Here is a 144,179-nt window from a genome sequence, read left to right on the forward strand (position 1 = left end):
CAACAATGGGGCAGCATCCTTCATCACATGAGAGGGCAGTAGGCTAGCTAAAGGAGTGTCTGGCAGGTCCCACATGACAAAGACAGCCTTGTCCTTCAATGCCATGTTGCCACAACTTCCCAATAGCCAGCTGCTGCCTCACTCTACCAAATGGCAGAGCTAGCACTGAGTCCCTCATAACACAAAAATGGTTGCATAAAATGGGCTTGCGCACTGGCACTGCCGACTCTTGAAATTAGAAAGCAAAAGAAAAACCTGGCAGGCATTCAATATACAGGTATTAAAATAGTTTGGTCTAGGTTCAATTTGGGTTTGGCTTGTTTTAGCTGGTAACCAGCCAGTTCAGTCTGCACTTGGAAGTAGCTTAGTTACGGATGCTAAGACTGAGCCACTAAATGGACCCAGTGTGCAGTCATGATACAACGGACGAGGTAGTCATCCTGTGGGATGACTGTGCCACCTCCAGTTGTAGGTCAGGGCTCACAATGACTCAGTGCTCCTCCATACAAAACAGTTCATCCCCACACATAGAAAACTAGCATGATCCTGGGAAGAAGGTTAGGCTAGGCCCCTTCTCCAGGACATCTAGTTTTGTTTGGGGCAGGAATATTTGTGTATGGAGGAGTCTTCCCCCATCTGCAAACTGAAGTGGTAAAGCCGTGGGTCAGGTTGGCCACCTTTCTGGCTGTCTGTGAGAATTCAGATGCAGTGGCAGCTGCGTCCTATGAGTAAAACAAAAATTGCTAGCAAATTTAATAGTAAATGTGTAACAGCCCAGTTTTCAATTTGTGATTCATGTAAGTGAATTGCCTAATTAACTCATGAAGCAGAAGCCCTTGGCCTTGGCTTGCTGCTTTATCAGGGCTCTCTCCAAGGCACACCTGTGGGCTGGGGTCTGAAGCTGGGCAGCACCTGCACTGCAGATGGATCCTCATGGAAGATTTTGCCACCTATTTGTTGTTCTCCATTTTGAAAAGTAAGAAAAAGATGAAAATGGGCAGGGTGGGTGGAGAGGAGAAAAACAGAAAGAAGAGAGAGGAATGAAAGAATATGGAAATATGGGATGTGTGTGTGTGCGTGCGTGCGCGCGCACACACACACACACACACACACAGAACTGCCCATCCATCCATCCATCCACTTATAGGAGGGATCAGTCGGAATGATATCCATGGCTCCCTTCCAAACGTGATCCTGTGATTGTGAGGGTAGAGTCTAGAAGAGGAAACCTGATGAACTGATCACTCTTGTTTCTTGGTCAAGGAACTTGGTTGACCTCTTAAATACTCTGATCAGCATCTCAAAGAGTGAGGTATGTTGCCATAGTGACAACTAAGTGGTGGTCATCTCCAGGAAGGGAGCAGGCATTTCCATTCCCCACCCCACCCCTGGCTGGATGCCAGCTCAGCCTAGGTTGGAGAACAAAAGGCCAAGAGGACTGTGTGTGAGGGAGTTTGGCTGTTGCTGGAAGACAGAGAGGAATGTCTGCTCTGCTGAACCCAGAAGCTGTGGCTTGAGGCTGCTCTGAACACCTAACAAAGAAGCAAGATTTGTTGGGTGTTAATGCTGTGAGCCCCTCCAGACTGTGCTCAGGTTGTATATACGATGTGTAACTAAAACCATACATCCTAAAGACACCACAGTCTACATTTACCTTCATTCCAAGGAAACTGAACCCTGGGAAAGCCGAGGCACCCCTGGAGTGGAGATGCCAGGGACAAACCTGGGACCTTCTACTTGCAAAGCCTACCATTGTGTGATGGGTACTCCTCCAGAGAAGTTGCCATTGTTGCAGGCTGGGTGTTAACAAAGGATTTGAAAAGGCTGAAGACTTTAAGGGTGGATGTATCCAGACAGGTGGGCGAAAAATAATGCTTGTGGTTCATTCCAGTTGTGATTAATTTCTCTTAACTAAACTCCCATTGTGATCTGATGACCTGAACTTGTTTTTAAGGTTCAAGTTCTGTAGATGTTTAAGATTCAGGTTTTGTTAATTAGATATTTAAGGTTCAGCATTCCAGCCAGTCAGCCACACCCTCCTCCTGTAAGGTGGGCAGGGGGAACCTGTGGCTCTCTAGATGTTGCTGATTCCAGCTCCCAACAGCCCCAGCCAGGGCTGATGTGAACTTGTTGTTTAGTCGTTTAGTCGTGTCCGACTCTTCGTGACTCCATGGACCAGAGCATGCCAGGCACCCCGTCCTCCACTACCTCCCGCAGTTTGGTCAAACTCATGCTGGTAGCTTCGAGAACACTGTCCAACCATCTCGTCCTCTGTCATCCCCTTCTCCTTTCCCAACATCAGGGTCTTTTCCAGGGAGTCTTCTCATGAGGTGGCCAAAGTACTGGAGCCTCAGCGTCACAATCTGTCCTTCCAGTGAGCACTCAGGGCTGATTTCCTTCAGAATGGAGAGGTTTGAGCTTCTTGCAGTCCATGGGACTCTCAAGAGTCTCCTCCAGCACCATAATTCAAAAGCATCAATATGAACTAGACTCCAACAACAGCTGAAGGGCCACAGATGCCCTATCCCAGGCCAAATCACTCTGTCCTCAGTTATTTAGGATTCCAATTCCCAACTGATACTAACATCCTATGACTCCTGGAGACCACTGAGCATGCTGTTGTTGGACTGTTTTTTGTTGTTTTGATGTCATAGCAAAGCTCAGGATGCTACTGAGCAGGTTATACTTCCTCCATGTTTCTGGTGGCTCCATTTGGTTTCCAGTTGTGTTGGCACTCAACTACCCGAGCTTGCTATTAGTGGGAGTGTGATGATGAGAACACTGATTATACAGGCTTAGTATTTGGCATTGGTTCACTTGGATTCCCTGTCTAGAAGTAAGCACAGCAGTCACATCTCTGTGTCGATGAAGTGAAATTGCATTGCCTAAGTGCATCAGCATAAGCTCATGCAATGTAAAACTGCCATTCATCGCAGCAGCTCTTAAGATTTCCCTGTCAGGCATGTTGCAGTGCAAGCACAGTCAGCCAAGCAGGAAGAACGCATTGGTGAATGGGATGTCAGAACAACCAGTTAATCTCAAAAGTCAATGTTTATTTTGCAAGATAAAAAGACAGGAAGTCCAGTACAAACTCCCACTGATGGGAATTCCCAGGATAGCCATCAAAGAAAGTAATCTTATGCAACAATAGTATCAAAAAGTATGCTCTTAAAAACACAGAGCTAGAGAAAACACAGTGAAATAGGCTGCAATCTAACTCAGGGTTAGGCACGCTTCACACTTGTACTTTTGTGTTCCTTTTTGTCCTCTTCAGTTAGACAAGACGTCAATGTATTGAAAGAAGCGTCCTTGTCTCCAAGAGCTTCTCTGCTCTGCTCATTAACCATGTTGACCATGTAGGATTTTCTTGGTAGCTGGCCATTTACATGCATTTAGTTTAATAGCATTATGGTCAGTGCTTCCAATTGGCTCAACAACACTTACTGTATTTTTCTGTGTATAAGACGCCTCCATGTATAAGATGCCCCGTATTTTTTTGAACCCAAAATTATGAAATCAGTATTTTAAACAACAAACAGAACAACTTTGAGCTTTTGGGGGAGGTGTCACCCAAAGTTGTTGAGCTTTTTGACTAAATTTCAACTAAAAATGTGACCAAGATTTGGACTAATTTTTTTTTTAGCAAAAAACATTGTCTTAGACACGGAAAAATACGGTATATCTTGCACCAGATCCTGGATGCCACTTAACATTAGGTCCTGAGTTGCTGCCCCTCTGGTCAGTTTCATGACATCAGGCTACCAGGGTCTTTTGTCCAGGTGACCCCGCATTCTATCACACCATGAGTAATTTTGTATAGCTTTATCACATACTACCTTACTCACCATCTAAAATAAAAAGCCCCCAAGGTTGTAATGGTATCTCATAGGGGATTTGCTCCAACCTTTTGACCATTTTGGCTGCCCCTTTCCACCATAGATTTGTACAAAGTCATTATGATACTGACAATTTTATTTCAGTCCCTTTCATAATGATCCCTGAAATTGACTTTGCCTTTTCCACAGTGTTGCACATTGGGCCAACTGCAGTTGTTACCTTGATGTTGGCACTGTGATGGAGGCACTGTCTCAGCTGTGGCTCCTATCTTGCTAATGGACTGGGCTCCCTCATGAGGTTACTCCCAATTTATATCCCCAGCTAGTTTCTCCCCTCCCCACCCAGATGCTAATGCTTGGAATTCAATCAAGAAGTCCTTGTTAGATTAACACAAGGAAGTGTTGCCCAACTAATGAGCTCACGTCAATTCCAGCGAGTAGGAGTTTAAAAATAGGGTGGATTTAGTTCAGCATTGTCCCCTGGAAATGGGGATTTTTGTCAGGGGAGAGGACAAGGTGGCTGATTAAACTCTGTTGAAGTTTTCTTTTAAAACTGAAACTAGCTTTTAACTGGTTTTCTACCAAGCTGAATTAGCCAAGTCACAGACCACTGTATTCACAGCAGCTTTGATTGTAGCACAAGCATACATCACACAGCCGAATAGTAAGATGGGGCAGAATAAAAGTCATTTTGAAACAAAAGTGTTAAAAATGCAATCCACATGTACACACACACATGGAATGCAGTTTGCTCACTTTGCTACATTCTACAGAACAAGAGCCAAATGACAACAATAGAACTGGCACTCAGTGGTGTCAGGTTAATGTAGGCTACGGCACCAGCAGTATGTTTGATGCTATTGTGGCATTAAACTATGGTGACAGAAGACTTAAAAGATTTCAGTTCTCAGGAAGCTTCCCATTTCATGAGATGGTTGTCAGCCTAAACTATCTACCAGCAAACAGTTCTACAACTACTGCTCTTGTGCTGCTTGCTGGTTTGCCAAGGGAATCCGGTTGGCCACTATGAGAACAGGAATGCTGGACAAGATGAGCTATTGGCCTGATCCAGCAGGCTGTTCTCATGTTCTTATACAAACAGATCAGCTCTCAGTAAAAAGAAGCATTCTGGGGCAAAAGGGCTCCTTTTTTAGTTTAATATGTGTGTCCCCTGGCAACGTCTTCAGTGATGCACTGGGTGTGAGAGAATTGGGAATGTCTCTTTTAGGATGTTGCTTGCCATTCACAATTCTTATAAATGCTTGAATAAGCATTTTTTTTTTAAATGTGCTCCCCGGTACATCAGGGCTAAGGTAAAGGTACCCCTGCCCGTACGGGCCAGTCGTGTCCGACTCTAGGGTTGTGCGCCCATCTCACTTAAGAGGCCGGGGGCCAGCGCTGTCTGGAGACACTTCCGGGTCACGTGGCCAGAGTGACAAAGCTGCTCTGGCGAGCCAGCACCAGCGCAGCACACGGAAACGCCGTTTACCTTCCTGCTAGAAAGCGGTACCTATTTATCTACATGCACTTAAGGGTGCTTTCGAACTGCTAGGTGGGCAGGAGCTGGGACCGAAAGACGGGAGCTCACCCTGCTGCGGGGATTCGAACCGCCGACCGTGCGATCGGCAAGTCCTAGGCGCTGAGGTTTTACCCACAGCGCCACCCGCGTCCCTGGGCTACTTTCTACCTAATCAGGGCTACTTTCTACCTAAACTTTAAAAAACCAGTACAGTGGTACCTCGGGTTACATACGCTTCAGGTTACATACGCTTCAGGTTACATACGCTTCAGGTTAGATTCCGCTAACCCAGAAATAGTACCTCGGGTTAAAAACTTTGCTTCAGGATAAGAACAGAAATCGTGCTCTGGCAGCGCGGCGGCCCCATTAGCTAAAGTGGTGCTTCAGGTTAAGAACAGTTTCAGGTTAAGAACGGACCTTCGGAATGAATTAAGTACTTAACCCAAGGTATCACTGTAATCTACATAAAAGCAGTAAGAATTTGCTCCATGGCAGCGCATTGTGGCAGATCTAAGTGTTCTAGAAGTAAAATGAAGCCCTGGTTTTAAGCCTCTATCCAGTGAAGTGTGTGCTCACATTTCTCCAACAGCACAATTAGGAGGAAGACTGCTCATAAAGGCAGGAGACCAGAAAAAGGTCAGTGCATCTGAAATATTTGTTGGCTTCAGGGCATTAGGTTCACTCCCACTAAAAAGAGCATAACAAACCATTTCTGCAAACTTTTGTACAAGTTAAGCCACCACAATTATAGCTTTGGGTGTGTGAATGATGTAGTGTACATGGAATGCAGTACAGGTAGATCATCACTTATCACCGCCATAGGGAGAAGCAAACCTGAAAAATATGGTACCTTAGGGAAAAAGGTAGACCTGTTAGGGAAAAGTTAGCAACTTTCTTAGTAACAGAGCAGGACCACAGACTTGTTCTGTACATCTGGGATGAGGAACAAGGGACTCCAGCCAGCTTGGCCAACAGTAAGACATGATGGCAGCAGCAGTCCAGCAACACCTGAAGCACCACAACCCAAAAAAACTTTGGTAAGCAGAGAGTTTTGTAGCACATGCATACCTATGAGACTGCTTTGCACAACCGGACGCCCTGCAGAGGTTGTGGGATTCCAACTCCCATCAGCTCCAGCCAGCATAGCCAATGGTCAGGAGATTATGGGAGTTGTAGTCCAGCAACATCTGGAAGGCCACAGGAAAGTGAGCTATGGAAGGGTAGGCCTGCTAAGCGATTAGCCATGATGGCTAAGAGGATCCTCCATGTATGGAGGCAGTGTATCTCTGGGAACAAGCAACAGGCAATGATTGTCACCTTCATCTGCTGTGAGCTTCCTAGAAGCATCAGGCTGGCCACTGCTGGATACTGAAGGTTGGGCTAGATCAGGCAAGAGAACTTGGTGCCCTCCCATCAGCTCCAGCCAGCATGGCCAATAGTGTCAGAGATTATTGTAGTGGTCCAACAACATCTAAAGGACCACAGGTTCCCCACCCTGGTGTTAACTGGAGATGCCATTGAAGACTGAACCCGGGTCCCTTTGCATGCAAAGCGGATGCACGGAGCTCCTTGACTTTTGAGGAATGCCATTTGCCAGTACAATTATCTGCTGTTACTGTCTGAGTAGATTTGCTACAAATTTGTTTTTACCTTATGCATGCTTTTTGCACTGTCTTACTTTATGCTTGTTCATAGGTTTAAAGTACATCACAATTGGCTCTTTCTAAAGGGTTGTAAATACTGGTAAATTCTAGGGTGCCTTCCATATACTGTACATAGTTCCCAGGGTTTCCAAGGCTTGAAAACAACGGGCATTATTATTCCATACTTTCCTTATATTAGTGCTGCCTTTTCACACTTTTCTTCTGTGAGGGGAGGGGGTGGTTACCCTTTTATACTAGCAAAGCCTAACTGTTTGCACCATATGTTCTGGTAAAATACAGAACTAGAATATCGTAGATTCCAGCGTATTAGGCGACTGGGCATATTAGATGACCCCCCCAAATTGGCAGCTGCAATTTGGGGGTTCGTCTTATAAGCCCAGTCGCCTAATACGCTGGGCAGCTCCATGCTGAGAGAAAGCCACCCGGCGCGGAGCAGAGCCCGCCGCCAGCTGCTACTGCTTTGGAGCCGCCGCCGCAGCAGTGGGTGGGCTCCGCTCTGCGTCGCCCATACCCAGCGTATAAGATGACCCCCGACTTTTTAATCTCTTTTTCAGGGTTCTCAATTTGTGTAGATTCCCAGCTAATTACAATTTGGGGCATCCTTAGACATTATGTATATTGTTGATTGTATATACACAAGATAGAAGATTCCTTTAACCCATCCAGGGATTCCTATTCACAGAAGAAAAGGACACAGGCCTACTTACCACTCATCTAAAAGTTTTAAATAAAATGTTTATTGGAGAAGTTACCTTGATGAACCAAAAAGCAACAACATTTAATCCTTAGTTTTTTGTTTCTCTCTCTTTTTAAAAAAGCAATATTCTTTGCCTTCATGTCTTAGGTGAACTCAAAAAGATGCTCTACAGAGCTTCTGCCAAGACAGTTCCACAAGGCATTCCAGCATGGATTACTCATATCTGCATCATTAAAATAGTCATCCACACATTCTTTGGCCACCCTCCTCTCTCAGAATTGCAGCCTCTTAAAGACATTGCTGGCACAGGGATCCATCTTCCTCTTCACTCTGCAGCATTGGAACCAGTATCTGGAAGTGAGAAGAAGGCAATTTAAAACAGGACACTGCTGTTAAAGACAACTCCAAGTCCAAAATGAGATCTCACAAATTTTATGAGCAGCTCTCCAACCTTTGTTAGCTCCACAAGGCTTCCGTGAATCCTGAATGAAACTAAGAGATTTGTGCCTAATTTTTACATTACTGAATTCTTTTCATTGATTTCATTCTAAACCTTACCCTAAGAGTTGGGCCATTGATCCATATATCTAAGAATTGTTGCATGTGCTTGGCACCTTTCCAGGTGTCTTGCCAGTTGCAAAAAATTTCAGAGAGTCAGGCTGAGATGCCAAGAACTGAACCTGGGACATTCCTTATGCAAAGCATACACTTTACCACTCACCTAGAAACCCTTCCTGCTGAAGTTCTGGTGTAAGTTGTATGGGGAGCTGTATACAAACTTCATAGACCAGGTTTTTCATATGGATTGAGCCAGTTTTGAACAGAAGGCAGTTAGAGAGGAAACACTGCAATCAGTAACAGTGGCTCACTCTCATTATCTCTAGGGCTGTTGACTGCACCCTTCTGAAACTCTCCAATACCTAATAATAATAATAATAATAATAATAATAATTTATTATTTATACCCAGCCACTCTGGGCGGCTTCCAAAAAAATAATACTAAATTACTGTGGTACATCAAACATTAAAAGCTTCCCTAAACAGGGCTGCCTTCAGATGTCTTCTAAAAGTCTGGTAGTTGTTGTTCTCTTTGACATCTGGTGGGAGGGCGTTCCACAGGGAGGGCGCCACTACCGAGAAGGCCCTCTGCCTGGTTCCCTGTAACTTGGCTTCTCGCAGTGAGGGAACCACCAGAAGGCCCTTGGCGCTGGACCTAACACTACACCAGCAAGTTACAAAAATTGCATTTATGTGCCGAAGGAAGACTGATTTTTTTAAAAAAATATAAAGAAGAAGGCACATAAGTTTGTAAGTAAGAAGATCCTTCAAGAGGCAATGCTGTTAAGATACAAGGGTGCCAACTTTTTAGTCAGCTCCTGCTTCACTGACTTTAACACAGGGGAAGGGAAGCCTTCTGGGGCGGGGTGGGCAGCACATACCAGTAGTGGGTGGGGCCAGAAACCCATGTAGGTGGAGCAATGCATGGAAGCTTCTCCTCTGTACAACATGTCACATTCCATCCATGCAGAAGTGGAGATATTTCTACACCCATTTCTCCATCCAGGCAAGTAAGAGGCATTGGCACACTTCAATGACATATTCCAGGCAGGCAAAAGTACCCCAGAAGGGCTTGGAGAATGGCTGCTGAGAGGTGTGGCTTAGGGAGAGTCCCAAGGGCTATATAGGGCCTGAGGTTTCCCACTCCTGCTTTAAAAAGAACATGGCAGGCAGGGGTTTTCTCTCTCCCACACCTGGAGATGCTGGGACTGAACCTGGGATCTTCTGCATACAAAGCATATGCCCTAGTCCAGGCACAGGCAATGTGCTGCCCTCCAGATATTTTGGACTATGGGTCCCATAATCCCTGACTATGGCCATGCTGGCTGGGGCTGGTGAGGGTTGGAGTCCAACAACACTTAGCAGGAACCATGTCGTCTACCCCTATTCTACTCTAGGGTCCTTCCTCTAAAAAATAAAGAGATTCTGAATAAAGGGTTGAGTTAAACAGAAAGCTACCTTATACCAATTCAGACCACTGGTCCACCAAGCTGAGCATTGTCTATAGCAGGGATGTTGGACTCCACCTTCCATCAGCCCCAAACAGCATGGCCACGAGGAGGGCCACAGGTTCCTGGTCTACACTGTATAGCAGCAGATAGTTCTACAGTTTCAGATGGGATACCCCCAGGCCTAACTGGAGGGGCTGTGGATTAGGATGCTGTGTGCTTAGGATCTTTTGCATTCAAAGCAGATGTTCTACTGCTAAGCTATGGCCTTTCCCCATAGAGACTCTAGAAATCCATTGCCCCAAGCCTTTCAGGCTTTCATAGGCAGCCAACACATCCTTTATTTGCTGCAGTGCAGTGTAAACACTTAAAACTCTGCTTCCAAACAGCGTTAGACACACACAGCAATTACACAACAAATACCCATTGTGGCTAAAGGGCATTTCCCTAATGAAATGATGAGGTGTTGTCTGTGGCCTGGCACTTTGACCATCAGCCAACCCCCTGCCCCACCTGCAGATACTTTTGCCACCTTCTTCTGGAGGAAAAAATCTAGAGCTGGATGGACTATTACACCAGCTGCCAGAGGCCAAAAGAAAGAGCTACACACACATCTCTAATGTTTAGTACCCCTTGTGATGGCTTTTAATTGTAAGCCAATCTTGGCTGAGAAGTTATAGCTTGTACACTGCTTTGAGGTTTTCTACAGTCAAGCGGTACATAACTTGTACGAAATAAAAACTAGTGGGATATAAACACAATAGCAACCAAGATGCATTTGCCACTTTTTATCAGGTTAAAACCCAAACACATCCTTTCTTCATAAAATCCTGCCCTGGTAGAAAATCCCATTTTAATTGAGACTTGCAGGGCAGGTGACAGAGGAACTCTCTCATTTGAAAAGCTCAATTCAAGAACCAGAATAGCCAGGTCTTATTTTATCTTGCATTCTAATGTAACTCAAAAATGACCCCAAAAGAAGCTTACATCAAAATAAAACTATCAAAGAGAGTCAAAATACAATCAAAAACCAACAGTAAAACAAAAACAACATGTGTGAAATAAGAAGTTTAGAGGGTGAAATAACTGAAATTAAACCAAACATAGGCTCTGAATGGTTAGGAGAGTCAGTAAATTTTCATCATGTACTGTGCTACCAAGGAAAGGAAGTTTCATGACTGGGGTGGCACCACCACCAAACAATGGGTCAAATGTATTTTAGGATACTTTAAGGGGAGGGAGAAGCCTTCCATATGCTTTGTGCAAAATTTTCTCATCAAAGACTCATGGGTTTGCCAACAGCTGTAATTCTTGTGCAATATATAAAAAAAAATCTATTGCTACTCTGCCACTTGATCTCAGCATCTTCACACACATCACATTCCAGAACTTACTTTTTCCATCACAGGCTACTATTTTCACTTTATCCACTTTCACAAGCTCAGTGACCTCTCTGAATTCAACATCATTCAGTACAAATGTCCAAACGTTGTCACAAAATCTGTATGTGTTCAGGGAGCCCTTCAGGAGCGAACAGGGAAGGAAGAGAGAGAGAAAAGAACATCTAAGTAACTTCAAGAAAAACTTCTTTGGAATTGTTTCACTCGTATTTTGTGCCACCCATGTGCCTCAGAGTAATTCTGAAGGGTGTGCTTCTTGTGCCACCTTGTGGTAGGCTTAAAGGGAAAAAAACACCCACACAGAATAAAGGAGAGAACTAGAACAGCCAAATGCCGGACTGAGAAGTACAATTAGATCCCTCCCCCCTTAAATGCACAGTCCAGCCCTTGGGCATATAACTAACCCAGTTATTTGAAATTTTGTATTACTGCTGCATGTCCTGCCACCAACATTTTATAACTAATGTGTTATAATGATTTATATCCACCTTTCAGGACACGAAGTCCATATGCTGGTTTCTTTTCATATCATACATTTCACCTTTTATAAATCCTTCCAAGATGGCTCACATGAAACACTAAACCACATTTTTAAAAAATCAGGAAAAAATAATGTTAGCATATAGAAAAAATAACCAAGGTGCCTCCTCCAGTTTTGCACTGCATTGGAACATCAAAGTATATATTCTTCTGAGTTCACATTTTTGCTGATTCCTAACATTAATTTTTTTAAAAAACTTGCTTCAGAGGAAGACGTTGCAAGTTGGAGTCAAAAGAAGTCTGCACCCATTTTAAGTCAGCAAAGGTTACTGTAAATGGTAGAAGCCATTAGCTACTCTTCATTAGCATTTAGCTTTCTTACCCTGAAATTGACTCTGTTTCTGACCCGTTGTGCCAATGCAGAATTGATAGCTTTGTCAAACTGAAGTAGCACTTGAAGGGCAAGCTGGGGGGTGATCTGCTGAGACTAAAATGGAGAGGAAAAAGAAAAACATTCAGCTTTGAGGATAAATTACATTCAATATTGAATACAAGCTCATCTCTCCAAAATCTTAAGTTACAACAGTTCTGATTACATAGAAACATTGTAATCACCACTATAAAATTCCTTTATTAATTTATTATTTCAATTTCTAGCCTGCCCTCCACCAAATCAATGATCCTAGGGTAGGACACAATGGACAACATAGCAACAATAAAATCATACAACACTTTAAACAAAAATGTTAAACCACTATCTAAACAACACAATCCTAATAACAGAGCAGACTGACAATTAAATTAAATTTGCGGCTCTTCTCAGTTACACCAATCCAATTAAAAAGGCCTGAGCAAAAGTTATCCAAAAATTATGCTTTCACAATTCTAACAACAGATAGAAAATTCCCTTGTTAAATTCTAACCAGTACAGTCCCAACGATTTTCCATATTTACCTGAACACCAATACAAAAATTAGCTACCCTCTTAACATATTTCAGTCAGGTCTGTGTGTGTCTTAGCATGGGTATCCTGCCCATCTTCAGTTTTTCCAGACTAGCAAATAAGCATTTGATTTCTGGCACGGAGTTTGCTAGATTGCAAGCCTTATGCTTTCACTTTAAAAAGTTTAAACTTTAAATGTTAGGTTTGCACTGAAAAGTTAGAAGGACCATCTTCTTTTGTGGATTTCCTCTTACCATTACCCTGACGTGATACATGATGCAAGGTTTGGGAGGGAGGAGGTAAAGAGCAAATAAACACTATGTTACATTTTATTCAATCATATTTTGAATATCTGTTGTGGCTTGGACAAGCATCCCACCATTTACGTGCGTTCAAGTCATGTACAGTGCCAGAAATCTGGAAGTGTGGGAGAGACCTGAAGAGCCTCAACAAAGGTCTGTTACACCTCTGGCTCATGAGCATTCCAGGATCCTGAAAAGGATACTCCCTTTGGGCTCTGAGGAAAATATCCTTGTGAACTGGAGGTACAGCAGGGTGCTCCCCACTTATGCTCATTCCACTTATGTGTCCAGGGGGGCAGAACATAACCCTGGTGTAAGTTCAGCACTGGGCTGTTCAGGCTTACAAGGGCATAAAGGTCTACAGTCTACCTGTATGAGCTCATCTAGGCTCTCCTGAAGACTATTCCCCAGCGTGGTATTTCTATAGAGCTGGTAGGCCATGGCTCATGAGAAGGGCAGAAAACCGTTGTTGACCATCCACAGATCTGAAACTGCTGCAACTTTCACCAAAAGCCTAGGAAATCCAGCATAACAATTAATGACCTAGACAGGGAGCAAAAATAGTGTTAGGGATGTTAAAGACTAACAGTGGAGTCGAATTGGAAATACCAAAAGGTAGTACTGTGGCTTTTCTAATTTAAAAGCATACAAAGTAAGTAATTATATTTCTTTTGCATACGTTTAGCACTTCAGTCACAGAGCTTCTTCTGCACTAATTTAAGGCCTCAAAGAACCCACTTGCTGCTGTTTGCTTTTAGCTGCATTCAGCTGCTTTGATATTATGCAGTGTAAAAACTCTATTACATAACTCTTTTTATGCTCTGTGCCCCAAGAGGCAGATAAAAGAGAAGGAATAAATATTTTAATATATAATTTTATTTGTGGAACACCTTCTTGGGCTAGCTTTCTCTAGGAAACTCACACACTGTAAAAACCCAGTGGAGTTTCAAATGACAAAGGTGGGAGTTTTATCATTTTTAAAAAGGGGTGGCTAACCTAAAATTCTTTGGATTTGGAAAATTAGGTGGAGGGCTGCAGAAACCTTTAGCCAACCCTCTACGGTACTGGTCTTCAACTGATCCAAGGTGGGTTGCAACAGGAGCAATTTCTGCTCGCCCCCTCCCAAGAGGTGGGCGGGGTTTGCAACTGCACGGCTTACCTGGCCAGGGGCCACCCACCTTCCTATAGGGTGGCCATCACCCCGCCCCCATCTCAGCAGGACAATGGGCTGCCACTGGGGGTGGGGTGAGGGCCAGGAAAAAAGGCTGATGCCCTTTGGACTTATTTGGTTTCCTTCCAGATTCACCCACCCAACCCTCCCTAAAAAGATAACATGGTCTTCTTTTGCAGGCTAACCTCTTGCTTTCTAGGTCAGCAGGTGCTGCTATGGTCGGAAGATTGTTGCAGTATTCAGAACTGTGAAGGAATTTCCCTGCATTGGCAGGTTTTGCCTTCCCCGTAGCAATTCGTCACAACTTTGGTGGTTTTTAGGCCTTGGTCGGTATCCTAGTCTATCTTCGAGATGGGGGGTGACATCCTCATGCACCCCACCTGGCGGCATTGCAGTGCCCCTTAAAGTGTGGATTACTGGAGTCACTGGCCCTAGAGTGGCGGCAAGTAGGTCAAACTCCCGGCTTTGGTGAGGGGGAGGGCAAGCTGTGTAAGTTCATGCTTTACAGTCTCCTCCCACTGCACCTGACTGCCCTGCGCATTCTCAGCCCGTTGGGTTGTGAGGGATACCTTCCAAGGCCAAGGTTCCTACACCTAAAATTCAATAAAGTTGTGGCCTAATTTAAACCCATACATTACTGTCATGTCTCGTTTCGGGGGGGGGGGTAGGCTTCGGGGACAGGGTTTAACACGTGGGCTTGCAAATGGATGACTTAGCCGAGATTCCTGAATTGCAGGTGGGGGACTAGATGACCCTCAGGGTACCTTCTATGATTAAAAAATGGATCCCCAAATGCATATTTGGGTTAAAAGGTTGAAGGTACCTGCCCCAGGGGTTGCATGACAGTGGAAGGCTTCCTGCACACACAAACATGTGTACAGAACACCCACACTCCAAACCAGCCACCACCCTCTTCAACTGATGCCTGCAGATTGCCTGGTGTGTGTGGGCGTGTGCCATTGCCCACACCAGACACATCCAGCAATTGATCAGATCACCAGAGTTGGATGAGTTGGATGAGCAGGCAATAGCCATCTCCCCAAAGACCCCAGCAACATTTCTCCTTTACCAGATTTTTCTTTTCATAGTGGTGTTTTAAGAAAACTGCTAGCACATGCGTGAAGTTAAGTAGGGTCCAGCCAGAATTGCTTTCAAATTGGATTGGGAACTGTGTGTTGAGATTCCTGCATTGCAGGGTCTGGGCTAATGACCCTCTATGATTCTATGAGAGATTTCCACCTCTGCCAAAACAAGTGGAGACTGGGGCAGGATGAGGAAGATTAGGGTGGGGGAACCTGCCCCAATATTCAGGAGTTAACCACCCCTGTTTTAAAACCACAGAGCATCTAAATAATAATAATAATGTACAGTAAAATAACATTGTGATAGATTTTCAAAAATATTGTTTTGGGGTTCAGTAACTTTTTAACTGTTACTTTTCACAGGTGTTTTGCTTTCTGTACAGTATTATATCTGTGCTGCTTTGACTTGGGTAAGGCGCCTGAGTCCCGGCCTGGGGAAAAGGCGGCATGTAGACAAACAGAACAAGAACATTTCCATAATAGAACTACAAGGCTTCAAGAGCACGACTGTTGCCCACACGAAAGCCCGGCAGAGCAGGAGCGTTTTTAAGCGCCCCACTCCCACAACCAAGACTTATTATTGCTGCCGCCGCCGCCGCCGCCGCGGTTCTCGTTCTTCTCAAGCGCCGCCCCAGCGAAGGAGCAGCAGCGCTGCCTTCCGGGGCGGCGGAGGCCTCCTTTTCCCGGAGCGCCGCCCCGACAAGGTCATCCCTTTCCCGGTAGAAGGCGGTACCTGCAGGAGGAGGAGGCCGCGCGCCTCCCGCCCCTCACGGCCACCGACGCGGATCAGCGCACGACTCTTCTCCCTCCGCTCCCTCAGACTGCTCGGTCCGGAAGCGGAAGCTCCCGCTCCGGAAATCGAAAGAGGACGTCGCTCGACCACCATAGAGATTCCGCGTAGCTGGGCTTGGGCGTGTTCCGCGCATGCGTCTGCCGGGGCGGGGCGAGGGGGCGGAGTCGAGGAACCCCGTTTTCTTTTCGCCTCGTCCGCTTTTTGGTGGCGCCGCCGCCGCCGCTTCCTGTCCGGTGGCGTTTGCTTCCGGGGCAGGGTCGTCCCTTCAGGAACATCTGTGGGGGGAGGGCGAGGAAAGGCCTGGCCGGAACGGAGGGGGACTGGTGAGTATTGGGGCGGGAGGCTGGGGAGATATTATGGGATGGGGCGCCTGGAGGGGCTTTTAATTTGGGGGCTAAGGGAACTTGACGCGCACAGAAGCTTCGGAGCAGGAAATGAGGGGGGGCTCCCTCTGTCGCTTCACATTCACCCCCCCCAATAATCTGCATAGTTGTTGTCATTGCTTACGTATATCTGTTATTCGTTGAAATACTTATAAAACTAGGAAGCGTGTAGGGTTGCCACCTTTGTTCTGGCAAAATACAGGACAGGGTGGGGCGGCTGGGGCCGCCCCCCCCCGGATCTGTTACTGCAGTGACTTCAGTCTGTTGCAGCCTCACAGGGTGCCCCTCTGGACTTCGTCAGGCAGGCACGCGCACACACACGTGAAATTGTAAATCTGTCTGTGCTTGGCTAGCCAGAGCTTAAATAAATACATGACCTTTCCCACAACCTTTCCAACACGTGCACTTGGAGAGAGAGAAGACCTGAAGTACAGGACAAAACTGTAACAATACAGGATGTAGCATTTTCCATTGGAATACCTGACAATCCTGTATTATACAGGACAGGTGGCAACCCTAGCATGTAGATGTAAGCTTTTGAACAGGAATCGAGGGGGGCAGCAAAAAACCCTCCCCATGTTCTAACCAAGAGCACTGAGAAAATAAGTAGTAGATTGACAGACTAGGACCTGGGACACCAGGGTTCAAATCCCCTCTCAGTCATGAAGCTCACTGGGGGGACAGTCACACACTCTCAACCTCACCTCACCAGGGGTTTTTTTTGGGGGGGCACTATGTAAGATACCTTGAGTTCCTTGGAGGAAAGGTGGGATAAAATTGTAACAACCTCCACTAATAATTATGGTTTGTATATTGGCTTGAATAGCTTTCACTGAAGTACTAAGTGCAATTTATTTATTTAATTTCTATACTGCCCTTCGGCTGAGGATCATAGAGCAGTTTACAATATAGAAACACAAAAATATGTAGCATAGGTAAAGGTAAAGGGACAAAAACAATATACCCATCCACAGTTTGAAAAGCCATAGATTATACTCTTATGTGTTCACATAGCCTGATCCTGTGCAAGCTTGCTTACCTGGAAGTAAGACCTGCTGAGCTGAATAGGGCCTGCTATTAAGCTTGTATAAAATGAGTTTAAGTGTGAACATGGGGCAGGACAGGGGTTGTATGCAATTCTGCTGCATAAACAAAGGAATGAGATTTTGTGATCTTAAAGATGAGAAATGGGGGGGGGGGACCCTGCAGGTTAAGAAGGAACGAAAACCTGGCTTTTAATGGAAATAATGTAGAAATAAAGGTAAAATTGAGATCTCATGACTATGCAGTGAACTAGGTTTAGCAATGGTGGGAATTGTGGGATTAGTAATGTGTATTTTTCAGCATAGTTAATTGCCTTTTGAGCTTGTCCAGTGTCACAAGAAAGGATATATGTTGTTCAGTTATTGAGCCAAAGTGACTTGTTCTGCATATCTTGGCTTCTTAGGATGAGTTTCAATATGAGTTTTGAAATTCTGCAATATTAAGAATGGCATTTTATGTAATCTTGTACAAAAACTCAAGCTATAATAATTTATCAGTGTTAAATGTGACTGAACTTGACAGCCTTGTATGTGATAGCCTATACAGTTAGCTCAGTTCAGAGTGTCAAAATCCTATAGCTTATTAGGAATAACCACCAATGCTATTGTGACCTTTTCGTGAAGAATTAAATGTGATCCTCAAAGGAAAACAATTTGCACATCATATATTCAAAGTACATGAATAACTTGCTATTTCACTGCTATAGCTTTGTGTTTTTTGTTCCTGGAGGCTGTTAAGTGAGTGTTTTATTAAGCAACAAGTCGTTGAGTTATGTTGTAAGGCACACAGCCAAAACACTATCTGTCAACTGCAAGCAACATTGCTTGTGATGTGCTGGGTGGAGTTGAGCAATTACGAAATCTTCAGCTTGGCTTCCTAGTTGGCAGCTTTAACTGTTCTCCTAAGGGTGCATACAGTGGAAGACAGGAGTGCCTGGTGTGCTCTGGTCCATGGGGTTACAGAGAGTCAGACACGACTAAACAACAAAAGGGTGCATAACTTGCTAGAATTTTTCCCCTTCAAGGTTTGCAAAGCCAGGCAATGGACTTTATTGGGGATTCTCCTTGGGAGGTGGGTTGTCTTTTGTTTGCCTAGCCTACTGGTCAAGCCAACCTACCTTCCTCAGACTTATCCTGGCAACCCCTGCCCCCAAGGAGTGGTATTACTTGGTGACTTTCTTCCTTCATACGTAGTATGTCCTGGATAGTGGAGCTTACCATGAAAAGTGGAGAAAGTTTCAAAAAGTTGCATAAAACCACTCTTAGGGAACTTTCGCATAAAATACCGTATTTTTTGCTCTATAAGACTCACTTTTCCCCTCTTAAAAAGTAAGGGGAAATGTGTGTGCGTCTTATGGAGCGAATGCAGGATGCACAGCTATCCCAGAAGCCAGAACAGCAAGAGCGGTTGCTGCTTTCACTGCACAGCGATCCCTCTTGCTGTTCTGGCTTCTGAGATTCAGATTTTTTTTTCTTGTTTTCCTCCTCCAAAAACTAGGTGCATCTTGTGGTCTGGTGCGTCTTATAGAGCGAAAAATACGGTACGTAGTAGGTTATGGGATTGTTCAGACAAACCCATGCCTCTTTGCTTTGCCCTCAGATTTGTGTCCTCGTATTGCTGTTTCTCATTTATGTTACTCATCAGCTTATAGCTGTGATTCTTAGGAAGATAGATCAGCTCATGAGTACTGGAATTTCAGTTGCTGAGCAAACACTTTCAAAATACTTTGCAGTTCTTGCCTAAGATCTAACACGAAGCAGGAATTCTGGATCACGTAGAATCTGCATCAGTCATTGAGGCGACACTGAGGATGGAAGGAGTTGAACTTAAAGAAGAGTGGCAAGATGAAGACTTTCCAAGGTAAGGCGTAGCTGTGGCAGAGCTTGATTTGCTCTGGAACATATCTTCAGAAAGTGGAGTTTGGCTTGTCTCTGAAAGGTGTTTGTCAGTTGTAGCCAAGGGAGGTACTGCTTCCTGTGTGTTCATATGGCTCTGTAAGCCTCATCTTCTGCCCTCTTTTTATGTTGGGGATATTTCACATATTCAGCTATGAATTTATATTATTTCAAAAGCAGGCTCAGGAAAAATGTGCAGTTTGTACATATCTTGTCTTGTGTACATATACACACTTGCCACATGATTTGAACCTGACTGCAGAGGTTCAGCATAGAGGTAATAACATTTTGCTTTACCATTTTTTTCAAACTGTGTCTTGAGATTTTAAAGAGCTTACAACTTTTCAAGGTCCTGAAGGAGTGTTTTACTCCAAAGCATGCTAACCTACAATTAAGAGTTTTGCACCACTGAGCACTGGAGACTGTTCTCCATTTCATTTTGTTCATTTGAGGTCCTTCCCTCCCTGCTCTTTTTTCTGCCCTGCCCTGCAACTCTCCTCACCTGATACAATGGGCAGGACATGCTTTCTTATTGCAGGATGGTCTGGCACTGCCAAGGCTGATGCAAGCTGCTCACCAGCTGTTGCAGCTCTTTAGCCCTTAGAGTTGGAATGCCAGTGTGCAGACATTCAGCCACCTTGATGGGCCATCTAGGTACAGGTTATGATTTTTTAAAAAATAGGAATCCTTCTGTGACTCATCAGGCTGAATTTTCTGCAGCACTCTGCAGCACACAATTTGGTGTGTGCCTAGCTTGCTCACTGACTACCACAAGGGTTGGTTAAATCCCAATTGCTAACTCTTTGGGGCTTGCGTCACATTTTGTAGAATTGTAGAGTGAGAAGGGAACCCAGGGGTCATCTAGTCCAACCCCTACAATGCAAGAATCTTAGCTAAAGCATTCATGACAGATGGCCATCCAACCTCTGCTTAAAAACCTCCAAAGAAGGAGAGTCCACCACCTCTTGTGGGAGTCTGTTCCACTGTAGAACAGCTTTTACCACCAGAAAGTTCTTTATGATGCTTAGTTGGAATCTCCTTTCTTATAACTTGAAGCCAATGGCTCTGGTTGTACCCTCCAGAGCAGGAGAAAACAAGCCTGCTCCAACTTTCATGTGATAGCCCTTCAGATATTTGAAGATGGCTATCATATCTCCCTCAGTCTCCTCTTCCGGGCTAAACATCCCCAACTCCTTCAACCATTTCTCATAAGACTTGGTTCCCAGAGCCTTGATCATCTTGGTTGCCCTCCTCTGCACATGTTCCAGATTGTCAGTATCCTCCTTAAATTGTGGTGCCCAGAATTGAACGCAGTATTCCAGATGTGGTCTGACCAAGGCAGAATAGAGTGGTACTATTAATTCCCTTGATCTGGACACTACTCTTGATGCAGCCTAGAATAGCATTAGCATTTTTTGCTGCCCATCCTATTGACTCATGTTCAGTTTGTGGTCCACCAAGACCCCTTAGATGCTTTTCACATGTACTCCTAGTAAGCCAGGTGTCCCCCATCCTATATTTGTGCATCTGGTTCTTCCTGCCTAAATGCAGAGCCTTACATTTGTCCCTATTGAAATTAATTTTGCTAGCTTGCACCCAGTTCTCCAGTCTATTAGGGTTATTTTGAATTCTGATTCTGTCTTCTGCGGCATTAGCTACCCCTCCCAGTTTGGTGTCATCTGCAAATTTGATGAGCATCCCCTTAATTCCTTCATCCAAGTTGTTTTTTAAGATGTTGAACAACAACAGGCCCAGGACAGAACCACTTGTCACTTTTTTCCAGGATGTTGAGGAACCATTAAGAGTACTCTTTGGGTTCAGTCAGTCAATCAGCTACAGATCCACCCAAAGCTGGTGTCTGGATGCTGTGTAAGAAGTGATTGGGCACTGATAGAGATGTGAAAGGTGGAGGGGGGTGAGGAAAGATTTTTCTACTGGCCCCCCCAATCTCTACTGAGCACTATTCCTCATTGTTTCCTTTTTGTTTTTTACTGTCCCAGACCTCTACCAGAAGATGACCATATTGATGATATGTCAGATCCTGCTGAAAGAGGGGACCAAACTGGTAAGTTTAGTATAAAGGAATATATGGTTCTACATATGTCTTTGGACTTCAGTTCACATAATCCCTAGTCAGCTAGGTGGAGTCCATTAGCATCTGGGGGACCACAGGTTTCTCAGTCCTACTTTTACCCAGAGGTCACCCATGTGGGACCTGCAGGTGCCAGTGTGCCCATAACTTAGTAAAGGTGTAGGTAAATATCCCCTTAAAAATCAATAATGCCTGAGAAACTATTTGCTGTTCCTGCCCAGTTTCTGTTTGCACTGCCTCAGCCTCCTCTACATCAGTCACTCCCCCACTCCTGAAAACAGGATTGGGCATCTATCATCCCATTCATTCAGTACAGAGGAGGTGTTCAAATGGCTTTTCTCTGGGAGCAAGTGCATTGGTGGCTGAGGCAAGTGCCTTTTCTCCACTGATGGGTGGCTGACAGTGGGGTTATACATGCACCATTTTGTGGCCCCGTGCCCCCCCCTCTGTTTTTTGGCCACTTCTGATGCTGGGTAAATCTGACAGAAAATGAAACTGGAAAATAAACTGCTCTGGATTAAATATTCAAGGATGGAAGATAGTATTTATTTGCTCAGATCTTTTTTTTTTTTTTTGAATTTTTTTATTTTCAATGCAGAATCATAACAAAAATTACAAACATTGAATCCAAAATAATACTATACAAACAAAAATCCCCGGAACATATAGGAAAAAAAAACAGAAAAGGAAAAGGGAAAAAAAAGCAAAGGAAACAAAACTAAACTAAACAAAAACGAAAAAGCACACATCTACAGAAAAAACCATATCATTACATACATAAACACAAATTGACTTCCTTCCTTTGTTCTAAGACCTCAAACAATTTACTCTTACTGTATTGTTGTGTCTAATTAGATTACTTCCACCTTGGTACTTTTTATTTTTTTTACACCATTTTTCTTTTTCTTTAACCCTGTAAAGCATCATTCATTACATACCAATATACTAACTCCAGAACAATGTTTTTTCATATACTCTTTAGCACAACCCCATTCTTTTAATAATTTCTGGTCCGATTGTCCCCTTATGTAAGCTGTGAGTCTTGCCAGATTTATGTATTCACATAATTTAATTTGCCAATCTTTCACTGATGGAATTTGTCTGCCTATTTGCTCAGATCTTTAAGGGACAATCTTCAGTCTTTTATTTTATTTATTTTTTACATAGGAAAGTTTTGACCGTTTAACTGTAACAGAAGGCCACTACTCACTCTTCTGAGTGACTCCTGTTTGTCAAATAGTAGGAGCATAGAGGGCTGCCTTATACTAAATCAGACCATTGCTCCATCTAGTTCAGCACTGCATTAGTATATAATGAACTGTTTGCAGAACTATACATAGTATGTTAGCTACACCTCTTTAAAAAGGGCGATTGAAACTGTAGCATAATGCTTATGCTGTTTGTTGAAAAAAAGTTTTCACTTACTAATGTTTGAGTTTGGTTTACATAGACTTGGAGTATGCTTTCATCATTCTGTTTCTTTTAATAACTTAAGCTGTATTTGGTGGGGGTGTATGGCCGTCACTGGCTTTAACATGTCTTACAGAATAAACTTCCCTTTCCAATTTATTAGAAGTGAATGGCAACAAAGTTAAGAAGAAACTATTGGCTCCAAATATAAACTTAACTCTGGATTGCAGTGAAGAATCAATTTTGTCTGACTTGGATGAGAGCGGGGATATTGATCTGGACGATATGGACACACCATCTGAAAATAGCAATGAGTTTGAATGGGAAGGTAAGACTTGACTCTATCTAAGCCTTGTGCATATGTATTTCCTCTGTTTCTTTTGTCAGCATTGTTGATCAGTGGAGCTGTTCTGTGTGGTGGGTGGCCCACTGGTTTTCTGGTCACTTCATCTGTAGCCTGCTGTGGCCTGTTTGCAAGGATGATAAAAGTCCTCCGTATCAAATTGTGTACAGCTGGCATGGGCAGAACTTTGGATTGTGTGATCTGCTTTTTTTTAAAGCTAGAATCTAAGGGCCCAGCAACCAGAGCCTGCTCACATCTGTCAGGTTGGGGTAGGACACTGTGGGCATTGCTGTGCCAGCCAGTAAAATGTATAGGGTGGAAGTTCTAAAAGCAGGTGGTAGTTAGTTGTTTTGTAATTGTATGCTTGTTTTTTTCAAACTGACATAGCTACCGCTTTGCTTCAAGGCTGCTAGTGGCGTCTTTAGCTTAATTTATAAACAAATGCTACTGATATGAAGGGGAACAGAAGTTACTTTTGCTCAGCACAGGATTTTCCAGCTGGTACAAAACTGACACTGATGCTAGCTCTTGAATCAATTGTGTACCAATGGTTCAGTAGAGATTTCAGAAAGGGGCCTCTTTACTTCAAAGTTACTCAGTTGCTCGAAGCAAGAGACTAGACTTCAGCTTTGGTGCATCCTGCAGCCGATGACTGTGGTGGCATATTGCTTATTTGTATGAGCTTTTCAAATGTGGGGTGAGAAGTTCGCAGTTCTAGGTACTTAGACTTTGCAGTTTGCTGGGCTGAAGAGAGGCTGGAGTTGTTCGTTGTTGGAATAAGGTTTCTGTCTTTTCTCTTCTCTTTAATGCGGCTGTCTGCGTTTTCCTGGAAGGATAGTTTCCATTAACAACTCTGTCTTGGAAACAAACTACTAACATGCTGCAGTAGTTTTTTCACACCTCTGTGGTAAGGTTTGTGTTACTGAAATTAATTTGACAAAGCCGTGAGGATGATGTATTCTTCAGGACACTTCCCAAGTCCTGCTTAGTTTGGATTGAAATCTTTATTTGCATGTCTGCCACTAATCATTGTGTTGAGATGATTCACTAAAATCAATGGGGAAATAATAGGTGAAGGGTAGATATCTAGGGCTGTCAACTGATCAAAGGGTTTGGGCATTATCCTAATCCACAAACTGATTTGGAATATCAAAATAAGTGCTGTATTGAACCTATTGCATATATGTAATCATTGCCTGATTAAAGGTATATCCACCTCAAGACTGTGGTCTGTTTTACAGGCGACAGCTCTGATTTACCAAAATAGATTCTTATCTGAGCAGAGGACTAGTTGTTTAAGCTTCAATATATATTTACGGGTTTGGAAAGGAATCACAGCTATGTTCTTTCCATTTAAAAGCAACTCAGCACAATCACTGCTTAACTGCTTAGTCAAAATGCAACCCAAACAATTTGTAGATATGTTTCTTGACACTTCCTTCAATATAATGGGCACAGAACTTTGAAGATTTTGGGCATACAGGGAAGCAACGAACCTACTTTGTCTGATCTGTGATTCACTGTAACAGTATTGTAATTCCTTTTTTTAAAAACAAAAACAAAAATCTCTGAGCAGATGATCTTCCAAAGCCGAAAACTACAGATGTGATTCAAAAAGGATCGTTACAAGAATATGCAGCATCAGATGAAAAAGAGGAGGAACGGCGATGGCGGATGTTCCGGATTGGAGAACAAGATCACAGGGTGGATATGAAGGCAATTGAGCCATATAAGAAAGTTATCAGTCATGGAGGTGAGAATAGTGACAGTCCCCCACCCCCCTAAAAAAAGAATTGCAGGATGCCTGAAGAAAAAGCATAACAATTAGATTTTTCTTCTTCTTTCTAGGTTATTATGGTGATGGGTTAAATGCAATCGTTGTATTTGCAGTTTGCTTCATGCCGGAAAGCGGGCAGCCAAACTACAGATACTTAATGGATAATCTCTTTAAGTGAGTTGTACTTGATGAATGCATGAACCTGCCTTATTCCAAGTCAGACCTCTGACCCCTGCGTTTCCTCCCATGTCAGAGGCACAATGCTTGCAAGTGGTGGAGGTGGAAGCAGACAGCAGGAGAGGGCCATTGTGGCCTTTTCTTGCGGGGGCATTGGCTGGCCAGAGTGCTGGGCTAGATAGGCCATTGGTCTAATTGAGCAGGCCTCTTCTCATGATGATCTTTCCTTAACCCAACCTGAAGAAGCTTCTGCCTTAGTTCTTCCAAAGTCCTCCTACCCTTTTCAGTGGGAGATGCCAGGGAATGCCTAGAGACCTTTTTCATGCCAAGCGCGTGAGTGATGACCTCTCAGACTACAAATACAATTTTGGCTTTCATTCCTGACTCAGTTTTACATGTTCCTTAAAAGGAACTGCTGCCTGATTAACAGAACGCAGGAGAGGGATGCAGTGGGCATAAGGAAAGTTGGTGGGGGAAGATAGCACAAGAAACTTCACTGTCTGTCTCTCCTCCCACCCCCAAACAGGTATGTTATTGGCACACTAGAATTGTTAGTAGCAGAGAACTACATGATCGTTTACCTAAACGGTGCAACAACACGGAGGAAGATGCCCAGTCTAGGCTGGCTCAGGAAGTGTTACCAACAGATTGATAGGAGGTGAGAAGAATTTGAGATGCAGCCAACTGCATAACACATGACAATTCTTTTAAAGTGTTATTTACTTCTGTCAAGTGATGTAAGAAAGCTCTGTTGTCACATCCTTTGTGATTTGGGTTCCATACTCCCAGGGCAGAAGTAGTGCTGGTGCTTAAGGTGGCGTGTGCTCATGAAGAGAAAAAACCTTCTATGAAAATGTGGTAGAGCCCGTTTTTACATAGTGTTGAGCATAGTTCTGAAGAAACTTTCAGAAGAGTGGACTATAGAACCTAGAAAGCTGTTTATACTGAGCCAGGATGTTGTTCCGTATCGTCTACGCTGACTGCCAGCAGTTCTCCAGAGTTTAAGGCAGGAACCTCCCAGCCCTCCAAGGGGATGCAAGGGACCGTCTGCGTGTAAAGCAGATACTTTTCCGCTGAGCTACTGTATAGAATTGTTTCTGTTCTCTATCCTAGAAGGAAAAGTCACATTGGATACTACATGCCATTAGTGTCCATCTTGCATGTCTTGCTAGGCAGGTGTCTCGCATTCCTTCAGCAGCTTGGATAACAGGGTGACTAAGCTCCAGTTTGGAGGCCTGAAACAGCCCCCAAAAGCAAATGTCCCTGACGCCCCCCCCTTTATTCTGGCAACTAGGTTGAGGATGCAGGTGTGTGGGTTCACCTCTGCCCTTGTCCCAGAATGGCTCTCCATTCCATTCCTGTCTCCTGCCCAGGAAACATGGCAAGAGCCTGTCTCTGCAGGTATGGGGACACACTCCCCTTCATTGTCTCTTCAAATCACCTGAGCATAACTGTGACTTTGCTATTTTAGTCTAATTCTAATGCTGATCCCAGACTCACTAGGGGTTTCTTTCTGGCTTGCACCTAGAGTAGAGCACTAGCAACGTTCAGTGTCTGCTGGTATCCAGGCTTTGTTATTTTCCTCTTGCTTCTCTTGTTGATTGCATCTTTTTAATATTTTGATTGAACTTTAGGTTAAGGAAAAACCTGAAATCATTAATAATAGTTCATCCTTCCTGGTTCATTAGAACACTTCTGGCAATCACAAAACCTTTTATTAGGTAACACCCATAATACTTACTTCATTTTTTCCAGTACTGGTATGTTTAGCATTTCAACAGTAACAGTGTCTTTTCTGTTCTTTTTTTCTAGCTCAAAATTCAGCCAAAAAATCAGATATGTCTTTACTTTGGCAGAGCTGGCTGAACTCGTCCCCATGGAATACGTTGGCATACCTGAATGCATAAAACAGTAGGTTGCTGGTTCCATGTTCATAATCCCAAAAATGCAGCATAAATGCTCAGTAACAGAGCAATCCAAACTTTTAGGAAACAGACACCGCTATATGAAGAGCCCTGCCAGCTCACAGTGGCTATTACGAGGTTGAAGGAGCAGTGTTTTCCCCTGTGCCCAAAAGTGATTCCAGCTGGCATAGTTGAGGGCCTTTGTGCATGTGTGATTGTGTCCAGGGACAAGGGGGCTTGGGATCCTGTGACGGCATTGCAGGGGGTTGGACTAGATGACTCTTGGAGGTCCCTTCCAACTCTATGATTCTGTGACTTTGCTGCCACCTCTGACATGTCCACAACACACTCCATATTCGGCCTCACCACTGTCAGAGCGCCACCATTGTGCCAGCAGCAGTGGTGGTGGTGTGAGCCACTACAGTGAGAAGCAGTAGATCTTTTCCTCTTCCAGTGGAGAATGAGGTCTGCAGCTTCCCTCCCCAAGTCTCCAGTCCTCTACTTGGTTGGCACAAGCTCCATTGAACTTTATGGGATTTACTTCTGGGTAGACATGTATATAACGGCACTCTGAGTTTTTTTAAAAGTTAAAATGCTTGCCTCAGCCAATATTTCCTCCCAGTGCAGCTGGTAGTCAAAGTGAAGGTACAGTATAAGTTGGGTTATGTGCAAGGAGGCATAATTATCTCCCGCAGCAATTGGTAGTACTGCCAGAGCTGGTGTGGGGAAGCTATACACCTCCTAGATGCTGCTAGACTAACTCCTAGCAGCCTCAGTCAGGATGGCTGGTAGTCAGACATGACAAGGGTTGTTGTTCAGCCACATCTGAAGGGTGACATGTTTCTCCAGAGGGAGCAGAAGGATTTGGGGGCTGCCTCTGGCATGCCCCCTGGACTTTGGCCTCTATCTCAGTTCAGAAGTAAAATGTTGTGCTGCTTAGGTATATGGCTTAGGGTTGGTAAGCTATGTAAAGCCCAAGACTTTAAAAGCCCTCCACCCACTGTGATCTCTGCTCAAGAAAATAACAGAATTATTACTCATTAATAACCCAGTGATATTGCCTTATGAACTTCCTTGAACCTAAAAGACACCTGGAGACTTAGAAAACACTGGTCCTTTGGCCTTGTGTGCAAAGGTAGCTTAGTGTGACCAAGAAACACAACTGGGACAGGGTGATAGGGGTGGGCTTGGTAGGGATGGGGGTGCACTGGGTCAGAAGGCCCAGGTCCCAGAGAAGATAGAACGATCTGTTTATTACCTCTGTTTGTTCAGAGGTTGACAGCTTATCTATTGATGGTTTGTACTTACTTTTGACTCACACGACACGTACACATGCCAAAACTCTTAGGATTGCTTTAATGGTTTTAAAGTGACCAACAGGGAAGCTGACTAAACAGTGCTGGGCAGCAAATGATCTGGTATGGGAACTGTAATTTGGAAGATCCTACAAATGAGACTTGCTTGTGCCAGTTTCCTAGTGACTCCACCACCCCCACCCCGTCTTCCAAGGCTGTTATAAGAGCATATGTCTGAGAGATTCTTGCTGTGTGACTAACCACTGCACCATAATGGCTCTCTTGGTTGCCAGACTGGGCATTAAAAAACACAAGGGTGCCAATTTAGTAGACATGACACAAAAGGAAAATTGAATAGGGAAGGAAGAGGAAAGTTTTTGAGTAGCTCATCCTCTGCTGGCCAAATGAATGGGACCAGGTTGGTCTCCTCCTTGCCATGATGGCCTTCTTAGGACACGGGGTTCAGCCTCCCAGTGGCCCTGGGCAGAGGGCAGAGTGTGCCTCCCCTCATCTCTTCAATCCAACTGGCAGCTGGAGCAGAGTGTTCTTTTCATGCAGGGAGGGAGGCACACAGAGTGATTTACTACAGAGAAACTACCGTATTTTTCGCTCTATAAGACGCACCAGACCACAAGACGCACCTAATTTTTGGAGGAGGAAAACAAGAAAAAAAATATTCTGAATCTCAGAAGCCAGAACAGCAAGAGGGACCGCTGCGCAGCGAAAGCAGTGATCCCTCTTGCTGTTCTGGCTTCTGGGATAGCTGTGCAGCCTGCATTCGCTCCATAAGACGCACACACATTTCCCCTTACTTTTTAGGAGGGAAAATACGGTAAATGCCTTTACTTTTGTCCACCTTAGCATGATTGCTTAAAGCCCTTGCCCAAGACAGGTGCTGTTAGCTGGATTTTGCTGGTATACGGAACTGCATCTTATTTACTAAAAAAACATTTTCCCCACTAAGGTATGAAGAAGAAAAATTTAAAAAGAAACCCAAAAGGTATATGCACATCTTGATCAGGGCTGTATCTAATCTAGCCAACTTTGCACTGTGCTGAATGTTGGGCTATATTTGGCTTGCTGGGCTGCCTGCTGCTTGTGTGAATGAAGATGCACCCGTTGTGCCATCGTGTGTGGGGGTGTCTCTGGCTAGCTTATGCTGTGCTGTTCACATAATGTTGTGCAAATGGTTCGTTGCTTCAGAAGGAAGCCGAGCAGCCAAAAGGCTAAAGCATTTGCTGTCTAATTATAGCGCTAATTGTCAAACCTAGAACTACAACAATTTTCCGCTTTAGGAAGTTGGAGAGCGATTGCTGCAAAATACATTCTTAATTCTAGGTGGAGAGTGACTGTGACTCAGCAGTCACTGAAGTTCAAAATGGCTTTAATTTGCATTGTCACAGTCTAAACTGGCTGAACACCATAAAGGGGAGGAGGGCCTTGTGCTGCCTGCATTTGCTATGTCTTTTTCTTTTTTTCTTTTGTCTTATCAATGCATGCTGGGGTTCTCTGGTGCTCAAGAAGTGCATGGCCTGCTAATAAACGTATCTCAGCAACTTCTTCACTTCACAAAATATTGTCCAGTCCAGAGCACCAACTGCTACTCTTGCCACTAACAATTTCACTTGATCCAGAATGTGCCCATGCTGTATAATGATTCCAAATGCCTATTTGTGAAGATGATTTTTTTTTTGGGGGGGGGTTGTTCCCTTGCAAAGAAGGGAGCAAACTGCTATTTAGCAAGACAGACCTACTCTCTCTTCAGAGCTATATCACAAAACAAAAGGATAAACCTGGGAAGGGAGTATGTGTACATCAGGATTCTGAAACAGATTGCAAAGATGCTTTCCCACATTTAATTCAACCCTTTGTAGTATTAGACGGAATTTGCGCAGCCAGTCTGATGCAAAGTTTTTGCATCAGGCACAGCATTGCTTTGAGGCAAAGCTCGGCTCTTGGTGTCTGAACTGCCCGGCAGTGCTGCCCTTTCCCCTTAAAATGAAACTTGGACTACATTTAAAATGAGCTCACTGAAATCCACTGCTCATTTGCTGTGTTGGTCTTTGCCTCCACAACTGCCATTCATTGACCCGGTTTGCATGTAATGTCACGCCGTGGCTGAGAGTGAGTGTGCTCAAGGGAAGGTCACAGGTGCTTTGCTTGTCTCCTGGTCCTGCTGCTGTTGTGGAGCCCTGAGCTAAGCCATGGTTTTTCATAACATTTGCATTCATACCTGTGCTTATAGTTTGTCTTTCTCCTGATGAACCATGAGCTGCAGCTAAGGTTTGATTTTTGGGAAGGTGTAGAGCGGCCACAGTTTCTAATGGGAGTATCTGCATGCTTATGCATTCACGCTTAGCCATGGTTTGACTTAATGCTGCATGCAAACTGGGCCTTTGACTTAACACACAGAGCCCCAATAAACTTCCCACTGTTGTGGAGGAGGAGGTTCTTCACCGTAGCTTAAACCAGGGAGAGGTGGAATAAGAGATTTGATACCATTTTCTTGGAGCAGTGAAGGGTTTCAAACATTGATATTTGGAAGACCTCTGATTTGCTGCTTCTGCCTTTCCTCTAAAAATCTGACATAACTTAAATATTAAACTTCACCACCAACTGTGGAAAGGAGAGGGAAATACATGTGTGGAAGAGATCAGGCTTCATACCAAATCAAATCATTAGCTCATCTCGGTCAGTATTGCCTACACTGGCTGGCAGTAGCTCTTTACGATTTAAGGCAAAAGACATGCCCAGCCCTATCTGCAGATGCTTGTGATTCTGCACGCAAAGCAGTTGCTCTGTCCCTGAGCTGCAGCCCTGTCCCAGCAAGACGGGCTAGAAACTTAGTGTGGATGCAACAGTTCCAAAACTTGGCATGCCTCATTGGCTGCCTGTCAGTAAATTAAGCAATTAGAGGTTTTTTCAAGGCAAAAATACCCTTTATAAAGTTGACTTTCTTGGTGCCCTAGACATCTAGATATACTAACTGTAAGGAACGTTTCACACCACTATGTGCTGGCCAACCTGAGTTTGCCACAAGAGTCTACACTCAACATGGAGCTCCAGCGACCCCAAGTACATGTTGAGTTAACAGGTAGAGATGTCATTATACACAAACTACTAGGGATTTCATTCAGTAGGGTCACATGCAATGATTCAGTTCTGTGTGGTTGTAGGTCTTGGTCTGAATAAATTGAGGATAAATGAAGGAAGTGGTATCTTCACTGCTTTTTTCCTGGGGGGACGCAGGGGGACGCATACCCCAAACATTTTGTGAATCTAAGTTTGGCCTCATTGAGGGGCAGTATTTCAATACGAGTAGGAAAATGAGAGTACACCAAAACATTTTTTAAAGAAAAAAAGCACTGGGTATCTTACTGTATTGTGGTCTATTTTTTCATTTTCCTGTTAATTGTCATTTTTAAAAAGTCACATTGTATTCTCCTTATAAGTTCTAATTCATTATTCTGGGGGGAAACCTGCTGCTCTACTTGTGCCTAACAGTTTTGCTGCAATTGCAAAGTAGTAAGCATTACTCTCCCCCCACCAAAGAATTTTAAATTTCTACACCCTGGTTGAAATTAGAGTTTAACATTTCACTCCCCCCCTTCTGTCTGATGAGCAGAATTGACCAAGAGCTTAATGGGAAACAGGAGCAGAAGACCGAACAGTAAAGTCTTTTATTTTATTTCTGGTGTGTTTTGGAGTCCAACCAAGACTGAAGAAAGTGCTGATGGAATGACGTCTTGCATGTTCAAAACCTGTTCGGAGGAGGAGGAGGAGAACTGCCTGCCTCTGGACTTTTACCTAATGGACTGCTCGCTGCTGAATGAATTTTCAAGTCCAGGCTAGACGTTGACACTTAATAGCTGCCTGTTCTATACTGCAGTATCGCAAAGCATCATAGGAAGCACCCATGGTTTTTTTTAATCCTAAATGATGCTTAGTAAATATTTATATGCTTAAATGTTAAGGAAAGAGATAATATATATTTTTATGACTTCTCGAAACAATTATAATGTTTATCTGCAAAACCCTCGCGGGTAAGCCATGCTATAAATGACTGTTTCATTTATTTGATAATAAAAGTGCATGGCAATTTCCTATAAATGGTCAAACACTTCTTGCCAGACCGAAAGAAAAGCAAATCAACACGACCTCATTGATTAGCTGAGCTAGCAAGAGCCCCTCGATTTTCTTGCATAAACACGGAGGTTCTTTTGTTTCCCATGTTGGGTGTGTCCTTGGCACAAAAAAGACACTGCCTGAGTCATCTTAGTTTCTTTGGCCAGAGGGCTTTTTATATTTGGTCTGGAGTGGCTGCGCTTCTGAAACAGATGGATATTCTGAAACAAGGAACTAAGAATGCTTAGATGTGCATGTGTTAGAGCCCTAATTTCCAGATTGAGTACAAAGAACCGTATTGGTATAGGTGAGCCACCCTTGGAACAATAGGTGCCTTCCAGTCAAGCTGGAGATCAAGGTTGGAATTGCATTTTGTAAGGAACCCCCAAGTGGTGTGCCCCCTCCTGCAATGTTGAAGTCCCCCCTCCCCCATGACGTGCAGTACACCTTTTCTCATATCCTGATGTCACTCTGGCTTTCTTGCTCACCAGTAATGTAGGTTGGAGAAACTCGCAGCATGTTGGCATCAGGATATGGTTGGTGTGGTGAATTGCCTGCTGTGGAGAAGGAAAGCTTGGCACAAGTGTGTACTGGGTGACAGCCCTCTGCTGCTTGTGGGCCCCCTCTGGGTGCTTTGGCTTACAGCTCCCATCAGCCCCAGCCAGCAGGCTTTGTGGCCAGAAAAGGCTCCCATGCACCTTTCACAAGCACTAAATTCACTTTATGTTCTTTTTTTAAAAAAGGAGTCTCTATATGTATATAAATTCTGCATGTTCTGAAGCCTTTTCACGTGTGTGCAGAAATTGGCTGCGCTTGTGCGGCGGGATCTGTAAACTGCAGACCTAAGCATATGCACTAATTCCTATAGGTTAATCCTCAAAGCAGTTGCCTTGTAGCAGAGATCTTAACACACACTTTGCTGACCATGGAAGACATGGTTTTTAAAAAAGTTTTTGTTTATTCACAACACCGTTGAAAACACCCTTTTGTCTCCAAACTGTTTACTTGGAAATGCCGCCCTTGTGTCAGTGTATGAACTTAGTCAATAAATAGTGTTTTTACAAAAAGGACAATGCGTTTTAATTGGGTGTTTATCTTACAAAGAGTTCTGGCACTCTTCCGAGTACGTGTTCACAGTTAAAGTGGTGGTAGGTGTGAGTTACTGTCAAGATCCGTTGACTTATCAGAGGCTCTTGTGCACCCTGGATCTTAATGTAATGCCGCCTTGTTGGAAATGAATGCTGCTTCTCCCTTTATCCTGGAGTGGGGAAGAGTTACCTAAAGGAATTGCAGGACAGTTTTCCTGTGTTGACGCTTACGGTGCCTGCTATTTGAGGTGGCAGAAGAGCCACTCTGCAGAATGGAAAACCTATGTCTAGATGGACGTTATACACTGACTGTTGCGCTTGCTGTTTGGAAATCTGAAAAACTCGTGGTATGGTATGGTTTATTTATATACCACTTTTTAACTCAAGGCTCCTAAAAGCAATGAACAACAATATACCGTATATTAATGCAAATAATATATATGATAAATGCACACTGTATCAATCAAAACAAAATAGTATCAGAATTCAGCCATGAATACAGATCATGTAATAGGACTTGATTCTCACGAGGTGCAGTGCACTGGAGATTGCAGAAATACTCCATTCTACTTTGGTTCTTTGCGAGAGCAAATAAGTCACCAGAATAGCCTTGTTGGCATTTCTTTTTACTCATCATGATAGTAAGAAGCTCTCAAGCTTGGCTGTAGGAATGGGGGACCAGTGGTCCTCCAGATGTTAGCTGTGCTGGCTGAGGGTGAAGGGCATTGGGAGTCCAGCAACACTCCTGCTCTGTTGCTTAACTTGATGGGGATTTTAGCAGGTAGGCTTAGAACAGGGGTCAGCAAACTTTTTCAGCAGGGGGTCAGTCCACTGTCCCTCAGACCTTGTGGGGGGCCGGACTATATTTTTTTTTAAAAAATGAACAAATTCCTATGCCCCACAAATAACCCAGAGATGCAGTTTAAATAAAAGGACACATTCTATGGGATGATTTATTTGTAGCTTTACCAGCCCCCCAGGGGTCCACACGCTTCCTCTGCGCTGTGCTCTGCTCCCAGGGCTCCTCTCAGTTTCAGCAGAGTGTAAGCACAGCGTAGAAACAGGAACAGTTGCCGTGTGTGCGTAATAAACCAGGCTTAACACAGGGTGTCTTCCTTATCTTACTTTAAGTCTTTATTCTCGTAGCAAAACAAACAGTTCATAACTCTCCTGGTGACAAAGCACACATCTTGCTCCTTTCTCGCAACGGAGCAAAACACACACTGTGAGAGACACAGTAGAACACTCCCCTCAGTATTCTAAACCACGCCTCAGAATGTGAGACGTCACTCAGAACTTCTTAACCCTGTAAGTTCTGATTCTCTCCACACCCCCTCTCGTATCACTTTCTGAGAGGAGTTGTGAACACACATTTACAGACCTCTGAGTGTTCAACACCTTCCCCACTGCCTTTCGCTCCTTTCTGGCATCATTGTCAGGCACCTGTTGAACCTCCTCACAAATCTCAGGTTCGCACTGTGCGAAACCAACCCACGCATTAGTGACCTGAAACCTCTCAGGTGGAATTCCCTTTGTTGCCCGAGATGACCGCCTGGGCACAAACTGGTGTGCTCCTTCTGACCCACTGGGGTCAGCAAGTGTGTCTTCTTCATCAGAAGATTCCCCCTCTGACTTGGCACGTCTGTGAGCTTTCTCCATTATGCGAACAGGAGATGAGGGCTCACTCTTGGACACTCTTTTAACAACCTGTGGAGACGCCCTACTCTGTTCAGGGACCTGGTCCCCACCAGCAGGTTCAGCCTCTGGCTCTCCCTCCTCCTCAGATTCAGACAGACAATCTGAGTGAACGTCAGGGCTCGCTTTGCGCCTTGCCCAACCATCCTGCTCATAGAACTCAGCATGTTTACTGATCAGAAGCTTGGTCTGATCACCTTCTGGATATGCAAATCTCCACCCCTTTGTTGCAGGTTCATACCCACAGAAAATCATTTCCTGGTACCTTGGGCCACCCTCTTGCTGCTGAAACTTTGGTACAGGCACCATGGCTCTGCAACCGAACGCACGGAAGAAATGCAGTTGCGGCCTCCGTCCGTGAAGCAAGAAATACGGGGTGTCACCTACCACTGAATTGTAGCACCTGTTCATCGTGAAATTGGCCGTCTTTACCGCCTCCCCCAAAAAACTTTGAGGCAAACCAGAGTCACAAAGTAGAATCTCTGATGCTTGAACCAGAGCTTTACTCCTAAGCTCTGCCACGCCACTCTCCTGAGGAGAAGTCACCTTGTGACGTATCCCTCTCTGGCGAAAGAAACTCTTTAGAGCAGACCCAGTGACCTCTGAACCTCGGTCACTCTGAAACCCCTGCAGTTCCTTATCTTGACACCAGGTGTCTCAGTCACGAGATTTTTATTTGCAGCAGAGTCCACAACCCAACGCAGCACTCTCTCCTCACTGGAGCTGTCCTTCGTTGTTGCCTTAGCAACAGACTTCCCGCTGCCCCTGTCCTTGGGGCCTTTGCAGGTGTTCTCTAAAACTGCCATCGAAGCAGAAAGCTCATAAGCGCCTTCTTTCCCTTCTGAGTCATGTCCTCGCTGCGTCTTCCCACGCTTGCCTCCTCTGCTGGACTGGTTGCCATGGAAACCTGGCTGGTTCCCATGGGAAGCGACCTTGGACACATCCTGCCCTGTCTCCCTTGCTCTCTGTGGGCAGCAGCGGCGCAGATGTTCAGGGGAATCGCAAACAAAGCAACAGCGAACGGAAAACTTTGCAAACTTGCCTTTGGTCTTCTCTGCCCCCCCAACCTTGCCAGCAGCGCTCCTTGAGGCTGTGTTGCTTCTGGGGACGTGGCTTTTGGCTTCCGCTGTGGTTTCTCTGCAAACCCTCTCCAGCTCCTGCCAAACAGCCTGGGCACTCTCAAGACCCTTGGAATGGCCTGCCTGGCCTGCACCCCCACTCCTGGGTGCACAGTTTTCAGAGGAACAGCTTGCCACTGCTTCTCTCTTCTCTTTTGCTCTCAGCCGCTCTCCAGCACACAGCCCATCATTCAGACGTGTGGAAGCATTGCAACAGCCTCCCAACACAGTCCCAGCCCCCTCTGGGCTTTCTGGGCGTCCCTCAGCCCCTCCTGGGCTTGGTGCTTCCTCTGAGCAGCTTCCAGCCCCCTCTGGTCTGGCTCCCACTGCGGCCTGACATGCCGTCTCCAGTGCCTGCCACGCGACCCAGGGCATCTTCCCGTCCACCTTTTCAAAAGGGACTGAGTACGATTCATGGCTGTCTGCCATCTTCTCCCCGGGGCCCAGCTTACTTACAGTAACAGCAGTAGCACCTCCCGGTTCGGCAGACCAGATCTTCCCAGCGAGCTCCCTGCCTCAAACGTAGGCACAGCTCCAGCTGGCTTCGGCTGCTCTCCAGCGTCTTCTGCGTTTCCCCAGCGTCTCTTCAGCTGGCCACACACACAGGCACGAACTTTGCAACTGCTTCAAAGCGTTTGCTGACCACACCCATAACCTATGGGATGATTTATTTGTAGCTTTACCAGCCCCCCAGGGGTCCACACGCTTCCTCTGCGCGGTGCTCTGCTCCCGGGGCTCCTCTCAGTTTCAGCAGAGTGTAAGCACAGCGTAGAAACAGGAACAGTTGCCGTGTGTGCGTAATAAACCAGGCTTAACGCAGGGTGTCTTCCTTATCTTACTTTAAGTCTTTATTCTCGTAGCAAAACAAACAGTTCATAACTCTCCTGGTGACAAAGCACACATCTTGCTCCTTTCTCACAACGGAGCAAAACACACACTGTGAGAGACACAGTAGAACACTCCCCTCAGTATTCTAAACCACGCCTCAGAATGTGAGACGTCACTCAGAACTTCTTAACCCTGTAAGTTCTGATTCTCTCCACACATTCTACTCATGTAAAAACATGATTCCCAGACTGTCTGCAGGCCAGATTTAGAAGGCGATTGGGCTGGATCCGGCCCCCGGGCCTTGGTTTGCCTACCCATGCCTTAGAGTGAAGGTGGTTCGATTATCCAGGTCCCGCATCCCTACCTGTAGCCCATTGAAAACCTCCTGAAGGCCAGAAGGCCCTCTGGAGTGGCGTTCATGTGTAGTGTGAGGGGTGACAATAAAAAGGAAAGCCAGAACTTCCTTTAGACACACTTGTTTCTTATCTGTTTTACAGCTTCCTAAGGGCTGGTGTTTTGTTCTCTGTTGTGGCTACAAGACACCTGGAATTTAGAACAGTTTGCCTTTGGAAAAGGTTGAAACAAATAAAATAAAATAATAAAAAAATCCTTCCAGTAGTAGCTTAGAGACCAACTAAGTTAGTTACTGGTATGAGCTTTGCACACTGGTATGTGTGCATGCACACGAAAGCTCATACGAATGACTAACTTAGTTGGTCTCTAAGCTGCTACTGGAAGGATTTATTTTATTTTATTTTGTTTTGACTACAGCAGACCAACATGGCTACCTACCTGTAATTTGGAAAATGTTGACACTTTTCTCCTATGCAATATGCTTGCACAAAGTAAAACCAGTGTCTGGGGCAGTATGCACTGAATGGCAGTTGCTGCAATTCAGAAGCAGAGAGAGTGTTGTTTCATGGCCTGTTTTTCGGCTTCCATGGGGCACCTGGCTGGCTGCTGGAGATTATGATGTCTGCCTGGATGGGTCTTTGGCACGATGCAGCAGGGCTCTTCCGTACTTATGACTTTATGTGGCCTCTGCATAAGTAAATGAGACTTGCATCACCAGTTTTCCTTACTCTAAAATGGGGGCAAGTAACTTCAGAGCTCCAGTTCACATGCAGGCCTTGGTGAGCTTCAGCCTCTTGTAGGAATCTTGTTGGCACTGAAATCTTTTAACAAGCCCAGCCAGTTGTAAACCAGAGATACTCAGAAAACCAAAAGCTTTGACGAGGCATCCCTGCTTTTAAATAATCTGTAGAAGGGACGTGTGGGTGGTTTAAAAAAAAAAGTGCTAGCTTTCACTAACTTACTTAGAAAACTTATTAATTGTTTTATATTCAAGAGAATCTTAAAGTGATATACGTAATATGCATAAAATACATGGTAAAATATTAATATAAATAATCAAATAATAGCCTATTAAAATAACATACAAGCCATTCAATAATACCCACAGTTTCCCTCAGTACAAAATCCCAACCAGTTATTTTGTATAGCAAGGAGGACTGGCCAGATGGCAACTCCTACAGCCTCAGATTTCAAATAAAAGCAATATCTGGCCTGGCCTGGGGCAGCACGTTCCCATCCTCCCTGCCTCACACCTGGGAACATAGGTAGCTCTGTGCCAATAAGGCTCAATGAGCATTTGTGTGTCTAGATTGAAAGGAGGCCTCAGAGAAAATGATTGTGCAGTAACCACACTGCTCTTAAAAGAGAACTTTGGGAATTTCACAACTGGCATTGCAGCATCACACTGTGGGCTAACATGGTGAAATGTTTGTGCGTTGTCATGGAGATGTTAATTAACTCCTACAAAGACATAAGTGGCAGGAGGTTTAAAAACTAATTGTTTTGTACGCTTCTCAGTTTTATTTCAACTAAAGTTTTGCTTTGTTTTTGATTTAGCTCTTAGGGAATATTATTGAATTTTGTTGTGTTGCTGTGTGACACCAGGAAGGTGGTGTTGTCTGGGGATGGCCTATGTGGCTGTTTTCTGTTTCCAGAGAACCTTACACAGCAGGCGAACCTGACCATGGGATGGGGCAAAGAGCACATCCTGAGGGCAGCACAAGCTTCTTTTAAAACCACAGGCCAGTCAAAAAGTATCTCTTCCTTTATTTTTGACCAGAATATTCAGTTGCTGCTGTCAAGCCTACGAGACAGATGGAGATGAAGGAATGTTTTGAACAAGAAGGTTAATATGAAGTACTTCTAAAGTACTGCAAACAATTGCTGTTGAGTAGATTTATTTACTTGAATATAAATAGTGGGTTTTTTAAATGTTGGTATTCTGTATAATTACTGTTGGGATATGATGAAAGAAATCTGTATGGTGGGGTACTGGAGTTATGAAAACAGTTTGTGGTAGAAAAAAGGAAGTTTTAAGAAAACCTATTACTATGTGTAATACAGTGGTACCTTGAGTTACATATGCTTCAGGTTACAGACTCCGCTAACCCAGAAATATTACCTGGAGTTAAGAACTTTGCTTCAGGATGAGAACAGAAATCGTGCTCCGGCGGCGCAGCAGCAGCAGGAGGCCCCATTAGCTAAAGTGGTGCTTCAGGTTAAGGAACAGTTTCAGGTTAAGAATGGACCTCTGGAACGAATTAAGTACTTAACCGAGGTACCACTGTATAGGTAACCTCTGCAGAAAAGGGTAGTCTCTTTTTCTGAGCTATGCTGTGACATACAGTATGCTCACAACTGACGTGGGAGTTATGTTCTGGGGATCGCACCTAAAGCGAATTATACACAACTGTGTATAGTCAAAACCCATTGGGTTCAATGGTGGGTGCAATTGCCAAAGTCCTTTTTTTTGGAACCCCGCCCCCTTTCACCACCACCCCATTTCCTCCCCCCCTTTTTTTGCCACAAATATAAATCTGAATGTGCTCAAGTAAGTTAAATGTGTGCAAGTTGCAGGCATCCTGTACTTAAAGCCAAGGTGATTGTAAACCATTCTGCCATTTTAGGTCTTAAACCTGACAGAAATGGGCAGAAGGGGGATGCTTCTTTGGTGCTGCTATGAATACAGTCCATGCAAACATATTCTAAAAGCAGGAGACATCCTTTTAGAACTGTGTCTTGTTTTGTTAGTGTTCATATAAACATTTAGCAGGTTAGATGATAGATTGTCTAAAACTCATATGATTCATGTAAAATACTTCCTTAGATGAGAAGCAAAAATTAACTGCCGTGGTTTCCTTCTTCCTCTTCCCAATGGGAGACAATTCTCTGTAGAGCCATTGTTTGGAGCTGACAGCAGTCAGGAGACCTCTCTTAATAAATGGCTGTTTGAGGAAACAAAATCATGATGATTATTTTTGAACATAACTCCTCAAATGGACCATTGTGGAAGCTTTTGTTTTGATTAGAATGTTAGGAGAAATACTTCCATTTCCTGGCAGGAGTACATTTCCATTTCAACTGTGCAAGAGTACAAGGCAGCCATGCCCAAGATCCTTTCAGTGAAAGTTACCTGTCACTTCTTACTGCTTTCCATTTAAGACCCTGAACTGACTAAAGAATAACACATATTAAAAACATTTTCAAATTCAATATTGATACAGACTCAAAAGTATTGTTGGGAAAGGGGGGAGTCTTAAACAGATATTGGAAAGACAGTAAGGACAACACCCATCTGATAATGTTGTACATGTACATGCTGTTTGTTCATCAGTGAAATGTCAGATGGGTGATGCCATTCATGCTGCCCTGGGATAGCTGTGGGAGAAGCTTGGTGAAAGGATGAGTACCAATTGGTTGTGCTGACCCAGCCTAGGGTCTGCATCCAATGTTCTTTATTCACTAGTGCAAGGTTGGGTTTTAATGGTGCACAAACATCACCGTGCAAAAGGTTTCACCCACAGAACAATTATACTGCTAGGTGACTTTAACTCAGTGCTACATCGTCCAGCCCAGACACTGAAGTCCAGCTCTGAGGGCCTTCAGGCGGTTCCCTCACTGTGAGACGTGAAGCTACAGTATACCAGGCAGACGGCCTTCTTGGTCGTGGCACTCACCCTGTGGAATGCCCTCCCATCAGATGTCAAACAGATAAGCAACAAGATGTCTTTTAGAAGACATCTGAAGGCAACCCTGTTCAGGGAAGTTTTTAATGGTTAATGGGGGGGGGGGGAGGCAAACCTGGAGACCTCAGGTCAAACCTCGAAGTCTGGCAGCTGTACTATGGTATTTGCAAAGGCCTATGCAAAGTGCTGTGCACCTGGCTTCACAAAAACTTATTTGTGCCACTCCTAAAATTTCTATTAATGGATCCGCTACGAAGACTGACCTGCAAGGGGTCAGAGGAGAGGAGGAGAGGATGTTTGTGTGTCTTTATTGTGATATATTGTGGAATGATGATTTCCCTTTCCCAACAAAAGAACAATTTGCCACAATTCTGCTTAAGTGGCTGGGGGGGGGGGCAGGGGCAAGGGGAGACACCTGCCATTTCTGCAGGCCCTGCAGAGTTTTCCTTCTGCCACAGGGTGGCAGCCAATCTCTGAAAATTGGGAAATCACAAAGCTGGATTCAGTTGTAACCTGGAAAACAAGCAGCAGAATCTGTCAAGAGCTTCACCGGTACAAATGTGGAATAGTTCTGCTTTGGCTTGGCTACATTGGATAAATGTTGCCAAAATTTCGTGCTTTATGAGCCTAAGCCTATTTACCCAGAAGTATGGCCTGCTATCAGATATATGTGGGGATTGCAGGTGTCAAGCTTAAAGGTGTCAAGATTAAATCAAAATACATATCGGGCAGCGATTCTGTGCACAACTGGAAGTAAGTGCCAGTGAACTCAGCAGGACTCGGGACTAATCCAGCCAAGATGGATTAAGAATAAAACTTAACTTGCAGAATTACCATATATACTCAAGTATAAGCCGACTTTTCCAGAACATTTTTTAATTCTAAAAAAAGCCCTCCATGGCTTGTACTCGAGTGAGGCGGTGGCGGAGGGACGAGCGGCCCGAAAGGAGCCCTTTCTTGCTGCCAGTCTCGCCGCCGCCTGCCTCTCGCAGGGCAGGCACAGGAGCCGTGGCTGGGAGAGGTGCTGCGCTGCGCTCTGCCTCTCCCAACTGCGGCTCCTATGCCTGCTTTTGTGAGTAGCAGAGGTGGCAGCGGAGGGACGAGTGGCCCGAAAGGAGCCCTTTTGGGCTGCTCCTTCTCGTAAGAGCAGGCATAGGAGCCGCGGTTGGGAGAGGCACAGCGCAGCCTCTGCCGATGTCTTTGCCGCTGTCGGCAGCGGAGGAGGAGGAACGAGCAGCTACTTCTATCAGTTGCTGGGGAGCGCTGTTACTTCCATACCCTGCTTATAGGCTTGCAAAGGCATCTGATCAGCCACAGTAGTATGTCAGATGCTGGACTAGATGGTGCCACCTGCAAATTGGATGAGCACCCCCTCAATTCCTTCCTCCAAGTCATTTATAAAGACAACAACAACGGACCCAGGACAGAATCCCACAGCCCCCCACTTGCCACTTCTTTCCTGGATGGTGAGGAACTCTTTGAGTTCAGGATTCAGGTAGGTAGCCGTGTTGGTCTGACGTAGTCAAAATAAATTTAAAAGCTAAAAAAATGTCCAGTAGCATCTTTGAGACCAACTAAATTTGTTCTGGGTTTAAGCTTTCATGTGCATGCACAGCTTATATGAAGAACAAACTTAGTTGGTCTCTAAGGTGCTACTGGACAATTTTTTTTCTTTGAGTCAGTCAACCACCTAGCAATTCGAAAGCATACCAGTGCAAGTAGATAAATAGGTACCACTGCGGCAGCGTTTTAGTGTGCTTTGGCTTCCATCACAGTATTCCGTTGCACCAGAAGCGGTTTAGTCATGCTGGCCACGTGATCTAGAAAGCTGTCTGTGGACAAACATTGGCTCCCTTGACCTGAAGCAAGATGAGCAACATACCCCATAGCCACCTTTGACTGGACTTAACCGTCCAGGGGTCCTTTATCTGGTTGGTAACCAGCTACAAATCCACCTAACAGTTACCTTGTTCAACTCACATTTCACCAGCTTTCTTGCAAGAATATAATGGGTGACTTTCAAAAGCCTTTTTGAAGTCAAGATACACTATTTCCACAGCACTCCCCTGATCCATGAATTTTGTAACTCTACCAAAATGAGAAATGAAAATCATCAAGCATGACTGATAGCTGCCGCTTAATTATCTAATTGCTGTGTATTATAATTTTTTTTTAGAAAGCACTAAAATTTTCTAAACCGTATATGTGTATTTTATGATTACAAGATAGCCTGTGCCTGCAGGCTCACAAGCTAAGAGGCATGACACAAAAGGAATTGAGTGGGCAGAGGAAAGCAAATATTGGGTTGCCTCCTAGCAGCCTTTGGTATCCTGGTCAACGGAAAAGGATAGTGTGTGCCTCCGCTTCTGCAGCTCTACGGCAGCTGGCAGTTGGAATTGGAGTGATCTTTTTTGCAGGCAGGGAGGAAGCAAATTTCCTGCATTTCCTCTGGCTGATGGATGGAGCCATGCTCCTGGGAAGGGGGTGGAATCCCTGCCTCTGCACATAGAAGACTAACATGTCAGGGATAAACCTCATTTTGCCTCTCCTGCTGGTTTTCTAGGTGTGGGGATTTTTGTGTGCCTATGGAGGAGTTTTTCATCCTGGAACTCCCCACTGTGATACAGAAGTGCTCCAGTCCAGGGACAGGCTTCCCATGAACTAGGGCGACCAAGTGGGACAAAGCGAGGCATTACTATACAACAATCTGCCTGTTATTCTCTTTCCCTGGTTTTATTTTCCCAAGAATAAACTGCCACAATCCCCTCCTTGTTAGTCTATTCAGTCATTGATGTGATGTTTGTTTGTCTCTCTTGTGTTTCTGAATGTTTGCATTAATTTAAAAGTGGCCTCATACTCTCTGTAGCTATCAGAGACTTGCTTTCCTGAATATTACAGTGGGGACTCGTAATTGGTCCACCATTGTGCCCATCTGGGCTTCCCCAATGCTCCTTTTGTATGCAAAGTTAATGTAATTAGCAATGTGTTAAGCTTGTAAAGGACTCTGGTGTTGCAACAAACACATGGCTAATTATGAAATGATAGCCAAGCTTTAGGCTCGTTCTGGGGACAGAGTCTGTGGCTGCAGAGTCTTTCACCCTCAGTTCAGTGGCTCTTTATCCCCCTCTTTGCCAATTCCCAGGCAGCAATGAGTAATTCCTCATTAACCTTGACATAAAAAGGGAAACCCATTTCTACTCAGTCAGCTGGGTGCTGTTTTGCTTGTGTCTATCAACGGGGAGGGTCATATTGTCTCTACTAATTATGCTTCAAAACCCCACATCCTACCAATAAGAACAAATTTAAAGAATGATTGAAAGGACAAATTTGAAGCGGGATTACGGGAGCATACAATGCTGCTCTTATCCTTAATTGGACTACTTGTCCATCTAGACTAGTTTTATCACTTGTCCCCAGCAGAGGCCCTCCAGGTTCACCAGTCAGGACCATGGTTGTATCTCTGCAAGGGGCTGGAGGGGTGGCCACCCTTGGGTTTGGTGTAGAGGCTGGAGCAGGCACAGAAGACTGTGACTCAGATGCTTGCGGGGGGCAAACCACTCCCTGCATAAAACAACTTGCTTGTGGGATTTGCACTGGCTGTAAATCCATTCTGGGGGCAAGTCCAAGGTTCTGGAACTAACATAAAGGCTCAGGACCAGGTTACCTGAGAGACTCCCTTATCCTTTATACACCAAGTAGATCACTGTGGTCTTTGGGAGTGTCTCTCCTGCAAGTTCCGAAGATGTCAGGAGCTTGGTCTGCAATTACTTAGAGCAGGGAGGGCTTTTAGTGTGGCTGCCCATGTTCTGTGGAATAGCATTCCTGTGGATGCTATTCAGGCTGCCCTGCAAACAAATCAGAACAACCTGCTACTCAAGACATGCATTCATACAATTGCTGATCGCTTTCACTTCCAGTTTTGCCCAGAGATTTCACTTCTTGAGGATTGTGTGTGTGTGTGTGTGTGTGTGTGTGTGTAGGGTGCTGAACCCCCAGCATCTTTCTTTCTTTCTTTCTTTCTTTCTTTCTTTCTTTCTTTCTTTCTTTCTGTCTCCTACACAGAAACCCACAACTGTGGTTTATCCAGGACAGAAAACTAAGAACAGTTCATAGTTAATTGGGACTGTTGAAGCATATATAAAGCATCTGAAGGTGTTGAAGGCACGGTGTAGACTTAAGTCTCGCTTTCCACACAGAGAGAGTTCAGATAAATGCAGTAGAACAGAGCCTTGAGTCTGATGGGGCCTTGCTTAACCTAATGCTTTATCTAGCTTGGTTTTTTGAAAAGCATAGAATCATAGAATCATAGAGTTGGAAGAGACCACAAGGGCCATCGAGTCCAACCCCCTGCCAAGCAGGAAACACCATCAGAGCACTCCTGACATATGGTTGTCAAGCCTCTGCTTAAAGACCTCCAAAGAAGGAGACTCCACCACACTCCTTGGCAGCAAATTCCACTGTCGAACAGCTCTTACTGTCAGGAAGTTCTTCCTAATGTATATGTAATGCATATGTAAAGGAGCTTGCACTGAATGACTCATCAAAAATAATTATAAAATAAAATAACAATAATTTAGACCCAGCTCTAGTCAAGTCACTATTTAATGTTACTTTCTCTATTTGCTGTGATAAGCATTAAAATTTGCTTGCTGGTTGATTAATCATTGTTTAGCAATGTGCAGTGGAGTCCAGTAAATGGTTTGAAATTGCCACAGTATAATAAATGGTTATTTGATAATGAATGAAATTGTTTGAAAATACTGTTAAAATGTCAGCTTTTAACACACAGATCATTCGTCAAAAAGTGAATGCAAACATGGAAACCACCCGGTGACACCATAAATATACTGCAACAAATGCAGGGCAAATAGCAGGGAAACTGGAATAAATTGATATATGAAGTTAATTTCAATCTGTAAAAGTAATTGCATTGGTTTAACTTATTTAACTCTTCTTACAGTAATATTTATGGTGGAGGGTGAAAGTAAAGAAATAAATGATGATAAATAGATAAAAGACATAGGAAATGGGAATTGTTTTCCAATTTAATTACACTGTCACATAAAATTATCACTCAGATACACAATGCCGACAGCAGGAATACATTAAAACTCTATTATGCTCTGTAGAATGGCATAGTATCCGTTATTGTTTATGCCATAAATATTTTTGTTCTTTCAAATTATCTTCCATCTTTCCAGATTGCTAAATACTGCAGGCCTGAGCTGGTTTGCTCAAAGGGAACATCCATGGGACTTATTTCCAAGCAGGGGCACTTTGAGTCCCAATCCCATGTGGAAAAGGGATCCCCATACTGCCAAAAGTTATTAGGAATTGCTTTCATCCTTTTGCTAATGTTTTTATCCTAAAATAGTTGAAACGTGAATTCTTTTAAACTTTCCTCCTTATGTATGACTAGCAGCAGGCTGGCCATTACACACTACACGGTAGGTTCTGTGTGTGTGTTGCATTATGTCGTCTTCCACCGGACTCCATTAAGGGGGTTGTTTGAGGTCAGAGTCAGCAGAGTGTGAGGCTCCAATCCAAGACTTAGTGGCAGAGGACATATTTTCCATGCTGAAGGCATTCATTTCCTGGCACATTTATTCCCCAGCATTTCTAGCCTGGGTTGGGAAAAGCCTTTGTCAGAAATCCTGGAAAGCCACTGCCAGTCAGTGTAGAGGAGAGGTAGTCAACATGGGGCCCTCCAGATGTTGCTGGACTACACTCCTGTCAGCCCCAAGCCAGCATTGCCAATGGTCATGGATGATGGGAGTTGCAGTCCTGGAACATCTGCAGGGCACGTCACTGACTATCCTTGGTGTTCAGCAGACCAATATGTAAGCTTTGTTACATGCCCTTTTTACATACCTGTCTAGCTATAAATATAATAAAAATGTAAGAATGTTGTCACACTGAATTTGTTTAGTCACAGACAGGTACTGCTGTGAACTACAGCATGATGACAAATGGGGCTGTCAGAGCTTCTGGGCCATCACAGCACCATCAAAGGGTGAGGCAGAAGGAACTGCAGAGGAAGACAGGCAGGTGAGTTTGTGGGAAAGTGGCCAAGTAGGTAGGTGGCAGTGAGCAGGTGGGCGGGGTTTGGCAAGGTCTAACAGGGTGGGGTAGTTTGGGCAAGCTGTATGGGGTCTTGGTGGCCTTGGCAAGGTGGAAAGGGATGGGTTGAGTGGTTTTGACAAGGAGTAAATGGTGGGGGTGGGTGGCTTTGGGGAGGGAGGTTGTGGGGGTAGGTGGGGTTAGCAAGCAAAGGGAGCAGGAGTGCAGCCCCTAATACATATAATAAAGATGCAGGTGTGCTGTCACACTGCAGTTTGCTTGGCCACAGGCAGGTGGCGCTGCAAACTACAGCATGATTAGAGGTGCTGGATGGCTGACAAACCATGGAGGGACAGTCAGAACAGGTGGGGACAGCACCTCTCAGCTCCACTGGCTCCCTGGTTCCCCTGCCTCTGGGATCATGGTCCCCAGGCTGGCTGACATTGGTACTAGGCACAATCCCATCTTCCCAGCCACTTTGGCGGCCCACTGCTTCTGCCACTGCCATACAGCCAATTAGGATGAAGAGTTGATCTGAAAGGAGGAGCACAGGAAGGAGGCCAGAAGAAGTGGTCAGCTGGCCTGTAATCCAGGGCTGCAGCTGCATCTGATCCTCATCTGAGCATGAGATGAAAAAGGTTCTAAGCATTTGGTGATCCTCCTTCCACTTCTCCTTTGCGCATCAACCATTGTGGCTGGGGGTAGGTGAAGCTGGGGAGTAGAGGCAAGAGCACAGCCCTTAGGAAGAAATACTTCAGCTAACAGGTGGGGTTAAGGCAGCTATTGGTCCTACTTTGGAGTTTAAGAGAGTGACTGAGCTGTGGCTTTAACAACATTAGACAAATTATTGGAGGATAACCCTATCCATGGCTACCAGCCATGATGTTCCTCCACTGCCGGAAGAAGTATGCCTCTGAATGCCATTGGCCAGGAATCACAAATGGGAAGAGTGTTACTGCATTGATGTCCTGCTTGCAGGTTTCCCGCAATGGGCTTTTGGTTGGCCTCTTTGAGATCAGGACATTGGACTAGATGGGCCTTCAGTCTAATCCAACAAGGCTTTGCTCCTGTTCTTAACATCTGTGCTGCCTGAGGATTTTCCAAGGTCCTGCAGACCCTAGCTTGAGAAAGCAGACCTAGCCTCGGTCATGTGTGCAATACTTACATCCAGCCGAGACTACTGTTGGAGGCAGATTTAGGGGAGCGCAACCAGTTCACCTGCACTGGGTGGCAAACCAAGAGGGCACTGCAAGGAGGTGTTGCAACAATGATGAACAAATGGCAGATGGCATTCCCCTGTGCTGGAGCAATAGCAGCAAGTGCTCAGGGATTGAACCCAGGACCTTATGTATGCGAAGCATACACACGACCACTGAGCTATTGTCTATACCAAGTTTCAACCTGCCTGACTTGTGCTTTAATTGTGTTTATTGCTGCCTGTCACCCGATGGCACTTGTCCACCCTTGGACTTGAGCTGCTGGCATCCAGCTCCACATTCATTGATGGGAAAACGGTGCAAACCATGCAATTTGAACATGACCCCAAATAAATGGGGACCTCTGAAAGAAGCTCCAAACCCACAAGATGCTTGAAAAACAAGACACACAATCAAGAATGAATTGATGAAGGGAAAACCTTCTACAATATTCCTAGAATGGTCCATCAGGCATCCATAAATTAAATGAATGGACTTGCTCCAGAACTTTATTCTAGGTCTTTAAAATGATATGTGTATATGCTGTAAGGATGGTTTCTTTTCTCGCCTATTGCTGTAAGACAGGCTATAACTAAAATGAAATAGCATTAGAATTTGGAAGTGATCACAGACTGTAATCCAAAATGATCTATTATTTACAGTTCTTATTAAAAATATTGAACATGGAAGACTTTCAACTTCCTGCAGCTTGGCATTCTGTTTGAGTCCGACTTCAATTTCAAAGCTAGTAAAGTCATATATCCAAATTAATGATTGATTTACGGCCTTTATACTCCATATGTTTCCCCTCAAATACGCAATATTTAAAAACACTGGCTGAGTTCCCCCCCCTTTTTTCTATATTTCTATAGCCAGTGTTGTGCATTTGTTATGATCCTAAACTCATTTTCATTATCTCTTGCTTTAAATGTTAACATAAAACCCATAATGACAAAAAGAACATCTTTTTATGTGATCATTTCTGCTGTTGTAACAATTTGCAAGATTGATGGATACACCAAATTAGTTATCAAGTGGAGGAGTTCTGTGGAATACCATGTTGTGAGCACTCCTGCTTCAATCAAAGGCAACATCACCCTTCTGAGGAGATCTGGGCTATCCTTCTGGCAACCACAAAGTAGATGTGTGTGGCTATTCTCCATTTCTATGTCAGCTGAATCCCATTGCAGGTTGCCAGGCCATTTACATCTGGAACAGAGCAAAATCAGGTGAGACTTTTTCACAGAATCATAGAATCCAACTCTAGAATTCGAGTTGAAAGGGATCCTAAGGGTCATCTAGTCCAATCCCCTGTGATGCCGGAATCACAGCTAAAGAATCCTTGACAGATGACCACCAAACTCTGTTAAAAAAATCTCCAATTGAAGGAGAGTCTGCCACCTTCTAAGGGAGCTCTTTCCACTGTCAAGTTGTTCCTTAATGTTTAGTTGATAACTCCTTTCTGGTTATTTGAATCCATTGGTCCAAGTCCTTCCCTCTGGAGCAGCAGAAAACAAGCTTGCTCCATCTTCTAAGTGACAGTCCTTCAGCTATTTGAAGATGGCTATCGTATCACCACTTAGTCTTCTCTTCTCCAGGCTAAACCTACCCAGTTCCCTCAACTGTTCCTCATAAGGCTTGCTTTTCAGACCCACATTCCAGCTTGTCAATATCCTTCCTAAACAGTGGTGTTCCTTTGCTTGCCAGTCCCAACAACTATGGAGACCCCAACAGCCCCCCTGCACAAGACTACCACATCAGCCAAGAAGGTACCCTCCTCAGGGAACCTGCAAATTTGGAGACATCTCCAGCCTCCCACCCCAAATCCTGCCCTCCAGTGGCGTAGCGTGGGGGTGCAGGGGGGCCGCCCGCACCGGCCGCAAAATCGGGGGGGTGGGGTGCTCGCACTCGCAGCTCTCTGCCCCTACCTGGATCACGGGTTAGGGGGCGCAAATTACTTGCCTTGCCCCGGGTGCTGACAACCCACGCTACGCCACTGCTGCCCTCTAAGTAATATCCAGGATCCCAGGATCAGAAGAGGAGATGACTCCAGGTCAGGCCATTTCCTGCTTTGCTTTGTGAGCCTGTTATCCCCGAACCTTCCCTGGGAGGAGGATGCCCAAATGAAAGCATGCTCTGGATCAGGGCTCTGCTGATGCTCCAAATGGTGTTGGCCAGCTATAGAGCTGCTCCTTCAATGCCTAGAAGTTCCCGATTCAACACCTCATCCTCAGCTGTGTGACCTCCTTAGCTAGACAGCTTTCTTGCTTTCTTAGCAACCTTGATCACTGACCTGCTAGTCAGCTCCCCAGGCTCACTAATAGGACAGGATCCTGAGCTAAACAACAGCGATAATAGAAATAGGACTCTCATAGATATTGGGGTGCAGCTCTTCCTGGAGGTTGTGGTGGGGGAAAGCGGGCCCTCCTGGGAGTGCCACATCTTGGGATCTTGCAGGAAATTTGCTGGAGCTCAGGTGGCTAAGTGACAGTGGCTCCCTAGACCCAGGAACATGATGTGCATCCTCTTTCACTGGATAGGTCAGCAGAGAATTAGGTAGCTACCTTTGTTTCCTTCTTGCTTACCATTCTTTTCCTTTTAAAATGGTTTGGAGGACTCAACAAGGTCATTCCCCATATATTTGTAGTCCAGTTATGGAGCAGCTCTGTTGGGAAAAATCAATGAACCCATCTTAACAAGGTGCCTCACCCAATTGGGTTCACATCTTGTACCAAACCAAGGATTCCCTGGGTGGTCTTGACTATTCTTTGATTCCGGGTCTCTATTTCCTCCATCTTTAAAATGGGCACAACTATGGACCACTTTAGAGGGCCATTCTGTGCCTGTAGGAGACAAAGCCTGCCAGGTACCATGAACATGGAAAATACTACTGTGATTAAGAATGATGAGGAATTAGCAATTAGTGTATGTAAATCTGCTGAACTAGAAGAATCTCAGTTCTTGCTCTGAATAGGGGAAGAGTTAATTTCTTAGAATGCATGTCCCAGCCTTTTTTTCTGATCAGAGAAAGTCACGTAGTCTACAGCTGAAAATCTGGACATCTACAATATTTGTTGTGCGGTTTATAATTATTCTTAATGCCCTTGCAAACACATGTAATAAAATGCTAACAAACCATCATCCATTACCTAATTATATTTATCTAGACAGACAATGCTGAGGGTGGGGGAAGCCTACAGTAAAAAATATTGTTTTTCATTTGGCAAATAAAGCCTACATTTACAACTTAATTATCCCCTTGTAGTGCTGTAGAGAGTGATTTCAGTTAATCATTCTTGGGTTCTAAGATTCCCCCCCCCACTCAGAAAACATGAGGTTTAAAATGTATGTTGACTCCCAATTAAGTCTACTTCCCCTCTGGTAGGGGAGTTGTTAATGGGATTTAAATGTTTTTTGCCGGTTTCAGTGGGATCCATGGCAGGAGATTTTCCCTCCCCCTCTCTTTGATGAAATACCTTTCCTGGTAAAAGACGAATAGGGAAGATTGTTAACTATTTTGCAAAACATGCTTTTGCAAAATATCCTAATTAACGCATATACTTCCAGGCTCCTGTTCCTGATCATCAAGAAAGTAGGGCGAGTCCCAAAGACTCTCATTAGTGAGTGTACATCCAATGGAGACAATGCTGTCAGTCTGATGGTGACCCCTTCAGCAAGCTTTTGGTTCAGCTGGGCCAGTTCATATAGTTTGTGAGCTTTCCATGTTCTCCCTGAGATATGTGGAAATGTGACAGCACATAAAAGGACCGACACAGGTGTGCAAAGTGTGGCATTTTGGCGGCAAGGCCCACATGGAAGGCTTGATATCTCCACACAGTCCTTGCCTTGCCACAAGTCATCCATCAGTCCCATGCTCTGGGGAGGTGATAACATGGCTGCTATAAGATGCCCTTGAATAGTATTTGGAAATGTCACCTGGTCCAGAATACCATGGCTGGTTATTAGGAGCCCATAACTTCTTTTTTATAGCAGTTGCAGTGGCTGCCAATTTGTTTTCGAACCCAGTTCAATGTTGGGTTGGGGCCAATGAATGTTGGAAGATTCAGGACAGTTAAAAGACAAAAGTGCATAGTTGAACTATGGAACTCATTCCCACAGGAGGCAGTGATGGACTGCTTTAAAAGACAATTGGACACATTCATGGATATCAAGGCTCTCAGTGGTTCCTAGCCATGATGGCTATGCTCTACCTGCATAGTTGGAGGCAGTAAATGCTTCTCAATACCAGCTGCTGGAAACCGCAAGAGGGAAGAGCACTCTTGCATTTGGGTGGCCACTGTGAAAACAGGATGCTGGACTAGATGGGCCATTGACTTGATCCAGTCGGTTCTTTTTCTGTTCTTATGCTGGTTATGGACTTCCATGCTCTATACAGTTTAGGACCAGGTTACCTGAAGCACTGTCTCCTCAGACATGGGCTTGCCTGTATATTAAAATCTGCAGAAGATGCCATTATCTTTGTTTTGCCCATAATATTTTAGTCTGAAGTTTGTAGTGTGTCCTCTGCTAATATGTACCATGTTTCTTTTGTATCAAAGTTTGAATTGGTTTTAGAACGTGCACACTCATCTGTGACTATCTGGTGATGGGTACAGTGTGGTATAGTGGTTAGAGTATTAGACTAGGACCTGGGAGACCAGGGTTAAAATCCCCACTCAACCATGAAGCTCACTGGATGGCCTTGGCTCAGTCACTACCTCTCAGCCTATCCTACCTTACAGGGCTGTTGTGAGGATAAAATGGGGAGGCTGAGCTCCTTGAAGAAAAAGGTGGAAAATCAACAAATACCTGAAGAGATGGAGTAAAACAAACTTCATGTTCTCAGACAAAATACCCATGATTAAAATGATAATCCTTCTGAAGCTAACATACCAAACCCTTGCAATCTGGTTTCCTTCAACCCAACTCCATAAGTGGCAGAAAAAACTACATTCATTTATCTTCTCACACAAAAAGCCACGAGTTTCTGCATGAAATGTCAGGGCTGGTTCTCCATCTTGCAAAGACATTTCAGGGGAACAGGAGTTCTGCTTGAAGAAGCATTTAGTCAGGTCCCAATAATTGATGCATCTTCCTATCAAGTCAGGCCCACAAGCTTAGTCCCCGGGGTGTTTAATAGGTAAGATATATTGTCACTCTGGTGTTCATTTCTCCAGTAATTGTGGAAAACTTAATGAGACCACTGATTGCAGGTGGAGTTATAGTAGCTCAGCTGCATGATGCAAGTTTGACTGCATTAGTATGCATAGCATCTCAGCCTTCATTTAGGAAGGGAAATGTAGACAACCCACAAAATATTTTCTCTCTTTTCTTCCAAGGAAATGGTTACTGGCGCCAATTTGTGCAGTACCTTACTGGTGCAGGAAAGGAAATCTTGTTAGGCTCTCTGTTCTTTGCATGCATGGCACCAGAGCTCAGATTACATATACAGCAGCCTGCGGGTGGTGGACCAGGAATCCTTGGGCGCAAAGTTCTGTTAGCCCCAAGGAAGAGATGGAGCCACTCCCAGCTCCTGCACAATGTGCCCCGAACACCAAAGAACAGACTCTGCCACGGGATTCCAATGAATGGATCAGCCTTCTCAGAGGATCAGGAAAGTCCCAAGACACTTCCCTCAAAGTAACCCCTGTGGCTTGAAACCCCACTGTCTAGAACAGTGGTTCCCAGCCTTTTTTTTTTTTTTTTTTGGCCATGCCCCACCTAAGCAACTCGAAAATCCTGATGCCCACCCTGTGAATATAATTCTTATTACCAGTATTCAAAAAGTGAACTCCTATTCATGTGGAGGAAGCCTAAAAGGCCATCAGCTTGGTCTAAACAAGCTTCCTAAGACATGCAATCCATGAAAGAGAAAAATAAAAGAATGAAAGGACAGTTGAAGTACTGAGGAAGAAATCACTAAGAAATTGTAAAAATTATTGTTGTTGTTTTTAAGTGATATGAAAAAATAGCAAAGTTTCAAAGCATATAATAGAGAACCGAAAAATGGTGACCACTTCAGCTGTGTAGCTATGGAGTGGTCGCATTCAGGGGGAAATTCCACAAATGTTGACTGAGCACTCCTGGAGCGCTACCGCCCTGAATGTGCCCAGAGTATTTTCTGTTTAGATAACCTCTCCATTGTCACCAGCTGACCACCACGTACATTCTGATTTTATTTTTAAAATGTGTATGTCACAATATAGATTTATATTTATATTTTTATATTTATATTTATATTTATGGTTCTAGGGGCCTCATATAAATATAAGAAATGCAAAAAATCCACTGTTAATAACTCATTCTCAAATTGCCCCCTTAAAAATCAAATTGCCCCCCTGTGGTGTGTGTGGCCCCCCCATGGGTCTAGACACATGTGTGGGAAACATGGGTCTAGAAGAAGCCAATGACTGAATCACCTCAAGGTGATTTAATCACCTCAAGGCAATTTACACATAAGACACTTAAAACCAGTTTAAAAACACAAAAACAACAAAAAGTGCTAACAAGTGGACACTCGTGGCAAAGGCACATGTATCCAGTGCTTTTCCTCCAGCAGGTACTCAAGGGTACACAGTACCGGCACGTCTTTTCGCTGTTGTTGAAAAGAGTGGCACTTGCATGGTGAGTACCAGAACCTATTTTTCTAAAAAAAAAGTACTGCATGTATCCATCTGGGAAAGCCTTTTAGGACAAAATTGCCTACACCTGTTTCTGGAAAGTGCAGCTGTTGACCGCCTGTCCTATCTTGACAGGGATGCTATTCCACAGAACAAGGGCAGCCACACTAAAAGCCCTGCTCTGAATTAAATGTGATAGCTGAGATATTTGTTTTTTTAAAAAATAATATTTTTATTAGGTTTAACAATAGAAAAATAGGACAATGAAAACACAGAAAAACAATATAAAACACAACAAACTTTCACAATACATAAAATACAAACATTTAACAAGAGGAAAAAAAGAACAAGAACAATAGCTGAGATATTTGGAACTCATGGGGAAAATTCTCCCTCAGACCACAGAGATCTACTAGGTGTATAAAGGATCAGGAGATCTCTCAAATAACGTGGTCCTGAGCCATATAAGACCTTGTATGTTAATACCTTGAACTTGGCCCTGTAGCAGATTGGCAGCCAGTGCAAATTCCACAAGCAAGGTGCAATATGCTGGGGGTAGTTTGCCCCTACAAACAACCTAGTGGCCAAGTTCAGCACCATCTGCAATCTCTGGACAACCCCCTGTGCCCAAGATAGCCCCATGTAGAGTGCATTGTAGTAACCCAACTGTGAGGTTACCAATGCACGGACAACTGTGGTCAAGCTACTCAGATGCAGTACTCAGGGGGTGAGCGTAGCCAGAGGCAGCATTCAGGGTCCGTGTCTTTCATCTTGGCTACCCAGCCCATACTATACGGCTTTGCTAGTTGCTCCCACACACTGCTGACATAGCTATTTTTTCTGCCTAAACTGCAGAAAACCAGCACTTCCAGGGTCCTGATCTCACTGTAGTTCCAACCTGTTCTGGAGCCCTCAGCTATCTCTTTTCACCTTGCTTGGGTCCTCATTTCCTCTTGGTGGTAGACATCACAATGGGTCATGGCACCCCACTCTCATGATGCCTTCCACAGCTACTGCTTTTGGAAGCACACAGGGGGGTCATGGATTTACTAAAATGGAGCTGGGAGAATGAGGGGCTGGGGCTTGTGTCTGCCCTCTCCACTAAACTTCAAGCACTGTTTCAATAGTTCAGGAATATTCAGCACCTAGCCATGTGGAATTCTCCTCTAGGTATGCTCAATGCTTTGTGTGTGTGTGTGTATCAGCTGCAATTCCATGGGAATGAAGATACTCCACAGAATGTGATACTGGTCACAGGATTTAGCTTGTGGAGAATATTGGACGCTGAGGACATGTTACATGCAAATGCATGTGAAATATACTTGGAGTCCTATAGAGGTATAATGCTCTTTATTGCAGCTTGTAAAACAGTGATTGAATTGCCCCCCAAACCTCAGGCTTTTATATACAATATTTACACAATGAGTCTCGTCTGATTGGCTGATTCTGCTTCCCTCCTGGAGCCTGATTGGTCTTTTCCTGCAAGCCAATCAGTAGTTGCATTCTAGGATTCTACCAGCCTAACAGGCTGATTAACTTCTTCCTGGAGCCTGATTGGTGTTCTCCTGCAAGCCAATCAGTTGTTGCATTCTAGGATCCTACTTGCCTATTGTTCTAGGATCCAAGGTTAGTACATAACAGCATGTGACACTGCCCAAACAAATGAGTGCTTTATTAAAGAGAAGAGGTGCAGGGCCACTCTACCAGCACAGGTGAGAGACCAGCAAACATCCTTGAACGTTTCCATCTCGGCTAGTCATTAGGACAACTTCTAACTAAGAGCCTGAACCTGAGCTTTCTTATTTGCTCCTCCCACCCAAACCACTTTCCTTGTGTGTCTTGTTGTCAGTCTGGGAGCAGGGACTTGCGTGTGTGTGATTTCTAAGCTGCTCTGGGAGTCTTTTTTAAAAAAAACCCATATTTGTCAGCAATGCAAAACTGAGTTTGGAAGGTTGTGCTTGTAGACAAACTGGGGGAGTCTGTCCTCAAGAGGTTCACAGAAAACGTGATGGGGTAGCCAGGAGTGGTTTGGTGGAGGGAACATCCCATCACAAGCAATGCAATGAATATTCTATCAAAACTGCCTGCCCTATCTTTGGGATTGAGATTAACTCTACCTACTGAACGTTGCAAAATTTATTTCAATGGCCTCTGACCGCCATACATCAGCAGCCAACCCCTATCTATATAAAACAATAAGCAGAATCTTAAGGCTCTCTTAGAGGCTGTCGGCAAGATGTATATTTGCTGACATCTAACCTGACTAAAGCCAAACACCATTACCCCTGTGACTGATTGGAGAGCAGCCATCAGTTAACAGTTTTATTTCCCTCCTGCAGCTGAGTTCCTTGACCAAGTTATCTAAGCTGAAATAGCTTTCCAGGGCTGTTACCAGCTCAATGGTTCTCTTGTAAAGTCGGGGGGGGCTGGCGAAGGAGAGAGGGTGGGGGACACCTCTTCATTTAACCTCTCTGTCTCGGTTATTACTGATGGGCTATCAATAATTTCAACTTGGTTGAGCAGTTGGCTGAAGGTTAAATAAATCCTCCTGGTTGTTTGCATGATTGTATCCGAGCGGAAGAGTTCCAATTGGACGGCGATTTCTTAATGGCCGATTCCCCAGGAAAGGACTTGTAGAGTCAAATATAGGTTAACAGGGGGTAGGGGGTTGGGACGGGAGAAAACTGTGTGCTTAAACAGAGGGAGGAAGCTGGGCAGTCTGAAACTGAAGCATGAAGTGCATGGCTGCCTTTAAAGGATAAATAAATAAAAGATTTCTTATATATTAATGCAACATTTTTATATGTAACTGTAATATTTTTGTTTAAGTTGTCTGTTGTTGCTTCAGTTTTCTGTTGCTTAGAGATATTTATATTTAAATTGCTTAGAGATATTTATAATATATTAAGCAATGCAGAAATTCGTTTGGTGTCTTGGGAGACAATGGAAGAGTGTGCCTTTGGGGTAAGTCAAACCATTGCAATTACATCCACAACTCTAAATCTGTTGGAAACACCATTCTCATCCTCATCTTCCTCACTACCATCTGTTTACTTGTATGCCTCTTTCCCACAAAATTGTGGTTCACAACATGTCAAGTTACCAAGTATAACTCTCTCTCCCCCCCGAAACAATTAGAAATAATATGAACCATAAATAAATACAGGAAAAAATCATACAAGTTTGTATAAAACAATACAAATAAACCAAGCTATTATAACCACTTAAAACTAATCTGGAGAGAGGATAATGCCCTACACGGAAATTAAAAAACAATGTAATAAACACCCACAAGCTCCAGATAGTGCATCTGTTTCCAACCCCACACCCCGTCTCTCTCCTGGGAACCTGCAGACACCTGCACTCCGGCTTTCACCCAGAGGGGTCTGATGGCCACTGTTATCATGGTTCTTACTCTGCACAGAGGCCAATAACTTTAATTGCACATCCCCAGAAGACAGGAAATGATGGACTTCTGGTCTGACCCAGCAAACTCACCTCCCACATTCTTTTCCCCTTGCAAGGCCAGGCAAGAGGCTGATGTTGCATTGCCAGGTTCTTATTGTTAAACTTGGCCCCGTGATCCTTTTGCTGTCCAAAGAGATTATTGCTCATTCCATTTCAGGCCTGTCAATTTGGTCACATGCCAGAGTCATTACAATACTTGTCAATGCTGGAGAAATATTTCCCCAGCAAAAAGGGCAAGTGATGGTTGGCTTCCCATTAATAGCTGTTAATTGTGCACACAGCAAATTATTGCTGTGCCAAGTTCTGAATTGCTTACCAATGCACACGTTATTAGCTAGGGGCAGGATCAAAGACCTACAATGTCCTGCAGTGATCTGTGACTGTTTTGCAACCTGCATCCTAAAGGAAGTGAGAAAATTAGGAGATATTTAAGAATTGTCTTTTGGATTAAGTTTGAGTTCATATTAAAGGAGCCAGTGTGGTGCAGCTGTTAGAGCAGGGACCGGGTAGCTGTGGCCTTCCAGACATTGCTGGACTCCTTGGCAATGGCTGGGGCTATTGAGGTTTGCAGCGTAACATGGGGGGGGGCACAGTTTGCCCATCGATGAGTGATGAGACCCAAGTTGAAATCCTGCTCAGCCATGGAGCTCATTGGATTTCTTTCTCAGTCATGGCCTTGTATTTAGATTGTCAGTTTATTGGGATGTGACCCTGCTGTGAGCACTGCTCTAGAGCAGCCTTCTTCAATCTGGTGCCCTCCAGATGTTCAGGGTTACAATTCCCGTCAGCCCCAGCCAGTGCATGCCTTATATCAGAAATGAAAATAGTAAAATAATAACCTGGTCAACTGCTTATTTTTCTTTTGCTGTGCTGTAGTTATGCTGCCCATTTTATCATGACACAAATCTTACTTAGCATCTGGCTCCCTGAGTGAAGCAATTGTTTTTATTTGTGTTCATGAATGTAATATGAGGTGAGCCCTGCTGGATTGGGCCAAAGGTCCATCTAATACAGCATCCTCTTTCCAAAAGTGGCCAACAAGAGACTCCTGGGAAGTCCAGCAGGAGCCCTTTGCTATTTTGTACCACGCTCCACTGTTCCACTGGTATTCAGAGAGACACTGTCTCTGACCATCTAGCTATCATAACTAGTAGTCAGTGACAAACCTTTTTCAGGAAGCTAGTGGACATCTTCATCTTGTGGCAATAACTTCTATAAATGATACATGGTGTTGAGAAGTCTACCCTCCTCACCACTGTTTGGTCTGTTTTGAATCTCTGTCCTATCAGTTTCATTGGGTGGCAAGTATGAAAAAATGGTATGATAGATTACTTGGATTACTTAAGCCTGGGCAGAGGGTTATTTTTTTGGTCTATGCATCCTCAGCAGCATGAGCCACCAATGTGGCACCCATGGGTGCACATGTACCCACAGAAGCTTTCCCGACTGCCTGCAGGATCCCACCCCTCTGCCCCTGTTCCACTGAAGGACACCTTCTTCAGCCAATAGAAGGCTTTATTCAAGTCTAATTGCAGCAAGGGGGTGATTTCAAGGCAGTTACAGCTCGGGAGGAGAGAGTTTCAGTGCCTGTGTGGTCACAGTTTCCCCACTTTGCAATGTGCTCATTGAACCCAAAAGGCTGGCGACTCCTGCTCTTCAGTCTTACATCCATGCAGAGACAAGTCTGTTGAAATTGGTGGGTTGAATTTTGAAGCATTTGGGGGATAAGAATGCAAAAGCAGGATCCAGTGTACAGAGCCACATTTTCTTTAAAAAATTCAATCACTTTCTCCAGTAATTGATCTAGTTGGAATTTCAAGGGGAGTTATTTATTCTAGGCCTTTATAATATTGTATTATATATGATAGGTAGTGAACAACCCTGACTTTGCCTAATAACAAAGCACAATCATTATGTAAACAGGGAACCAATCTCATCCAAAATCTGTCACATAAATGTCATACTATCCAAAAAGAAATGTGTATGATTATACACACACTGTAATTGAAAACGTATAATACATTAGTGAAGCTGCCCATTTATCTAACTCTAATCAGTTCCAATAAAATCTCATTTAGAAAAGTTGAGCGTAGTTCAGGCTGGTTGGTGATGAGAGTATCAGTCATGTGAAGAGGCAACCGAACAGTCCTGGAAAGTACTTTAGAAGTATTAAAAAAAACTATATGAAAAATGATTACTGGTCATTAAGCAGCAGCTGAAAAAAAGAGTGTTTCAAGCTCTTTCATACTAGTGCAATGCCAGAAGAGGAGCCCAGATAACCCCACTTTTATGAGGCCTCTATTCCTTTGGCAAACATTACCTCACAAAACAATTTTGTCAACACATAATAAGCATATGCACATACCCACCAACTGCTATGGAAAAGTTGGGAGCGTCACAAAAAACCTTAAGCCATCATGGTTTCTTACCCCGTCACGCAATTTCCTGAATTACTGGTGCTGAACCAAGGGGGGCACCTTCTCAAAGTCCAGAAAGTGAGGCACCGCAAGCACTGGCAGAGGAAGAGGAGTGCGGGGTGTGTGTGGAGTGCACTGCTCCCGGCAGCGCAATCCGAGACCCCCTGCCCGCGCTGCGCACCATGCCCCCAGAACGCACATCATGCCTCTGCCGGCAGTGCGCCACGGCCCCAGGATGCACGCCAACCCTGCCCCCGCCTGCTCCCCGCCCCCCTTGGTGCTGGAGCATGTAGCTCTGCCACTGACCGCAAGGTTTGGGGAAGGGGGCATAAGACTCTGACAGGGACCTAGAGTCTTCCTTCCTCTTTCCCAAAGCCTAGTTAGCGCTTGCCCAGCTTTGGAAAGGAGGATGGGGGGCTCTAGGATGCTACCATAGCCTCAAACCTCCTTCCCAAAGCCTGTGCCAGCCAGGGAGTGGGGTAGAATCAACCTAGAATAGCAGGCACCCTTCGGTCTTCATTCTCAGTTGCTAAAGCTGGTTCTAGTTCCTATCTTCACTGTAAGCTTGCATTCTTCTTTTAATTAGCCTAATTGGCAGGGCAGATACAGAGCGTGAAAACACTTGTTTTCCATATGGTTGTATTGCAGGCAGATTCTGTGCATGCTTACTCAAGAGCAAGTCTCTGTAAGTTTTTCGCATTTGCCATCCATATTGAGCATATGCCACATAGCAGCTACAATACAGTTTTCTGTTGATCAGGCTGTGGTAAACAGGAAGAATTATTCAGAGGTTTGTTCAATGTTGAGTCTTCTTGAAATCTGAAATTACAAGGAATTATAAAGAAGTTATGAGTAATTGCTTAGGTGTTATGCTGCTCTGTACTTGGGTTCATAAACCTCATGTTGCCTGAAAAGTTTTTGTGTCTCCGTTCTCATTGCATAATGCATCAAAGCTCAGTCCTGCAATCTGTTTTTATTGCAGGAGTGAGCTTAGACACACTGATTAAACAAGGGTGCCCTGATCATGTGCAGAATGCTGCTTCCTTATCACTGAATAACCACAGGCAGTCCCCTCTTCACAGCCCTGGGATCACCGAATGATAGAATTGTAGAGTTGAAAGGGATCCAAAAGGTCACTTAGCCCAACCCACTGCAACACAGGAGTCCATATTCCAAAGCAGAGGAACTCTTTCATGAAGCAAGCCCTGACCTCAAGAAACCTTAAAGCCCAGCCTCTGGTTGGCCACAGTAAAAAGGACCCTAATTTATGAATTACCTTCTAAATCACTATCTTGAGATGGTTTGCACATAAGACAATCAAAAACAGTGAAAAACACAACAAATGCATTTAAAATATGATCAGAGCCCTAACAAGTGGGCACTCGTGGGAAATTAATGCATCAGGGGAAGCCTGTCAGAACGGAATTTCTTCCACTATTTCCAGGAAGTGCAGATAGTAGGTTTGTGATAGCAGGAATGCTATTCCACAGAATAGGAGCAACCATACTAAAAGCCCTTCTCCAAGTTATTGCAGAATAGGTTTCTGAGATCTTTGGCACCTGCTGGAGAAACTCTCCCACAGACTGCAAGATATATGAGAGATAAGGCAGTCTCTCAAGTAGCTTGGCACCAACACCTTGAACTAGGCCCGGTAGCAAAAGAGCAGTAAGTGCAAATCCCACAAGCAAAGTATTATATGCTAGGCATAGTTTGACCCCCACAAGCAACCTACCCACCGTGTTCTGACACCTTGTTTATTTGTTTGTTTTATATTATCTATATTGTTTATTGCGTTTCTGTCTCACTTTTGTTTCCAAGGAACTCAAGATAGCGCACATGGTTCTCCACCTCCTCATTTAGTCCCCACAATGACCCTGTGAGGCAGGTGCATCTGAGAGGCAGTGACAGCCCCCCCCCCGTCACCCGGTGAGCTCCCAGGTCCAGAACTCTAACCACTATGCCACACTGGCTAACAATGACACCCTGCTTACTGGCAGAGAATATTGCCTTCAGAACCAAATTGTGCTTCTGTTTGCATATATAGGGGGCATGAACATGGAGAGAGAGAAAGAAAGAGAAACCTTGTACATTTAGGGTTTCCACTTGTGGCAGGTTGTGCTGGATCAAAGACTTTTCCATCAGCAGCAAGACATACCCCACAGCCCAGACTCTCTGACTTTTTCTGCCCCCAGTCCAGGACAAAGAGCACCCCCTGAGCATGCCACTGCTGCCCCTCCCACCACCAGCCACCTGCTGCCTTACCTTCGCTGGCTTTCTCTCTGCCTCTTCCTCTGAGGCTGCCAAGAGGTCTCATTGGCGAGTGCTGAGAGGCCTCTGACACCTGCAAGGCCCTTGCCACTCCTGCCACTGCCTCCTGGTGCCATTGTGAGGCCTGGCAGGTCACTGCCGCTTCTAACACTACCCACTGTGGTGAGGCCTAGCAAGCTGCCAACACGACAGCTGTACTTCCAGAAGCCGTTTGCGTACTTCTGGAAGCTCACTTCCAGTGTCAGCTTTTGGAAGTATGTCAGGATTGGTGGCCTAGCAGCCTGGCAGTCCTGGCAGTGACAGTGGCAGCCTGGCAGGCCTTGAAGCAGTCCTTGTGGTGTTGCCCTGGCAGTCCTTGCGGTATCCTGGGAGGCCTAGCAGTGGTGGCACCAGCAGCCTTGTGCCGGCGGCAGCAGAGGCAGCAGATGCCGGCAGAAGCAGGACACCCCACATTTCTAACAGAAGCCAGGGTGTCCCGCTCAAATTGGGACAGTTGGGTGGTATGAATATATGGATACAAACACACATTTATATGCAGTAGGAAACAAGCCAGCGGGCTCTATTGGTTGGGCTACAGCCTGCAGTTGTCCATCAGGCAACACTGAGGAAGAAGAGCCATTTCTGTGGTGGCCCCCACACTTTGGAATGGCCCCAGAAAAAAGGTGTGCACTGACTGGATCAATTTTGGCAGGTGCTAAACACTTCCTTGTTCACCATGGCTTTTGCCAGCTGTTGATGCTTGTCACAGGAGAATCCTAAGTATTTCTTAAATGACTGCTTGATTGGACTTAACATAGAATACAAATATACAGTTAAAATTATGATGCTGCTGTACACTGTGTATGAGGTGGTACATAAATATTTTTTCATGCACCCCAATCTCCAAGCAGCGGGAGACTCCAAGGGTGCCTGCACTTACTCAAGACTTCATTTCCTTGGAATGAAGGTCAATGGAGACTGTGATGTGTTTAGGATATATGGTTTTATGTAAAGGACTCACAGCATGTTAAACCCCACTTGGTCATGACCATCACTGGGTGACCTGGGGCTCCTCATCGCCTCAGAGCTCACATCCACACTATACATTTAAACCCACTTCAGCAGTCACCATGAATACCAAGATTCCCAGAGTGGTTTAACCATCAATCCCTTTCCACAGGGAGCTCTGGAAATTGTAGCTCTGAGAGGGGAATAGGGGGCTCTCCTAACCACTCTCAGTGCCCTTAACTAACAACACCTCCCAAAATTCTTGGGGGGAAGCCGTGGCTGTTTGAAGTGGTACCATAGCACTACAGCATGTATGGCGCTGAACGTGGCTGCTGCCTCGCCAAGAACTGTTGTAGTGCATTTCCAGATTACTTCTTGGTGCATTGTCTTCCCCCTGAACTGTTGTTTTACTACCACTTTGAAATACCAAACTGTGAAAAGTTCAACAAAGGGATTAAAAACCTCCTCCAAGTTTAGTGGCAGCTGAGACCTACACAGACTCCATTAAAACGAGGCTGATGGCTGGTTTCCAAAGGCTGGCTGGGCTGTTGCCAGCTTTTTTAATGAATATCTGTAATTTAGTTCTTATTTTCCTACCTCTTTATTAAACACCTCCCAGCCCCATCTCGCCTAATATTTGAACCAGCAAGTTTAATGACCATCCCTTCATTAAACATTACAAGCTTTTTAAGACCTTGGCAGAGACACCTTTCTTTCAATAACTTAGTGCTGCTGCAAAGTCAACAGTGACGGCTAAACTAATCCCTTGTGTTCGCTAATTATTATAGCTCGTTCTTGGGCAAGATGGACGGAATTGCATGGAAAGTGCAGGGTTTACTCCCATCCCTTCCATGCCACAGATTTACATGCCAGCGAAATCTCTCGTGCCTTGACACTAGATGTCAACAAAGGGTAATCGTGGTCTCAGTTTTTTAGGCCAGCGCAGGTAGCTAAGAGCAAGCCCTGTTAGCATTTTTATAGCAAAGGTGAAGTATAGCTAGATGCAAACAGGAGACATATATTACAATAAAAAGGGTAAAGTTGTCTAGTGTTTTTAAAGTCAGTCATAAAAAGATGAATAATGGTGCAGTTTAAAGCTAAAAGACAGCTGCCACGCTCAATGGCCATGATGGATGTCTAAACACCCAGTGTGGAGAGAACCTGTTCCCCGGAGACCACCATCCAAAAAATTAATTACTACGATTCAGCATCTTTAAATGTGCCACTTAATATACTGCCACCATAATTAAATTTCCAGCCCTGTGACCTTGAGACCATTTCCTCAGATAATAAATGAGATCAAGGTTTAATCGATGCAGATAGACAGCGAAACTGTCCAAGGAAAGCACAAAACCATCATGGGAACACTCAAGGTCAGGTAAGGAAAACCACAGGAAGCTGTGGATTGGCACTAATTTTATATATATATATATATATATATATATATACACGCACACACGCACACACGCGCGCGCACACACACACACACACACACACACACGTGTTCTATTTGCAGAACAATAATTCTACTAGGAACAACTGGAGTATTTTATTGCTCCACAAAGTGATGAGGGCTGGACTTACATTACCTTGGAAGTAGCTTTGGGTCACTAGGGTCAATTTATGTGAAAAAAGTGACCAAAAATGCAATTATTATTATTATCATTAATAGCAACAACAATATGTTGTACTTCAATAGCCCATTTTCTCTTTGGTGGAAAACCCTACTATCCTGTGGATGTCTTCCACTATCCTATAATTCTATTAGAATATGGTTCCAAATCTGGGATTTTTGAACCCCAAAGTAAAAAGTAGGGAACACATGGAAGTGTTTCCACTCCTCAAAGGGCTTTGTTTCTTTGATATCTCAGTAATGCAAACAACACCTGGGTAAGGTAAATCAGCATTGTAGTAATCACTAGCAAAGTGCCTGCACTTGTGATGGGTGAAGTGGATGGACTACAGGAGGTGGACTATGAACTGCAAGGATCCTGGAGCGCCTTGCCGAAGCTAAGCTGATCTGGATGTGATCAGAGACTGCATGGGAGCCCCAGGCAGTCACACTGAGCTTCCCAGAGACGTCTGGTTGGCCATTTTTGAGAAGAGAGTGCTGGACTAGAGGGGCCTTTTGCCTGACCCCAAAGTCTTTTCTTCTTGTTAGTGAAGTAGGAATCATATATCTGGTGGAGAATGTTGTGAATGAAGCTGGGAGATACACACTTTTAAAGTCTATGATTCTTTTGTCTCAGTGAGTAGTGATTTTGAAATAATATTCTGTGGACCGTTAAAGATCATTTGTGGGTTGGCACCCATCTGTCTTGGGACACAATGTAGGCGTGCGCTTTTGGGGGTGAAGTCAAATGATTGGAGAGTTACAGCACCTGATGTGTCTGTGGAGACTGATATGGGAGAGACATGTTTTGTTGCAGCTGGGGCAGATGAAGGCGCCTGGTTGTGCTGATGCAGGTGTGCCATGGCATTTCTTCCTTCTGCGCTCCTCCCGCCAGTCATTCCTCCTCTGGTTACTGTTGTGGATACACAATCTGACTGATTGTCTCCAGGCACTGCATCATCTGCAAGGGATTCCCACATGGCAGGGCTGGTGTTCTCAGCCTCCATGTCACATTTGCAGACATCTTTATAATGTAATGCCTTTTAAACTGCATGATTCCAACACAACAACAATAGAGCTATCAGCCTGGTATTGAAATCATCGCTCTTGATATCAGATTGACAATTGTCACTTACGAGTGCCCTCAAGGAATACTTGGTTTGAACAGCATTGAATTTTACTTGAACCATGAGCTTCACCAAGCCTCAGAGACAGGTTTGAAAGACATAAACTCAAATAACCCTGAGCTCAGGAATTTGTTTTGAGTACCAGCACTGAACAGAGCTCACAATCCTCCGTCTGCCCCCCAACACCTGACAACTTCTAGGAGCCACAGGTGGGAGCTGAGTGTGTGGGGGGGGGGAGCCAAAGGTGAACAAACTATCCCAGAAGGAGCATGACATACCCCCCACCAGAGGTACAACCCTAACAACCCATACACCTGTTGGTGCATTCATTTCAGCAATATAATTGGGGGGGGTATTCATTTTGTTGCTGTACTTTGTTGTTAAGCAAGTCAGACATCTTTGCTGATCAATAATAATAATAATAATAATAATAATAATAATTTATTATTTGTACCCCGCCCATCTGGCTGGCTTTCCCCAGCCACTCTGGGCGGCTTCCATAGAAACCAAAAAACTCTAAAATATCATACATTAAAAACTTCCCTGAACAGGGCTGCCTTAAGATGTCTTCTGAATGTCAGGTACCGGTAGTTGTTTATCGTTTTGACATCTGATGGGAGGGCATTCCACAGGGCGGGCGCCACTACCGAGAAGGCCCTCTGCCTGGTTCCCTGTAGCTTTGCTTCTCGCAATGAGGGAACCGCCAGAAGGCCCTCGGCGCTGGACCTCAGCGTCTGGGCAGAACGATGGGGGTTGGAGACGCTCCTTCAAGTATACTGGGCCGAGGCCATTTAGGGCTTTAAAGGTCAACACCAACACTTTGAATTGTGCTCGGAAACGTACTGGGAGCCAATGTAGGTCTTTCAAGACCGGTGTTATGTGGTCTCGGCGGCCGCCCCCAGTCACCAGTCTAGCTGCCGCATTCTGGATTAGTTGTAGTTTCCGAGTCACCTTCAAAGGTAGCCCCATGTAGAGCGCATTGCAGTAGTCCAAGCGGGAGATAACTATTTCAAATCATCCAGAGATCTCCTATCTGCTGTCCCAGATTAACATTAACCTTTGTAGACTAGAGCCCACTTAATGGATTTCTCCCCCCACCCCAATGTCAAATATCAATCAATCCTCAATCAGTCAGAAGACTTACTGCCCACCTTTTTCTAAGGTGGTCAACAGCTAAAATTTCATTTCAGGTTCTACTAGGCAGACTCACTGGATGTCACTGGAGGGAAATGCTGCAGTGAAGTCTCTATATCTACCGTAGATGTTCAGATTGTAGAATGTTGGTTGGGTGATAGGCAAAGTACTCTGCTTCCAAAGCAGTTTCCCCACAACAAACACTCTGTGAGGTGAGTGGGGCTGAGAGACTTCAGAGAAGTGCGACTGGCCCAAGGTCACCCAGCAGCTGCAGGTGGAGGAGCAGGGAAGTGAACCTGATTCGTTCACCAGATTATGAGTCTACCGCTCCTAACCACTACACCACACTAGACGTTCATTGAGATTTTGTAAGATTCTGCTCAGCTGGTGGGGTGTATGAGATCTTAGGGGAGGGGTAGTAATTCAGGTGGGGGGGCACATCATGCTCCTTTTGGGTTAGTTTGTCCACCTTTGGTCCTCACCCTGCACTCAACTCTCACCAGTGACTCCTAGAAGCTGTCAGTGTGCAACAGTAGCCACACCCCAGACACATCTTTCAATGGCTGGCTAAACCAGGGGAAGATAGCTGATGGGTCTCAAATCTTGATGAATTTGGGACTTCCCCTGCTATGAAGACAGGCTTCAGCGGACTGAGCAGACAAGTGGAATAGAGTCCCTGAGACGGTTGGATGGTGTCTTGGATGCCTCCTTCTGGTAATTCTTGCAGCCAAGCTGGTGCAAAATGTACTGTATTGCTCTGCTTTCCTTTGGACCACATCAGCAAGGCTGAGAGGAGGTTCTTGCTGTCTGGGCAGTCCAGGGCCTCCATACACACTGCTCAGGCTTGCGCCCCAAAGAGATCACTTCAGTGCTGATAAAGTAGTGATTTGACTTCACCCCCAGAGACACACTCTTGACTCAGATGGATGCCAACAACATTAATGGAACACTCAGATGCTCCTACATTTACCTCCAGAATCATAAAGTCTAGCAACATGAGCATTTTTTAAAGCAAAGATTTCCAGAAAGCCCAAGTTCTCTAACTACATATGAATTCTGAACTTGTTCTGCAAACCCCACATATACTTCCCTGGACAGTTGGTGTGTCCCGGGAATGATCTCAGCATAGACAATCCCAATATAGTTATCTCTCTATCCCCTGTTTCCATCAACTGCTCTAAAAAATGTTTCCCATTGAAAAAATATGTCAGAACCGCTGAGACAAACAAATGCATCCTTAAAATACAACAAAACAGAAAGCAAAATGCAATCTTTCACTCTGCAATGTTACCTTTTTATTTTCTCTGTCTTAATTTGGCTTTGATCACGGGGTGGGGTGGGTGGGGGGAGGTGGGGTGATAAACAAGATGTTTTACATATGCCTACTAGGAATAATTGATAGTTCATGCTTCTCTGTGTTATACTTGTTAAAATATTTGCATTTAAAAGCCAAGTTGGAGTTCTAGCTCAAGGCTATATGCATGTCTTTCCTAAGGAATATCAGATAAGGGAAAGGATTATAAATTATAATTGTTTGGGAAGACTCAAATTTAAAGAGACACAGTGCTTTTCACTTTGCTGCTCTTCAGGAAATTTCCAGAACCTGGTTTTGTTTGCAATAACTCACTCATGCAGATATTTCATACCTGAGATTACCTGGCCCATACACAGCTGCCAGGACCAATAACGAAACAGGACGTGGGGGCTACCTGGGGCTCCTACTCCACTAACCACTATTGCTTACTTCCATGGCTGGACCTCCCCTGAAAATCAGCTTTAAAATGTTTTAAACAAACCAGCAAACAAATGATAATAGGGACACACACCCCACTGAAAGCAATGCAGCATTCACATCCAGCTGGTATCCCTTGCACTAATATGTGCACAACATCTGGGAGACAATATCTACAGTTTGTAAGGTGCTTCCTGATTTACTCATCATGGCCCAGTGCTGGTGTGACATGTCAGGGCTGTATGAACCCCAAGGAAACAGGGATGCACTTCCCACCCCAAGTGACGAGGTGCAGAGGGCACCCTCGGTTCCACGGGGCACAGGCAAGCTCAGTCGCTAAAGCCTAGAAAACAATTGTATGGTGAGAACCGTGTGGGTGGGGAGCACATTTTCTAGGATGGGAAACCCCTGTCTTGATAATTGCACAAGAATACTTGTGCATCAATTACTGGGCTTGTTTCTGCTGTCATAGGAAGGAGGGTATTATTCCGTCAAATTAGATGGGGAGCTCACTGGGGAATTAGATAGTGGAGGAGAAAATTGTGTGATGCTGTTATTTGGTCCAGCAAAGGCCTGTCATCTCATCTATCAGACACCATCTCCAACTGAGGGCCTTGCCTGCAGCACCGTCATTCCAACGGAAAGGGAACTTTAATTAGCCATGAAATGCCTACTTGTCCTTGGCAAACACTGGGCATAGAGAAGTTTTGCTGGAATGACGGACTTCTCTTTTTTATTATTAATAATTCCTGCTAAAGATAACAGCACTGGAGATACAAAACTGAGAAAACGCTTACAGTGAGGCAATGGGGAGTCTTATTACATAGATCTTTTTCAGAGCAAGAGAGGCCTGAAGGACCAGCTGCTCCCTAAAGTGCCTGTTTCTCTGTTGTTTTGTTAAGATGGCTAGTGGAAGTGCGTGGAACCGTCAGAAGTGTAATGGGTGTGGCGACTGGAGAAAGGGTCTTTGCAGTGATGGTGCTCAAGTTGCAGAATGCTCTTCCCAGGAACACCAGCTGGCACCAAGTTTGTTTTGCTGTTTTTTAGCTGTCAGGTGAAGATGGCTCTATTCTTCCAGCTTTTCATGGCTAATAAAATTTCTGCTATTCCTGATTTTATTGCTTCATTTCATTCTGCTTCTGCCACTGTTCTTCTTATTGCTATGTTTTAATTAAGTTTTCTTACTGCTTGTTTCATTGTGTGTGCTGCCATCAAAACATCAGTTGAAAGGTGGCCTAGAAACCTTTTAAAGGAAATAAAGTGGCCTGGAGGTCATAATTGCTACTCTAATACTCTTTAATTCTGGCCACTGCACTTCAAGAAGCAAATGGGAGAAACTGGGATGGGTTCAGAGGAGGGCAACAAATATGGCCGTGGGGAGGGAAAATGTTGCAGCTGTTGTTACAGAGAGTATTTCTATCCCTAAACTTCCATTGTGGAAACAACGTTTAGAGTGGGCTATAACATATTAAAAATAGCCATAAAGGCAAAATGATTGTTGCAATTGACATTCAGTGTACTTTGGTTTCACAGAATACATAACAGAATACATAACAGTGGCATCGAGCATATTGAATCAATCAGATGGCCATATACAGGTAGTAATAAATACTATTGTGTTCAACTGCAATCTCCAGGTGTCAAAAGACTCCAGCAGTTCCAACATACCCAGGGTTTAGTTCCCTTGGAATGAAGATCAGTACAGTGGTACCTTGGGTTACATACGCTTCAGGTTACAGACTCCGCTAACCCAGAAATAGTACCTCAGGTTAAGAACTTTGCTTCAGGATGAGAACAGAAATCGTGCTCCGGCGGTGCGGCGGCAGCAGGAGGCCCCATTAGCTAAAGTGGTGCTTCAGGTTAAGAACAGTTTCAGGTTAAGAATGGACCTCCAGAACAAATTAAGTACTTAACCCGAGGTACCACTGTAGAGACTGTGGGGTTTTTAGGATATACAGTCATACCTCAGGATAAATACGCTTCAGGTTGAGTGCTTTTGGGTTGCGCTCCACAGCGACCCGGAAGTAACGGAGTGCGTTACTTCCAGGTTTTACCGCTCACACATGCGTAGATGCTAAAAATGACGTCATGCGCATGCGGGAGCGACAAAACGTGACCTGCGCATGTGCAGACGCGCTGTCGTGTCTTACGTTCTGTTCAGGATGCGAACAGGGCTCCAGAACGGATCCCGTTCACATCCCGAGGTACCACTGTATGACTTTATTTACACATACAACCTGAGCATAGGATGGAGGGTCTCACAGCATGAACCCTCCAACAGATCTTGCTTTCCCATTCGGTTGCCAGGGCAGCCCCCAAATCCAGTACAGAACAGGCATGTCTCTGTGTCTCCCGCTTCTCTGTCTCTCTCTCACACACACACAAACGCTGAAAGGACCAATCCCCCCCCCCACACACACATACTGAAAGGACTGCAGAGCTGGCGCCTGTCTCATATGGAATCAGAGGGCTCTCCAAAGGGTAGTGCCACCACACTAAGGCCTGATTCCTATTTCATACTTTCTAGCCCTGGAATTTTTCTTCAGCTCTACAGGACAGCCTCCTGCATTGCACATGAGGTCATCAAGTTTGCTTAGCGGGCATAGGGTTCTCCCAAGACTCACCACTGCACCCCCACGGCCCCTTGCATCTGCTCCCTAAGGCACCCCCCACACTCTGCCCTACTCTTGGGACACGAGAGCTTCCTGATGCTACTTCCTTGGGCTCAGCGTTTGAGCTGCTGTCGGTGGCAGGGGCGGGAGGAGAGGCGGTGGCTGATGTTTGCACACGGAACGTTACAAAGAGTAACACGATATCAATATTAATCTAGCTCTTTGGAAAACTTAAGACCTTTCCATTTGAAGGAGGCAATATTGCACAACAGTATCATCTGTGTATTCCAAATTAGCCACCAACCGTGTGAGGTTTTTTCCTCTTAATTATACGATTTCCCCCCTCTGCACCTCTAAATGTTACTGACCTAAAAAGATTTGATCAAAGGCTGTTGAAATCCTAACCCCCGCAGCAAGCATTAAATTGGTCCACTCTCTGGCCTGTACTGACAAATCATTATACTCCAGAGGTTTGCCGCTTGTGGTAGCGTCTCAATTAGAGATCAAGATGAAGCAACAGTTTTCAGCGCTTGTCTGCCTGGTTGGAACAAGAAGCAAAACAGATCCTTGTACATAAGGCAATTTTGTTTCAAGAACACAGCCAGACTGAGCATCGCCTGATATGGTTAACTGGAATAAACTAATCAAGCAACAGCAAGATGAAACGGCCAGCTCAGAAACATTGGGATTTGCCCTGGCTCCAACCCAGACTATTATGACAGAGGCTCTTGCTTGAGAGGAAGTAAGAGATCTTTATCAAGGCAGAGAAGACCAATAGTCTCAACAAGAGGCATCTGCTATGCCCAGGCTGGGGGACAGGAAAGGCGAGACTAGCTGGGCTGAAAGCAGTGGTCCAAATTTGTGCCATCCATGCGGGGCTGTGGGGGCCAAGGCTCCCCAAAATTTTCACCGAGGAGGCTGGGCCCCCTAAATATTCTGCAGCTAGGCGGGACCCCTTGGGTCCTTCCACAGCTGCAGCTATGCTCCGTCGGGCCTTTGGGGGAGCGTGATAGGCCCCGTTGGGCCTCGTTCCGCAGTATGATGTGACACACGACACACGGGTGACATCGTGTGCATGTGCCAGGCCCCCCAATGTTGGGTGAAACCCGACGTGCCTGTCAAAGTCTACAGAGTCCAAGTTCAGGATGAGGACTTCAGAACTGCACAGAACACAGGGGTGCCAATTCGGATAAAATATCAGAGAGCAGATAAGTCCCACCTGCATAATCACACTCAAATATTTTAGGGGGGGCCTGAAGGGACCTCGGCCCCTAGGAGCTGCCTCTTATGCATGAAAGTCGCAAAATTGTCCCCATGGGTCGGTGCGCCCACTCACTGAGCTTTCAAAGACAGGGCCATGTACTCATGAGACATGTCAAGTTGCTGGAAAGCATAGGCAGGGGAAAGAGAGATGGTTCTTTTGCTTGAGTCCTGCTTGAGGTTTTCCCACAGACATCTGATCAGCCACTGTGAGAACAGGATCCTGGACTAGACTGGCCATTGGCCTGATGCAGTTGCAGGGCTTTTCTTACATGCTTAAGGAAGGCGGGGGAAGCCTCAGTGGGGACTAACAGCTTTCTTAGCCTTTTCTCCAGGCTGCTGAGATTCAACCCCCTGCGGGACATGTTTTCCCTCCCACGGTTCTCAACCTGTGGGTCCCCAGATGTTGTTGGACTACAGCTTCCATCATCCCTGAGCTCTGGCCTTGCTAGCTAGGGGTGATGGGAGTTGTAGTCCAACAACATCTGGGGACCCACAGGTTGAGAAAGGCTGCGAGTCAGTCCCAAAGGAAGACATTTGCCCGGGCCCGAGCCTTTTAGAGCTTCAAAAACAAACCACCATCACTTTGGATTTCGCTAGCAAATGAACCAGAAGGTGGTGCAGCTGTTGTACTGTAGATGCCACGTGGAATCATATTCTTGGAAACAAAAAGTAGGAAATAAAAATATATCTTAAATAAATACAATGAGTTGCTGACACAGGATCAGTCCTTTCCTCTGCTTTGCCCTCAGCCTTTTTGAGTACCTCATCAGTTTGAGCCGTTTGCCACAAAATAAATATTCCTGTCAGAGATACATCTTATTTTAAATTTAGGATCTTAATGTGAACCATGACTTATGTCACCTTTTGTACTGCTTTCTGTTTGACTATAATTTTATCTATTAATCATGTTAATCCAATAGAATCTGCCTTAATCAAATGTGAGTCAATTACCCAGTTCTTCAAATTATATCCGTTAATGAAAGGCATTCGTTAAGATTGACTGCCAATTAGGGGCTCAAACCAATGTGTTCACAAATGTCCCTTCTGTGGGTCGGTGGCAGGTGGGGCCAGAAGCAAAAGTGGGCAGAATGTAAATGTTATCTTTGTTCAAAAGGCCGGCTTCCCCGCACAGCCCTTTGCATCTTCCATCCAGGGAAGCAAGAATGATCCAGAGAGTTCAAGGGCACAGGCAAAAAGGTGTGGCCTGGGAGGAGAAGTCCCAAGGGCCAGGTGAAGAGGATTCCTCACCTCTGCTTTAACATTTATTTATTACTTAGATTTATATGCCACCTAGCCCTAACCCGAGCTCAAAGTGCTGTATATTTTTCTCCTCCCCCTTTTCTCCTCACAACAACCCTGTGAGGTGGTTTAGGCTGAGAGACCGTGACTGACCCGGGGTGACCCAGGGAGCTTCATGGTGAGTGAGGATTCAAACTCTGGTCTCCCAGGTCTTAGTCTGACACTGTAACCACCACACAACCCAGGCTTATTGTAGATAAAGCCAGGGGTCATCATTCTAAAAAGCAGAGTCAGGGAGGCAGATGGAGGCTACATTTAAAAGCTAAACGGCCATAACTTTTTGCGTTTATACTAAGTTGCATGAAACCTGATGAGATAGTAGCCTCACAAGAGGAGATTAACCCTCACAGATGCTCCACCTCCATCACAGCCGTTGCAGCGATTGTCAGCATCCAGTGACCAACTCCTCCTCTTCTTCCTCGCCTGTCAGAATGCCTTTAAACATGACATGACATGACATGACATCATAGGGGTAACTCAGAAACAACTGAGCTAATTTCATCACCATCACAATGAATATGGAATAATCATTAAAAAAAACCCCAGCACCCACTATTTTATCTTTTATATAACAGTTTCATATATTTATTTAAAGAATTTTTAGCCTCCCCCAGATAAAAAAGGCTCTGTGAGTGGCTTCCCACATCAGGAATAAGACAGTAATTTACCTCAGACTAACAGTCTAAATGACAAGACCCAAAAGGGAAAAGGGATTGGAAGGGAAATGGTGAAGCTGCAAAACCAGTTAGCTGTTTCAGAGCTCTGATTGGCTGGAATAAAAAAGGATTCAAGGAGAGGAGGAGTCAAAAGTGGCTGATCTCTCAGTTTTCAACCAACAGTTCTGTTAAGACAGCAATAAATAGCAGATACATTGAGAACTTTGCAAGAATTTGGACCAGCCAGTCATTGTCTGCTTTACCTCCATTTGATGTATGTGGCCCCATACAAGAGGTGGGCAGGCCAGAGGCAAAAGTGGGCAGAGCAATGGATGCGACTCTTCCATTTGCACAGGAAGCTGTATTCCAACCATACAAAAGTTAGAAGTTCCTACACACATGATCTTCAGACATGGTTCCAGGTTGCATTCCATACCCTCCGAGGAGCTCTGGGTCCTCTCTGGTCCTTCTGTTGTATTGTCTCAACAGCCCTGTGAGGCAGATTAGGCTGAAAGAAAGTAGCTGCCCAGTGCCGCCAATGGAACTCCATGGTCAAGACAGCTTTGAACCCGGCTTTCTCTGGAATAACAGCACAATCCTGCAATGTCTCTTCAGAAGCAAGTCCTACTGAATTCATGGTGGGGCTTGCTTCTGGTATGCAGGGTTAGGATTGCTGTCTTAGACCAACTACACTGGGGTGTTTTTGGACATTTATTTATTTATCTATCTCCCACCCTTCACTGTAAGGTCTCAGGGGAGGTTACAACATTAAAACACTATATTAATAATAGTTTAAAACAATTCACAATCACAAAAATGGAGTGGTTCCTAAAACTAATACCTCAAATATCTCAAATGTCAAAAGCATTACCAGAAGCTATACAGTGAAGGTGACAAGGACACCTCTGTGGGGAAGGGGTTTCACCTTCCTTACAATGTATTAGGGGCTTAGGGGCTGCCCCAGAGAAGGCCCTCCCCCAGGCTACTGTTCCAAGCCTCTGAGGGAGCACCCCTGCTTATCTCAGCACCCAATAGGGTCTGTTGGGAAGGAGGCAGTCTTTGAGATGTTTGGGGCTGGAGTTGTTCAGTTAAACACTAATGTGAGCACCTTCAATTGGGACCCCAAATGAACTGACAACCAGTTTTACAACAGAGGCTACACGAGATCTAAATGGAACCCACTCAGTAATCTGGCTGCTGCATTTTGGACTAACTTATATTTCCAGGAGGGACGTGGGTGGCACTGTGGTCTAAACCACAGAGCCTAGGGCTTGTTGATCAGAAGGTCAGTGGTTTGAATCCCTGCGACGGGGTGAGCTCCTGTTGCTCCATCTCTGCTCCTGCCAACCCAGCAGTTCGAAAGCACGTCAAAGTGCAAGTAGATAAATAGGTGGGAAGGTAAATGGTGTTTCCGTGCGCTGCTCTGGTTCGCCAGAAGCGGCTTAGTCATGCTGGCCACATGACCTGGAAGCTGTCTGTGGACAAACACCGACTCCCTCGGCCAGTAAAGCGGGATGAGCACTGCAACCTCAGAGTCGGCCACAACTGGACTTAACTGTCAGGGGTCCCTTTACTTTTTATATTTCCGGGACATCTTCAAGAGCAGACCCATGTAGAGTGCATTGCAACAATCCAGTATTCTAAACACTACATAACTCTACTCAGAGTATTAAATCTATGCAGCCCCAGCTGATATTTTGGCAGGAAAAATCACTCCAGTAGCACCTGTTTGCATAAATATAGCCCCAAGCTGAATCAGGTGGTTGCATTTGGGTTCTTTCATGAGATATTGCTTCTTTGGGTTTCCATTTTTTATTATTATCATGACATAATTGTTTAGATAAATGAACAAAATAATGCATTATAGTCATTGTTTTCAGGGCATGTGGATTTAATTAAACCTTTGTAAGCCTGGCTAAGTTACTTGCTTCATACATGCATCATTTTAGTTGTATGCTGTCTTTCTATAGTTCAAACGATGCTCAAGGCGGCTTACAGCTTGAAAATAATCACACAATTACAGACATAACGTAGTCGTAAACAATAAACAAAACATCAAAATGTACACAACCAAATTAGATCTTATACATTGTAAGATCTAAGAAAGATACAAAAATAACAACACCCCAACCAAACTCCCTAAATAACACCCCAGACCAAGAGTCTACTCAGCAGCCTCAGTGTGATGGCCTGGGAATCCAATTCAGAGGCTGAACCGGAGGAATCCCAGCCTGCACAGGAGTCCCCGCCTCCAGGGCCGGCTGAACTGGGGCAGGGCCTTGATTCTGAAGCGCCTGCACCTGTGCCGGATCCTCAGGAGCAGGCACCAGGTGAATCCACTCTGGCTCCGGAGGTGGTTGAGGACTCAGTGCCTACAGGTGAGTCTCCCCCTGGGTCCAGTAACCCTTCAGCCTCTCCTGAACTGCAGAGGCTCAGGGCAGAGAGGCGAAGGGAACTGGTTTCTCCCAGGAGGAGTGCTCGCCTTAAGGCCAGGAGAGGCAGGTCTCCTGTGGGCCGGGACTGCCCCTGGCCTCAGAGAAGATAAAGGCCAGTCAGCCCGGTCCCAGGTTGCGGGAGCAACGTCGTTGAAGAGCTGTTTCGGCCAGCATCCAGTCCTGTTCCCCCAGAGTTCCTGTCCTTGCCCGGCTTCTCGCTGTGGACCCTGCTTTGCCCGAGGAGGACTGTCTGGCGACCCTCAACTCAGGTCCTGGACCTCGCCCCACGGTAGCCTCCCCCTGGACCAGCACACTCAGCTTGTAGCTGGAGTCAGTCCAGGCCCTGCTCTCCCAGGCCAGGTGGGGAAAGACCTGCAAGGCAGGGAGCAGCTGTTTCAGGACTCCCAGCCAAAGCTTGTAGGCCAAAACATCTTGAGAGCACCAGGTTTGGGAAGGCAGAACATCTTCTTTGCAAGCAGAAGGCTGAAGCTTCAATCCCTTGCATTAAGAATTAAAACAGGTATTAGCAGGGGGTGGGAAATCCCCTCTGCCTGAGACCCTGGAGAGCTGATTATCAGTCAGAGTAGACCAGGGATGAAGAGCCTGGTGTTTCCAGACACTTTTGGACTGCAGCTCCCTTCATTTTGACCACTGGCCAGGCTGGCCGGGGCTGACAAGAGTTGAAGTCTAACATCTGGAGGGCAAAAGTTCCCAGTTCCTGGAATGGAGGAAAAAAGGACAGACAGACTTTCTCAAAGGGCCAGGCTTGGTCTTTTGATGTCTATCTCTTCAAAATTAGTTGATTAATGTGCTTATTTGTTTGATGCAGTGGAGGATTAATAACCCCACTTGTACTTTTTCGTCACAGAAAGATCTGCAACCCCTTCACGGCCATCCAGCGGCTCCATTTGGGGCAGAAAACAGAAAGATTACTAAAGTGTATAATGAACTGCACGAACATTCCCTGGGGCTAGCTGTCAAATACATTAACAAAGAAACACACTTATGTTCCAATTAGCCATGTTACCGCTAATTGAGCCAGGCATCAGAATGGTAAAGGATAATCACGTATCAAATATACACTGAATTCACCACAGGCAGATTTTACTCTTCTAATAAATGGCACCTTTTTAATTTTATTTTTGCAGGGTGGGGGAGGGAAGCATTTCAAGACTGACCTTTAGGAATGGAGCTGTTGTTGCAAGGGCAACACAAAAAAGACACATAAAATGGTAAACCTTGTGGACAAAGGCCAGTTGCAGCAGTGAGCATAATTCCTTCCTGGTCCTATTAACCATTTTACACCCAAATTGTGCCATTCTCACAGTGGGAAGCCTATGGGAAGCCCAGAAGCAGGACCTGAGTTCCACAGCGCTCTCCTCACCTGCAATTCCCAGCAACTAGTATCCAAAGGTGAGCGGCCTCTGACCGTGGAGGTAGACCGTAGCCATCCTAGCCAGCAGCCCTTCCCATCCAGGGTCAAAATCTCTGCCTGCCACCCCCACCCCCAAGCCAGCCCAGGTCACTGTTTGACTCTTGGGCTGAGCACTATTCTCATACCCCCCAAGTGTTTCTATATTCCAGGGACAGTCCGAGAATTATGAAAGCTGTCCTGGCTTCTGGTTTGATTCTGTTTCCCCCAACAGTGCTGCTGCCGAGCTTGGGGAGGAGGTTGAGCTGGTGCTTGTCCTGAAAGGTGGCTGTGGCAGCTGTGAGGGAGCATCCCGTGGCCTCTCTATGGCCTCTCCATGGCCACTACGGCCGCCTTCTCCTTGGGCAAGGAGGAGGAAAGGCTGCTGCAACCACCGAGGCCACAGGATGCCCTGGCTCTGAGGGGCAGGTAGAGGGCAGGGCCACCCTGGCTGGGAAGAAAGGAGGAACGGAGCAGAGGGAGTCTTTGTTTTTTAAAAATATGTTTTGTGCACCCACATCTAATCTTGCGTCTTTCTGAAATTGATTTATTGGTGTGTGTTTTTCTTTTTGTAAATCTACCAAAGAATCAAATCAGATCAAATTAGGCCTAACTCCCCTTTTTAAAGGACTAGAGTTTGTTATTAGTCAGAGATGAATGAACTGAGGGTAGAGCCAGTGAAAGTAAGGCAGATTTATTATTCTGTTGCAACAGGTTCCCCCCTCATAGGAGGCAAGGACCCCAAAGAAGGTGTGTCACAACTTTTAAAGGTTAGCATTTTTGGCATGGACATCCCCTTTACAAACATCAGTGTCACTGTGTCCCAGAAACTTCTAAAGGGAGCATGTGTTGTGTGATGCATCCTGAAGACGTGGGGTGGGAGACAGGGGGGCACAAAACACATGTATAAAGATAAGAAGGGGGGTGCAATGGGCATTTTCCTGATACCATGAGCCACAGGGGAAACGGTCCAAAGAGACCCACTTGCATGATGGTGAACTGAGGATTCAAGACATTACAAATATGAAAAGAAAAAAATAAATAAACTGATCAATATGCAGTAGGTCTGTGAATGCCCCCCCCATCTGATTTGGGGCTCCGGGCTCCAGTGCAACGGAGCAGCTCTGATCAGACCAAGGATTATCTAGGCCAAGCCCAACAAGGATCCAGGGGCGCAGAACAGCCATGAGTTCAGGAGGGTGTGGGTGGGAGACAGAAAAGGGCCTATCTTTTCCTCTCCCCCCTCCAACCAGATGTTTAACCATAGGTTTGACAGCTGCTTCTCCCCCTTGACTGCATGTTTAGGGTTTATAATTGGTAGAGAGAGGAGAAAAAGACCCAAGCTGGCTGTATGCATCTCTCTCTGGTGGAATCTACACACATGTAAAAAATACTATAAAAATGTTTTTTTTAAAGGTTTTGAAAAATACATTGAATTGGCATAGCTCACTTTCGCCATGTAGTGTCCCATCTGTATATTGCACTTTACATTTAAAAAACGATTTATTTGCAGCGGTATAGCTGAGTCCCCTTTCTCCTCCCCTTTCCTTGTTGCCAGATTTCCCTCCTTTGCAGAATCCCAGGTTTCCTAGTGTGGGCCCATTCTGACCCAGGGACAATCCAGAGCTGCCTCAAGCCAATCCAGCAGACTCCTGGATCAATCCAAATCAGACTGTTTCAGCACAGGACCCAATTGGGTCTGGTGCATAATTCTAATTTTCCATTTGTAGTTTTGTAAAGACAATTTCCCTTAAAAACAGTGTTATGAGCTAGAACACATCAGGAATAAAAATTGCCTCCTTGTATTATTTGGGAAGTCTTGGGAGGTTTTTTTTTTTGTCATTCCTGCTGCTTTGTTCATTCCTGCTGACCTACTTTTTTTAGACTCCTGAACACACCTGACTGCTATGTAACTACAACTAAAACATGGATATCCATATTTTGTGTGTGTACATTTCTTGCTACATAGGCAATCTGCAGCCAGCCAAAGATAAATAATTATTAAAGGCTGTGTCACTTTTTTTAAATTCATCTTTTTGATCTGTAGGCTACCAGTAGAAGATATAATCTTTTATTTATATTATGTGAGGTAAATTTTGAAACTGGATCTCCCCCACTCCTCCTCCTCCTCTCTCTCTCTCTCTCTCTCTCTCTCTCTCTCTCTCTCTCTCTCTCTCTTTAACATCTATCTCCCTGCTCACTCCATAATTAAGCCTGCAGGGCTTGGTGGTTTACTTGCAACACCACCCATGTCAATTTCTGTTATTGCTAATTTAAAGTTCACAGCTCCACATCTTGCAAAAAAATATTAGGGCAAAAACAATTTCTATTTAAAATATTTTGAGTTGCAGGCGTGCAAGGAGTGTTGCCAGTGCAGGCTCTTGATGCCAGCATCTTCCAAAGTACAGAGGGGCAAGGCAGGAGGAGATGGAGGATTAAAAGACTTTACACCAAGTCTTTGACATCTTCCTGCCATTGACATGCTTTTTCTTGCCTTTGTTTGTGTATCCTTTTGGGGGGGGGGAGAGGGAGAGAGAGAAAAATTCACCCCAAAGCATTCCTTCTTTCCTCCTCTCTCATTCCCACTTTCCATGAAGGGAAGAAAGGGACTTGGCATTTTACCCAAAGTGTAACAAGGTCAGATGGGGAAGCTTTCATCTCTCTTCCCCACTTCCAGCCATCTGAACAATAGACAGCTGCCGTCCTCATGGTGCGTGCTGCTAATTTATCCAGCCGTAAGACAGGTAGCACTTCTGAGCTGCATTGCTCTTTGGATAGGTGCAGTAAATAAGCACCTTAATGGTGGGCTTCCTAGCAAGGGGGCCAACATATCACAGTGTGGCAGTTTTATCATCTTCCTGAGACGCCTGCAGCCAAGAGAACACTGCAGCACACCTATTCCCTCACTTCAGCCAGGCCTCGCTGCACATGCAAGCATCAGATGGGGAGTCATCGTGCCTCTCAGGCTACTTTTAACTGTTTTCTATCCAGCTCTGATCTCTGGCTTTGTTCATCTGTTAAGCTCCCTCTTCAGCACCAGTCAGCACATCTGGCAAAGTTGCTCTTTTTCTTTTCCTGAATCTCATTGCAGCGCCTCGGGCCACTTTGTAGGCATCCCATGCTTACTCACAAGAAGTAACTGCAGGAGGGTATCAGGTGGGGGAAGGCTGGTGTCAATCATCTTGAACTAGATGGCTCACAGGTCAGTAGCATAAGGCAGCTTTCTGCATTTTCAATAACATGGTAGCACTGGACCATCATAAACTAAAATTGGATGAAAATGGATTAGGTTGGTTGGTAAATGAAATTATATAGCTTTGGGAGAGCAGCACAACTGGATGGCTGCAGTGAAAACCCATCCAAGGAAGACTGAAAGCCATGAGATAGCTGACAAGCCATTGCAGGAGGAAGCCACTCCCTCTGTTGACATTTTACCTGGCATTATTAGCACGGCAGTGCAGAAATCACATGGCACTGTAACATTCACATTGACAATACACAGAGGAGCAGAGTTCACACTGCTAATGGGAACTGCACAGAAACCACAAGAACATTCAGAGATTCCCCAGCATCGTTCAAATATAGCTGCTGTCATGAATAATTGAAAACCTGGGATATTACATTTAAACATCCCCTTCAGCATCAACTGCAAGTTTCAGGAGCTGAAAAACTTTTCACCTAATGTTTGCCCATCGTACAAGGATGCTGTAGCAACTGATCTTTTGATCTTGTTTTTAGCTGCGGTGGGGAGTTGGGTGGTGGAGGATCTTTGGCTAAATTATTCAGGAAATAATAGGTTTTTGCTTATTTGTGATTTTGATATACACCTGCTTAACTGCTATTTATAGAGTCATGTTCATTTCAGAACCTTGAACACAGAATCTGAATGGACCTTGACAGCCATCAATCCCAGACAGCCTGGCCAATGGTCAGGAATGATGGAGTCCAGCAACATCTAGAAGGTCACAGGTTTCCCACCCTTGGTGCAAATGCTGTGTGCCACTTGCTTTCCTGAAGGGGTAACAAGATCATAGAATCATAGAATTGTAGAGTTGGAAGGGACACCAAGGGTCATTTAGTCCACCCCGCTGGAATGCAGGAATCACCACTAAAGAATCCTTGACAGATGGCAATCCAACCTCTGTTGAAAAACCTCCAATTGAAGGAGAGTCCACCACCTTTTGAGGGAGTTCTTTCCACTGTCAAATGACTCTTGCCAGCAGAAAGCATTCTTTAGTGATACTTGGGTCAGAAGTGGGGGGATTTGTGCAGCCGGCAGAACAATATCTAGTGCTTGCCAAACGGAAGCTGCATGATTTACTAGACTTTTATTGTTTAAGCCTTCTGTTTTTGCAAAGCTCAGTGAGGCAAGTGACTTCCCATAGTTCCTGCCTCAACCAGAATAGCTCCCTTCCATTTTGCAATGTATATAAGATTGATTTTCCAAAACAGTGCAAACAAAATGCCTTGGTACAATATCATTACTCCTTTCTCTGGCAACGAAGCTGCTCGTCTGAACAAACCACCAATGACTTTACAGTCTAACAAGTTTCAATAACCTAATGGAAATTCAAAGAGCTGGAAACAATCTACAAGAGTGTTGCTCTGGCTAATTTTATTATGCAGACACACTTAATCGGTCCTGTTAAAGTCACATTTATGGTGGTGGGGAAACAGTATTGGATTGCGACTATCACAGTAAATCGACATGGATTATCAGTCATTAAAGAGGAACAAAATGAGTGGCAAGTGGTGATATTTTATATTTATCAACTCTTCAGCCGGTCAAGGTTCATTACGATGCTGTACCATAAAGTACAAAGAGCCCTGGTGCATTCTCTAGAACATTTAATTCTCTATTGTATTTGTGTAGAATATAATTTCCAATCGCAATAAAGCCTCATAAAAGTTACGCCCCAATGAATAAAGTGTTAATAAATTGACCCAAGACATTTAAATGGCTAATTATATTTGAAATAAAAGAGGGCTATTTTGTGTTTCCACACACAGTTTGAAGCGGCAACTCCAACCAGCCAACCAGTGACAAAATGTGTGTTTGGAGTTTTTTAAAATGCCCATTTCACTGTAGCACAGAACGGTAACATTTTTGGGGGGTGTGGGGGTGGGGATTCTGTTTAATACATTCATAGTGCATCAGAAACAGGAGGCTTCTGGTTCATCCACTGCACCTTTTTATTATTCTTAACATATCTGTGTGTGGCATAGATGAGGGTCAGGCCCATTAAGTAGAACCTACAGTCTTGACCTTATTATGTAATATTCAGACTCACGAAAGAATAGGCTTTATTTTATTTTGTATCCTGTTTTTGGCCTAAGCGCCACTAAGTGGATGACAACAGCCGCTGACCACAAGTAAGTAAATCACAACACAGTTTTAAAACTGTATTAATTAGCTGCAAGCCAATTATTTAAGCACACACAATAATGTTACTTAAACCAGCACAAGTTAAAAATAACTCCCAAGATAACTTGATCATATTGTACCCAGAGTTGTTAAACATATCATAGTTATTAAAAGGCACCATGAAATTATGGGTCTTTAAAGGTCTGTTTAAAGGAAATGAAAGAAGATACAGTCATACCTTGGAAGTCAAACGGAATCCGTTCCAGAAGTCTGTTTGACTTCCAAAACGTTTGGAAATCCAAGTGCAGCTTCTGATTGGCTGCAGGAAGCTCCTGCAGCCAATTGGAAGCTGCAGAAGCCCCATCGAATATTCGGCTTCCAAAAATAGTTCACAGACCGGAACGGTCACTTCCAGGTTTGTGGCGTTCGGGAGCCAAAACGTTCGAGAACTAAGCTGTTCAAAAACCAAGATAGGACTGTACTGTTATTTTTTATGGAAGGGATGGGGACCTGTGGCCCTCCAGATGTGGCCCTCTGGGCCCCATTTACTTTGACGCAGGCCCCATTTGCTTTGGACAGGTTGCAAAGTGCAGGACTGGTGAGAAATATCTTGCCAACCACCTGCCATAACTTGCAGAGAGCTGAATCCACATGCAACTTACTGGACCCAAAAAATATTGTTAAGAATAAGCTCTGACCACAAGAGTGAGTGTATATTTTTTCCTTCAGAAAGTCAGCCTAAATTTGTATTGCTACATATAAATTAGCATAGGCAGATTTTATGCAATTATGTGTCATGTGCCTGCTCCCCAAATCTTCCAAGTTCCTATCAATATAACCCTGTAAACCACTGTTAGTGAGCCTGGTTAGGTTCAGCGATACCAGAGTTCAGCTAAGAAAACCGTGGTTGAGCATAATGTCTGAATGCAGCCACTGGTTCTTTCCAGGGACCTGATTTAATGCCTGGATGATTCCTGAGCTGGCGTGGTGTGATCAGCACCTCCTGATAGGTATCTCCACAGTCCTTCCCCTGCCACTGGACTTGAACAGGGAAAAAGGGGTGACTAATCAGAGACTATAGTTCTATTGTATTTTTAGTTCAGTTGTGGCCTTAGCTTACCCCAAATCCCTCCCCGCCCCCTCATAACACCTTCCTTCCTACATGGGCAATGACTCTTTCCATTTTGCACTTCCAAAAGCAAAGGAACTGACATATGTTCTTCCAAAAACACACACATATACAAAATTCATAAATCAACCAAGAAGTGACATTAATGGTACAAATGGGACCATTTGCAGGAAGAAAATCCTTTTTTTCATTGAAGAGCTGTCAGCAAACATAACTTATTAACCTTCTCAGAGACTCTTGCCCAGACCACAAACCTCTCTTTGGTGACTGAAGTGAAAAGTACCATCTTGATATTTACCAACAGCAAACAACAACAGAACCCCACCCCCTGCGTACTTTTCACTTGCAAAGACATGAATCACACAGAGTGCAGCACCCTTCTTTGTATCTTACACATTGTTTTTCAAAAATATGTGTGTGTGTATTGATGGTGGTGGAGTGATATGACATTGCTACTGTTGTGGGCCTTACCAATACCATAGGAAAACTTGTGTGATCCAACCAAAAGACCACCAGCATCCTTGAGAGGGCTATTATGCCTAGGTCTTGCTTGTGGGCTTCTTAAATGTATCTGGTTGGCTACTGTGGAAATAAGATGCTGGACTAGAAGTGTCTTTGGTCTGATCCAGCAGCACTCGTATGATGGTTCCAGAAATACCATGTGGAAGGTTTGAAAGTAACTGATATTCAAAGGTATACCACCCCTGAACATGTAGGCTTCATTTAGCTACCATGGCTAAATGGACCTTGGGCTAACAGTCCATCTCAGCTTCCTGCCTCCCTGAGTGACCAACCAGTTGCTTTTGGGAAGCCCACAAGCAGGACAAGAAAGTAGGAAGAAGAAGAAGAAGAAGAAGAAGAAGAAGAAGAAGAAGAAGAAGAAGAAGAAGAAGAAGAAGAACAACAACAACAACAACACCCTACCCATCTGGCTGGGCTTCTGTACAGCCACACTCTGGGCAGCTTCCAGCACATAAAAACATAATAAAATGTCAAACATTAAAAACTTCCCAATACAGGGCTGCTGTCACATGGCTTTGAAAAGTTCCTGTCAACTCTGAGCAGTTTAGCATAATTCCCCACTGAACTTGTGATGCTGGGGAGCTTCCTAGCCTCACAAGAGCCCCAGGAGAAAGGCCCCATTGAGGAGCGCTGAATCTGCAGAGAAACTGTCCAGTGAAGGAATCCTGGAGGAACTCAAAAGCTTGGATGAGAGGAGGAGACAATATTGTACCAGCAACAGTCTGGCAGCAGACAAGCAGTTTTATAACTTCCTCTTCTGCTACCATTTGCTTCCTGGAGCATCACCACTTCCACTTATAGCAGGGCATTGATCCTGAGCACACATTCTTGATATGGCTACCCAAGTAGAACTCTGTGAAAGGCATGTCAGGCACTGTCAGGCATGTGTTAGGCCTTCTGCTCTGGCCCGTCACACAGGTCTGTGCCATCTGGACTGCTGAGGTGCTGAGAAGTGATGGCAAACGATCCAGAGCTGGAATGTGGTCCCGTTAGTAGTTCCCTGATTCGGCAGCATCTTCTGCAGCTTTGGGGTGTTCCTCGTGGTGTGTTGGCTCCTCTTGGTCCCATTACATGGTGGGGCCGGGAATAGAGGCCTCCTTTTCCTCAAAGTAGTTTCACTTAGTTTTAGATCTAGGGGTGGTCCCACGACAAGACTGATTGCAAAAGCACGGGCCACTGTTTTATCCTACATTGGTTAAAATTGGAAAGGGCCACCAGGGTCCAGCTCTAAAGGTTGATTGTGGGCCAAGACTTCTTTAGAATAATTCTACCACAGTTTTATAGATTTCTTTGGGACTTTAACATGAGTTCTTCCAAGCAAGTAGATTACTGCTCATTCATTTCAGAAACACAAACACAGAATTAAGGTAGCATGTTAGTGAGATGTAAGCTATTTCTCAGAAGAACAAATACCCTCCGGCTCTGAGGATTTTCAATGCAGACATTCAGCAAGGAGGGGTGGGTGGGTAACTATCAAAGGGAAAAAAGTAAATATTAGTCTTGCATCTATTGACACTTGAAATTTCATTTGAAAACAACCGTTTCATCACAGTCCTATAAATTTCTCACTGGAACCTCTCGCTACTTAATGAGGAAAGAAGAAATTCAGCATGGACAGAATGATCCAACTTTAATGAAGGCAGATAGCACAGTGGACTTTCAGACCCTACATGAGTTGAACCTGCCCTTACAAAGGTCAATATTTTACTATATGTTGATTAAAACCGGATAGTCGATGTCTCTAGATTTTTTAATGGCTCTTATTAAAATTCTTTTTTCCTGATTGATTGTAGATGTTGACAACCACAATGTGAAAATACTTGTTTAATCATGGACTTCTGAAATTCTTCATCAGAAGCATCAAAGTTGTCAATAAGGGTTGCATTCTGGGACACACAACTCCTTAACGGAAACAATTGTACTCGCTTCTCATATTGAAGTCTGAGTCCTGGTGCTGTCTTTCAGAGCCATTCGTATTTTGGGACCAGGTCTTGGATCTGGCCTTGATCTTAATATGTTGCCCCTGCTGCTGATTATTTTACTTTTGCTTCTTGGCTTTTGGACCTGCACAAGACTACCTACACATTTCCTTGGATGCATTAACTAGGAAACGAGGAAGCGTAGCTAGATGAACCAACAGTTCATCTAGCTAAGCTCATCATAGGCTGTACTGTCTAGTAGTAAATCTCCATGGATTTCAGACTGGGGACATTCCCAGCCCTACAAGGTGATGCTGGGGATTGAACCTGAGCCCTTCTGCATGAAAGACGGATGCTCTCCCACTGAGCTGTCTGTCCAAATACCTGTCAACTGAAGGTGTGCTCCAAGCAGGGATTCATTTAGCTGAAGTTAACTTCTGCTGCTACATATAAACTCTACATGCTTATATGTACAAACTGCTATGACCTCTGAAGCTGATTGCAGGTCACCCATCCTGAATGGGAACCCATTCTTTTAGGGCTTTTGTTCACTTTCTGGAGAGTGCCCACATTTTATGGGACTGAAGGAATGCATTAGGAAGAACTTTCTGACAATGAGAGCAGTTCAGCAATGAAATTGACTACTTTGTGAGGCAGTGGACTCTTGATTGGTCCACGTGACCCTTGGCACAAGCCCCTTCCAACCCCACTGGTCTGTGGTTCTGTGGGATCTGCCTCATGTTGCCACTCCTTTCCCTCTGATTGCTCTTTCTCCCCCAGTTCCTGAGCATTTCTCAGGAATGGTGGCTTTGGAGTCTTGTTGCTTTTTTCCTTCCAGTTCCCAAACTCTCTTTCCTAGCAAATGTGTTGCATATCCATACTTAATGATGAACTAAGGCTGAATATTTATGATCCTTATTAATTATATAGATTTCCCCCCTCTTACTACTTCTCCCCCCTCTTTTTATTGAAATACTCATTGGAGGGGTGGGGGGGGGGAAGAAAGCATCTTCAAAAGCAGAGGAGGGGGAACACTGGATGGAATATGCAAGGGTTGAGCACGCTACTCTGGAGGAAGTGCTAGCCATCTGGAGCCTCAGCTTAAATCCCCAATTAAATTGGAATCAGACCTTTCCTAGAGTTTCTGAACAATCTTTAATTGCTGCTCTCTGGTTGTGGCTCCAGTTGTCTACTTCTAGTAGGAACCTACTTTCATTTGGTGTTTCTGACTAATCAAGGACAGCTCTTGTTTACCAGGAAATAACAGACTTGTTGCTATATATGGCAGTGATTGTTGTGCCCTCCAGATGTTTGCTGGACTACAACTCTCATAATCCCTCATTACTGGCAGAGGCGGAGCTAGCTGCTCCAGCCCCCAGAGTGGCACACATGCTGTGCACCCAGAGGTGGGGCTAGCTGCCTGCGGGGGCGGGGCTAGCATCCTGGGGAGTACCGCAGTGCTATCACTCCCCCTCAGGGATGATACCTGAGGCGGACCGCCCCCTTCCTCTGCCAGTGACTATTGGTCATGCTAGATGGGCTCATGGGACCCTTGTTTTATATCATTCATTCATTCATTCATTCATTCATTCATTCAATCAATCAATCTTTATTTTATCTCAAAGGTCAGGGTAAAGAGCTACGTCTCCATATAGTGGAAAGCTACATGATGAAGTTAATAGATGCACCTCTCTCTCTAGGAATGGAGTTCCACAATTTAGTGCTCTTCCTGGCTGCCATTTCTCCCACTTCTGAAACGACTAAGAGGCATCCCTCTACTGAAAGGGTCTGTAGCAATGGAGATGGCCTTTCAGATATTTGGTGCTGGTGTCATTTATGGTTTCATACACTAATGAGAACAACATGAATTGGGCCTATGAGAATGTGATTCTAGATTAGATGGGCCACTAGCCTGATCCTCTAGGCTCCACTTTTGCTTTTAGAATAAATACTGGGCTAGAAGGAGAAACCCTGCTGCAGGCCTGTGTTAGGAGCCCTGCCATGGAGCTGTATATAACCATGTGAATGGTTATATAATGCTGACAGGCAGGGCAGGTCATTTTCAGGCCAGAGAAAGAGAGAGATGCAGTTATTGCTTATAAAAAGCAAAACAAAGAACACATGGAGACTTCTAAAGGATGAGCATGTCTAAAAGAAAATGGTGTCTGGACTGGCTTGTGGCCCTTCATTCCCTAGCCCTCTGCATCAGGCCCCTCCCTCTGTGATTGTTGCTACAGTGAGCTACAAGGGACTCCCATTGTTTCTGCCTGGCTCACTGTTCCGCAACATGCAACAACTGCCTTGTTCTAGGAGGGGCAGTGACAGGAGGCTGTCAGTAGAGAAGCTGTCAGAGGAGCCCTGAGCGTCTATCTCCTCTCTATCATCGCTCTTTGCACCTGCATCCAAACTGGAAACCTCATCCCCCTGCCCTGTTCTGGGGCACCTGTCCTCTTCCATCTCTTTGCTATCCCTCAAGCTTCATGCTTCTAGCACTTCCCAGCTTATCCCCCTCCTCTGAGGTGTGACCGATGTTCCACCATCAATCACCAGTTTCGAAATCCTCTTCCTCTATGTCCTTCCTGGGGGGCTCTTGGTTGGGCGGATTCCACCACTCTTCTTCATCCAGCCAGTCCATGACACTATACAGGTTAAATACAGCCAACTCTCAGCTTTCCAGAGCTACAGCAAATAGTTGTAATGCAATTACTTGAGATTTCGCTTGGGCCCCTTGTTTGCCACGCCATGACTCAGCCCTGAAAGCTATTAAGTCAGAGAGAGCTTTCATTCACAAACCATGGATTCTAGCAGTAATGGTTACCACATCACCCGGGATGCCTGCATATAAAGCAGGTGTTCTGCTACTGAGCTACAGTCCCTCTCCATAAGAATAGAAGCAGCAATAAGTATTTATACTATCTGTGTGCATCCAAAGCCCCTAACATACACTATATTGGTAATCCTTACATCAGAGCTTCCAAACTTCTCATGTTGGTGACACACTTTTTAGACATGCATCATTTTGTGACAGTAATTCAGTTTTACTAGCAAACTGGAGGTTAAACTAACCCCTTTCTAACCCCAAGAGGAGCATGGGGAGTATTTGTGCAACACACCTACACACCACAGTCAACACAGTAATGTGTTGCAACACACACTTTGGAAAGCTCTGCCTTACAGCAACCCTGTCATCCCCATATGAACAGCTGAAATTGAGAGTTTGTGACTTATCAAGGTTACCTAGGCAGAGGTCAGGTTTGGATCTGTCACTCCACATCTTCAGACACTTCAGAAACTATCTTATAGTGAGTCATAGAATCATAGAACTGAAGAGTTGGAAGAAGCCCAAAGCATAATCTAGTCTAAAACCTTGCAATGCGGGAATCACAACTACCTGCACTGACAAGCAGTGGCTCTCCACGATTTCAGCCCTAACGAGGAATCAAATTAGGGACCTTTTCTGCATGCAAAGGAGATGCTATTTTTACCCCCTAAAAGGTCACGTGAGCCTGTTAACAGACCCGCAAGAAGTTTTTATTGAAATTCCTTTGATTTCTTTGCAATGAGTCTGAAGCATTCTCAATATCCCATCCGCAGGTCTCTAAACAAAGTTGTTCAAACATCTCCTTACTAATTAATCTTAAATCTCATCCAATACTTGTTGCTAATATCTTTCCCGTCCCCTCCTTCCCACTGCAGTGGTACCCCCTGATTGCAATTTTGGGTGGATTTTTGGAAAGGCACCAAACTCTGAGCTGAATGTAGGGAGAGAAACAACTGCCTGAATTCTCAAGGACACATCATTCCCCCAAATTAAACAACATTCTCTCTGTCAAAGGCTCAGCCTTGCAAACTGCCAAAATGTGAGGAGACAGAAGGTTTCTGCTTAGACCTTTCTGTGCATGACAGGATAAAACCTGAGAGTTTCCTGCCTCGAGGAAAGCGAGATAATGAAATAATCTTTAATCTTTGTCCCTTCCAGGCACTCTCAACACCTGTTATCCTTGGTATCATTGCGGACACAACAGGGTGTGAATTCATCTTAAGGCTGGTAATTATTCCAACTAATTATTCATTTGGATGGGGAAGGAAGGAGGGGGGAGTGATTAGTGATGCTCCTTCAGGTGCACTTTATAAAAAATTCTTGCTGAAGCTTCACAAATAGAGAAAATGGCTGCTCCTTTCCTTCTGCTACTAAAAGATCAAAGTTTCTGCACCCCCTCCCCTAGAAAGGGGGCTATGGACTTGGGATGCTGTTGGAGAGGGGGAGACAGGCTGAACTGGGCCATGGGATGTCATCCATGCCAATGCCTCTCTCACCCACAATTCTGTTTGTACCATGATTTCTAGGCATGTGGAAAACATGACTGACGTTTGTTCTGATTCAGCAACAAAGAGCGGGTTTTCCAAGGGAAACATTGAGACAAAAAAACCTCCTGCTTGACCCATGACTAAAATCATGGACCTGTGCCAAGAAATCATGACACAAATTATTGCAATAAATACATAAAATGTGGTTCTGCATCTTGGGTTTCCTCGTTGGTTTCTGCAAAATTTGCTTATTTTATATTAGTTTTGGGTCACCCCCCCCCCATTTCTTATGGTTTTCTTCATTTCGGGTTGGTTTCCTTGTTTTGGAGGTTCTGGTGGCTTTTGCATTAGTTTGGTTTGGTTTTTGTGTTTGAAAGTTTTTCTTCATATCGGGTGGTTTTGTTTGGGGAATTCTGGTGCTTTTAATTCTTTTACATTAGTTTTTCTTGGTTTTGCTTCTTTTACATTTTTTGGGGTTATTAATATTTTATTTAAGATGTTTTAATTATAAAGAAACAAAGTTATCATGTTGTCAATCAATATATTAAAGGGGGTCATATCTTTATTCCAGTTCATCTATATCAGTCTCTTAGCTACTATTAGGGTGCATAGAATCCATTTTCATTGTCCCATTCTTAACTACCGTACAAGACCATACATACCATAGGGGACGTGGTGATGCTGTGGGTTAAACCACTGAGCCTCTTGGGCTTGTTGATTGTAAGGTCAGCAGTTTGAATCCGCACAACAGGGTGAGCTCCCGTTGCTCTGCCCTAGCTCCTGCCAACCTAGCAGTTCAAAAGCATGCCAGTGCAAGTCAGTAAATAGGTACTGCTGCAGCAAAAAGGTAAATGACGTTTCTTTGTGCTCTTGCTTCTGTCTCGGTGTTCTGTTGCACCAGAAGTGGTTTAGTCCTGCTGGCCACATGACCCAGAAAAGCTTTCTGTGACAAACGCCAGCTCCCTCAGCCTGAAAGCAGAGATGAGCACTGCTGGACTGGACTTTGCCTGGACTTAACCGCCCAGGGGTCCTTTGCCTTTACCTTACCATGCAATAAGTATATAGTTCATAAGAATGCTCTGCGCTGAAAATTTTAGCTTTTTCTGGATGGTCATAATTATACAATCCTGCAATTTCTCCCAAAACATGTTTCAGGGAGGCATTGTCCTTGCCACATATCCGGCATAACGCCACCTTAGCAAATCCTTTTTTATACAAGTGTAAAGGAGTCCAATATATTCTGAATATTATTTTCTGTTGTATAAGTATTAGTTTAAGGTCTGTTGATACCATAGGTATCCAAGCTAAAACACTTCCCCACTGTTTGGGTAATACTGAAAGTTCCAATTCTTTATTCCAATCTTTTCTTAAGATCTGCATATCAAACTTATTAACTGTTAATAGATGTCGGAATAAAGTAATTGCTGGCTTTTTAGTTTCAAATGAACTGTTCAATTGCTCCACTAGCTCAGGTGTTTTGGAAGTTGAATGAGCTACTGGCCCAAACACACTTGTAAGGTAATGTTGTAACTGAAAATATTGCCTTAAAAGCAAAGAACTATAAAATTCATTTTCCTTACATATCAGTTGGTCCAAAGTCAACATCCAATTTTTCCACGTTGCCATCTTTTTTTGCAATTTTTTAATAAAAATTTACCCCACAAAGTAAGTTTGGCATGTGAAAATGGATTGAATTTAGTTTTATTTGACAATATATTCCATATCCTTTTAACTGACTTAGCTGCTTCCAGAGTCACCTGGGGTTTCGAATATTTTGATCTTAGTACAGTGGTACTTCGTAGGTTGAATGAAATCCGTTCCAGAAGTCCGTTCAACTTCCAAAACATTTGGAAACCAAGGCGCAGCTTCCGATTGACTACAGGAAGCTCCTGCAGCCAATCAGAAACCGCGGAAGACATGTTGGATGTTCGGGTTCCAAAGAATGTTCGCAAACCAGAAAAGTCACTTCTGGGTTTGCAGTGTTCAGGAGCCAAAACATTTGACTGGCAAGGCGTTCGGGATCCAAGCTACAACTGTATTGTCCAACTAACCAAGGGGGCTGTATGTGCATATTCACCCACATCAGAACATTAAGACCAACCGTGGGTTTCCAATATTAAATACTTGACAGTAAAAAAGCATAATGATATAGTTCCAAATTTGGAATTCCAAAACCATATTCTTTCATTTGTAACTGCATTCTCAGCAAGGAAATCATTGGTGTTGTTGAGCTCCAAAGGCATTTCCTAAACAGGGAGTTTGTGTGTTAGATTTGCAGGTAATGTAATAGCCGTGGTTAATATATAAAAATAAAACAGCAAATAAAAATGCATATTAGGTAAAATTTGCTTGCAAAAAATGTCTGTATTAGGAGACATTGAAATGCTGGCAGATTTTCATGAGCACTTTAAAAAAATGGATACTGGCGCAGAAATTAAGCTACGTAACTGAACAAGACTAGAAACATGAGAAATTGACAAATATGTTAACCCGTAACTGGTTGCAAAAGGGGGGGCAACAGAAACACCAGTGAAAAGGGGTTGGGGTCCTTTGGCAATCTTGCCCAAGCACCCACCCACCCCCTCAAAAAACCCCTGAAGGTCACCCTGAACTCCCCTCATCCATAAACAACTTGTTCTTTAGGAATGCCAATTAGAGATCAGAATGGAATAAGCTGGAAACTGTAAGGTTATTTCCTGAACAGGAGGGTTCCTTGCCATTTCATGCACTTGGCTGCCTTGCCAGTGCCATGCCTGCTTTGGTTCTCCTTTTCAAACCGTAGGAATGCTGGGAAAGGGACAGCAAAAGAGTTGTCTAATTTGTTTTTAGTTTCCTAAAATGTAAAATTACATAAAAACACAAAACCATAAAACAAACTGTCCTCGCACACAAGGCCTGTATCTTCCTTTTGTTTTTTAAGCAAGCACCACACAGAGAGTTGCTCCGGGTATTTAAATAATTGGGAAGATGGTTCCCTCCCTTTGGAATCTGCTGATCATTAGCAGATAATGATTTGATGGAGATGGCAAAGCTTCAAGCAGTCAAGTGATTTTTATGTTCTTAAAGAGGCAATTACCACTTTTCTCCGTCATCGTATGAAGCTCCCCTGCATCTTCGCAGAGGTCAGCAAAATGTTCATCAAATGAGTGGACATAGGAATGGGCTATGGTCAGATTATCTCTATAAAGCCATCACATTTGTTCTTGACCCTCCATCCTTTACCCAGTTAAGCACAACCATCTTGGCCTCTTGGTTGCTAAATGTGCAGATTGGAATGCGGTTCCCTTTGGCTTGATTCAGCAGGCTCTTCTTATGGTCTTAGGCACCCTAAAGCCGTGATGTTCACCTATTCAGCTCCTGGGGGAAGTGGCACCTGGAGAGTAAAACCTCCCATGTTCCTCAAATACTTAGGTTCCCCCCTCTCAGTTTTCAAACTGTACCACTCCTGCCCTTATCACAAAGCAGCCCATGGGCAGGGGGAAGAAGGCAAGGAGAGGCCTGGTTCTCAGTGAAGTGCTAGAATTTTGTGAGGTGGTGTCCCATTTCAGTCTGCAGGTCTCACGGAGCTGACATGATAGGATGATATTCCTGCCTGAAGAAAACCAGGCTGTCAGGGAAGTTGCTTAGAGGCTCCATCCCATCCAAATGAACTGCTTCTGCCCTGAAGCTTTAATTTTATTTGAGAACGTAACATGCTGCCCTTCAGTTTGCAAAATTCTCAGGGTTTCTGAAAGAGTGAAGTCCAAAACAGTTCTGATACGAAACCTTTATACATTTAAATAGGGACAAAGTCCATTAAAACAGAAAAACCCCTGTTGGTTAAAGTTAGCTACATTGTGTGCTCAGGAGCCTGGTTAAATCAAGTCACCTGGTATCAAAAGGACATCCACTTTTGGTGCTTGGGGAGCCTCCCTAGGCAGGGGCATTCCACATGTGAGGAGCTACAACTGAGAAAGCCCTGTCTCCAGCCAACATCTGCTTGATCTCAGAAAGCAGATGACTGTCTCTGAAGATGATATCATGGATGAACAGCAATGCAGTCTGCCCCGAGCTAAAGGCTGATTCAAAGTCATTAAGTGGCGTGGATCAAAGAGAGAGTCTTGTCTAAAAGGCTTCCATTAAGTGTTGGACTTTGCAAACAGTGGACGGGAACAACTGCCTCAGGCAGCAGATTTTGGGTGTTAGGAAAAGGTAGCAAAATTGATACTTATTTGCAGTTATTCTTCCTGCAGTTTTTTTTACTCCCGAAGAGAGATGCTTCTGGAATTACCGCATTTTTTGCTCTATAAGACTCACTTTTTCCCTCCTAAAAAGCTGCGCAGCTATCCCAGAAGCCAGAACAACAAGAGGGATTGCTGCTTTCACTGCACAGCAATCCCTCTTGCTGTTCTGGCTTCTGAGATTCAGATTTTTTCTTTCTTGTTTTCCTCCTCCAAAAACTAGGTGCATCTTGTGGTCTGGTGCGTCTTATAGAGCGAAAAATACGGTATCTGCTTCAGGTACAAAAATGACAATTTCCCTACACCTTGACATGAACTGCGGGGCGAGCATTCTTTGCTTTTCCTCCTGGGCCAGCCGGACAAGAAATCCTACCTGTGAGTTAGCCACCCACATGGTTAAATAATTAAACCACCGCAGCAGCAGTCTCTCCCTTTACAAAATCTACACTGTCCAGAGGTGCCCCTGGGTTTCTTAGAAAAATTGAGTAATTAAAAAATCAAGTTTAAATGGAAATTTCTCATTTTTCATACTGATGATCTTTGCGTACCAGTTACATATGCTGATTGGGTCTTATTCCGTCAGCTCGGCAAATTGTACAGTCATTGCTCCCAATACATCACAAGGGAAGTTGTCAGCTCAAGTACCCAACAGCTGTCTGGGCAGATGTGAACAACTGCCTTTGTATTATCTGGAGAAGTCAGGGTGTCTATTAATATAATGAGTATGCCTGTGTCAACATTTTCTTTAGCAGCATCAGAAGAGGAGGCAATCTCTGACAGGACTCATTCTCTAGTCTTGAAATGTATCCCCAAACTTTCTAATTTTGTCAGCATTGATCTGCGTAAACCTGTCTTAGGGGGGTGGGGTGGATGCCTCATGAAAAATGGATTGTTTAACCTTACTCTAAGACCATTTAGTGGGAAATAAATGAGACTGAGAGGAGTGCTGAAAGAATCTTTCCAAAATGGATATATTTAAATAACAAATGTGATTCAATATAAACAAGTGTAAAGTGATGTCCACTGGGGCACCCCCCCATAGAATCATAGTTCATAGAATTGTAGAGTTGGAAGGGTCCATGAGGGTTCAACTGCTGGCAATGCAGGAATATTTTGCCCAAAGTGACCCTGAGATTAAGAGTCTCATGTTCTACCAAATGAGCTAAAAAAGGTATAGGTAAAGGACCCCTGACAGTTAAGTCCAGTTGCAGATTACTCTAAGGTTGCGGCGCTCATCTCGCTTTACTGGCCGAGGGAGCTGACATTTGTCCGCAGACAGTTTTTCCGGGTCATGTGGCCAGCATGACTAAGCCGCTTCTGGCCAAACCAGAGCAGTGAACGGAAACACGGTTTACCTTCCCGCCAGAGGGGTACCTATTTATCTACTTGCACTTTTTGGGGTGCTTTCAAACTGCTAGGTTGTCAGGAGCTGGGACTGAGCAACGGGAACTCACCCTGTCGCATGGATTCGAACCACCGACCTTCTGATCGGCAAGCCCAAGAGGCTCAGTGGTTTAGACCACAGCACCACCCGCATCCCTACCAAATGAGCTATCCCAGGCTAAATGGGATATAAACGAATGGGTTCTGAGCTGGTGGTGACTGTCCAGAAAAGAGAACTTGGGTTGCTCAGTGAAAATGTTGACCCAGTTTGCTGCAGTTTTGAACAAAGCAAATTCTGTGCTAGGGATCATCAGGAAAGGAGTTGAAAATAAAACTGCTGATATCACAATATCATTATACAAATCTATGGTGCAACTGCATTTGGAATACTGAGTCCAGTTCTGGACACCTCACCTAAAAAAATATAAAGATTGGGGAGCCGGGGCAACTCCTCTAGGAGGAAATGTTACTACATTTGGGCCTTTTTATTTTAGAGAAAAGGTGTTAGGGCAACAGGGTAGAAATTTATAAAAATATTCATGGTATGGAGAAAGTGGATAATTTTATTTGTCTCTCATAACATGAACTCTTGGACATCCAATGAAACTGAATGTTGGAAGACTGCAGGACAGACAAGAGGTAGTACTTTTTCACATACTGTTTAGTTAAAACGAAGTAATTCATTTCCCCGATAAGCAATGATGGCCACCAACAAGGATTGCTTCAAAAAAAGGATTAGACAGATTCATGGAGGAGAAGGCTACAAAGGCTACTAATCCTAATGCTCTACCTCCACTATTATTAGCTGTGCTAACAGCAGTGAGGCTCTAGGCTGACTAAATTTACCTGGAAAATAAACTCCAGGAATATGCTCTGCTTTTCTAGGAATGGGACATGGAGTTTGCAGTCATCTCATCGCCTAGGGCTTGCCGATTGGAAGGTTGGCGGTTCGAATCCCCGCGACAGGGTGAGCTCCCATTGTTCGGTCCCTGCTCCTGCCCACCTAGCAGTTCAAATGGACATCAAAGTGCAAGTAGATAAATAGGTACTGCTCCAGCGGGAAGGTAAACGGTGTTTCTGTGCGCTGCTCTGGTTTCCCCAGAAGCGACTTAGTCATGCTGGCCACATGACCCGGAAGCTGTCTGCAGACAAATGTCGGCTCCCTCGGCCAATAAAGCGAGATGAGCGCTGCAACCCCAGAGTCATTCACGACTGGACCTAATGGTCAGGGGTACCTTTACCTTTACCTCTACATTTATCACTCATGTTTTCCGTTATTCTATTAGGATAATTCAATCAAAAATAAGCTTATATTACAGAAATACAAGACAAACTATAGGACACCCAAATACCCTAACACACCACCAACTACACACCTTCTTCATAGAATCATAGAGTTGGAAGAGACCACAAGGGTCATCGAGTCCAACCCCCTGCCAAGCAGGAAACACCATCAGAGCACTCCTGACATATGGTTGTCAAGCCTCCGCTTAAAGACCTCCAAAGAAGGAGACTCCACCACACTCCTTGGCAGCAAATTCCACTTGGCAGCAAACAATCCAGCAGTAAAATTAGCAGCCATTAGGCTCTTGACTACCTTTGAAAACCTTCTCCTAACAGCAGAGGGGCATAGCAAAGGGATGGTATCCACAATATACAGTATACTGGTCCAGAATCCCACAAACCCACTCAACATGATTAAAAAAAAATGGGATCATGACCTTGGCTACAAAATAAACCCTACCGAATGAACTAGAATGTGGTCTCAACCTCCATCTCAGCCAAAAGAAGGCCAAAAGAAGCCACTTTGAAACTTACCTACAGATGGTACCTAGCATCATGGAAACTGGCGCTGATAAACCCAAGAACCTCACCAAAATGCCAGAGAGGCTGCACCTCTAGGGGCACATATCTCCACATGTGGTGTGAATCCCCCAAAATCCAACCCTTTTGGACATCAGCTCTACAAGAAATATGCAGAATAACTAAACAGGCATGAGAAGACGCCCCAGAACTGGCCCTATTGGATATTTTCCAAGACAGTAATGCCCACTCACACTGTAAAGAGCTCATAACCCACTTACTCTCAGCAGCCAGGAGCATCATAGCTAGACACTGGAGAGACCTGTCAGGAGTGAACATGGACCAATGGTATCAAATCGTATGGGAAACAGCCTTACTAGAAAAGCTAACCATCAAATTGAAACTGACATGGGGAACAAATAAAAGAGGGTGCCTTCACCCCAGTGTGGCTCTCCTTTATTGCACACACAGCCAAACAAGAACCCAATGACAGCATACAAATCAATATGGCTAACTTGACCCAACAACCCCCCCATGCAAACAAATCCCACTGTAGTCAACTAAAGGCAACCAACCATGCCCTACCCCCCCCCACTCTCTCACTGCCAAGGAAAACTAATAAATGAATAGAAAGAGAACCTACCTACACAAGTGATGCTGACACAAAAACCTCCCACATACACTAAGTAAAAGAATGTAAGTTTACCAGCCCCTCCCCTCCCCCTCTTCTCCCCCCACCTTATACTGTATAAAACATTAATGTCTCACATCAGATGTAACTGATCTGTGGGGAAGACACTACAACCTGAAAAAAGAGACAGTGCAAGGACTTTTGCAACCCAAGAAGATCTTTAATATAGATTATTTAATAAAATAATAATAAAAGAGGCTATATCTAAGACAATGATTTCTGTTTTGTTTCATTTGATAAAGCCATATCCCACCTTGTGGTCATTCATTCATTTCATTTATTACGGCCATAGGCCCATACAGGTAAAACAACACATAAGTGACAGCTTAAGCCGTAGGGGGGAAAAAACAAAAACAAAAAACAGTCGCTAAAACACCACTATAACAATAAAATACTATAAGATGGAAAGGCATACTACGCCTTAATTAGCTTGTAGTGCTCCTTGTCGTCGCTTTTGGGAAAGGACAGCGACCAGGAATCTAGCCACCTTGAGGGTCGTGTGGGTATCCTTGTCCTGCAAGATTTGGGCAAGGTGGAATTTTGGTGGGGTACCCTCTAGTTTCTGAATGATTGGTCCCAGCAAATTTGCCCGTGGCACATTGAACAAGGGGCAAAAGAACATAATGTGCTGGAGCGACTCCGGCGTCACCTTATCGCATTCACACACGGCGGGGGCTTGGCCCTTTGAGAATCTATGTCTCAGGACATTTGAGGGGAAAATGTTAAACCTCGCTTTGGTGAAGGCCAGTCTATGGGCAACAGTCGAAAGGGAGGAGAGGTATGATGGGACGCAGTAAGTTAAAGTGATACCAATGTTCTGGGGCGAGCAAACACCTCCCCCCAGCATATAATTTCGCTGTAAGTCGATGTCATCCAGTCTTTGGCGGATCAATCTTTGAGCAGTGATTTGGTCTAGTTTTAGGGAATCTGAGGGAGAGATTCCATAACTCAGGAGTTTGGCATGAATTCTACTAGTCCAAAGGCTAGAGAATTCATCTCGCCATAAGCATTGGACAAGGCTTGTGGTCATAAAGCCCCCTCAGCAATAAAACCAGGTAGTATCCAAACGATCCAGGTACCCATAACAGTGAAAAGTAACCACAAATAGACTTAGGCAATCAAATAGTACGAAGGTGAATAAATCCACCCAAGTCCCATTAACGAATGTCCCACAAAGGGCCCTAAACTGTCATGATGAGCCTCTATAGGAAGGGAGTTCCACAGCACAGAGGTCATCCTTGAAAGGGCTCCCTCCCTGTCACTCACTGTTTTGCTTGCAGCTTCAGGACACCGTAGCCCACTTCCCACTGTCCTTGGCCACTGGCAATGCTGGCTGTGCTGATGGCAGTTGGAAGCCGGCAACATCTGGAGAGCATCACCTTGGCTAGCCCTGCCGTAAGGGAGCCTCCCTTTAAACGTGAGAAGGATCATCACTTGCTGGAGACAGAAGCAGGTGCCATGTGCTCCTTAGAGGCTGACTGCCTCCTTCTTGACAACCCCCTCATGCTGCCTCTATAGAAGACTGTCGTGAATAGGAGACACTGCTGGTGTCCTCCCACCCTTGTTTCTGATGTAGATTCCCCCCTCCCCCTTGTTGCTTAGGCAGATCTTCACTCACCCCTTATTCCCTGGCTGGGTGGTGTGGGAAGTACCATTTTGTCATTCACCTCAAGTGCCAAAATGTCCTGGTTTTGTATATTCCTATACTTTTTGAGAACAAGCACTGATTTGAGAGCCTGAAGAGTTTGCAGGTTTTTGGTATCATCATCATTTTTATTATTGCAGGTTCCTGGATGTAGACAAAGGCAGTGATTTTTAGGAAGTCATTAGTTTGCACCAGGCGTCCTATTGGGAAGACCCAGTTTTCTGAGTGCATGTTCTGGAAGTTGGGCAATAGGGGCAGTACAGGATTCCTTTTGGTGTACTGACCTCCCCGCTGCACCAAGGATTCCCTGCCCGAGCTGCTTCAGGTCGTGGCGGATGTTCTCCTGGAGACACCTAGCTTGGTCGTCCTAGGGGATTTTAACGTCCATGCCGACACGACCTTACAAGGGGCTGCTCGGAACTTCGTGGAAAGCATGGCCTCCATGGGGCTGTCCCTGAATAAGTCTGGCCCAACCCATAGCCGCAGACATGCCTTGGACCTGGTGTTTACCTCTATGGATGTTGGTGATCTGACACTAAGTAAAAGCGAAACGAAAGAAGTGCCATGGTCAGACCACTTCCTGGTGCAACTGGACTTCTCTGCGACCCATCCCCTCTGCAGGGAGGTGGGACCAATTCGGATGGTCCGCCCCCGCCACTTAATGGATCCAAATGGTTTCCAGAGAGTGGTAGGGGATGTTTTATCCCATGTTGATGGCCTTTCAGCTGATTCCCTGGTGGCCCGCTGGAATGTGGAGTTAACCAGGGCTATTGACTGTTTGGCTATGAAGCGCCCTCTCCGATTGCATGGAGCCCAGACAGCCCCGTGGTTTTCCACAGATCTGAGGGCAATGAAACAATCGTTGAGACGGCTAGAGCGCCGGTGGCGGATAACTCATTCCGAATCTGACCGGACACAGGTTAGAGCTCAACGTTGAGCCTACCAAGTGGCGATAGCGACTGCGAAGAAGACTTTCTTCACTGCCTCTATTGCATCTGCAGAAAACAGCAGCAGGAGACTTTTTCAGGTGGTTCACAATTTAGCGGAACCACCTGCAACATCGGGGCCCAGTACGGGCCACATGATCTCCTGCAATGATTTTGCAAAGTTTTTTGCAGATAAAATCGCTCAGATTCGGGAAGCAGTAGACTCCACCGTGGGAGCAGGGCCAGGGCGGGAGAGTGCTAGAGTTCTGTCTAATCAAGTTGCGTGGGATCACTTCCAATCTGTTAACTCCGAGGATGTGGACAGGCTGCTTGGACGAGTGAAACCAACCACCTGTCTCCTGGATCCTTGCCCATCCTGGCTTATAAAAGCTAGCCGGGAAGGACTGGGCGATGGGCTTCGTGGGGTGGTGAATGCTTCCCTCCGTGAGGGAGCCTTCCCAGACCCGCTGAAAGAGGCGGTTATTAAACCGCTTCTTAAAAAACCATCTTTAGATGCGGCCACGATGGCCAACTATTGCCCAGTCTCAAATCTTCCATTCTTGGGCAAGGTGATTGAGCGAGTGGTTGCTGAACAACTCCAGGCACGCCTGGAAGAAGCGGACCATTTGGATCCCTTCCAGTCAGGATTCAGGCCTCAACATGGGACTGAAACTGCCTTGGTCACACTGGTTGATGATCTCCGGCGGGCTAGGGACAAAGGTGAGAGCTGTTTCCTAGTTCTGCTGGATCTCTCAGTGGCTTTTGATACCATCGACCATAACATCCTTCTGGACCGTCTTGAGGGGCTGGGAGCTGGGGGCACTGTCATACAGTGGTTCCGCTCCTTCCTCCTGGGCCGTGTTCAGAAAGTGGTGGTGGGAGATGAGTGTTCAGACCCCTGGGCTCTCACTTGTGGGGTGCCTCAGGGTTCTGTCCTCTCCCCCATGCTTTTCAACATTTACATGCAACCGCTGGGAGAGATCATCAGGAGGTTTGGGCTGGGTGTTCATCAGTATGCAGATGATACCCAGCTCTACCTCTCTTTTAAATCAGAACCAGTGAAGGCGGTGAAGGTCCTGTGTGAGTGTCTGGAGGCGGTTGGAGGATGGATGGCGGCTAACAGATTGAGGTTGAATCCTGACAAGACAGAAGTACTGTTTTTGGGGGACAGGAGGCGGGCAGGTGTGGAGGATTCCCTGGTCCTGAATGGGGTAACTGTTTCCTAGTTCTGCTGGAGCATACTTGCTCAGGGATAAAGCATTTTGAAGTTGAATCCTGACAAGACAGAAGTAGTGTTTTTGGGGGACAGGGGGCGGCTGGTGTGAAGGAGTCCCTGGTCCTGAATGGGGTAACTGTGCCCCTAAAGGACCAGGTGCGCAGCCTGGGAGTCATTTTGGACTCACAGCTGTCCATGGAGGCACAGGTCAATTCTGTATCCAGGGCAGCTGTCTACCAACTCCACCTGGTACGCAGGCTGAGACCCTACCTGCCCGCGGACTGTCTCGCCAGAGTGGTGCATGCTCTAGTTATCTCCCGTTTGGAGTACTGCAGTGCACTCTACGTGGGGCTACCTTTGAAGGTGACTCGGAAACTACAACTAATCCAGAATGCGGCAGCTAGACTGGTGACTGGGAGCGGCCGCTGAGACCATATAACACCGGTCTTGAAAGACCTGCATTGGCTCCCAGTACGTTTCCGAGCACAATTCAAAGTGTTGGTGCTGACCTTTAAAGCCCTAAACGGCCTCCGTCCAGTATATCTGAAGGAGCGTCTCCACCCCCATCGTTCTACCCGGACACTGAGGTCCAGCACCGAGGGCCTTCTGGCGGTTCCCTCACTGCGAGAAGCCAAGTTACAGGGAACCAGGCAGAGGGCCTTCTCGGTAGTGGCGCCCTCCCTGTGGAACGCCCTCCCACCAGATGTCAAAGAGAACAACAACTACCAGACTTTTAGAAGACATCTGAAGGCAGCCCTGTTTAGGGAAGCTTTTAATGTTTGATGTATTATAGTATTTTAATATTTTTTTGGAAGCCGCCCAGAGTGGCTGGGGAGGCCCAGCCAGATGGGCGGGGTATAAATAATAAATTATTATTAATTATTATTATTTTATTATTATTATTATTATTATTATTATTATTATTATTATTATTATTATTATTTCTCCGGCTCAAATCTTCTGAGATGTCACTGATTTTGCCTTCTCCTTACGTTAGGACACATGACAATGCATTGCCACACAATATATTATGTGACAACTAATTTGAAGTGTGAATGTGTCACTGCAAGGGAGACAGAGCCAAAATGTCAATTGCAAAAGTAAACCTGGGGAGACAATGTGGGTAAGGAAGAGACGGAGGAGGGATGATTCAAGATGCCTTAGCACAACTTGGAAAACAATGTTCTCCAGAAAAGAACACTAAGTACGTTTGGCGTTGAGGGAAATACAAAGAGATTAACAGAATGATTGATGGGTGAAGAATTGCTGAGCACCACCAGACACTTGAAATGCAAATCTCTTGTTGAAGATGCAAGTCGGTTTTGAAATGCTGCATCAGATGGATGAGTCCTGAAAACCACTTGGCGGAAGAAAAATAATAATGACAGTGATAAAACCCCAAAACCAACACAATCCTTTCTCTAATTAGGCAGATCAAGTATGTAGCTGACATTTCCAATCACAATATTAACCAAAATGGTTTAATTATAAGTAAGCTTTTTTGTACAGTGTAAATTAATGTATAAGACATTGATTTAGAGTTGTGTTGTTAGATCTGAAGAGGAAAGTCTTGGAGGAGAGGGCCATTGATGTCTCCTGGCCATCATGGTGGTTGGAGGCAGCAATGTTTCAAAGCACCAGTTGCTGGAAGCTCCAGGCAGGCAGAGTGTTCATGTGCTTGCAGGTTTTCTGAAGCTATCTGGTAGCCACTGTGAGAGAAGAATGCTGAACTAGATGGACCATATGGGCTAGCAGCTCTTGTGTTCTTACATTCTTAGAGGCTGAGTTTGCTCTCAGGTTCATGATCTCCATTCCCTGCAGCATTCTGTGCTATCCTAGGACATGCTGTTTCCTGATGCAAAGGGCAAGGCCAGTGGGCTGTCTCATCATTTCATGTACAAAAGCCAACTAGTCTGGCAATGGAATCGTACTTCCACCCTGACAATAGGACCCAGGACAGGCTATGCAATATGATCAGCCCTGTCGTCCAACAGGGTGCAATGGCAGGGGGGCAGGAGCAACAGGCAGAGGGCAATCACAACTGGCTTCCACTCAGCACCTGCAGTTTGAGAGAGCTCTTTCACTCTGTCTAATGAAATGGCTGGCCTGGACCAAGCTGAACATAAGGGGAGAAAAGCAAAGAAGAAACACTTGTGGGTTCCATTGAACTCAGCCGTAAGAACTGAAATGACAACCCATGCAGAAACTTTAAAACAGGATTTACACGAGATCTAAATGGAACCCAAGCCAGTAATTTGACCGTGGCATTTTGGACCAATTGAAGTTTCTAAGTTGCCTTCAAGAGCCCCAAACAGAGTGCATTTTTCTATAATCCAGTCTGGAAGTTCCCTGAACATGGAGCACAGGGGTCCAAGTTATATCTGACCAAAAGGGACTGTAGCTAGTGAAACAGCCATAGCTGGGATAAAAGGCAGTGTTCCCCATGAAGAGGGGTGGGTTGTTAAAACATTGTGGGAGCTGTAGCTCGTCAGGAGTAGCAACTTTCAGCACATTGGAAACTAAAGCTCCTGGAATTCTTTAGAAGAAGTCATCCATGATTGATTAAATGTATGGTTTGGCCTTTGAGTCCAACACCATCTGGGGAACACCAAACTCTAGATGGCTTCTCTATATTTCTTAATTTCTAAAGTTTAAATGCTTTTATTAATTTTGCTGCTCCCTAACAGAAAGCATGCTTGATTGTTTTATTAAATAAATAATTGAATAAATGGCTGTGTTTTACGAATTCTTTAGTGCCCAGCTGGTGCCCAGGCCCAGTTCATTCTGAGTGCCAGGACAATGTGTGCATCTGGGCTGTGTTTCAGTGGGCTATTATTGCATTTAAATGTTGCAGGACTCTGTAAAAATTCTAACAATTAAGCTGCACAATTGGGTTGTTTTTAATGGAAAATTAAACATTTAACACACACACACACACACACACACACACACACACACACACACACAGAAGCCACTTTGAACAGGCCATAGCAGAATATGGTATTGTAGTGTTCATAAAGTTTGGTAGCTGCTGCACCTGATCAAACCTTTAAATGGGAGAAGCCAGAGCCCCATGTAAGGAAGAGCGGAATAATAAGCATAATGCACAACAACAATAATAATGCAATATGTTATGTTACGTTTAGATTTATCTTTGTGCTGTTTTCATCTCAGTGGGCACCAAAAACATATTTAAGGTTAAAATACAAAATTCAAGCTAAAAATAAAAAATCACAGTGACCAGCAATTATAGTTTTAAAAAGCATCAGCTGTGAAGCAAGTTTTTAAAATCAGAATTGCAGCAGGCACGAAGGAGGTTAACCCTTTCCTCCATGATGAACACAAGCCATGGCTTAATTTTTGAATTTCCTAGATATGTTAGATATCTGGATACCCCCAAGTCTTGTCATGCCTTTTGTAGGGCTAATGTTGGCATTCAATGATATGTGGGCACTTTCAATATGGCATTTTTGGATGTACGAGAGGAACTAAACAGGAAGAGCAAACTCTCATGCCTCTTGGAGGTCATAGCAGGCACCAGGTTGCTGGCCCCTGACTTACTCCCTGAAGACCTCCAGTTGAGCCAGGCTGGGTCACCACATCTGACAAACTATCAAATCCTGAGCCTCTGTTTGAGGTTGCACTTTATATCAGCACAACACATTCCTCCTTGCTTCCTACCTTTCTGAGAAAGAGGACCTACCAGCATCAGAACAGCTACTAAAAATATACCCCTGAATTTAAAGCCATTTCGCCCCCCTCTGCCACCCCCGTCTCTCTGCACCCTTCGATTCCTGGCTGGCTACTAACAATAAAATGTAAAAGTAATCCCTGATTTTTCTTTCAAACTCTCTCAGCTTTAAAAGAACCTTCCCAAAAATGATTGATGCGCAGAATTAAACCCAAAGGCAACCCCAAGAAAGCTGCTTTGAATAGCAGCAAATTCCTAGCAGTGCCTGGAAGGCTTGCCGCAAAGGAATCTAATCTCTGAACTTCTAAAGGTCAAGATTGACTGTCTGGTAACATGGCTCAAGTGTAAATGCTCTGTAATGCTACACGAGGTGATTGCTTTGCTCTCTAGACAGTGTCAATTTTGTCCCAAGTATCTGCAGATGTGTCTAGCATTAAGTCGGAATGGTGTCAAGGGCCCTCCTTGAGCACTGCTAGCTTCTCAGAGAAACTGGTCCTAAAGCCCCAGTCGATTACATATCAGGCCCAATAGGCAGCCATTTAAGACTCGGAAAAGGATGGAGTATGGAGCTGCATTAGATTTTTTTTAATGTCTCGCTGCCAGGAAACCCAGCCAGAGAAATTCTCCAGTGATTCAGAAGCTGTCGCTTTCCTTCCTTCCCATGTCATTAACCTTCTCGAAACACTTACTCCTCTGGACCAAGCCAGGAGACAAGTCCACAGCCAGGAGGAGGTCACTGCATGCCGTTTTTGTTTCTCTGTGCAGGCCAGCAGCCAGAAATTTGGTGTGGCGATGGCAGGGGACAGACAAAGCTGTCCATTTTGTTCCTCATTTTCCCCAAGCCTCAGCCCACCACATCTCCCTGCCAGTGTGCAATTTAAACATAAATAAATAAAATAGCCTGCATCCTTATGAAAATTTATCCCAGCATACACATTTTTGTAAGCAATTTTCCCAATGCAATCCATTTTTGTATGTGATTTCATTAATATATTGTTGCACGCCACCCCAATCTCTGAGTGATGCAAGATTCCAGGGGTTCCAGGCACTTACCCAGGGTTCGTGTTTCCTTTGGAAATCAGGCACAACAGAGACTGTGGTGTATTTATGATAGATGGTTTATTTATACATATATACAACCTGAGCCTAAGATGGAGGGGCTCACAGCATCACACACCAGGAGGTTATTGCTTCTTCCATGGCCATAGCCTTGGATGCCAGCTGAAATCAGCCATGGCCCTCTGTCCCTCTGCTCCAGCTTGCTGCATTTTACAAACTGCAACTATTTTCCGGCCAGCTTGTGGCACCCCCAACTGGCATCCTAAAAACAACTGTTCTCCTTGCAACTCTAAAAACTCTTTCAAAGGCTTTGATCTTTTCAACTAATCCTGAGTGGAGGGCGGGCCCCCTCCCAACTGCCCTCTTTGTCCCCCTAACAACTTATCTTTAGTGATCCATTACCAGGCTGGCTCCTGGCTTGTGTCTGGCACCTAGGAATTGGAAGTGGGGTCCAGGAATTACAAGGGGAGTCCAGGCACCCTGCACTCAAAACAGTATGCATGAGTTTATAACAGTTTGTGCACACTTTCACAATTTAAGAGGTGCCAGTTTTTACAGATAGTTGCATCACTGTTTGTGTCTTGTCTCAGGCCCTGAGGTCCAGCCCAAGTGGCAGCATTCTCTGCAACTTTTCACCTATGCTGCCTTGTGAGTATGTCGTGATTTTGGGGCCTGCCCTAATGTTTAATTAGGGTTTACAGATGTGATCAGTTGGGATCACTGGGTCTCCTGCTCACCTCCTAACTGCATGTTTAATTAGGAGTTTGGGCTCTAATTAAACATGTGGTAGGGAGGGGGGAAGAGAGCACGGTTGAGCCTTTTGCTCACCTGCTGGTGAGTGGAGAGTTTAATTCTGCTGGTGCTGCTTCACCAGCCCATTCACTACAGGGAAGCACTGGTGAAAAGATCCTGCAGAGGCTGCTGCCGCTCATCCCCCCCCCCTTGGCTTTTCAGCTCCAGATGAAGGGTTAGACGACCTGGGGTTGTCTCAACCCAATCCATCAGAAGCCCAACTGGCCTGAATTGGGCTGATTTGATTTGGTATCCAGACTTTGGTTGTGAGTTTGTGGGGAGGACCGCTCCCCCTGCAAGCCCATTCTCCACCTTGGGCCTGGGGGCGGGCCCCACACTCCACCTCAGCATATAAGGCTCCAAGGAGGCCTCGGGACATTGCTGCTGCCGCTCTGCTGTGAGTTTGTGGGGAGGGCTCTTCCCCCTGCAAACCCACTTCACCAGGCCAGGGGGCGGGGCCCACACTCACCACCGCCACAACTTTAAGGACACTGGTGCTGCTGCAGCAAATGTTTAAAATGTTTTTATATATTTTCAAGTGTTTTAAAAGTGTTTTTACTTTTTACTTTGTTGTACCACCATAAACGGTGGTTTTTATCCATGTATTTTTATTTTGTTTTGTTTTATTTTGGGTTGGGGTGGGATGGTTGTTGAGTGGGGTGGGGATTGGTTTTGTTTTGGTGTAATTGTTTTTTGTTTGCTTGCTTTTATATTTTGTAAATGGAGGCGAGTATGAGGCTTGGGATTCCTACTGTGGAGGGGCGAGGGAGGTATGGCGGTGGGGGCAGATGTCATAGGCGAAGGGGATCGAGATACGGATATGCTCGTACCCCTTCCAATCTGTGCCCCATCCCGAGAGACGAGGGTAGGGGGAGCAAGGATTACTCACCTCCGTCACTGGTGTTGTGCAATGCCAGGTCTATAGGCAACAAAACCGCCACCCTGCGAGATTTCTTCATCTCGCAGGGGGTTGACCTGGCTTGTGTGACGGAGACCTGGGTGCGCGAAGGGGATACTGTTACCTTACGAGAGATGGTGCCCCTGGGTTTCTCCGTCCTCCACCAGTCACAGACTGTGGGCCGGGGGGGAGGGGTGGCATTATTAATCCGGGAAGATTGTCCTTTCAGGGCTCTACCATCACCATCGATCCCCGGCATTGAATGTGTTGGCCTAGTGTGGGGCTCCGAGGAGAGCTTGGCTGTCTGGCTGGTGTACTGGCCACCTAGCGCACCAGCAGCCACCCTATCAGGCCTATTGGAGGTGGTGGCCGGCTGGGCCTTGGAGTTCCCTAACCTATTGGTATTGGGGGACTTCAACATCCATGCTGATGCCACTCCCTCCTCACAGGCTCTGGACCTGGTGTCTTCCATGGCGACACTAGGGCTCTCCCAGTTTGTTTCGGGCCCCACACATCAAGCAAGCCACACGCTGGATTTGATCTTTGGTGTAGGTATAGATGTGATCATGTCTCCTTCGATGAAGGTGCCATGGTCTGATCACTACGCTCTGAAAGCCAGGATTGACGTTCCACCCCCACCCTGCTTAGGTGGCGAGCCGATTTGGGCTCGCCCGCAGAAGCTGATGGACCCTGATAGATTCCGTCAAGCCTTGTGGGACCTTTCTCCCCCTGGCCACTCATTGACTGAGCTTGTTGAGGGCTGGAATACCCAGCTCCTGGCAGCCATGGATGAGATCGCACCTAAGCGCCCTCTGCGACCCCGCAGAAACCGGGCTCCCTGGTTTACCGAGGAGCTCCGGAAAATGAAGCGGGACCTCAGACGGCCAGAGCGAGTATGGCGGGGTGCCCGTGACGGAGCTTCAAGAACATCTTATAGGGTTTTTATGAAAACCTACGAGATGGCGGTGAAGGCTGCTAAGAAGTCTTACTTCTCGGCCTCCATTGCATCCGCTAGCTCTCGCCCAGCGCAATTATTTAGTATAATTCGGTCTTTAACACCCCTCGAAGGACAGCCAAATTTAAATAACAATTTGACACACAGCTGTGAGGCTTTTTTGCAGAGAAGGTCCTGTTGCTCCGCCATGACCTCCCTGCCAATTTGGATACAATAAAGGAACTGGAGGCCCCTCGACTGTCCTCGGGTCCAGTATTGGACCACTTTGACCGGATATCCCCAGCCGATGTGGACAGACTCCTCTGAGCTGGAAAGCCCACCACTTGTCCTCTCGATCCGTGCCCGTCCTGGCTGATTAGAGCGTGTCCAGACGAGGTGCGGACCCCCTGGGGGATATCAACAATTTGTCCCTTGGCACCGGGACATTCCCAGGGAACTGAAAGAGGCAGTGGTGCGCCCGCTTTTAAAGAAAACATCATTAGATCCCTTAAAGGTAAAAGGTAAAGGTACCCCTGCCCGTACGGGCCAGTCTTGACAGACTCTAGGGTTGTGCGCCCATCTCACTCTATAGGCCGGGGGCCAGCGCTGTCCGAAGACACTTCCGGGTCACGTGGCCAGCGTGACAAGCTGCATCTGGCGAGCCAGCGCAGCACACGGAACGCCGTTTACCTTCCCGCTAGTAAGTGGTCCCTATTTATCTACTTGCACCCGGGGGTGCTTTCAAACTACTAGGTTGGCAGGCGCTGGGACCGAGCAGCAGGAGCGCACCCCGCCGCGGGGATTCGAACCGCCAACCTTTCGATCGGCAAGCCCTAGGCGCTGAGGCTTTTACCCACAGCGCCACCCGCGTCCCTATTAGATCCCTTAGATCTATCCAATTACCGCCCGGTTTCGAATCTTCCATTCCTGGGTAAGGTGATTGAGAGAGCGGTTGCGGAACAGCTTGGTAGGTTTCTGGATGAAACATCGGCTCTGGATCCATTCCAGTCCGGCTTCCGCGCTGGTCATGGGACCGAGACGGCTCTGGTCGCCCTAACAGATGATCTCCGCAGGCAGCTGGATCGAGGCGGGTCGGGGCTGCTGATTCTTCTAGACCTGTCAGCAGCCTTCGACATGGTTGATCACGAACTCCTGGACCACCGCCTTGCCGACGTGGGGATCCAGGGCACAGTCCTTCAATGGCTGCGCTCGTTTCTCTCTGGTCGGGGACAGAGGGTGGCGCTTGGGGGGGAATTGTCATCCCGTCACTCCTTGGTGTGTGGAGTGCCCCAGGGTGCGATACTCTCCCCAATGCTTTTTAACATCTTTATGCACCCCCTCGCCCAGCTTGTCCGGAGTTTTGGGCTGGGCTGCCATCAGTATGCTGATGACACCCAACTCTGTTGATGGATGGCCATCCTGACTCGGCCCCAGACACACTGATCAGATGCTTGGAATCAAAATGTTTATTCGGCTTTACGCCCATCATGAAACACAACACAACAAAACAAATCAAATAAAACAGCGGACTCATACAAACCACAAGTAGTATAACACAGTTCACAACTCACAAGGACAGATATTAGCCGTTCATAAAAAAAGTTTAAGATTAAGATTAAAAAATTTAGGCACTACACTAAAATCAATATCTGATGTCATTATAGAAAATTCTTATAACTATCAATAATCAGCTAACATTCCATTCCGTCTCTTGTACGAGAGGACGGCTGTTAGGAATTTAGCAACCTGTAGGGTAATGTAAGGATCCACATCTTGAAGAACCCAGGCAAGCTGTAGGTCTACTGGTTTGTCAGCCATAGGCTGGATTATGGGGTTTAGTATACTAGCACGGGCTGAACTGTACAAAGGGCAGATAAACATAACATGATGTAGAGATTCAGATGTTTTCATTTCACAAGCACACATTGAAGGGACTTGGCCCTTAGTAAATCTATGTCTCAGCACGTTTGTTGGAAAGACATTGAACCTAGCTCTAATGAAGGCATATCGATGAGACGCGGTCATAAGCGAAGTTAAGTAGGACGGAGCGCGGTAGATAGGGGTTATGCCTAAATTTAACGGCGAGCAGGCTCCACCACCAGCTACGAAATTTTGGTATAGCTCCACATCATCCAGCCTTTGATTTATACACCTTTTTGCCACATTTAGATCCAGTTTGAGCAATTCAGTGGGCGAGATCTCATAGGACAGCAATTTGGCATGGATTTTTCCTGACCACAAATTTGTGAAGTCATCTCGTCACATGCATTGAATGAGATAGTGGTTCAGGAGTTTATGCCATAGGGATATCCAATAAATCAAAACTCTCCTCCATATAACTAGCTCCACTGAGGGGATCTTCATTTCTAAACGAATAGCCGCATTACTTACGCATGTTGGTAATTTTAGAAGTCGGCGTAAGAATTGGATTTGAAGTGACTCTAAAGGTGAGAGGTTTGCAAAGGCAGCCCATAAAGGTGCAGCATAGGCCATTGTGGCCATCACTTTGATGCTATACACTTTCAAGGCCGCAGGGATGAATAAGGCCCCCTCAGAGTAGAAAAAACGGAGGAGGGAGTGTGATAGGGCTTTTGTCTTGTTTTGAAGATATTCAACGTGCGCTTTCCACCCTAAATTATATTGAAAATAAATTCCTAAATATTTAAATTTATGTACTTGTTCGATTTTCGTGCCCTCCAGTTTCCATGAAATGGATGCTTGGAAGCTGTGGCCGGATGGTTACGTGGGAGCCGGTTGAAGTTAAATCCTTCAAAGACAGAGGTCCTCTGGCTGGGACGGGACGATATGAGATTGAGGGGGCAACTCCCATCTCTTGCGGGGGTGCAATTAGTGCCAGCACCGTCCGTTAAGAGTTTGGGTGTAATCTTCGATACCTCCCTCTCCATGGAGGCGCAGATTGCAGCTATAACAAAGGCGGCATTTTTTCATCTCCGCCAAGCTAAGCAGTTGGCTCCTTACCTCTCTCGCCCTGACCTAGCCACTGTGATCCACGCGATGGTCACCTCCAGACTGGATTATTGTAACTCGCTCTACGTGGGGCTGCCCTTGAGACTGACCCAGAAACTCCAGCAGGTGCAGAATGCCGCGGCGAGACTCCTTACGGGGTCTTCGCTGCGAGATCACATTCATCCGGTGCTATACCAGCTGCACTGGCTCCCGGTGGAGTACAGGATCAGGTTTAAGGTGCTGGTTTTAACCTTCAAAGCCCTATACGGCCTAGGACCCTCGTACCTACGGGACCGCCTCTCCTGGTATGCCCCACAGAGGAACTTACGGTCTTCAAATAAAAACATCTTGAAGGTCCCAGGCCACAGAGAGGTTAGGCTGGCCTCAACTAGAGCCAGGGCTTTTTCGGCTGCGGCTCCAACCTGGTGGAACGCTCTGTCGCAAGAGACAAGGGCCCTGCAGGACTTGACATCTTTCCGCAGGGCCTGCAAGACAGAGCTGTTCCACCAGGCCTTTGGTCAGGGCGCAGCCTGACTCCCTCCTTTGGCAATCTTTACAAAACTTTAGTTTATGGTTGCCATCCATTTTTATTTTAATTAATTTTTATAATGTTTTTACAATGTTGCACTGTTTTAGTGTTGTTAGCCGCCCTGAGCCCGGCTTCGGCTGGGGAGGGCAGGATATAAATAAAATTATTTATTATTATTATTATTATTATTATTATTATTATTATTATTATTATCAGTTGTACAGCCCTAATTTCAACTGATGGTTTCAGTTGATTTTATGAATGAGCCCCTGTAACCAGACACATGCTGAACTGGCTGGCCCCAGATGGCTGAACATTATTTTGTAGAAAAACCTGTTTGCTTTTCTGTGCTTTTCACTTTCCTTCCTTCCTTTCTTCCTTGATGTTTTGTTGTATTTTATTTTATAAACTTGTGTGCCATTTGGTAGAAGGGAGGGCAAGTCTGGCATAGTGGTTAGAGTGCTGGACTGAGCTCTTTGGAGAAAAGGTGGCATATAAATAGAATAAGCTCAATAAGCTTAAGAAGCAGACATGCCAATGCAAGAGCAGGAGACAATTTTTAGCAACCCCAGAATATTTCATGCAAATGACAACTCTGCAGTGGCAGCTGTGTGTTTTAGTTGATTTATTTGTTTGTTTTGTTTTAGATAGGTGTACCCTGCCCTTCAAAAACAAAAATGTCCCCAGGACTTAAAGTCAGGAATCAGGTGAGTCTCCCCACGGAGCTTCTTCCCTAATCCGGACGCCACTTATTGAGACAGCCCTTTCCCCGTCTGCTATCTGTGATGGTGGGAGGAATCAAGAGAGGGCTTCAGTCCATGTTGGAGCCATAGGAGCACAGGACAGAATTTCATTAGTTGAGCAGCTGGACACCCACTGCATCTAAAACCTACAAACAGAAACCTCACTTTGGCCTTCGTTCTTTTCCCCCATTAAGTGTGTGCTTTAGAGACTTCATTCTGAGATAATGCCAAAATTCCTTCATTTGCAGATTTGGCCTTCATTTGTTAGCTCCATGATGTGCATCATTGCCCATTAAAGATTGAGAGGACACGGCACTATTCCTGATATTGCTACTCGTATCTGAATCACAAAAGCGTCGTAATTCTCAGCATGATGCCACCTCCAAAATGAGTTAGCCCTTAATTAAACAGAGCTTCAAGCTCATTCTTTAATTAAACAGATGTAAATGTCCAATCACCCAACACTTCCCAGCATGCACTGTACATCACTTAACAGATGAAGAGTTGGGGACTTTGTCCAGTGGTTCTTGTTGCTGCTGACTTTCACTTGCAGCATTTAAATTATGCTATCTTTTCAAGAGGCCCAGAAGTTCACATGTGTCAAAATATCAGAGCATTTAATAAGGATGGCCACATCGTAATGCTGAGGCACATTGGTGTGCAGGGTGTGCAGGGTTTGAGCATGTTGCCGATAGCCACTGAGGTATGTGAGCCGCTGTATTCCCTTCCTCCAAGCTTCTGGAGTACTGAGCTCTGGATCCTCGCTTATTAGGAGCCTCATTTTCTGCCATTGCATGGGGTGTGGTGGGGAGCAGACCCAGTACTTTTGGCTGTGTGATTGACAGCTCACTAGGTCCAGCCCTTGCTCTGCTGCACCATGGTTTAAGCCCTGCTGACTTGGGTGGCTCCCGGGGATGGAGTGCTCCAAAGGGGCTGCACCAAAGGGAGAACTTTTCCCCTTTGGTCTCCTTCTAGGTCATCAATGGAAGGCCTGGCCTTCAGATTCCAGACTGCGATCAAACTATGTGAGCTGTTACTGATAAATATTGTGTCTGTTTAATCACAACCTATTCCTGCTTATTTGTCCCCACATCCTACACTCCATGCTTCAGGCACCATGGGGAGTGGCTCTCAGCCCAGGTGCCCACTTGTGGCATCAACAGAAGTTGTTGTGCGATGGTGGTCCAGCATGGAAGTTTAGAAAGGAGGGTGAAACATCCAGGATGGCTCTGGTGACTCAAGGAGGTCAGAAGTTATAGGACTGAATAGGAGAGAGAGACAGACTTTGGAGCAAGATGGAGAAAAACAATATGTTAAAGATGCAGAGATTTAGAACAGAAGTGGGAAACCTCAGGCTCTGGGGCTTTTGATCTGGCCCTTGGGGCTCTCCCCAGGCCTTGCCCCTTGGCAGCCCTGCTCCACACACTCCGCAAGTGATTTTGCCTGGTTGGAATATGTCCTTGAACTGTGAGGATGCCTCTTGCTTGCCCAGATGGACAGGTGGGCATCAGAAACCTGACTTCTGCATGGATGGACCAGTGACTGCTCTAGAAAGGTAAGTCCCATCCTGATATGGACTGGGTGGACACAAAGGAATGGTGGGAGCAGCCAGCTGGGGAAGCACCAAGGGAGGAAGGCTCAGAGCCAGGGAAGTGGTGATGGGACAACAATGAGAGAAAGAAGACTGGGAAGAGGAGGGGTCAGAAGCAGAAAAGGTGACAGGGCTTAGTGAGCTGGAAGAATCTGTGGCAGAGAGCAGTCCAGAATCAGAGACAGAAGCTGAACAGGAGAGTGGGAGGCCAAGAGGCAGAGATGAGTCAGGCTCGTGAAGAGTCACAGGCTGGTGAAAATCTCCCCCTCCTGCTGAAACACATTTCCCTCCCCTCTTGTTTCCCAGAACCAGAAGATGGCTGAAACGGGCGGAGGAGAGGTTGGCTGTACACAGGTACAGTCTCTGATTGCTTGGCAAAAGCTCTGGAGAGGTCCTAACTCTACCTGGCTGCACCGAGACAGAAGTAGCTCCCACAGGTTTTACAGGAAGTTCTCCTTGTTGGAGTCACATTTCTCTGTGTCCCCATTTGGCAAACAGGGAATGTTGGACTTGACTGCTCTTTCTAGATATCCCAAAAAGGCCATGAAAGGGAAGGAGCTGCTCTGCTTATTATGCCTGGCACTCAGCCAAAACTGTGGAGACTGTGTTTTGATATTGAAGAGTTCACTCCATCTTTGAATTGTGTGATTACTGACTTGCACATGCCTGTGACTCATCTATTACCCGACCCAGTTGTGTGTCTGGCCTCACCCACCACTGTCCCCTGACTCTTGGTGAGGGTGGCCTTGGTGTATGGCCAATGGCAGCATCCGGCCTGCTTGGGTGTAGCACTGTCTAGGAGAACCCACTCCAAGGGTCAAACTGGCCAAGCAGCAGTGGCAGGTGGGTAGGAAACCGCCATGTTCCCACAATATTTCAGGGTGGCGTTGACAGCATCCTGACACTGACTGAGTTTCTGGACTGAAAGCACCACCCTCCAAGATTCCTCTGCTCCTTCCCTGCATCTCCCTACTAAAGGGACAGCCACATCTGCCGTAGGAGAGATGTGACAGTTGTAATGAGGTAGGCAAAATCCCCTAGGACAAAGCCAATCCACCTGTGGGTGAAGTTCCAACCCAGCCCTGAATCCATCAACCGATTGCTGTCCATTGCAATGCTTTCAATTTAGCATACACCAGTAAGAGAATGTAACCATCAAGGATATATTAGAGAGTGGGTACAGGGAACTGTGGGGGCATCTTGGGATGAGTCCTTTGAATGGGGACTGGATCCTTCCAGGTTTGTATACTAACATTTTATTTCTGTGTTATGCATGATTCTCTCTTCTGTTTACTTTGAAGCTGTTCAATTAACTTATATCCTTTGTATTGTTTTCTTCAATATTGTATGGATTGAGATGTGTGTATGTTCACTTCTTAACATTTATTTCTAATACATTTATTGAATTGTTGTGTATTGTTATATTTGATATGTGGTGAGCTACTTTGGGCACATATTTGTGGGGAAATGGCATAAAAATAAACAGATGCTGTAGCAGAGAAAGAACAGGCCTAAAATCTCAATATATAGGAGGCTGCCTTATACCAGTTAAGACCATTGGTCCAGCCGCCTCAGTATTGTCGGCACTGACTGGCAGTGGCTCTCCAGGGCTTGCCATTGTGGATGGAACCGGAGACCTTCTTTTTTTTTTTTAAATGATATTAAGATTTTTCCATTATCAAAAAAACCAAAGAAAAACACAAAAAAGAAAACGAAACAAAAAACAAAATTTAAAAACACATAAAATTCAAAGTCATTATTTTCAATAACCTATTTTCCTGACTTCCCCACACCTCCCCCTCTTGTATTCCAGTTCAAATTGTTGGTTCAACAAGTTCTTGTCCCCAATTTTTAACCTTTTTATATTTCAATCATTTTAGAAAAACCAATTTTAACTTTTAAACTTTTAACTTATAAATTTATAACTTATAACTTATAAACATCAATAATTATACATCTGTTCTTATTCTTAAAGCCTTTTTCTAAAGTCGACCTAAATTCCCTTCCATGATTTCCTCAATTCTCATACAAATAACAAAACAAAATAAAAGCAAAACAAATTATAATTATGCACCCTTTGGATTCCCAATCTCCACCCCCCCCCTTTCCCGGTTCCAATCCCAATAATCATCCATCAGTCAATCTGCTCTCAGCCTGGGGATCTCACGTCCGAGGCTCTCAATTCTCTCTCAGTTCCTCTCTGCCGGCTTTTTGGATAGTCCTTAGTATTAATCACCAAATCTCGGAGAAGCTCTGGTCCAATAAAGTCCATTCTTCCAACCAGACCTCCATACTCAAAAGTGGAGCCTAAGTCTTGTTTCTTACTCTTTTTAAGTCCAAATGTCCCGAAAGCTCCAACTTCCACCTTAATCAGATTTGTTATCCTTAGATCTTCAGATCTCCACACAAGAAGATCTCTCCATTCTTCAGTCTCCAATTCAAACCAAATTTTCACCATCGAGTTCTTATTTTCCTTTGCAGCCATCATGCCAGGCCTCTGGCTCTCCTTTACCATCTGTAAAATTACAGCTCCTCCTTCCTTTTTCTCAGGGACACCATATATCTCTTTCTTCCCACTCTCAAAGCTCTCAAGTTTCTCTTCTTGTTCAGCTGCATGAGCTTCCTGAGTCGGTTCCTTGTCAGATTCAATGAATTTGTTTACTGTTAAGTCCAGAGTTGTAACATTTGTAGCCAAAACATCAATTTGGCCTTGTAACTTTCCCAAGAGAACAAAAACTCTGTCCAGTTCAGCTTGAATTTCCCCTCCTTCAGCCATTCTTGTAATGTCCCAAAACCCCCTCTAGAGGGATTTTGGTTACTTAGTGTTCTGGAACCGGAGACCTTCTGCATGCCAAGCAGGCACTCTATAATTAGGCTGTGGCCATTTCTTCCAATGTCTCATTTAAATTTTACTCTACGTGCAGTTTCCTGTTTTCTGTGGGAGAGCATTCAAAGTCCCAAGGCATTCTACTCCAGTTGAGCAAGCCATAGTCTAATAATTCCTTAGAGGATACAACTCAGCAAATGTGCTATTTATTTTATTTGATATAATATAATACATTGTTGTGTTTTTACTGCCAGAGCTGGAGGGGAGGGAGGGACTTGTACTATTTTTATTTTATTTTTTCTCCTCAGGTACCAAAATAACTTGGCTGGCCTTGGCTACTATGTAGCTTTCCTGACGCAAGAGCAGATGAGGGGGAAGCACTGCTGGCTGTTCCGCCTCAGGCGGCTAAATGTCTTGGGATGACCCTGCCTAGAAATATTCAAAATAAATAAATATACCAAAGACGCTCCAATAGATCTCCATCTATAACCTTTACTAGTCTCAGAAGGGTCATTACATCTATTAGACTGTGGACTCAGCACTGTGGCTGCTCTGAAGTTAAGGGAAGATCTCTCTCTCTCCACCCCCTTCCTATAGGGAAGTCACGTGTGCATTTCTGGTGATTTCTTAGATTATTCCATAAGTAAATCAAACATTCTTTCAAGCCCAGTTATCAAAATGGTCCCCCCTCCTTTTTTGCTACCATGTCCTCCATCAAAGTGCAGTAATCCAGATCAACACATTTGAAACCTCTGCTAGCACGCCTAATAGCAGAGAGAGTAATTAAATTTGCACTTTTTTATATACGACGTACTCAATAAATCTGAATAAATTAACAACGCATTACTAAGGCGGCTACATTAAATTTGCATAGTGCATTTAATGAATATGCAACGGCAAGTGGAAAAGGTCTGCCACTGTGAACCCTCTGCATTAGCATAAGCACTCCCAGCATCTTTCTTAAATAATGCACTCATTTGCACATCACTGACTTGGCTAATTCTGACTTCAGTCAGGGTAGCCTTGTAATTAAGACTCCTGCTTTAATTTTTAATGAAGTTTATGTTACATCAATCCTGACAGTAATGAGGGGGACATGGAAACAAAAAGGCTCCTAATAATTAAATTCACAAACCAGTTTGAGGGATAATAATTCCTGAGGAGAAATTACATGACTAATTATTAATTAAATATTCATACCAGTGCAGTCCTGTCTCCCTTAACTGCTCATCTTGTTGGTAATAATGCTAAGCTTTGGACGCCGTCCCAACACCACGCCGGGTTTTAAGGTCTTTGGTTAATTTTAGTGCACCATTAATCAATATGACACATGCAAAAAAAATGTTTTAATTGGTCTCATTTTATTGTGTCTAAATATTACTACAGTTGGTTTAGTTGGTGTAGAATTAATCTAGTTAGTCGGGGGCTTGTTTTATGGAAACATAAATTCACTTTATATCCATAAACCTCTAATGGCAGCAAAAGTTGACCTTTTTGGGGTACCATTACTATTTACAGATAATTACATCAACTCTTTAAAAGGTTACGTAATAGCTTTGCATTTATCATAGTACAATGAAAAACACGCACCATTATTTTAACTCCATACAATTCTGAGGTCTCTGAGACCCTCATTTCCTCCTGCTGAAAAGTAAGCAATATTAATTTGTGTGTTTTTAAAGCAACATTTAAGAGCTTTTCTTCAAATGTGTACAAGGAGGATTTAAAATGTTTGTATATCGTTCTGCATTTGTCTTTTATGTGATGTATCATTAAAAGGAGAGGCTCCTTTAATGACAGTTTTCAGAGACATCACATAAAGGACAATTGTGGAAACATATACAAATGGATTTTCTCATAAAATGCACCAAAGCCATTCATTTAAGAGGAGAAATAGCAGCCATTAATCTTCCTCAGTTTTCTCAGTCTGAGAGTTTTATGTCTGTCCTTATAACATCCCTATAAATGTCTCCTCCTGCAAAGTTGCATGGGGAAGTTTAACAAAAGGAACAAACAAAACAAATTGTATTTTTTAAGTATCTTAACCATGTGGTATCCCCCCCCCCCATTTTTTCTTAAATCTACCAAATAGAAGATGAAGAGAAAAGCTTATGCTTCCAACTGATTGTCAAACTATTAAGAGAGATATAATGCAGAGACTCGTCTTCCTGCAGGGGCCTTTGGAAATTCTCAAGTAGGGCAAACATTCTGTTTCATTTTTCTAATAATCCAAACTAGTTGGTTCATCAAAGTAACAGAAGAGTCTGCTGCCATCCATGGGGCAGTGATACCCATTAGCTAATGCTTGTCAATGTACTACAAACTGACAGGTTTGTAGGGCATGATTACTGGATCTGATTTGCACAACTCTTATCCCTTTTACTAAATCTTAAAAATCTTTTTAACTTTGGCTTTTTTCTTTACTCTCTTAAACTAACACCTGAAGGCAGCTATGAAAGAGGGAGGAAAAATTACAGCTCCATAACGAAATACTACTTGGGTCCTCTTCAGTATTAAGATGTCGTTAGGAGCCATCTGTTTGCAGTTCTGTTTCCAGTTGTTGTTTTTCCCCTGTTTAGGAAATAATTCTAGGGTGTGAAAAACCTCACTGGAGCAGCAATCAGCTGAGACTGCTAAAAGAGGTGAGACTGGCCTGTTTGGAGGGTTGCACCAAGGAAAATAACAAGAACATAGCACCCAACAGTCCCACTTTGAGCAGGACATTCCAGATTCACAAAAGCCGCCCCGGCTTCTGTTTGAAGTCCTGGATGTCCTGCTTCCACCCCCTCAACTCTGCTGCCTCCTCCAGGCTGGCTTGGGGGCAACGCGGTGTCTCAGCTGCTCTGCCACCACCGCTGTGCTCCCAGATGTGGCCGCAGCACATCTGGAAGCACACACCTGGAAGCGGGAAACCACTTCTGGAGACCATGGTGAAGCCAAGGAGGCCGCAAGAAAGCCGTGAGGAGGCCAAGGAGGCCAAGGCCTGGCCATTGCTGTGGTGATGGTGGCGGAGGAAAGGAGCGAGAATGTGAAGGTAAGGCAGGGTGGGGGCAGCGGGGGGCAGGAGAGGCTGCAGCACAAAGACTGAGGGGTGGCAGTGGGAAAGAGTGCAGAGATCAGGTGAGGAGAGCAGAGACTGGGCTGGTGGGGGCGAGAAGGAGTGTGGAGATTGGGCAGCTTCAATTTTGCCCCCCCCCAAATGTTAGAGGCTATGCAATAATATTAATATTGCTGCCTATCGCAAGGTTGGCTGTTTTCCTTCAGACTTTCCAAAGGTAAAGAATCTGCTCTGGGGAGAAAAAGTGCATCATTTCAGCCACACAATTATGCCATGGCAATGGAATGAGGGGCGAGGACTCTTCTGCTGCAGTCTCAGCAACCTAGACATCCATTTCAAGATGCTGTCTCAGTTAACCTGCTCTCATGCTGTGTCCGTACCTACTCTCTTGCCATACGTGTCCTCTTGAGTACGTGTTGCAGGAACAGAAAATCAAGGCTTGGCCCTGTTGAATCAATAGGAGCAGCTGGAGAACCTGAGATTCTTTCTGCAAAATCCATCAAAGCAGCCAGTTCAGGAGGCATAAGTGCTTGCTGGTCTTTTTGGCTCCCCCACCCCGTACCCCAACAGTCCCTTATCAGAGCCCTGCAGGTGTTGGTAGGCAACCCAGGGCCACCTGTAAGGACATCATAAGGAAGTGGCTCTCTGTTTTAAAAAAGAAACCTCTGCTCTGCCTAACAAGCACTCACTTCAAATAGTTGACGTAGATGTAAATCTCCACCAGGCTGCCCATGACAGAGACAGCGCAGGCACCCACCAGCTCTGCAAGGAAGCAAAGATCAGAAAGGGGTAGGGTTCAGTGGGTGGGAAGGCCCCAGGGAGGTGGAGAAGTTCAACCTGCAAGAGGGAGTCCACAAGATTGGAGCCCCAGGCCAGGCTGGGGAAGGTGGGCAGTCAGGAGCCCAGGTAGGAGTAGAGGCTGGAGAGCATGGTAGTACCCAAGGGCAGGGTGAGGTGCGGGCCTCAACCCTGGCCTTCCTCTTCCTCCCTCTCCTCTGAGGAGGCTCACAGCTGCAGTCTCAAAGGTCTGCTGTGGAGGGCTGACGAGAGCCCAGGGACCTTGCTGTGGTGGTGGTGGTGCTATGGTAAATCATTGCTGTTGCTCTAACCCTCCAGAGGCCAGTGAATGGCCCAAGGACACCCAGTGGGATATAGAACCCTGGGCTCCCAAATCCTAGTCTGAAAATGGAAATAAGGAGGAAGGGTCCATACCCTGAAACCTGGACTGGTACTCCTGGCCCGGCCCTCTGGCTCATTATGAGTTATGTTAACCTTGGAATCCCCTCAAAAACCTCAGACACCATTTTGTGCTAATTTTGTGCCTCTGCCTCTAAGTGTACACCTGAATTTTCAAATGGGGGTCCTTGTTATCACCCCAAAACCCAACATTTTCATATCACCTCAAAATCTCAGCTACCACTAACATTTTATAAAATATATTTTATATTCTAGAAGTAATTTTATAGGATGAAAAATTGTTGACACCGCCATTTGTGACAGAAAACTGAATGAATTAGCTTTTTAGGGGAAGTTTTGCTCTTAAAGAGCAAGCAGAGGACTTCTCTCTGATCTGAGCTCTGTGGTGCTTAGTGCTAAAAATGGATAGAAGTGATCCCCCTGTCTGCTCTTTAAGGACTTTTCTTGAATCGTTATTTCCATATATCAATTGGGATGGTGGGCAGGTGGGCAGGTCTTGTTGAGACAGGACTGGTGGGTCAGATTGAGGGACATGATGGGCCAGATTCGGGTCTACACCAGGGGTCAGCAAACATTTTCAGCAAGGGCCGGTCCACTGTCCCTCAGAACTTGTGGGGGGCTAGACTATATTATGGGGGGGAAATGATGCAAGAGCACCACGAGCCCCAGTGACTGCTTACCTGTGTCTTGCGAGCAGCAGGGGCTGGCGGTGGTGGTGGAGGGACTATGAGTGGAGCGTGAAAGGGCTCTGGAGAGGGGCTGCTTAAAATGGCAGCCGCTGCTGCTGCTGGCACCAACAAAGCCCAGTCCCCTTCCTCCTCTAGGCAGGGCGGGGAGAAGCCGGGAGGAACAAGGGAGGAGGCGCAGGCGCCGTGTCAGAAGGAGGGAGGGAGGGAGGGAGAGGGAAAGAATGCGCAAGCACTGGCGACCCACGCAGCGATTCCCAGACAATCTGCGGACCGGATCCAGAAGGCAATTGGGCCTGATCCGGCCCACTGACCTTAGTTTGCCTACCCATGGTCTACACAGACAGGCAGTGGTTCTCTGAGGATTCAGATAGGGGTGTTTCCCAGCTGTGCCTGGGCATGTCATAAATTGAACCTGGGACCTTCAGCATGCAAAACAAGAGCTGTGCCACTGAACTACAGCTCAAGCTGACAGGGATTCTACACAGCTGTGACAGCATTGGAAAATAATCCAAATGTTCCTGAGCCTGATCATGCCCAGATATACTAGAAATGGCACCCCTGATTGTCACCCTGTGCCGTTCAAAGTGTGTTGCTATGAAATATAAATAGAGCTGTGTTACATTAGCAACCTTACCACACTTTCGCAGCATGCAGTTTTCTCCAAAGAGCCTACATTGCAAATGACTGCCACTTCCCATTCTGTAATTGCCTCTGTAGTGGAAGCTCTCAATTTGCCAGGCTCCATCAAAACAGCTGTGCACTGTGGCTTAATGCAATTGACTTGAGCTGTGTGGTTTTATATCAGGTGGGTCACAGGTTGTGACCTTAAGGTCAAGTCAAGAAACTTGAGCTCATGGTGCATCCTCTCTTTCTTGACTGCAACTGACAGAGCAACAGAGTCAAATGCAGAGGCAAGTGCATTCCCAAGAACCAGGTGTTCCTGGTTCCTTTGAAGGGGATCCATATGAGGAGGTACTCAGTGGCAGAGCCTGCAGAAAGTCCCAGGTTCAGTCTCTGGCAACTTCAGGGAGAGAAGGGATCAATAAGCAGGTGATGGAGAAGTCCTCTCTCTGCTTGAGCCATGGGGAAGCTCACAAACAGTATGACTCAGTAAAAATCAGTTGCATTGTGCACATTTGAAGAAGATCCTTAGAAGATTTTGCAAAAAGCCAGAACGATCCCTTTGCCCCCCACTCCAATTGAAAGCAAAATTTGTTCAAGACTCATTAAATCAAAAGTAGCTTGTGTCTTTGTATTCTTCAGAATGTGTAACAACTGGAGCTTCTGTCACCAGGATAGATTCCGGTCACCTGCAACTGTTCTCTGTTGTTCAGTAGTGACTGGTTCCCAGAACATGACTCCTTCCATACAGCTGCTGTGTGATTTAGGGCTGTGCAAGTGATGCGCACACACTGGGGGCTGAGCTGAGGGGGCACCATCTCAAAGCCAAGCGAGGTGCTGGACTTTGGGAAGGAGGCGTGAGGCTCTGGCAGGGTCCTAGAATCCTCCCACCTATTTCCCAAAGCCTAGTTAACGCTTTCCCAGCTTTGGGAAGGATGTAGGAGGGTTCCAGGATCCTGCCAGGGCCTCGTGCCTCCTTCCCAAAGCAGGGGGGCTCCTTGCCCACCTTTGGCCACCATACTATCTAAGTCTGCCACTAACATGACTCATCCCTAACATTACTATTGATTTTTTGCTGCTGCTGCTGTTATTTATGGTTTAATTCCTGCACTTTTTTTTTACAGTAAAACACTTTTGTTGTTTTTACAGTTAAGTGGGATAGCAATTTTTAACAACATAGCTAACACAACACTATTTAGTTCAGCGTATCTTTCAAATTTGCCTGATTGCCAGCTGCTTTGGGAATGTAAGATACTTACAACTCTTTAAAGCAATATATCAGAACATTGCTTCTACTGTGCAGTTTTCCCTTGGTTGCTACACATGATGCTCTATGCATGTCTGAAAGCAATTTCCATGTTCAGGGAGTAGGATCCTAGATTGGATTAGAAATTTAGACTGGATGCAAGGGGCCCCTCTTCCTTCTGTGGCCCTGGGTCTATCCCTGCTGAAGCAGCAGAGCGTTCTAGCAAATTAACTGGAGCACAGTGTGGAGAAAATTAGGAACTTTATGCTGGGTCAGCCTTCACCAGGCTCCCCCTTGCTTCCTCCCTGAACACTGACCAGGCTGGTTGGTGCTGGATAGCTGAGTGCTCTGCAAGGGACAGGACTTGACTTGGAATGCAAATGTTCTTAAAAGGAAGCAATAGACAAAAGTGACATTCCTATTGTTGAAGGCTGGACTGGGGGAAGGGCCATAACTCAGCCTTTTATACAGAGGATCCCAAGTTCAGTCTCTGGCATCTCCAGGCAGGGCTGGGAGAGACGCCTCGGAAACCCTGGAGAGTCCGTGTTGACAATCCTGAGCTGGAGGAACCAATGGTCTGCCTTTGGCCTGATCCAGAAGACAGGCACTTATGTCTGGAGCCTGCACAGAATCTGTCTACTGAGCTAAGGCATTCAGACTGAAGGGACAACAACAGCCCTACAACAAACAGTCTGGCAACTGGCCCCAAATAGACAACAATCTCTTTTTTAGAAAACGGCCATGAACGCTGGCAACCTCAGCAGAATACAGTATAAGCAATTGTATGAACTTCTGTTCCTTTTTATTAGATATTATTGTTACTTCTGTTAGATGCTATTTTTGTGATTGCACTTTACATTTTTAAAAATTGTTTTCAATGTTCTATTTTAAATCGTTGTAACCCTGGGACCTTAGAGTGGAAGGTGGTTAATAAATTAAAACAGCAACAAACAAACAACAGCTGAGTTGTAGTTGTTTTGACTAAGAGGTTTCCTTACTCATCAAATAGGAAAGAAATATGGATTTGTATTTTTTTCAGCATCTGTATGCTATATGCTGTGACCTGCTTTTGTCTGTCTGTCTGTCTGTCTCTCTCCCCCCCCCCCACAAAATGAACTGAATGAGACCTGATACTGTATATGGCAAGCACTGACAACTCCACACACAACTTGCGCTTCTCAACAATCTTTGCCTAATTGCAAAGGCTACCACCCTGTCACAAAACATTCTCCTTGCCTGGCATGTTTAATTGAGCTCCTGAGAGGTAGCATCAGGAAGACCAGGGAGATAAATTACAGGGAGTTCCATTGGTTCCCCCAAGAATCCATTGATGTTTCATAAATCCAAGTCAGGACAAATCCAATTGAGTTACCATGCTGAATTAACTGACATCTAAATGGCATTCATGTCTACAAATGGAATAATTAGAGGCCTGAAAATGGGATACATCAAGAGTTATCCCAAGTGGCAATAGCAATGCATTTGCATTCATGCAATCAACTGTGCTTTTAGAAAAATGAAAATAACAGAAAATAACAGAAAGTCATAAAAAGAGGGGGCAGATGTAAGACTCAATTTGGGGCTGATAACCAGATTTTTATTATTATTATTAAGGTTAAACAAGAACAACCCCCTCCAGGTTAATGTTAATTACATCTCTGTGCCCTTTTTAATTATTATTTATTACAAAATATTCTTCCTTGCCCTGATTTCTTCATACTTTGCTTAAGGATACACCACAGCTTGGGGTTTTTGTTCCCTAGCAATGAAGACAATACTCCAAAAGAGTTCTCCTCCTTTGTTGCTGGAGTTTCAAGGTGAATGCTAGCTGTACAAGACAGACTAGTCCTCAGCACAATTAATAATGTTTCCCATACTATGTGGGGCAGTCACTTCAAAGGAACAGCATTTTACAAGGCAAGGAGAGAGTGTGCTAGAGACTTGCAGTATTTTTGCAATACCCAATTGACTTTAGATATGCCTAAGTACATAAGAGGTCCCTGCTGGATCAGGCCCATCTAGTCCAACATCCTGCTCTTACAGTGGCTTCCTGCAACAGTGCTGCTTTCACAGATTGAAGCGGTTAAGCAGGGATATATGTGGTAAGGTGATCTTGCAGGCAAGCTGGTCCTGAGTTGTTAAGAACTTTGTACACTTATATAAAAAATATGTCGCTTTTGGGGGGGAGGGGGATAGCTCAGTGGCAGTCTGCTTGCTTTGCACGCAGAAAGGCTGAGATGGCTTACATCTCACAGTAATATCCATGATGTCTGTCATGCACCATGCCTCTGAACGCCAGTTGTTGAGAATCATAAACGGGGAGTCTACTTGAGAGGCTCAACCTGTGGTTCAAGCTGGTTGTTCTAGCTTCAGACCACATGGCTCTCACAAGCCACTCCTGTGAGTTCCTGTACCAATAATTTAGGAACTTTCATCACTTTGTAACCAAGCCAAGTTTTACTGCCTGTGTGATTTTTTCTGAATGCTATATGGAAAAGCACATGAACCTGACCTTTGGAGAGTTTGTAAGCAAACCATTTTTAACTTACCAAACATGATCTTTTTCAATACTTGGAAAAGAGGAAAACTCTGAAACTCCCTTTAAAGGACACATGTTAATGTTTTTCAACCCATATTTCCATGCTTTACTTTGCTTCATGTTTTGTGAACCTCTGCTGGGGTTTTCTCAGCAGAGAGTACTTGCCCCAAACTTGGATCGGGGCATCTAGGAATTCTATTCTCTCCCTCTCTCTCTCTCTCTTTCTCTCTCTCTATATACAGTGGTACCTCGGGTTACGTTACCTTTGGATAACATAATTTCAGTTTGCGAACGTGGCAAACCGTGTTCACATGCGCAGAAGCACTCTTTCATTCCGTGTGCAGAAGCAGTGCCTCTGGATACGGACTTTTCGGGGTAAGTACAGACCCCCGGGATGAATTAAGTTCGTATCCGGAGGGTCCACTGTATATTTCTCCTGCACCAACAGTATCTTCATGGAGCCCCTATTCTTTTTGCCACAGTTTTCAAGGCATGCTCCCAGAATAGTGGAAGAATGTACTACATACCCACTGCTTGCATTACAGGGCAAAATTGGGTGAGGTGACAGAGCTATTAGCATTTTGCCAAACAGGAACTTTAGAACTGTGAAACTGTGGGAAAGGAAGCTTTAACGTTTGCTGAATGAAAATTATCTCTGCCACCTGCCTCCCACTCCAAAGGCTGCAATTTGTTTTGTACACATCAGTTTTTCCTTGGAAGCCTAATGGACACTTCAAGAGTGGATGGTCATTGGGTGAATGGTACAATGGTGTGTGGGTGAAATTCAGAAGTAAGAAAACAAAAGAAGACAATGAAAGGACAACCAAATCAACTGATAATCCCCAACATGCTTTGAAAAATGTTATTGTGCCTGCTGAAAGGGTTAACTCCCTCCCCCAGAATAGCAGGTCCTGAGCAAAATTCTCCCTCTCCTTTTAAATTTGATTCCACTCTGCACCACTTATATCCTTTAAATGGTAGAAATCGAACTCATTGTGGAACTCTGTTTGTTTCACACTTTTGTTTCCAAATAATAAATTTTATTAATTCGCATTGATTGTCGCCTAATAAAAAAAACTCTCTAGGTGGTATTACACAGTGAAATAGATGAAATTAAGACACCATAGACCAGCAGTGTGGGTGAACTTTTTATTTTTATTGTGAGATAAGGTGAAGGTATACTGTAACTATAATATGCAGCATAAATTGAAATTTTGAGGAAACCATGAAGGGAGGGAGGGAAAGTCATAGGTATAATGATTGATTGCTAAATCTGAAATGCTGCTGAATTGTTTATTTGTTGAAAAATTATTTTAAAAAAATAAAAAAGAAAGAAATTAAAATGCCATACAACAGGTAAAAAACCACAACCCAATAAACCATTAAAAACAAACAATAGTACAACAGTAAAATCTGACCATAAAATCTGGCACAGACACAGTTCAAACTCCCAGCAAGTAATAAAAAATGAGTCAAGTTACAAAGCCGAAACCCCAATATTCTGCTGAGATGAAAATGAAATAGCAGTGATGCCAAATAATATTAGAGATGTTAAAAGGCCTGGGAGAACAAAGTACATATGTCTTATTGTTATTAATATATAGTATAATTAGTGTGTAGTATTATACAGAGTACGAGAGGTCTCATACCCAGGAGCACAATACAAAATTCAGGGAGATGGCAGTGAAGTTGAGAGAAGCTGAGGCAGGACTCAACAAGAGAAGCAAGAGGCGTTATTTCCGTCCATCAAGGGCTGCATGAGGAGAGGAAGACAGATCATGATCCTGGACATGTGAATTTAGACACACATATTTTAACACATAGTTCATACATCCTAGTAACTATTTCTTTACCTGTATTTTTATATTGTATTTTATTCTGTGACCGGCCCTGAGATCTTGTGATGAAGGGTGGTATATATATATATATATAAAATAAAATAAGAATAAAAAATAAAAATAAATTTAGTGCCAGCCTTGTGGTTTAAACTCCTTGCTTCATTTGAAGCATGCATGACCCAAACTGTGTGCATATCTTAAACTACAGTGAAGCTGTGATCAAATCAACATAGCTACTTGAGATAATGGATTCCTCTAATTCAGAAACCAGTCTAATTTGCATGCATATTTTATTTATTGCACCAATTAAGTTTGGCAAATACTTTGCAACGAGGTTCCTATGACCTCATAATTTACCATTTCTCCTGGGACAACAAGCCCAAATTAGCACTTTTTGAATAATTTTGCAATTTCCCCTCCAGGAAAAAGAAATACAATTTTACCTTAATGGATTTATTGTTTGCACATACCTTGCCTTTTACTAATTTTCAGTCCAATCTGTAGCCCAGCAAAATAGGTACAGCTTGTTTTAAATAAGCTTAGCTCCTGCGAAATCCATGAGAGTAATTCAGTTTACAATGAACTACTTTTTTTGTATGTATAACCAACACTGGTCTGGGAACATTCCTTGGATATTTCATGCATGCTTTGACAAAATAGATATCCAATGTTTTAGCAATGAGCCTTGCAATATAACAATAGCAATCAGGAAACGTTTTGGGGAGCGGTGGGGGGAATCACTGGGTGTTCCTTTAGAAAAAGAAAGCAATAAAATAAATGGCCCAAACCAGGCTGTTGTGACACTAATTTTTGATGTGCAGATGTTTTCCTGGATTGTTCTTTGTTTTGTTTGAAGCATTTGGTATTCTGACTTTTATAGGGGCATTGAGAAAGGAGGAAGTTGGTGAGGGATGGGACTACCTTTCTGCAAGTCTCCACAACTTGTGACCTCAAAGAAGAGCACCGCCCCCCCATCACACTCAGTGCACACCAAGCCCTGTATATCCTTGCAGTCTCTGGCAGGTGACCTCAAGGTGCTGGGTTTCAAGCCATCCCACACACCTGGTGGACAAAGTTTGGTTTAGCCTCTAACCCAGGGGTCAGCAAACTTTTTCAGCAGGGGGCCGGTCCACTGTCCCTCAGACCTTGTGGGGGGCCGGACTATATTTGGTGGTGGTGGTGGGGAGAATGAATGAATTCCTATGCCCCACAAATAACCCAGAGATGCATTTTAAATAAAAGGACACATTCTACTCATGTAAAAACACGCTGATTCTGGGACCCTCTGTGGGCTGGATTTAGAAGGCGATTGGGCCATATCCAGCCCCTGGGCCTTAGTTTGCCTACCCATGCTCTAACCCTTCATTTATTTTGCACTGTGCTCTTCATGAACTTTATCCCCCACCACAAAATTTAGGTTTTAAAAGAGATCCAGTGCTTAATTTCAGTACTAATTGACTCCAGCCGCTGGTGTTGTGTAGGCGTGGGTGTGTGAATCACAGCTGCGCACAACAACCAAGTCTTAATTTGAATCCGTATCTGTAGCATTTAGAAGCGACTTGATCTGTTTCAGACCTGCTCCGCGTCATTCCAATTCAATCCATTCTTCAAATCTGATCTGAAAAGCTGGAAATTCTGTTTGCCCCTGTTGACTATGAAGGGGAATCTAAAAATCATTCCCAGCCTTCACACAAATTTATGAAATTTGCAGGCAAACGAGCCCCTTCAGAGGCTTTAACCTGCCAATTTTCAGGCAGGTGCATCCAGAGGATTTTATGTAGGAACACTTTCATTTTTTTAAGTCTCTAACTTTTTATTTTCTGCCAGAATTCAGGCCTGGTTACCTCTTCTGAGGGGATGAAGCCTGCCAAAATCCAGAAAGTGCAGCTGTTTCCCTGCAAGAGCAGGCTTTGCCATTTGGGGAAGGCGAATTCCCTATCTTGATTTCTTTGTGGGCCAGCAGTTTGAAAACTGGGGAAATGAGGGAGGTGTCCCTGTGTCAGAAATCTGCCAAAATTCAGACAAATGGCTCCAGGTGCTATTGTGCTAGGTGATTTACCTTTTTATTAATAAACTGGAAAAATCACATTTTTTATTTACTGCCTCTCCCTTTTCGGCAGTACCCTCTGTGAAGATAATGAAAGACTTACAATTTTTAGTTATTTGCTAGGAAAAGAACAATTGATAAAGTATCAGGCAGTTAAGTCACAGTTAAAGCTCTGAAGAGAATGGGAAAACTCTTGTTTTCTTCAGTGACAGAAACAGGGACTGAAGACACACCTCTTTACCCTGGCTTTCAACATTTGAGATTTATACTTTTGAACTCGCCTTATTTCTGTAATATTATGTTATTTTTAATATTGTGCTTTATTGTTGTAACCTGCCCTGGGACGACAGGGCAACAAAGGCAACCAAAACTACAAGATCCCTCCCCCAAATCACAACAATTGGAATAGGCTCAGAAAATAATGCACTGTGATTAAAAGCTAGACCTGTCTGTCAAAATGAAAGAGCCATCTCCATCCCCTCTCCTTTCCCTCCCCGGGGATTTCCTCGCTGAGCTCCATTTTGGTTTCAAGAACAAGGTCGTGTGTTTAACTTTTTGGGAAAACGGAGGCCCCAGAGCGACATGGAAGCCTAGGGGGTCCCTGATCTGCCTTGCTCATGGTGCCGTCCCAATGAGGCCTGTGAGATCAGGACCCAACACAGCCTAATCTCAGAGGAACATGCCGTGTGCCTCTTTGGAGAGAGGGAGGCCTGGGAGTTGCAGTTCACTCAGTATCGGAAACCGCCTCTCTAGCTGGTCATGGTTTCAGGCTTTGTTTGAGACCTTCCAGAGGTCCGTCATTGTCCAAAACAGGTTGCTGGATTAGGGCCCAAGTCTTCTGCATGTCCATTTAAATGGGTGACTCTGGGTTCCAGAATTATAAAAGAGAGGGGGAAACATTCTATCCAACTCTTATCTGGTTTTCTTAGCTTCTGGGGCAGGGACACACCAGATGAAAAGACGGCCATATTTATTAATTTTTTTGTTCATCAAATTTCTATTCTATATTTTGTGTGAGAGGAGATACTAAAATAGTTTTATTTTATTTTGAAATATTGGAGTGGGAGCTGTGTGTTTTATATCAATTTGATGTTATTTATTGTTGTAACTATAATATAAAGGCTTTTTTAAAATAGAGAAATATTTACAGTATTTGGTTTTTCTTAAGGGAAAATCTCCTGAACATTCAGCACCTGTGACGCAGATAAACAAGGTTAGTCTAAACCTGAGGAATACAAAATTGTTTATATGTAATAAAACATGACTGTGCCGATTTAGATAATGCACAATGGACTTTATTAGATTACCTTTGCATTTGTAATCATTTCTGGGTGAGTGAGGGTGAGATTTGTGGTGGTTTATTTCAAAAAAGCAATAAAATCATTACTTTTTTTAAAGGAAAAGATTAAAGGTTCAACATGATTGACATCTTGTCACCTGGACTACATTTGCCGTGCACAATATTTTTTTGAACAGAGCAGTTGACAGCTGACAAGATTTGCTGACTACGATTCAGACGTGTTCTTCATGCAATACATGACACCACTGTTCAGGCAGGACACAGCCTAAGTGATTGTTTATCAGTATACAAAATACAGAGCAAAACTGTCCCAGAGGAGCTGCAGCCTGAATAGTATTAGCCGTGCAATGAATTCCCAGTCTGATTCACGATGAGGTTTCAATTTATACCACATTTAGAGTACTCCAGGTTCAAGTAATCACTGCAGTAATTAGCTTACTTCCAGTCCTCCAAAATAAACCCACTAATTTTTGCAATCAGCCTTCATTTGGTTAATCACCAGTTTAATTGATTTAATTACTTTGATCTGCAAAATTAGTCAAGTGTAAATACTGTTTTGTAAACAGACTTTAGCTCCAAGCTGTAATATAGGGAATTCTAATTCAAAGCTAGAGTTAATAATAAAACCAACACACACAATTTTGTCATGGTATCCAGCAGTTTTAAGTCTCCAAGACACAGATTCATGTTTTGCTGGAGTTTGTTGAATATTCTGTAACGACACTGACAAAGCAGACTGGATACCTCTTGGAGCGTTTTCTAGGCCCGATAGAACAATTCCCCATGCAAACAAGCACAAGTCTTCCTTTTGCTGTGCAAAACAATTAACTCTGCAAACGCTTTTTTAAACAGCAATGCTTAAAGGTGTTTAAATGAGGCTTAATTAAAGAGTAGCATTAAATTGCAGTTAACTCCATTGTAAGCCATGCATGGTTACTGAAAACAACTGCTTGCATTGGACAAAGCTGGTAAATAAATTCTCTAGCCTTGGGATGGCTAGCTTCTGTATTTGTGGGGAGCCAGGGTCATAGGTACATTATCCCAGACAAACTGACTTGCTCATAGGATACTGGGTTCCATAACAGACTGGGTACTCACCAGGGGTAGGAATAGGCAAATCCACCCATTTTTGTTTATCTCCTTTTTCCAATCTTAAGCTCAGTTCTCCACATTTCCACAGCAGTCTGCAATTTTTTTTTACGTCTCCATGAAAAATTACCAGCATTTTAGTGTGAATTTTTCCTATTATTATTATTTGCTTTTCCTGCTCTTCCTCCTCCTCCTCCTCCTCCCAACTTGTCCGCAGACTGGGACTTAAGGGGACTTACACAAATTAAAACAACACACATAAAATGCTAAAAGCATATGAAAAATACTGGTAATAGTTAAAAAGTAATTAAAGTATAATAGAATGAAAACAGTCTTCACTTGATGGCTGAAGGAGAACAAGAAGGGAGCCAGTCTACCTTCTCTAGAAAAGGAGTTCCAAAGTCTGGGAGAAGTCGCCGAGAAGGCCCTCTCCCACATCCCCACCGTGTGCCTGTGAGGGTGGTGGGGCCGAGAGAAGCCCCCCCCCCCCAAGTTCTCAGAACCCAGGCAGGTTCTTATGGGAGAATACAGTCCTTTAGGTAGCCTGGGACTAAGCCCTATAGGGCTTCAATGATCATAACCAGCGCTTTGAATTGTGCTTGGAAACAGACAGGTAGTCAGTGAAGCTGTTGCAACAAGGGAGTTGTATGCTCCCCATAACCAGCCCTGCTCAAAAGTCTGGCTCCAGCTCTTTGGACCCATTGAAGTTTCCAAAGGACCCCATGACGGTTAAGTCCAGCCAAAGGCGACTATGGGGTTGCGGCACTCATCTCACTTTTCAGGCCAAGGGAGCCAGCGTTTGTCCACAGATAGCTTTTCTGGGTCATGTGGCCAGCCGGACTAAACTGCTTCTGGTGCAACAGAACACTGTGACAGAGACCAGAGCACACGGAAATGCCATTTACCTTCCCGCCGGAGCGGTACCTATTTATCTATTTGCACTTTGATGTGCTTTCGAACTCCTAGGTTGGCAGGAGCAGGGACAGAGCAACGGGAGCTCACTCCGTCGTGGGGATTCGAACCACCGACCTTCCAATCGGCAAGCCCAAGAGGTTACTGTGTGCTACAGTAATCTAAAATGGATGCAGCTGATATAAACCTTTTTGCAAAGCTCTGGGTTGAAGAATGGCATTGCAGAATTTGGAGAAGTGTAAATTTCAGCGGCTCGTGGCATCTTTCAGGAAGTGCAAATTTGGCAGATTCACCTTCAGGTGTGAACTGACTGCCTCCCTCTCTACAGGAGGTTGGGTTCAATGTTATGAAGGTCATTCACTCCAGAGCAGTATCCAAATACATATATTTGGATATCATGATGACCTACAAAACCCAAACAGAGATGTATCATTAAAGCTTGGAATAAATGTATATTTTTCTTGCAACTATATATTTCCTTTGCAGGTGAAATGGTGAGGAGACCTTTGATTATTGTTTCTTGTTGATTTTATCATTTAGATATTTTAAAGAGCTGGCTGGTTGGTTTGTTGGTTGTAAGTCACTTTGGGTTGCCTTGGAGAAGATAAAGTGACTAACCAAATTTAATACATACACACATACATACATACATACATACATACATACATACATAGTTGTTTTGCTGATTTCTGATCATTTTACTGTTTTATTCTCTTTGTGAATTTCTGAGGTTGTTGTTTTTTACAGTTGTTCAGTGTATAAGCTTTATGAAATAAATATTTAGATCTCTCTCACTGAAACCAAAGGAGCTTAGTGGATAAGACAGTCCAGGGTCCAGGATCTTTGCTTCCAGCAGAAGGCATAGGAAGATGCCTTGTGCCCAAGTCAGAGCCTTGGCCCATCTAGATCTGCACTGTCAACATGAATGGGCATCGGCTCTCCAGGTTTTGAGGCAGGAGTTTATTATGTATTCCATCTGTACCCTGCCTCCCCCCCCCAAGGAGTGGTGTACATGGTTCCTCCCTTCCTCATTTCATCTCCACAACAACCCTGCAAGGTAGGTTAGGGTAAGAGGCAGCGAATGGCCCAAGGTGACCCGGTGAGCTTCATGGCCCAGTGGCCATTTGGACCTGGGTCCCCCAGCTGTGGTCTAAACCACTGAGCTTAAGGCTTGCCAATCAGAAGGTCGGCGGTTTGAATCCCCACAACGGGGTGAGCTCCCATTGCTTGGTCCCTGCTCCTGCCAATCTAGCAGTTTGAAAGCACGTCAAAGTGCAAGTAGATAAATAGCTACCGCTATTTATCTACTTGCACTTAAATAAATAGCGGGAAGATAAATGGTGTTTCTGGTTTCGCCAGAAGTGGCTTAGTCCTGCTGGCCACATGACCCGGAAGCTGCACGCCGGCTCCCTCAGCCAATAAAGCGAGATGAGTGTCGCAACCCCAGAGTCGTCCGCAACTGGACCTAATGGTCAGGGGACCATTAACCTTTACTAGTCCAACACTCTGGGCACAGGCTGTGCCATCCACTGAGTCACAGGAGGCCTCCCCTTAGGGACGAGTCACAACAAGCCACAGCAACAGTCCCTGTAGCTCAACAGTGTCTACATCAGGAGTGGGCAACCTTTCTCCCACCACAAGGGCCATGTTAGTGGGGGGCAGGATCAGAGTCCCCTCACTTGCTCTTAAGAGCACTACCATTCCACACCACTTCTCTCTGAAGAATCGTAAGTACTGGTGATGTGAAGAAAAGAAGTCCCCATTCCACCAAACCATATATTTTCATTTATTTATTTATTTCATAAAATTTATCCACCACTTTATTGTAAAAACAACAACAACAACCCTGAAGGCAATTTACAAAAGAATAAAACAATAGAATTATTTGTAAAAACAGTTTAAAACAATTTAAAAATAAAATAAAATCAATTATAAACCAAGAACAGATTAAAATATATGTCAACTGTCTACATATCTGAGTAGGCATGTCCACATAAAAATGCTTTTAGCAGGTGCCAAAAAGAGTGCAGTGATGGTGGCTGTCTGATGTCAAGAGGCAGGGAGTTCCAGAGTGCAGGAACCGAGTGCAGAGTTGCACTGATTCCTTGCAAATGAAGAAGGCTATTATGTGGTGGCTGTAAGAGTGCCAGTTCCACAGACTGAAGTACTCAAGTGGGCATATATGGTTGCAATCCTAAAACACAGTTACTAGGGAGGAAGCCCTATTGAGCTGAGGGTTGCCCTTTTATTGTCTGCATGTTATCACACTGACTTAGAATCTGATGGGGCCTTGTAAAGGACAGAAATGAACATATTGGAGTCTAGCAACAACACACTGCTATTATTATTATTATTATTATTATTATTTAAATTGACAAGACACAGCCAACATTTGGTGCATTTTTAATTTCTACTAGGAAGAAGTGAAGATGTTGTCACCCAGTTATATCTGGGTTGTTTGGATGCTTGCAATTCACAGTGACCCTAATGATCAAACTGAGGTGACAAAATTAAGTCTGTCGTTCTGTAAAGAGCCTTCTATTTCTGCCCTAATATTAGAGAGTAATATGCACCAAACAGATTTTTTTCCAGGATTGCATCTTGTCTTTTAGACCAGATCGGCATGTTCAAAGCAATCCCACCTTTTCAATAGTCCTCCCCCACTCCCTTGAGGGCTATCATATGAATATCATTTTCTGGAGAGGAGGCAGTCTAAGCAATGAGCCCTAGGAAAAGGAAAGGGGGAAAAACAGGACCCAACAGAATAGATTACATTTTTTTATCATGTTCGAGTTATTTGACTCCCCCTCCTTTTCTCTTCTTTTGCCAATGGTGCTCTTAACAGGGTTGCAAACTACCCATTGGGCACTCATTACCCAGCACAGGAGAGGGGGTTTCCTTGTAAATATGCATTAAACTGCGGTGGTGTTTGCCTCCACTTCATGCTGTGACTGAACTGAGGCAAAAACATGCTTGCTTGAAAGCTGTCACAGGAATGTTTTACTGGCCTGATGTTACTGCCTAGGACACACACACACACACACACACACAGAGAGAGAGAGAGAGAGAGAGAGAGAGAGAGAGAGAGAGGTGTTAGCAGAAGAACTTATGAAGAGCCCTACAAAAGCCCAGCATCTTGTTCTCACTGTGACCAACGGATGCCTTTGGTAGTGGCATCCCCAGCTAGCATGGCCATTGATCTTGGTCCAGCAACATCTGGAGCACCACAAATTCCCCAGCCCTGGTGTATGGGAAGCCCACAAGTGAGACATGAGGGCAACAGGGCTCTTCCCAATTGGGAATCCCAGAAGCCAACATTCTGAGGTGTTCTGCCTCTGACAGTGGAGGTAATATACAGCTAGTTGCAATTGACAGCCTTTTTCTCTGTGAATTTGTCTAATCCTGCTTTAAAGCCATCCCAGTTGGTGACCATCACTACCATTTCTGGTAGTGAATTCCACATTTCTAACAATGAAACACTGAAGATGCACTGCCTTTTGTCTGAACTGAATTTCTTCGACTTCATGTGATGACCCCACCAGATCCCAGTGTTATGTGAGAAGAAATAAAAATCGCCTCTCTGTCTGCTTTCTCCAAACCATCTGCATGTTCTCCAAACCCACCCCAGCTGAAGGATGTGCTCCAGAACCTTTTGTAATATAACAGGGTTGCATGGCAGACAGACTGATGCGGAAAGTGTTCCCTGATGGCTTGAAAGCCAGTATTCTAACTTTTAAAGCCAGGGCTACCTCTACCTACCTGAATGCTAAACTCCAGGCAACCTTTCCACTATTTCCCCCTCTCCTCCCTCCCCCTCCCCCTCCCACAATGCTCCATAGTCCTTGTGTAGCTCCCGTGAATATTCAAATACTGTAATTGGAGATGATTTACATTGTTTTGAATTAGCTAAAATTCCATTGTTAAGCACAAATGCTGCTCCAGTAAATCATGGAGCTCTTAATGGGTCCGCGTGTTCAGGTTAGTGAGCCTGTTCAGATTTATCGTGCTCCCAGGGAGCTGACCAGTGTATTACGCTGCCTGCTGCTAGGTAATATGCATGACACATTTCTAGACACTAATTCATTTATTTAATAGAAGCCATATGCAAAAACAGGAGTTCAAAATGAGGCTGACAAAGAAGGTATAAAAGTTTTATTAATCCATAGCTAATCAAAGGCTGGAGGAAAGCATCTAATGTGGCATTTACAGACCATATCGAATGTGAATAAATTATTTTTCCCCCTAAAAAAAGAGAAAGAAAACTCTTATAATAGGATGTATTTTGTTGGGGACATTTATACTTTTAATTATGGAGGCAATCAATTTACTGGAGGCAGCTGGCTGAGATAGACTTTAAAAAAATCAACTCCAAGCAGAGAGAACCCTTTCATCGTGTTTCTTAAAACCTTCCCAATTACTCCTTCTGCCTGCACTTGAAAGCTAGAACCAGAAGATTTGTAGGGATGCCACCCAAACTCTTGGGGGTCAAAATCTTGGGTTTTAGAACCCATATCCAAATTTATTACTTCCTGGGCCACCTAACCATAGATAGTGGCCAGAGGGTGGTACTGCAGCAACCAGCTTTGGAGAAGTCACAAACCACATTACTTCTGACTTGGCTTCTCAGCAGCTTCTTGGCTGGACTGTACGGTATCTCCTTGTTCAGAAGCAGTCTACCACAAAATGCCAGGTGCTGCGGAACAAAGGAGATCTGTTGCTTTCAGGCTCTACTTGTGGGCTTCCCAGAGGCATCTGGCTGTTCACTGTATGTCACAGGATGCTGAACTAGATGGCTCTTTGGTTTGTGCCATCTGGGATAGGTGAGTATTTTGCCTGGTACTCTTCAACATTCTGAAGAGTCAGGAGGAATATGCCAATGACACAAAACTAGGAGGGAGAATTAGCACTTCAGAAGACAGGAACAAAATCTAAAACGACCTTGATAGAGTGGGATACTGCCCTGACCCCAATTAAGTGAAATTCAGAAGAGGGGGGAAGAATGCAGCAAGCCACTTCTGTGAAGGCTTCCACTATTTTGGGTGAACTCATAGTATTATTCACATTCACAATAAGATTCTAACTTAACCAGAGAGATTAAAAATGAACAACTTTTTTCTTATTTCATTAACACCCCCTCCCCACAAATTTCTCAAACTAGGCCAGTTCTTTAAAAAGTAAAAAACATTAGAGCTATACTGAATATTTTCCAGTTTTGATTGTTGGGTAGAAACTAGCAATTTTGGTGAGAGCAATCCCCCCCCTGCCCCCAGATAAGCACTTAGGTTGTTGAATACTCACTCTTAGAAGATGGTGTGGAATGATTCCTGCCCACCTCAGACAGCTGGTTCTCCAGTGTTGCTGTTTTCTGAGGCTGGTGCTTCTACATCCCTCTTCCTGTGATTCTGCCCAAACAGAGGTTATGCTGCAATTAGAATTATGTCACAATGCTAAGCAGAATATTACATTTAGCTACAATATGCTGTCATGGATGCTAAGTGAGATCAACTGGGAGTGATGGAAAAGGAAGGAAGGAAGGAAGGATCTTTTTTCAACTCCCCCCCACAAAAGAAAAGTTTTCTGAAAAAAGCTGTAAATAGTGTCAATTCAATTTTAATAATTGTTATTGCAAGTGGTTTTGGAGAAGCCTACATTGGATTTCTCCAAAATTTCTGCTCAACGGCAACAGAAAATGTCTCAGAGATCACCATCACTGCCTTAAATCCCCAATCAAGTTAACATGCACTCCATAAACCAGCTGGACAAGCAAGACAATGTGGAAAGCCCAAAGGTTAAGTATGTATGATTGACCTTGAGGAGGCCGTGTTGTACAGATCATTAAATATATCGTGCTCTTCCGCTTCAGCTGGTCGTGGAGGGAAAGTGCCCTGGGAACATTATTCGGCACTGAGATCTTTCTACCTACCTTATTGTGACACAAAATCAATGCCTACCCCATATCCCTCATTTCCTTGGATTATTGCTGGCTTTCTGCTGCTTTATGGAGCTTAGTCAGTGCAAAAACCCTAAATATGCACCCAGGAGACTGCCAAAATCTGCAATCAGATTGGGTGCATTAGCATATAGGGAAGTCCCTGCCATTGGCTGAGCAAAATGAGGCTTTGCTTTAAGCAGCCTGATGTGTAGAAGGGGTTGGGATTGTGTCCACTGGTGCTGACTTCACCTACATGTATTCAACAGGCCTTGTCACCAGCCCACATGCCTCCTGTTGTCCAAGCAACGAAGTAGAGGCATAGCTCAGTGGAATAGAAATTATAGTAGTCAACCAATCCATCAGCTTCTGTATGTTCTTTCTCTTCAATCTAGCTCTGTTAGTCCCCCCCCCTTGAATAAAGGCCCTAGACTTTTTGCCTTCCTCTGTAGAACCAGAGAACATCAGAAGAGCACAGCTGGATCAGGACAAAGGCCCTTCTTCTCCAGCATCCTGTTCTCATAGTAATCAACAAGATGCCTATCAGAAGCTTGCAAGCAGGACCTGAGTACAACGGTGCTCTTCCAATTCATGATCTCCAGCAACTGGCATCCAGGGGCAACCCTAAACCAGATGGACCAATGGCCAGACTTGACATAAATCCTAAATCACTCTTCTCCATGGGAGATGCTATAGTCCATGGGAGCGTAAGAAGAGCTGGCTTCTGGATCAGACCAAAGGTCCATCCAGTCCAGCATCCTGTTCCCACAGTGACCAAGCAGATGCCTACAAAAAGCCCACAACCAAGGTATTACTGCTCCTCTCCCCATCTGTTCCCCAAAAACTGATCGTCCACATTTCCCATTGTCCCACAATTTCTTCCATTTAGTTTATGACTTTTAGGCATGGGTCCAAGAGGTTTTTAATTTGTCCCAGCATTTTCTCCAGGGAAATCCACAAACAACAACCTGAGAACTGACACTTGTTTTTTCCGAATCAAGAGTAAACAGCTGGTTTTCCCAGGGAAAGCAATGGGACTAAAGAAGAACCTCTTGGACCCAAGCCTGGAAGTCACAGATGAAACAGAAGTGTGGATGAGCCCTGATACATACTACCTATGATACTAGAGATAGCGCACAGTCATCAGGTCTG

General features: G+C 44.7%; 2 protein-coding genes across 13 annotated transcripts; one reads left to right on the top strand and one right to left on the bottom strand.

The window, feature by feature from the left end:
- Positions 1–7,734: 7,734 nt before the first annotated feature.
- Positions 7,735–15,947, bottom strand: GTF2A2 (general transcription factor IIA subunit 2). 2 transcript variants are annotated; one of them, XM_053365442.1, is made up of 5 exons: positions 15,834–15,947; positions 13,217–13,390; positions 11,985–12,089; positions 11,117–11,243; positions 7,735–8,067 (listed from the first exon to the last, which is right to left on the bottom strand). In XM_053365442.1, the coding sequence occupies exons 2-5, from the start codon at positions 13,286–13,288 to the stop codon at positions 8,042–8,044; spliced, it is 330 nt and encodes a 109-aa protein (XP_053221417.1). In that variant the 5' UTR covers positions 13,289–13,390; positions 15,834–15,947; the 3' UTR covers positions 7,735–8,041. The 2 variants fall into 2 exon arrangements, with proteins under 2 accessions (XP_053221417.1, XP_053221418.1); XM_053365443.1 differs by having other exon boundaries at positions 13,217–13,361; positions 15,834–15,945.
- Positions 15,948–16,100: 153 nt separating this feature from the next.
- Positions 16,101–92,397, top strand: BNIP2 (BCL2 interacting protein 2). 11 transcript variants are annotated; one of them, XM_053365436.1, is made up of 11 exons: positions 16,101–16,216; positions 19,053–19,180; positions 21,216–21,280; positions 22,881–23,045; positions 24,637–24,813; positions 24,909–25,011; positions 25,541–25,672; positions 26,309–26,415; positions 26,827–26,925; positions 29,178–29,213; positions 31,839–32,323. In XM_053365436.1, the coding sequence occupies exons 2-9, from the start codon at positions 19,131–19,133 to the stop codon at positions 26,919–26,921; spliced, it is 894 nt and encodes a 297-aa protein (XP_053221411.1). In that variant the 5' UTR covers positions 16,101–16,216; positions 19,053–19,130; the 3' UTR covers positions 26,922–26,925; positions 29,178–29,213; positions 31,839–32,323. The 11 variants fall into 11 exon arrangements, with proteins under 11 accessions (XP_053221411.1, XP_053221414.1, XP_053221413.1 ...); XM_053365432.1 differs by lacking the exon at positions 26,309–26,415 and adding an exon at positions 26,649–26,735 and having other exon boundaries at positions 16,102–16,216; XM_053365439.1 differs by lacking the exons at positions 29,178–29,213; positions 31,839–32,323 and adding an exon at positions 70,631–70,653.
- Positions 92,398–144,179: the final 51,782 nt, after the last annotated feature.

This window comes from Podarcis raffonei, chromosome 14 (genome assembly GCF_027172205.1).
Source record: "Podarcis raffonei isolate rPodRaf1 chromosome 14, rPodRaf1.pri, whole genome shotgun sequence".
Classification (NCBI taxonomy): Eukaryota; Metazoa; Chordata; class Lepidosauria; order Squamata; family Lacertidae; genus Podarcis; species Podarcis raffonei.

What these genes read in the sequence shown, in the direction of transcription:
- GTF2A2 (XM_053365442.1), bottom strand. Translation starts at nt 13,288, where the DNA reads ATGGCCTACCAGCTCTATAGAAATACCACGCTGGGGAATAGTCTTCAG. An exon ending in GAAACAGAGTCAATTTCAGG is followed by an intron (nt 11,244 to 11,984) that starts GTAAGAAAGCTA and finishes TCGCTCCTGAAG; the next exon opens with GGCTCCCTGAACACATACAG. An exon ending in AGTAGCCTGTGATGGAAAAA is followed by an intron (nt 8,068 to 11,116) that starts GTAAGTTCTGGA and finishes TCTCACTTCCAG; the next exon opens with ATACTGGTTCCAATGCTGCA.
- BNIP2 (XM_053365430.1), top strand. Translation starts at nt 19,131, where the DNA reads ATGGAAGGAGTTGAACTTAAAGAAGAGTGGCAAGATGAAGACTTTCCA. An exon ending in TGAAAGAGGGGACCAAACTG is followed by an intron (nt 21,281 to 22,880) that starts GTAAGTTTAGTA and finishes CCAATTTATTAG; the next exon opens with AAGTGAATGGCAACAAAGTT. An exon ending in CAATGAGTTTGAATGGGAAG is followed by an intron (nt 23,046 to 24,636) that starts GTAAGACTTGAC and finishes ATCTCTGAGCAG; the next exon opens with ATGATCTTCCAAAGCCGAAA.